This window comes from Engystomops pustulosus, chromosome 6 (assembly GCF_040894005.1).
Source record: "Engystomops pustulosus chromosome 6, aEngPut4.maternal, whole genome shotgun sequence".
Classification (NCBI taxonomy): domain Eukaryota; kingdom Metazoa; phylum Chordata; class Amphibia; order Anura; family Leptodactylidae; genus Engystomops; species Engystomops pustulosus.
This window is the reverse complement of record NC_092416.1, coordinates 122,874,894-122,996,789: the sequence shown is the minus strand read 5'-3', so window position 1 is coordinate 122,996,789 and position 121,896 is coordinate 122,874,894. Positions and strand designations below refer to the sequence as shown.

Genomic DNA, 121,896 nt, shown 5'->3' with positions numbered 1-121,896 from the left:
TTTTACTTAAAGAGCTACAGCCACAGTACACAGCCATACATGGAGCTACAGGCACAGTACACAGCCATACATTGAGCTACAGGCACAGTACACAGCCATACATTGAGCTACAGGCACAGTACACAGCCATACATTGAGCTACAGGCACAGTACACAGCCATACATGGAGCTACAGGCACGGTACACAGCCATACATGGAGCTACAGGCATGGTACACAGCCATACATGGAGCTACAGGCATGGTACACAGCCATACATGGAGCTACAGGCATAGTACACAGCCATACATGGAGCTACAGCCACAGTACACAGGCATACATGGAGCTACAGGCACAGTACACGGCCATACATGGAGCTACAGGCACAGTACACAGCCATACATGGAGCTACAGGCACAGTACACAGCCATACATGGAGCTACAGGCACAGTACACAGCCATACATGGAGCTACAGGCACAGTACACAGCCATACATGGAGCTACAGGCATAGTACACAGCCATACATGGAGCTACAGGCATAGTACACAGCCATACATGGAGCTACAGGCAAAGTACACAGCCATACATGGAGCTACAGGCATAGTACACAGCCATACATGGAGCTACATGCAAAGTACACAGCCATACATGGAGCTACAGCCACAGTACACAGGCATACATGGAGCTACAGGCACAGTACACGGCCATACATGGAGCTACAGGCACAGTACACAGCCATACATGGAGCTACAGGCACAGTACACAGCCATACATGGAGCTACAGGCACAGTACACAGCCATACATGGAGCTACAGGCATAGTACACAGCCATACATGGAGCTACAGGCATAGTACACAGCCATACATGGAGCTACAGGCACAGTACACAGCCATACATGGAGCTACAGCCGCATTACACAGCCATACATGGAGCTACAGGCACAGTACACAGCCATACATGGAGCTACAGCCGCAGTACACAGCCATACATGGCTCTACAGCCGCAGTACACAGCCATACATGGAGCTACAGGCACAGTACACAGCCATACATGGAGCTACAGGCACAGTACACAGCCATACATGGATCTACAGCCATACATGGAGCTACAGGCACAGTACACAGCCATACCACTATACAAGAGACAAATAAAACTTTCACATCATCAGGCCACCATTACAACCACATAAATAGCATAATTCTGGTTATAAAGACCATTATAGAAAGGCCAACATTACCAATAATAACACTATACTAGAAGCTAATATAGTGATGAATACTGTATTACTGCCATCAGTGTCGGACTGGTGTACCTTGGGCCCTGGGCCCATGTAATAAGAAAGACTACCAGACTACTCCTAATTGAAGTGTAAAACACGTTCTATCAAACATTAGATACAGAGCCAGAATATCTAATATTCTTCTCGTGTGGCTGGGCACGCTGGGGTGCAACGCACTGTGGCCTTCATCTCCCGCTACTACTGGTGGCCAGACTTGGTCAAAGATGTTCGGGAGTTTGTGGGATCCTGCTCCACCTGTGCCCGCAACAAAGCCTCCTGTCTCAAACCGGCTGGACTGTTACTGCCGTTACCGATACCCAGTCGCCCGTGGTCCCATGTGGCTATGGACTTTGTCACCAATCTGCCCGTTCCCTCGGGCAGTACTGTTATCTGGGTGGTGACGGACCGGTTTTCTAAGATGTCCCAGGTCTTCCGTCTTCTCCACAGCTTGCCAGTTTATTCTTCAGACACATTTTCCGGTTGCATGGCCTTCCGCTACACATTGTGTCCGATAGAGGAGTCCAGTTTGTATCAAAATTCGGGGGTTCTTTATGTCACCAACTGCAGGTCAACCATGACTTTTCCTCTGCCTACCATCCGCAGTCTAATGGCCAAGTGGAGAGGGTGAACCAGACTTTGGGCTGACCTGCTACCTTGGGCTGAGTTCTCCTACAATTCCCTGGACTCGGAGTCTACTGGCTCTGCTCCGTTCTTTGTAATCTATGGACGTATTCCTCGTCCCCCTCTCCCGTTGTCTACTTCCTCTGATGTCCCTGCGGTAGAGGAATTGGTACAGGACCTCCAGTCTATTTGGGATCAGACCTGCCAGTCTCTTCTACGTGCTATGGACCACACCAAGACCCAGGCTGATAAGAAACGTCCAGCTCCTCCTGTCTTCTCTCCTGGCGACAAAGTATGGTTATCCTCCAAATATGTCCGGCTTAAGATACCCAGTTACAAACTTGGTCCCCGGTTCCTTGGTCCCTTTAAGGTAATCAACCGCATCAATCAAGTAGCCTACAAGCTCCGCCTTCCTTCATCTATGCGCATCCCGAACTCCTTCCATGTCTCCCTCCTGAAGCCAGTCATCTTGAACCGCTTCTCCCAGCAATCCCCTCCTCCGGCTCCTGAGGCGGATTCCCCAGATGTCTATGAAGTTAAGGAGGTTCTGGACATGAAGATCATTAGGGGTAAGCAGTTCTTTCTTGTAGACTGGAAGGGGTTCGGGCCCGAGGAGAGATCTTGGGAGCCCGAAGAGAACATTTTGGATCGGACTCTACTTCAGAGGTTTTTTGGGACCAAGAAGAAGAGGGGGAGGCCGAAGGGGGGGGGGGGGACTGTCTCGGTGCCCGGCTGCACTCACCTCCCCCGGCTCCAGCGGCGTCCTCCGCAGCTTCCGTGGCTCGGCGCGCGCTTCGTCTCCTAGGGCGCGCGCGCTCCGGCTCGCTAACATTTAAAGGGCCAGTGCGCCAATAATTGGCGCTGGCCTGATTTACATTCCAGCCTCTTCCAATTGCCCTTGCTGGATCTTCAAGTCTTCCCATGAAGACAAAGCTCTCCTGTGATTCCTGCGTTCCTGTGATTCCTGTGTGCCAGTCCGTTCCTGTGTCCTGTGATTCCTGTGTGCCAGTCCGTTCCTGTGGTCCTGTGTTCCTGTGTGCCAGTCCGTTGGTGTCTCCTGTATTACTACCTTGGCAGCCACCGCGGGCTAGTCGCTCCTGTGGAACGACCTGGTGGAATCTCGCCGCAGCAAGTCCATGCCGCTTTGCGGCGGGCTCTGCTGAACACCGGGGTTCCACTTAGACTCCGGTCCCAGGTCGGCTTGTACCACCTCCCGCGGTGGTCCAGAGGGTCCACAGACTCCCGGTCCTGACAGACAGCAGAGAGCTTCAAGAAGGGTCTAGGTGCCTTTTTACACCTAAATAACATTGATGGTTATGTTATATAGAATTATTTCCCCTAAATCTCTTCCTCATCCAATCCCTTCTTTCCCTTGGTTGAACTTAATGGTCAAGTGTCTTTTTTCAATCGTATAAACTATGATACTATGAACATGTTTTGGTAAAAATATATAAAAACTTACCCAATTCTTGCACATTTAGTAATTTAGTTATTTCAAAGGCTGTGGTCACACGTTACGCTGGCATTCATAACACATTGCTAGCGCATGATGGGCGGGCCTCGGTCCAATCGCATATATATATATGTTTCCAGGGAAACCCATGCGATCAGTAACCAGGTCACAGTCGGTGTCTTGCGTTTAAACAATACAAGCACCAGGGTCTTATGAAGGCAACACTAGCAGAAAGGGTGACAGTGTCCTAAGCCAGGGAAAGATCTGCCCTCATGCCAAAATTTAAGGCCAATATCACTAAAGACTAATCAAAAGACTAATCCCCCCCATCCCCCACCCTTCTCCCATCATTTTAACGACCCTTGGCTTGCCCCCCCAGCAGACGTCACCTATCCATGTCCCATCCGCTGTCTGGAACTGTCGCTGACCTCATCAGGCATTCTCGCGCCTGCGCGGTCAGCATCTCTCGTAACATATGCATGGACATGTGCAGATGAAGTGGTGCTGGCGCAAGGTCCCCGCATTCATCTGCGGATGCGCCACACTATGCTGCCGACTCGGAGTAGCTATGAAGTTTGCATAGCTCCCGGCACCTCAGTGTCTAGTCTCCCTGGCAACGTAGTTTGGCCCATGCCACAAAAGATGTTGACCGCACAGGGTCGAGAATGTCTGACGCATTCTGCGAGATTTCCGGACAGTGGGTGGGACATGGATAGGTGACGTCTGCTAGGGGAGGCAAGCCAGAGGCATTAAAATGACGGGACAAGGGCGGGTAAGGGCCAGTATTAGTCTTTTGAAAATAAGACACGGAGGAGCAGTTTTCCTCGGTTGAGAGCACAGTCCTGGTGAGAGGTTCCCTTTTAATACAAGCAGTTTGCACTGAAAAGAAAGTGAAAAGTCAGACAGAAAACTGGCGCAGGGGCTTTAATAAATCTAGGCCCTTCTATGGAGGCCGTGAGCTAGCTGCGTGTCTTTGCGGCTAGCTTATGGCCTCCTCTCTTGGATGTGTGCATGGAGCCTAAGTAAGTAGATTTCCTTATAATCCCCTGAAATCTTTGAAATAGTCAATTAAGGCAGATAAAAGACGATTTCTAGCATTATAAGAAAAAAAGGCGGGTTTATACACCAGTACTAGTACAGGGGTACAATAATTTATTGAACAAATTTTTAAAAAGATGGTAAAATACGGTAAATAGTCAACAACACGAAATAATGAATGCATTATGCTTGAGATGTGTTCTGTGTAACTCTGAATATGCAGTATAATAATGTAATAATAATAGTATAACATTTCATACTTTTGGAATTGAATTCATTACTGGATTTTTAGGACAACATCTGAGGGAAATGCTGCCCCTTTTATTATAAACACAAGTATATATTATTAAACCATATTTCCTCAGTAGATATTTTGTGCTATATGGCCTGTAGGCACACCATGTGGCTATAGGTTTACTTAGAAATATATAAGAATATCCTCCTACTTTGTAATACAGAACAATAACCTCTATGCTATAAAGAATTGTCTTTACATGGAGGCAGAGTATAAAGTCATGTATATTATGATACCTAGTATGTTATGATAGCCTAGTGATCTGTGTTACAAAGTATAAATCTGTTTCATGAATGCATAATATGAATACCACCTTGGTAACATGACTAAAATGACTGCAATGAAAGCACAGAGTGTGTCGAACTGTTTTAGGGTGCTTAATACAGACTAATACACACATTTATAAGTAAAATACATTTAGAAGCATAAGAAACAAACCAAACTATTGAAATAGAAAATGGCTGGCCACCCTAAGTCGATGTTTGTGATTTTTAATCACAGCGTATGGAATTTAGTTCCTGGAGTTATAGCGATGTCACTATATGGTTCATTTTGTGACAACTTGATAGCAGACTGTTTCTTTAGCACTAGGAAGCTGTAGAACTTGGCAGATACCTGTTTCCGCTTGTTGTCCTTACAGAGATTGTGCAAACTAAAGGATTTCACTCCAGACTGATTCATCTTCTACAAAAAAATAAATTAAATGAATACTTAAATGTTTGATATGGACTTAAAGGGAACCTACCACCACAATTCTACCTATAGAACGGGTGGAAGGTGGATGTAAGGGACGTGAGGATAGCCCTTTTTAGAGCTAATCCTCACGTCCCCGCTAACTTTAGGTAAACTTTATTCCACTAATATGTAAATTCTGTTATGCGGCTACTGGGGTGTGGAGTAGCCGGGCACGAGGCTACACAGCGCGGCTACTCCACGCCCAAGTAGCCACGTTATTCCTCCTACCCTGTTGTGTGCGGCGCGCAGCTCCTCGTAGCTGCGCGCCCTCCTCCGACATGCTGGCCCTCCTCCGAACGCAGGCCCGCGGCTGAGCAGCCACAGATCCGAGGCCGGAGCTACTGCGCATGCGCAGAACTTCGACTTGTCGGACGATGGCGCGCAGGTTCCCTTTAAAGGAAATCTACCTTGAAAAAGCATAGTAATCCAGGGGCACTTACTCTAGGCAATATTGTGGTAATTTTCTTATATTATCCATGGCCTCCTTCCTTCTAATGTCAACTTTTAAAATTATACTATTGAGCTTGAACATCACCTTGCTGCAGATTCACAGTCTGTTAGACTCTCCCCCCTCCCCCTCTGCTCCCTCAGCACTTCCCCTTCCCTCTACCTGATACAATCGTACTGCAGCAGAGGAAGTTTTGCCACACAGTGGGAGGAGGAATTGCTCCTTCTCTCTGTAACAGCCTGTGAAGTTGCAGAATGGAGAGGCTTTGGTAACACCCTTCAGGATCATTAGCATAATTTAATAATTTAATAGTTTTTAAAAGGAAGGAGGTCATGGATAAAAAATGTAAGAAGATCAGCAAATTCACAATGTCTAGATATATGACTAAGTATCCCTTGATTTTCATTTCCTTGATTTAGATTTCCTTTAAGTTTTCCAAAAAACAAAGTTCTTTTTGCATTGTTATTTCTATTGTCAATACGGACACAGGATAAGCTAAAGCCATCTATTATGGCACATTGTTAGAGCAATACAGTATACTACAGTCTTTTGTCATTCAACATGATTCTTACTCGTAGGTCACTGAGGATGTTTTGCGTTCTTTTGTTCCATTTTTGTTCATCATTATTTTGAGTACTTCTCTGTGTTGGTTCCTTAAGACATGACAACACAGAAAATAGTGACAAATAAAGCAAAAATGAAGTAGGTTGTTGTGAAAAGCAGCTTGAATGCAAAAAAAATAAACAAAATAATACATCTGTCAGCGATAAGGTTAGTTAGTGAAAGACCAAAGCTGCCTGCAAAAGGTGAATCCAAGATAAACATCACTGTTAGCGACCTGGCTATCACTCAAATGGAGGGGCAAAATATGTTTTTAAATTTATTTTTACATGTTGCTGCATAAAATGGTTATTGTCAGCTAGGCATTGACATTTAATTTTTTTAATGCTTCTGCCATATATATTCTTCAATTGGATGTTATTAAAGGGGGTTTCCCATGAAAGAGTATTCTCACCAACCTATTGATTTCAACACCCTAGTGATGTTAACACAATAAAGATAATTTTTTAACCATTTGCTTAACAATTTTTAACAGTTTTATTTCTGTTTTAGCTCCTATCACTCAGTGGTGGTCAGTGTAAAATTTCAGGGTTTGGGTGGGGTCACAATATGAATATGATCCCTTTTAGTTCTGTGAGCTAACATTGTGGTTAGATTATCAGGTACAGGTTTATATACACTTTCATCTGGATTCTGAACATTGTACTAGTATCTGACACACAGAAAGAGAGACGAGACATTTCAGAGATGATGAGATCCATGAAATGCCTATTGCACACAATGACAGTCAGCTTTCCTACATCTCTGCTATTCCACAACAAACTATACCTGCTGTACCTTCCCAGATTAAGAACTTATCTGTCTATAGCTTTACACTCTTCACGCAGCTGTCGGCAAGAAGTCAGTGTATGTATCAGTGTGACTTCCGTCCTGGGACTGAGTGCAGGGAACAGAGAGATGAGACAGAAATCTCAGGTCCATGGCCATCTAACAGAAATCCAAGATGGCTTCCCCGACACAGAGTCAGAAGTCTCAGGGTCGTGTCTTGGGGCAACTGAAATTGTGTACACCAGGACTGATAGAGACAGGTTGGAACTAAATCTGTGAAATTCTGTATTTTTGTTAATAACAGTGAATTAGAGAATCTGTTATTTTGTTATCCTGAGTACATTTAAGAAACTTGTCTTCGTGGGAATAGCCCTTTAATAAAAATAAAAGATATCTGTCCTTGGATATGACCACGTCTACTTGCGTGATAGCACATATAAACAAATTGTTTCTGCATATGGATCAGGATCAAATGGGCATATCTGGCCAGAATTGCCAGGGTGCCTGGGTGGGCGTATCCAGGGACAGCTATCTACTAAGTACCACATGGATACATTAATGGGAAATTATCTTCACACACAATTTGTTTTTAATAACATGTAAATGAAGAAATATATATACGGCAGATCAATTAACTTAAATGTCAACGCCCAGATAAGAATACCGCGTTAAGGGCTCTTGCACACAAACATGTGCAGCATGTGTAAATGTTCCATATGGTGGCGCAATGCAGTGGAAAGGAGGATGTTCCCTCTGCCGGCCGAACAGCCACGCCAAAACTGTAATAGCCCTAAGAGCCCTAAGTTAGGTTTACAAGTAAAATAATTATATCTGCCATGCACACAACTGAGTTTTTATATATTGAAGATTAAAAATTCTGTTTAGTAACATTATGGTTCCCAATACTTACACTAATTTCTTCATTCAGACATGTTGAAGAATAACCCAATGAACTATCAACATATTCCTAAAACAACAAGCAGATCATCAACATTATGACAACAAATGTGGGTCTTCAGAAATAATCTAATAATCTAGCAAAGAAACTTATGGATATAGGTAACAGAGATAAGAGGCAAAGTTGTTCTACATCCCAATAGCTAGATTTGTGGAAAAGAAAACTTTACAGTTGTTCTTTAACTTATCTAACTGATTTTGAGACTCGTAACATATTGTAGTTTATGTATAATTTTGCTAAACGGTTAAGTTTTATTTGGGGTAAAAAAATGACAATTTGCAAAGTTTCCAATTTTCTACTTTTTAGACAAAAAGTCATACCACTATTTTTTGGGGGAAGCCATTTGTATTCTTCTATTTTCAAAATTTTTTTAACGTTTGGTTATTTATTTATTTTTTATACAACTCTTTATTTTAAATTTTCTAAGAAATGTACATAACATAACAGCATTACAGTATGCCGAATAGTAACATAACAATAACAGAAAAAAAAAGTAAAGGTAGCAAATCAACAGAATAAACAGTAACCTGAATAACTAGTAAAGATTATTAAATGAGGAGCGTGTACACCACATTCAGGGAAGGGAAGGTACCAGAATGTTCTTGCAGAGCCCCTAATTATCTGTACAAAAAAAAGCCCCAAAGATGACACCATTTTGGAAACTACAGCGATCAAGAATTTATCTAGGGTTGTAGTGGGCATTTTAACCCCGAGATAATTCCAGAAATTTAATACAAAGTGAATGGTGGAGAGAGGTGAAATTTTGGTGCCAAATATATTTTGCCCAACTCATACCGCTGGGGACAAACACGTCAAAAATCATTATGCGGGTTATCCTGGGTACTTCAATACCCCATATGTGTCAATAATCTACAGGCTAGGTATATATGGCAGGGCCCAGAAGGAAGAACTGGCATTTGGAGCACAGACATTTTACATAATTTTTTTCTTGTGGCATCATGAAGCATTTGTAGATGACCCTGTTTGGAAACCTTATCCACTTTTTCCAAGTAGCCTTGGAAAAAAGTGACCCCATTCTGTGTGGGGGGGGGGGGGGAGTTTAAAACAAGCAGTGGTGACAATGTGACGTGGGTGGAGTTACTGAACTCCACACAAACTGTTGATAGTCTAAATCAGGGTTACAAAACCCGCGGGCTGCGATTTTATTCCGTTTTTGCAGCGATTCAAGGGGTGCTGGTTGCCCATGTGTTGTTGTTAATACAAAGACATCTCTCTTGTCCTTGTACTTAACACACAATACAGAGTTGCTGCATAGTGCCCTGCTCTCATGCCTTCTAAGTTTTTGCCCAGGCAGCAAAAGGGAGACCTCTTTGATTTCTTCTTAGAGTGCCACATGCCGCAGTATTTCTGGAAACGAGACTCTTGAATAATGTAACACTGGTATAAAAATTGTCCAGGTAGAGGTGGTACCCCTTGTCCAGTAGTGGGTGCACCGAATCTCATACTACCTTTGCAGTGTAAGGCTTCAGGGGTAGTGGACCCACTGGACCACCGTGGACGATGACACAAGTCGACACCTGGGACCGGAGTCTAAGTGGCACTCGGTCTTCATCAGAGCCTGCCGCAAAGCAGGTTGGATTCGCTGCGGCATGGTACCGCCAGGTCGTTCCACAGGTGAGACTTTGTCCGTGGTGGCAGCCAAGGGGAGGTACAGAGTTGTAAGGCAAGTACGTGGTCGGGGACAGACAGGAGGTCAAGACAGGCGGCAGAGGTTCAGGGTCAGAGGCAGAGAAGAAGGACAGGGCTGGCAGCGGAGGAGCGTAAATGGAAACAGGTCCGGGGTCACAACAGGGAATCAAAACACAGGCACAAGGCAAATGAACAAGCTTTCTCTTAGGCATAAGCATGAAGATCTGTCAGTTAATGCTGGGGAAAGCAGGAGACGGGGACACGCATGCACGGCCTCCTGGTGGGAGCCAGGAACTGGGACAGGTACGAGGATGCCGCAGGGCGCTGGGGCACATGGAGGATCACAGGTGAGCCCGAGACGTGGGTCACGGGAGCACCCGTGACATACAGTAATACTTAGGAAGGGGAAAGCAATCTGGAGGCACTATTCTGGTGTCCTTCCCTTCACATATCTTGAACTTATGTGTACTCTGATGTACTATCGCACAGCTTATACATCTTCACACAATACCGTGCCCTTTATTTTCCAGGTACTGGTGGAATTTAATTCACCCTCCAAAGTGTACCAGGGACTCGTCTATGGACAAAAGTTTTGCAGGGGTGTATGCCTGTACAAACTTGGCACTAAAATGGTCTAATATGGGCCTGTCTGTAAATAAAGGATCATAACTGGGGTCATCTCTGGGTGGGCATCTTGTGTCATTGGCATAATGTAAAAACTCATGTATGGCTTCAAAGCGCATCTTACTCATGGCCATATGGAACATCAGGGTGTGGTACACAATGCCTGTTTTCCAGTAGTCCCTGATTGATGGGTTTTTTTAATGCCCCATAAGCAGTATTATGCCCCATTATTTCTGTATCTCTGATGCAGTGACAGGGGTCCACCTGTGGGGTTGTGCATAAAAAGAAATGGGGTTTTGGGTAATATTTTGTGCAGCATAAAAATTTGTCTGGAATAGAATTAAATTAATGAGCTACTCATCAAAAGTCCTGCCCTGTCAAATTGTATTCTAAGTTGGCACATAAAATCTGTGACCTGAGGGGCATAATTATCTGGGCTTACACATGTAGGGTTAGTAAAATGCCCATGCAATTCTCCCGTAGAAATCCTTGGGTACCTTTTCGGGGGTTCTTCCAAGATGAGGGGAAGGAGAGGAGAAAGAGGTCATCATACACATTAGCTGACTCTGTGTCAGAGGCCAGCATATTGTTCGCCTCCAACATTATGGGGCAGATTTACTTACCCGGTCCATTCGCGATCCAGCGGCACGTTCTCTGTGCTGGATTCGGGTCCGGCCGGGATTTATTAAGGTGGTTCCTCCGCCGTCCACCAGGTGGCGCTGCTGCGCTGAAAAGCATTGGAACGCACTGGAGTTCACCGAGCCGGGCTGAGTGAAGGTAAGTGCAAGCTCCGTGACAGATTTTTTGTTTTAAATGCGGCGGTTTTTCCGAATCCATCGGGTTTTCGTTCGGCCACGCCCCCCCATTTTCCGTCGCGTGCCTGCCAGCGCCGATGCGCCACAATACGAACGCGTGCGCCAAAATTCCGGGGCAATGCAGGGAAAATCGGCGCAAATCGGAAATATTCGGGTAACACGTTGGGAAAACGCGAACCGGGCCCTTAGTAAATGACCCCCTATGTATGTTTTCTGGGACCTCGTACACATAATATTTGGCACACAGAAAAATTAAGTACACCAATCTATACGGACGAGCCGAACGGATGGCACACAGAAAATTTATATAAAAGTGCACCAAACTATAAGGACGTGCAGAACAGATGGAACACTAGCACACAGAAAAATTGTATAAAGTGCACCAAACTATATGGACGTGTCATACAGATTGCACACAGAAAAATGATATAAAGTGCACCAAACTATAAAGGCGCACTGGCAAAAATTATACAAGGTGCAAAAAAAGCCTGAAAAGGCTACAAATATAATTAGGATACCTAGCTACCGCTACAAAAAGTACTGTAGCGCTACTCATACAGTGCACTGAAAGGTGCAAAAAAAACCTATGTGCACCCCACAAAAAGGCGCTACAAATGTCTACTTAGAAACTACAACTGAAGAGAATACTGTGCAGCGCTATTCACACAACACACTAAAAAGTGCGTATATAATAACGCAAGCACAGTGCACAGGTGGGAATAAATGGATGACAAGTGTACTCACACAAGGCAATCACACAGGGAATACACATCACACACTACGGGATCAGGAGGAATCAGAGAGGAGGATGAGAATTGTAGTAGTGTAGTGTGTCAGGCTCCAGGGGTAGTGGACCCACTGGACCCCCGCGGACAATGACGTAAGTCAACTCCTGGGACTGGAATCTAAGTGCCACCCGGTTTTCACCAGTGCCCGTCGCAAAGCGGGTTGGACTTGCTATCAGCACATTGTAATGAGTGAGGAGTAGATGTTAGCATCGATCAGACAACCTAGGGTTAAAGTACCCTAGGGAGTCTGAAAAATAGTAAAAATAAAAATAAAAAAGTTTTTTAAAAAATTATAATAAAAAACCTAAAAATTCAAATCACCCCCCTTTCCCTAGAACTGCTATAAACATTAATACAGGCAGTCCCCAGGTTACGTACAAGATAGGGTCCGGAGGTTTGTTCTTAAGTTGAATTTGTATGTAAGTCGAAACTGTATATTTTATAATTGTAGATCCAGACAAAAAAATTTCTGGCCCCAGTGAAAATTGGAGGTTGAACATTTTTTTGCTGTAATGGGACCAAGGATTATCAATAAAGCTTCATTACAGACACCTTACAGCTGATCATTGCAATCTGAGACTATAGTAAAGCAGTCAGAAAGCTTCACCAGAGGTCAGAGGGGTCTGTCTGTAACTATGGATTGTCTGTAAGTTGGGTGTCCTTAAGTAGGGAACCGCCTGTAAACAGTAAAAATCATGAACACATTAGGTACCGCCGCATCCGAAAATGCCCGATGTATCAAAATATAATAACGGTTTTTCACTGCATTAACTCCACAACTAAAAACGGTCAGGTCGTTAATTGCTTAATGTGCCCCTGAAAAAAATAATTAATTGAAAAAAAAAAAAATTAATTAAAAAGATTTTTAAAAATTTAAGTATTATGCCGCTTACCCCCAAAGAATAAATTATATAAAAATTCAGCGGCGTCAACCCCAGCCTGCTCTGTGGGGCGTTCTGGGGCCAGCGTCCACCCTAGCCTGGTCTTGGTGGGCCTGGAGCCAGCGACAACGCCAGCCCATTCTGGGGTGGGGGTTTGTGGTCAGGGTTAGCCCCGTCTAATTACTATAATTGTCTCAAATGGCTACTTAAGGGGAACCTGTCACCACATTTTCACATGCACAGTCAGTGACAGGTTCCTTTAGAGCTCTATTAACTAACTGACACCCTTCTTTTAGCTAAAAATTGTTTCGCTTACATCCACATAAATCACCTTTTATCTTATATTCCCTGGCATCAGAGGGGGGGGGGGGGGGTGTCCTGCTCATCCGGCCCCTACCATCTAATACTCCCCATGGATTATGCCTCCTTACTGGACACAGTTCATGCCATGTGACCAGAATGACATCATTACAGGTACCTCAGCCTATTAATAATAGCAAACTATAGCCCATGCATGTATCTGACCACATGAAGTCACAGCGGCCTCCATGGACTTCTACTCCTCTCCATCCTCCATTACATGTGATTTCATGTAATCACATACATGTGACAGTTTGCTATTCTTAGAAGGCTGAGAGACCTGCGATGATGTCACTGGTCACATGTCATGAATGTAACACAAGTAAGGATATGGAAGATGGCACTCAATCCAATTTAGAAAATAAATGCTTTTATTATTGTACCAATCCACTTTAATACATATACATGACGTTTCCTTCAAAAACACCTTTCCTCAGATGAGGATTGTACCGTATAGCGATCTTAAGCCTGGAAGATAGAAGCAGTATCTGCCGCTTCAGACCTTGGCTGTGTGTCAACCTTGTTCTGGTCTCAGTGCATCTGAGGAAGGTCTTTTTTACCAAAACGTCATGTATATGTATTAACCCCTTACGGACATGTGACGTAGTATTACGTCACATGCCGCTATTTTGGCTATTTCTCAGCTGTATGGCATGTTCAGAGGATGTGTGTGTTAATGATGCACAAAACATTAATATTTACCTCATGCAAGGAGCTGTCCATATCACTTGTTGCTTGATAACAGTCAATCAAGTCTTGCGCTGTACACAAAGCATCTTCAGTGGTTGAGGGACTAACAACTGACTGTTTGGTTATCTCTTGATGAGCTAAATCTATGGACAGAAATGAGCACAGATCTAGATTTAGGCAACTTTTACTTTTTAGCTCTATATGTATATTTATATTATTATAATTCAAAGCCTATCAGGTTTTCAGTATAAAAGGTTGCTTGTCAGTGGCGGAGCTTCTGCCAGGGCCCGCAGAGTTACTGCTTGATTTTTGGCTGACACATAACTAAACTAACTGTTTTGAAACTCCAATTCTTCCAAAATTCCAAAAGGGTGAAGTTTATTGAAACAGTGACAACGTTTCGGTGTGGACGTTTATCGGGGCTAGATAATGGTGGTCTACACCGAAACGTTGCTTCTGTTTCAATAAACTTCACCCTTTTGGAAGTCTGGAGTGCTTCCTACGTCTTTTCTACTTTTAGATAGATAGATAGATAGATAGATAGATAGATACATAGATACATAGATAGATGGATAGATAATAGATAGGAGATAGATAGGTAGATAGAGGATATATAGATAAATAGATAGACAAAAAGCTGGATAGATAAATGGTTACATAGACAGATATATAGATAAGAAATAGACAAATTAGAGGAGATATATAGACAGGAGATAAATGATAAGCATTTTCACCCGGGCATTCAACCAATGGTTATTAAAGAAGCAATACATCCTTTGCACACAAAATTTGACATGCAGGGGGCCCCTTTAGGATAGGGGGCACTGGGCAAATGCCCAGTTTGCTGCCCCCTAACACAGGCCCTGGTCTCAGTCAATGACTGGTGCTCAGTCATTACCTATTACACCACTGTCACTTGTAATAAAAATACTTGGGCTACAGTGGAGCATGCTTAATAACTAGATAAAACCACCTTTATGAAAAACTGGGGGGACTGGGTGGAATTTGTCTCCATGCACAATGGGGCTTATTTACTAAGGGTCTGTGGCCTTTCCATTTTAGTCGGATTTTTCCATGTTTTCATGATTTGCGCAGCTGTGACAGGTATTTAACTGGGGATTGTGTCGCATGCAATCGGATTATGGCGCGGCGGCGTTGGCTTTTATGCAACAGAAATTGGGGGGCGGGCCGTCAGACGATCCCGATTGATTCGGATTGAGCGCGGGATTTAACTTTCAAATTGTGTCGCAAGATCAAGCACTAACATACACCGGGAAGAAGAAGGCGAACTCCGGCGGATCTGAGCGGGGAAGCGGCACATGCACGATACCAGGAGAACAATGTTAGTTAATCTCGGCACAGTGCATTCTGGACGGACAATGCACTTTCGGGGAACACGTCAGGACAGGTAAGTAAATGTGCCCCATTATGTAAGGATAATTATGATTACAATACATACTTGTATCTTATATGAGTATCCTATGCTCCTGTGTGTTCCTGTCCGTTCCTGTGTTCCCATTTCCCTTCTGCCTGGACCTCCCGTTGCTGACCCCGGATTGGACTTGACCTTGCATCTCTGCCGCCTGTCCTGACCCTGAGCCTGAACCTGACCACGAGACTGTCTCCTGCAAAGGTACCTCGACCTTGGCTGCCACCGTGGGCTAGTCGCACCTGTGGGACGACCTGGTGGTACCCCGCCGCAGCAAGACCACCCCGCTGTTGAAGACCAGGTGCCACTTAGATTTCAGTCCCAGGTGTCGGCTAGTACCATCTCCCGCGGTGGTCCAGACGATCCACTGATCCTGAATCCTGACAGTAACCATTTATTGGTGCTATTTTTGAGTGTAGTCTTATGACAATAATTTTTGGAGTGACCCGGAGAAAATATTTGTGGAAAGAATATTTTTTGCATGAAATATATGTTTACTATGTACTGTTATAATGGATAAAATCAATAAAAACAAAGCTACAAAAACAAAGTAACTTGCTCTATCAGTAAAAGTGTACATTGCATTCTGCGGCAGATACATTTTACATTGACTCATACCAGTCTCATTTTGCGCATAAAGTATATTATTTGTAGGTTCTGCTGGGTCTTCCTGTAAAACCCTGGGGATATCCATCTTCTGGATTTTTGTAAAAAGCTGTATGGAGATAAATACATATCAGTGTAATTTTCACATTTTGCATCAAAACAGCAACTTGCTAATATCATTAAATATATAACTCATATAGTCATAGAAAGGTATGAGTTTGTTGTGAATATACAATAGGCACCTACACTATTACACTGCATTTTTCACCATGCATAAGTGTAATAAAGATGAACAAACATAAAGTAACAGATATTGAAATGCATACACTTCATATTTAATGTGATTTCCATTATGGATATGGATGCTACTGTAGTTACCTCAAACTAGATAATTCCTGATAAGCTGTTTTTCGCTCCAACTGTTCCTTGCAGGTTGTTTTCACTGGATACCTTTCTTCCAATACCTCTTACACCTATCATTAGTATGTGCCTTGTTTTTATCATGTCCCAGCAGCCCTATCCATAAGTACCTCCCCCTTTAAGTGTGGAATGGTCAGCCAAAGAAGACCCTTTATCATTAGCATTAAAAACCTGTTTTCTTACTTCCCCTTTCACAATTTGTTGGATGGGGGTATTGGGAGGCACGGTCATTAGCAATGCATTATTTAAGCCTTGCTATTTACAAGAAAGCTGTAAAATACCCTTTTCTTTATTATGCAAAGGAAATGGAGTACAACGGAGGAAGTTGAGTTAGGCAAAGTCCTACCTGTTAACCTTCCCATCTCCTTCCCCTGCTCATTTCTTTGTCTACAGTAATGCATTGCATTGGATTTCTAGTTATTTTGCTTTAGCAGCTGTCTGTGAGAGACACAGATAAGACGACTGCTACACAAAGTACTTGACATTCCTTCCCCATAAAGAGAGCACACAGCTAAATGAGTTCTGTGAGAGGGAGATGGATGGAGCTGGGTGAATGAGCGGCTAGTGCTCTCCGCATGAGGAAGTGATGGAGCAGAGCCTGCAGCAGCATCTGTACAGCTCTGCATGTCAGATCTTCATATAGGCTGTCAATAAAGGAATGGAAGGCGTGGCTGTGCAGGAGACTTATGAATGAGTAAAATATCAAATATAGATGATAAAACTAAATCATAAACCGGTGATTAAATATGTAGAATCTGTATAAAAACATGTGAAAAGAATCACAACTACCCTAAAAGAATAGCCATTTATAAAAATAAACAAGGGTTCAAAGGTTTTTGATAACAGGCCCATGTATTTGTGTTACCTATAAATGAATGAGCCATTCATTTTTATATATATAATATTTTTATATATGACCTCATAGAGCAGCGGTGGCGAACATATGGCTCAGAGCCCTCCCTGGGACATGCAGGCCATTACCCAGGCAAAGAGTTCACCAGATAGCACTAACGGCCTCCTCCTGCGGTCCCAGGCATCCCAGGATGTACCAGGTTTATAGCTATTTTGAAGTGACTGGAACTGTAGGAGTAATGAAGATGGACAGAGGACAGAGCTGAATTAACATTGGAGTTCCTGCTGTGAGCCCATAATCTGAACTTCTCCTCTTTCTTTCTACTATATTGGTGCCCTCAGGACACCAATACAATTGAAACCTGTGACAGAGCAGGAAGCAATAAATTACTGCTGAAATTGCTAAATTGGCACTTTGTGAAAAATATGTGGGTTTTGGTTGTAGTTTGGGCAATCGGTGTCTAAAAGGTCTGCCATCACTGTCATAGAGGATGTACACAGTAAAGTTTCAATATTTGCAGAAGATACTAAGATCTATAAAGTAATTAATAATGAGGCTGATTGTATAATATTACATGGAGATTTGTGGAAGCTGGAGGAATGGGTAGATAAATGGCTGATGAGGTTTAACCCCTTAAAGGAAACCTACCACTTGAAGTGGCAGGTATAAGAAGGAAATACCGAGCACCAGCTCAGGGTGAGCTGGTGCCGGAGCTTATTTTTGTTAGTGTTTTGAACCGCTGTATCGCGGTTTAAAACACTTTTTAAACTTTTTAAACGCAGCCTGTTTGCAGGTTAAGGCTCGCAACTTTTTTTTGAAATTTGACCAGTGTCTCTTCCTGTGGTAATAACTTTTGAACACTGTTACTTATCAAAGTGATTCTGAGAATGTTTTTTCCCCACATGTTGTACTTCATTTTAGTGGTAAATTTTGGCTGATAAGTTTTGCGTTTATTTCCAAAAAAAAGAAAAAAATGATGAATTTTTAGAAAAATTTGCCATTTTCGAAATTCAAAATCACCGTGTTTTCAGGCAGATTGATTTACCACCTAAATAACTTGCAGAATAACATTTCCCATTTGTCTACTTTTCATTTTCATAATTTTTGAAATGTTTGGATAATTTATTTTGACGTCACGCGGCCTACAATTCGAATAGCGATTTTCCGTATTTTCGGAATTGACTATTTTGGGGATAAATACTGTTTGAAATCAAATTTTACATATTTAGCAACAAAACCCCCTATATAACCAACCCATTTTCAAATCTGCACCCCACAAACTATCAGAAACAGCACTTACAAAAATTGTTAACCCCTTGAGATCTTCATAGTAATTGAATCAAAATGGCGGTGAAATTTAGAATGGTCAAATTTTGTCGGTTATACGTTCATTTAGCCCTAAAATTTACACATTTCCAAAAGATAAAAAGAGAAAACTCACCATAAAATTTGTTCTACAATTTCCCCTGAGTGCAGCGACCCCCCACACGTGGCCGTTACTTGTGTTATGGGGGCACAGCGAGGCGCAGAAGGGAAGGAGCACCCTGCAGCTGCCAGGATTTTAGTTTTCTGGTTGCCCCCTTTTGAAGGCTATAAAATGTTCGCTTTTCCGTTATTGGGGTCATGTGACGGCATTTTTTTTTGCGGGACGAGATGCTTTTTCCAGTGTTACCATTTTGGGGTTGGTATCACCTATTGTTGAAAATTTTTGAACTTTTTTTGAGGTCATGAGTAGAAAAGCATCAATTCTGTACTGGATTTTTTACTTTTTTTTTTTTTTTCGTGTTCACTGTATAGCCTAATAATCCTGTTATCTTTATTCTATGAGTCGATACGATTACGGGGATACCAGACATGAATATTTTTTCTTATGTTTTACTAAATTTGCCAAATAAAACCCTAATGTGGGGAAAAATCTATCATTTTTGCATTGCCGTCTTCCAAGTGGCATAACATTGTTACGTTTTTGGCTACAGAGCTGGTTGATGGCTTGTTTTTTGCGGGACATGTTGTTCTTTGCAACAGTATCATTCTGGAGTACATATGTTTTGTTGATCACTTTTTATTGCATTTTTAGTGGGATATAATAGGTAAAAATCATAATTTTTGGCGGGTTTTTGACGTTTTTTTTTACGGCGTTCATCATATGGGTTCAATAGTTATTTAGTTTTATTCTACGGATTGTTACGGACGTGGTGATACTATATATGTGGGGTTTGTGTTATGATTTAGACTTTTTTGAGCGTTATATGTCTCTATATGTTTTGGGGCTTATGGGCATTTTTAGTGATTTATAAAGTAATTTTTTATTGAAAAACATTATTTTTTACATTTTTTACTTAATCCACCATGGGATATGAACAAGCGATCATCTGATTGCTTGTTCTTGATAATACTCTGCAATACTAATGTATTGCAGGGTATTATCAGTGCCAGCCTATGCAGATGCATAGGCTGACACTTTGCCTTTAAGATGACGTCACAGACGCCATCTTAAAGGTAAACCCTCCAGGCTTCTCTGGGGTCCCGATCGGACCCCAGAGGAGCCAAAACAGCGATCGCCCCCCCCCCCCGAAAACGGTGCGGGGGGGGCCGATCGTGGGGTAAAGACCCCCAGAAGGCAAGTTAAATGCCGCGGTCGCGTTGACTGCGGCATTTAACGGGTTAAACACCCGCGATCGGAGCCCACTCCGACCACGGGTGTTAGCCGGGGATGTCAGCGGTAAATTACCGCTGAAATCCCGCGGCTAACGATGCCGGTTCGGCTGCTATGCAGCGCTGAACCGGCATCGGCTCTGCGCCGTAGCTGTACTGCGGTGAGCGCTAATCGTCGGAAGCTGCGCAGTACAGCTACGGCGCGGAGCGCTAAGGGGTTAAAAAGTGTTTTAAAACACTAACAAAAATAAGCTCCGGCACCAGCTCACCCTGAGGTGGTGCTCGGTATTTCCTTCTTATACCTGCCACTTCAAGTGGTAGGTTTCCTTTAATGACCTGGCCCTTTTTTGTTTTTTCATTTACATTTTTCATTCCCCACCTTCAAAAATCTATAACTTTTTGATTTGTACACGTAAAGAGCTGTGTGATGGCTTGTTTTCTGTGTAACAAATTGCACTTCATAGTCATGGTATTTAATTTTCCATGTCGCGTACTGGGAAGCAGGAAAAATTCCAAATGCATTGAAAATGGTGAAAAACGCATTTGCACCGTTTTCTTGTGGGCTTGGTTTTTTACGGCTTTCACTGTGCACCCAAAATGACATGTCTACTTTATTCTATGGGTCGGTGCGATCACGGGAATAACAAATTTGTATAGGTTATATAATGTTTTCATACATTTACAAAAATTAAAACCTCATGTACAAATTTTTTTCTTTTTTGGTGCTAATAACTTTTTAATACTTTAGTGTATGGAGCTGTGGATGGTGTCATTTTGTGCTACTTTTGATGACGTTTTCAATGCTTCCATTTTTAGGACTGAACAACCTTTTGATCACTTTTTATTGAATTTTACATGTTTTTCAAAATGGCAAAAAAGAGGCATTTTCGACTTTGGGCACGATTTTCTGTTATGGGGTTAAATGCAATGAAAAACCATTACTATATTTTGATACATCTGGCATTTTCGGATGCGGCGATATCTAATGATAATCTAATTCTTGATGATGATTTATACTGTTTATTTAGATTCATATGACTTCTAGGGAAAGGGGGCTGATTTATTTTTACTATTTTTCAGAACTCCTAAAGTACTTTAACCTCAGGTTGTCTGATCGATGCTTTGGAAGATCGAGGCTGTCATAGAAACGGATCACAGTTCCGCGATGACGTCACGGGGAGCGAAGATCTCTGGCAAGATGGTGGCGCCCATGCGCCGCCATCTTTTTGAAGCCGCTGGCAGCTAGCACCGGGTTAATGTAGATAAATGTATAGTTATGTACTTGGGTCATGGAAACAAAAAGTACAATTATGTTCTAAACAGTCAATTTCTTGGTAAAACTGCAGCTGAAAAAGACTTGGTGTATTGGTAGATGGAAAACTTAATTTTAGTGACCAGAGCCAGGCAGCTGTTAATAAAGCAAATAAAATTATGGGATGAATCCCATGATAAGGACATAGTTTTGCCCTAATACAAGTTACTGGTCAGACCACACATGGAATATTGTGTACAGTTTTTGGTACCTGTGTATAAAAAGGACTGGAATGTAGAGGAGGTCAACCAAGATTAATAGGGGAATGGGAGAACTAGAATACAATGACAGATTACTAAATTTGGGGTTATTCATCTTCATTACAATTTACAAATACCTGAACAGGCAGTACAAGGATCTCTACAAAGATCTTTTTATACCTAGGCCTGTGACCAGGACAAGGGGGCATCCTCTACGCCTAGAGGAGAGGTTATTCTACCATCATTCTTTACTGTAAGAGCAGTGAGACTATGGAACTCTCTGCCACAGGAGATTGTCATGGTGGATTCTTTGTATGTGTTCAAGCAAGGCCTGGATGCCGTTCTTGAGAGTAAAAATATCACAAGTTAAGGGGAAAAATCATTTGTTTGATTCCTAAAGGTAGGATTTGATGGACTGCGTCTTTTTTCAACCTTATGTACTATGAAAATATATTATTGAACAGTTTGTTGGCCCAACAATAAGGATATACAAGGCTACATTAACAACGTACTGTTTTGGTTTTGTCATCTCTAACTTGGGCGATTATTAATTATCCATATGGGATTTCTCTAGGGCCATTCATTTTGTTCTTCGTATGAGAAAGGGAACATCCAAGGTGTGTAGTGTATGTCTTGATTTAGTGTACATCTGTTTCTAAAGTTAGGCCACATTTACCTCTGTCCCCAGACTTCAGTAGCAAATCAATAAAAATAACATAAGCATAAAAGCCAATTGTTTAAAAGGATGGTATTATGTTTAGTTTGAGATGTTTTTACTTGATGAAAAAGTCTTCTAGCAATCTTTGTAACCGAGGCTCCCATATAGTATAAGTTTAGTACATTGTCATACCAATCTGTACAAAAGGGGGCTGTTTAAGTACTGTATTTTTATACACTGATAAAAGAACATCCGTGTATCTAGAAAATGCATATACTTTAAATATACTGTAATATACTTGAAAAGATAAACATGGAGGGGAACTAAGGAGACAAGGAAGTCACCCAAAGGACCAGAAATCCTGAGGCTACCAATCTGTTACCTTTTGGACCAGAAAACCCAGAGTTTTCTTGGGTCCTAAACACTTTGTTACAGCTGGCACATTTTAAGACTACTTAATCCAACTTTTAGCCCTCATGGACATGACCATGTCTGCCAAACCGGCCATAGACAGGCAGAAGTGATCCCCTGTTTGCAGCTTGATTCAGTTGGGTAGACAAGGGGGGTCGAGCAGCTCTTCCCATGCCCATAGCTAATGTGTGGCCGCATTACAACTGTGGTCAGGAGTAGGACCCACACTATAATTTGAAGCATGGCCACCCACCCGCGCTGACACAGTGCGGCTTATTTACAAAGGATCGCATTCCCTTTGGACTGTTCATGGTATTTGGGATTTGGGCCACTGGGACAGGTATTTAGAAGAGGATTGTGTCGCACGACAGAAATCGGGGGTTGGGGCGTCGGACGATCAGACTGATTTGAACTGAGTGCGGGATTTAAGATTAACATTGTGTAGCAAGCAATGCACTTACATACATCAGGAAGAAGATGGTGAACTCCGTCAGACCTGAGCGGGGAAGCGACACTTGCAGGATATCGGGCACATGATGTTAGTGAATCGCGGCACATGTCGTTGGACAATGCACTTTCAGGAAACTCCTCCTGACGGGTATGTAAATGTGCCCCAGTGTGTTCACTGTGCTTTAACGAGCCACGACCATGCACAATAGAAGTCTATTGGGTCATGAGCTATCTGCAGTTTGTGTGGCTGACGCCTAAAATACACAGTTGTGTGTATGAGGCATTAGACAGTAGTTGTAAATTATTGTTGCTGACAGTTGATGTCAGCCAAACAAACTTCCTTTAGTAACACAAAAGCGTAGCTATCTATGAAAAATAATTATTGTAATGTTATATAGTAATAGATAATTGCACATCTCATTATCACAATGGGGGATTCCTAGTAAGCAAGATTTCTAAGACCTGGGAATGAATCTCTAGAAAAATGCAACACAAATACAGGGCAGGGTAAAATATGGCAAGATTGTGGTTCAGACACCATAAAAGGCATATTTTTTTTACTTGATAGCAACCTTTTATCCTCCTGTCCTTCTTTATAAAATATTATTGAAAAAAAAAAAAACTTCAGCTCCCAGTTAGAAATTTCAGATTGCTGTGAAACTTGGCATACACCTATGCCTCAGCAAATATGTACAAGGCTAGTTTTGGGTAGTGCCCCTCTTGGTGAGAGATTGTTGACTGTTGGACATGCCTCTACAATATGCTCAAAGACATTTTCATTGTTGACTTTGAAAGGAGACACATCATTGGGATGAAGGAAGCAGGATGGTTGTTTCAATGAGCTGCCTGCCATCTAGGCAGGTCTGAATTAGCTGTTAGGAAGTGTTTGGAGCAGTATACACATAGACATGTTGAAAAGACTTCTGACAAACAAGTAGAAAGGATTGTTTGATCCTCCAACAAGCATGAGCAGCTCCCCACATTTTGTTGTCTACCTTCCAGACCCAAGTGTCATCTTCATAACACCCTGGAACAGAGAATCATTGAACTGTGGATATTTCAATATTTTTCCTATGCAAACTCAGCACTTTTTACTTTATTTTACATCAAGGGTTAACTTGTATTTATCTATAGTGTATAGATTTTGTTTATTACTGTATCTGTATAGACTAGTAGAAAGGGTTTAACATTGAAGACATTTCTGATTTCTGTATCTCTATCTGCCGGAGGCCAGTCATTTTCCAGCTATAGTACAGATTGCTTTGCAGAATTAAAACAGACTTGTCTACCAGATAGCAGACAGCTTCACCTTTAGAATGACAGGTGCTGTCTGGAGAAGTTGTTTACACTTTAGAAACTCTGCCGTAGAATATTGTGGGTGTGAAGAGAGAATGGTTATTATATTGCTTGTGTGCACAATATACATTTATTAAGCTTTCATCATGTGATTAAATGTCTACAACTACTGTGAAATTACTCTGCTTTAAAGATGGTGTCTGTGTTTGAGACTGCACCCAAAGATGGCGTCAGCATCTGAGATAAGACTGGCATCTGACCACCCTGAAGTCTTGGTCTTATTGGATCTTCCTATTAAGGACAAACACAGAACAAAGCTGGTATTGCATACTCTTGTTTCTAAATCAATTGGTGTACTTCCTTGAAAAAAGCAGATCTGCCCAACGCTGGACGCTGCCACATCTCCACAGAGGAGATCTCATACCATACTTCTGTCTTTGTCAGGGCCTCCTCTGCCATGAGGCGGGATGAAAATTTGGCCTCAGGCAGCAGATGCGGAACCCTGAGGCAGGCGGCAAAACAGCTATAGGTGATTTGGGCATTCGCCCGAATCACCCACTAGCAGTACGGACCTGCCACTGCTACGATTACTCACTGTAGCGCTGATCTATGGAGGACGCAGGCGGCGTTTGATGATGTCATGCCGCCTGCGTCCATGAACAGCAGCCCTGCTGGCAAGAGGAGGGGGAAGGCTGGCTCCCGGTGGGCTGATGAAGGAGAAGGGTCTGGCAGGTAGCCTGTGCGGAGGCTTCACTGACCGGTGGAGCAGCAGTCAGCTGGAGTGTTATCGCCTCTGACAGCTAGCAAAGGATCCTCCGGTGAGCTCTGCTCTCTGCACCTGCTGCAGAAGCTCCGATTAGCAAGCTCAGCCCACCAGCTTGGAGATCCAAAACTTCATCAGCAGCTATATGTATGCTGCTGCCTGCTGTGTGTAAGCTACAGGTATGCTGCTGTGCATGTTGCTGTGCGTATGCTGCTGTGCGTATGCTGCTGTGCTCATGCTGCTGTGTGTATGCTGCTGTGCATGTTCCTGTGTGTAAGCTACAGGTATGCTGCATGTATATGCTGTGTGTATGTATACTGTGTATAATGCTGTGTATATGCTGCTGTGTGTATGTTGTATGTATATTCTGTGTGTATGCTGCTGCCTGCTGTGAATGCTGCGGTGTATGCTTCTGTGTATGATGCTGTATATGATGCTGTGTATGATGCTGTATGTGATGCTGTATATGCTGCTTCCTGCTGTAAATGATGTTGTGTTTGCTGCTGCCTGCTGTATGCGATGCTGTGTATGCTGCTACCTGCTGTATGTGATGCTGTGTATGCTGCTACCTGCTGTATGTGATGCTGTATATGCTGCTGCCTGCTGTGTGTGATGCTGTATATGCTACTGACTGCTGTATTTGATGCTATGTATGCTGCTGACTGCTGTATTTGATGCTGTGTATGCTGCTGCGTGTTGTGTGTGATGCTATGTATGCTGCTGCCTGCTGTATGTGATGCTGTGTATGCTGCTGTATATGATGCTGTGTATGCTGCTGTGTGTGATGCTGTATATGCTGCTGCCTGCTGTGTGTGATGCTATATATGCTTCTGCCTGCTGTGTGTGATGCTAGGTATGCTGCTGCCTGCTGTATGTGATGCTGTATATGCTGCTGCCTGCTGTATGTGATGCTGTATATGCTGTTGCCTGCTGTATGTGATGCTGTATATGCTGCTGCCTGCTGTATGTGATGGTGTGTATGCTGCTGCCTGCTGTGTGTGATGCTGTATATGCTGCTGCCTGCTGTGTGTGATGCTGTATATGCTGCTACCTGCTGTATGTGATGCTGTGTATGCTGCTGCCTGCTGTGTGTGATGCTATGTATGCTGCTGCCTGCTGTATGTGATGCTGTATATGCTGCTGCCTGTTGTGTGTGATGCTGTATATGCTGCTGCCTGCTGTATGTGATGCTGTATATGCTGCTGCCTGCTCTATGTGATGCTGTGTATGCTGCTGCCTGCTGTATGTGATGCTGTATATGCTGCTGCCTGCTGTGTGTGATGCTGTATATGCTACTGACTGCTGTATTTGATGCTATGTATGCTGCTGACTGCTGTATTTGATGCTGTGTATGCTGCTGCGTGTTGTGTGTGATGCTATGTATGCTGCTGCCTGCTGTATGTGATGCTGTGTGTGATGCTGTATATGCAGCTGCCTGCTGTGTGTGATGCTATATATGCTTCTGCCTGCTGTGTGTGATGCTAGGTATGCTGCTGCCTGCTGTATGTGATGCTGTATATGCTGCTGCCTGCTGTATGTGATGCTGTATATGCTGTTGCCTGCTGTATGTGATGCTGTATATGCTGCTGCCTGCTGTATGTGATGGTGTGTATGCTGCTGCCTGCTGTGTGTGATGCTGTATATGCTGCTGCCTGCTGTGTGTGATTCTGTATATGTTGCTGCCTGCTGTATGTGATGGTGTGTATGCTGCTGCCTGCTGTATGTGATGCTGTATATGCTGCTGCCTGCTGTATGTGATGCTGTATATGCTGCTGCCTGCTGTATGTGATGCTGTATATGCTGCTGCCTGCTGCGTGTGATGCTGTGTATGCTGCTGCCTGCTGTATGTGATGTTGTATATGCTGCTGCCTGCTGTGTGTGATGCTGTATATGCTGCTGCCTGCTGTATGTGATGCTGTATATGCTGCTGCCTGCTGTGTGTGATGCTGTGTATGCTGCTGCCTGCTGTGTGTGATGCTATGTATGCTGCTGCCTGCTGTATGTGATGCTGTATATGCTGCTGCCTGTTGTGTGTGATGCTGTATATGCTGCTGCCTGCTGTATGTGATGCTGTATATGCTGCTGCCTGCTCTATGTGATGCTGTGTATGCTGCTGCCTGCTGTATGTGATGCTGTGTATGCTGCTGCCTGCTGTGTGTGATGCTATGTATGCTGCTGCCTGCTGTATGTGATGCTGTATATGCTGCTGCCTGCTGTATGTGATGCTGTATATGCTACTGCCTGCTCTATGTGATGCTGTGTATGCTGCTGCCTGCTGTGTGTGATGCTGTGTATGCTGCTGCCTGCTGTGTGTGATGCTGTGTATGCTGCTGCCTGCTGTGTGTGATGCTGTGTATGCTGCTACCTGCTGTGTGTGATGCTGTATATGCTGCTGCCTTCTGTGTGTAATGCTGCGTATACTTCTGCCTGCTGTGTGTGATGCTGTGTATGCTGCTACCTGCTGTGTGTGATGCTGTGTATGCTGCTGCCTGCTGTATATGATGCTGCGTATACTTCTGCCTGCTATGTGTGATGTTGTGTGTATGCTGCATGTATATGCTGTGTGTATGATGCTGTGTATTCTGCTGTCTGCTGTGTGTGATGCTGTGTGTATGCTGCATGTATATGCTGTGTGTGTATAATTCTGTGTATCATGTGGCGTGTATGCTGCTGCCTGTTGTATGTGATGCTGTGTATGCTGCGCATTTGACCCCCTCCATCTACCACCTGCTGATGTACCAGCAAGATCCTCTGAAGAAGAATGATTCATTATAGGAGTAGTGGTTTATTTCATATAAATGGTTGATGTATGTATAGATTAGAAATGTGTATTAATGTGGAATTTCAGTTTTCGCCTCAGGCAGCAAAAAGCTAGAATCTGCCCTGATATTGGTGTGATTTCTTTGAACTCACTCAGTGGATTATATTAACCATTAGAGAACCTGAGGTTGTTTTAACTGTGGCAGGACTCATCATGGGGGACCCAATGTAAGTCTATGAGAAAATGCGTTGTCATTGTTTTTGTGCAAAAATGTAACCACTCTTCCCCTGGTAGAAAGTATGTAAGGGGAATAGTCCCAGTCTTTAGTGTCTGCAGGTAGAGAACATAGCTTAAAGGAAACCTACCACTTAAAAGTGGTAGTTTTTACACACATATACTCTGCCATAGACCCTGGGCTCTTAGCCTGTGACCAGGGTACCAGCCTTCTGAGAAAGGGAGTGACAGCTAGCCCATGCTTTTCCTCAGAATTAACCCTTCTTCTGTCAGGGGGGAGAATGGAGAAGTCAGCCCTTTGATTTGCTTGTATTGCTTTGTATTTGAATTTCTACAGTAAAAAAGGAAACTGTTCATTGCAGACCACAACTCTCTGGACTTATTTCTCATTGGGTTGCACCATGCCTTACCATCTCTATCAGAAAGCAGCAACACGTGGTGACTCCTCGATGGTGCCTGGCGGTCTCAGCATATCGTCGGGACCACCCCTAACCTGGGCACTGCAGTGTCTTCAACTATAACTATGATGCAGTGTATTAATTGTAACTTAGTGGGCTGGAGAAAAGTATCTATCACACAGGCCATATTGTCCCTACACCCCACAGCCAAATGAATAAGGCTCCATGCACTGAAAAAAAATAGTCCACAAATAGCACATGGCCATGTGTGAAACCACCCTGAGGAAACACACAGGTACAGTGAAAACATTCAAATTGCATGCAGATATTTCCTTTATGTTGGTCAGATTTATACACAGGTCCCAGTGAAGGCACTGGTATTATGTAAACCACCTTAAAGGACACCTGTCATCAGGTCTCTGCCACTAGTCCTGTCACCTCTACCTGTTGGAGCAGCTCACAAGGATCCCATCCCAGCCTTTATCTAGTTATTTCATACATTATTCATTGTAAAATCATCTTTTCTTTATCATGTAAATGAGGCTGGTCACATGGTCAGAGGCAGTGATGTCACTCCTGTTCCCCCTCCCGTCTCCTCCCCCTGTTCATGTCTGTGTGTAATGTATAGTAAAGCATGGCTAGTGTGTGTGCTGCACCTGCTGACATGCTGCATCCTCCTAATACACAGAGACACAGACATCAGCTACACATGAATTTGACATGTTCTGCTGTAACATGGCTGCCTGGTGCTGCTGTATCTCTCCTAAACACACACACATGCACACACAGGCTGCAGGGGGCGTGGCCACCAGCACCAGGAAGCACATCATTATACAGCCTCACATAATTATACAGGCTGTCAGTCAAGCACTGGGGGTGTGGCTGTACCTCCCACTCATGAATAGAGTGGACAGCTTGAATATGCTAATGCTTCATTGGACATTTCACAGGTCATTTGCATACAGCTTTAGGACCTCATTGCTTAGGTTTGCAGGCATGTAGAGGGACAATGAAGGGATAGATGCAATGTTCTCTAATGGCAGTTTATGAAAATATATTTAGTTTAGGGGGTTATTTTGCATGACGGGTTCTCTTTAAATAGACAACACGCTAGTGTGAAAACTGCTTACCAGTAAGAGCTCAGCATTTATAATTGGTTGACTTGTGTGAGACAGCAGCCACTGCACTCCACCAGTCAGCTTCCACTCCATGAGATGCTGGGTAGGTGCTGAAATATCCAAAGTTGTCATAGTATCTGAAGCATCCTTCAGTTGCTCCTGCATCCGAGTGCTTGGGATCTCCTTCACATTATCCACCATCAACTTACGCTTCCTCTTATTTCGTTTCCTATTTTCGATCACTAAAAAAATGAAATTCTCAATATTTAAATTTCTATTTAATACTATTCTGCACTGCTTCAAAGTAAGATGAAAATACTACTGCCACTGATATACTGACATCTAGAAACAATCAGAAAGGGAAAGTGTAACAAATGAGCTTTAAAGTATAAAAATCCTTATCCATAATAATAATACTAATATACCTTGTGAAATATCTAAAAGCATTTATAGTTTGCCCTGTGTCAATATACTGTCTACTGTCTTTGATAGACAGATAAGATTTCCTATCTTGATACATCACAAGCTATGACTAAAACTCTGTATGTCTGTATGTACCTGAAACATCAACAGGCTCCAGGACAAAGCCAATTTCTTCATTCGATAACAGAGTTGTGTTATTTGCCACTGGAGCATCATTCAAAGGCGATTCTTGAGCTTCACTGGAGTAAGCTGTTCGTACAATAATATGTTAAATGACCAATGTATTTTCTTCATGGCAAAGAATCAACATAATACCACAGTTATCAGTATTTTAGCTGTCAATCAATACGCAGCACTAGTGGTGTAGTATCTTGTTGAAAGGTTTCTAGAAAGAGCTTTTGTATTTAAGGTTATAAAAATTGGAATAATTCACTAGAAATGTCTGTTGAGTCTGTTGAGAAAGAGCAAATGACTAAAAAGAAAAGGGGGGTAGGTGACCCTGCCATAATGATCCCAAACTCATTCATAGTGAAGATTATAGTCAAAAATAGGTTCACCAAAACAAAATGTAGTTAAATCTAAAAGGGGAGGTATTCACAATAATATGTAACATTAAATAAATACAATATGTCTCAAATCACTTACAAACATTTTTGTAAGTGATTTCAGACATATTTATTAAACTTACATTTATTGTAAATACCTCACCTTTTTTAATTAATTGATGACGAGCAACTATAACTCATTATAACTAAAACACTTCAGTTAGATTGCTTAGTATTAGAGATGAGCGAACATACTCGTCCGAGCTTGATGCTCGTTCGAGCATTAGCGTACTCGAAACTGCTCGTTGCTCGGACGAATACTTCGCCCGCTCAAGAAAATGGCATCTCCCGCCGTTTTGCTTTTTGGCGGCCAGAAACAGAGCCAATCACAAGCCAGGAGACTCTGCACTCCACCCAGCATGACGTGGTACCCTTACACGTCGATAGCAGTGGTTGGCTGGCCTGATCAGGTGACCCTGGAATAGACTAGCCGCTGCCCGCGCTGCTCGGATCATTCTGTGTCTGGATGCCGCTAGGGAGAGAGCTGCTGCTGGTCAGGGAAAGCGTTGGGGTGTTCTATTAGCTTACTGTTAGGCAGGAGTGATTCTACAAGAACCCAACAGCCCTTCTTAGGGCTACAATAACGTTCTACTTTTTTTTTTTATTTGCTTGTGGCTGGGCTTGCTGGCACTAGTAGTGCAGCTAGTACCATATTGTGAGGAATTTGCAGGGGGACTTGCTACCGTTGTGTTTAGCTCTTAGTGACACACATATCCACCTCAAACACTGAAGTGGGACAATTTATTAGGGGTTTGAGTAGAATTAGGCAGAGTCTGCTGATTTTTTTTTTTTTTAGCTGTATTTCATTTTATAGCTCAAACTCATCTTGCAAAGCAGTGTGCTCTCATTGTAGGCTACAAAATAGCCATAGGAGAACCCCAACGTATTACTTAGGCCTACAATAGCGTTATATTTTCCTTTTTTTTGTTTGCTTGTGGCTGGGCTTGCTGGCACTAGTAGTGCAGCTAGTACCATACTGTGAGGAATTTGCTGGGAGACCTGCGACCGTTGTGTTTAGCTCTTAGTGACGCACATATCCACCTCAAACACCGAAGTGGGACAATTTATTAGGGGTTTGAGTAGAATTAGGAAGAGTCTGCTGATTTTTATTTTTTTTTTACCTTTATTTCATTTTATAGCTCAAACTCATCTTGCAAAGCACAAAATCCAGTTGTGTGCTGTCAGTGTAGGTTAGAAACTAGCCATAGCAATAGGATAGCATAATTTTGTTAAAAAAAATAAAAAACTAAAAAAAAATAAACACAAATTTTTTTTTTTTCAAGTTTACACTTTAATTTGGAAAATGTTTAACCCGCGGGCTAGGGGTAGAGGACGAGGGCGTGGACGTGGGCGTCCAACTACTGCAGGGGTCAGAGGCCGTGGTCCTGGGCGGGGTGAGACACCACCTGCTGATGGGGGAGCAGGGGAACGCCGCAGAGGTACACTCCCTAGGTTCATCATGTCTCAAGTTACTGGGACTCGTGGTAGAGCACTGTTGAGGCCAGAACAGTGCGAAGAGGTAATGTCGTGGATTGCGGACAATGCTTCTAGCCATTTGTCCACCAGTCAGTCTTCCACGCAGTCCACCCATGTCACCGAAATCGGCACTCCTCCAGCTCCTCCACCTCAGCCTCCTTCCCCCCAGTCTGCCCCCTCCTACCAAAATTTGGCATTTGAACCGGCATACTCTGAGGAACTGTTTTCTGGACCCTTCCCACAGTCACAAACCACTTGTCCTGCTGCTGCTGAGCTATTTTCCGATGCCCAGGTTTTCCACCAGTCGCAGTCTGTGGGTGATGATGACATTATTCACGTAGTGGAAGAAGTGTGTATAGAGGTGTCGGACGATGAGGAGACACAGTTGTCAGACAGTGGTGAAGGTGTTGTCAGGGCAGGAAGTCCGAGGGGGGAGCAGACTGAGGGATCGGAGGATGATGAGGTGACAGACCCAAGCTGGGTTGATAGGCCGGGTGAACACAGTGCTTCTGAGACGGAGGCGAGTCCTATAGCAGAACAGGTTGGAAGAGGCAGTGGTGGGGCCAGACGGAGAGGCAGGGCCAGAGCTGGTGCATCAGCGCCAAATGTTGCCCGTAGTCAAGCTCCTGTGGTGAGGGCTAGATTTTCAGAAGTCTGGAGGTTCTTTAAAGAAACACCGGATGACCGACGGACTGTGGTGTGCAACCTTTGAGCAGGGGTTCCACCACTACTAGCTTAACTTCCACCAGTATGCGCAGGCATCTGAATGCTAAACACCCCACTCAATGGCACCAAGCCCGTTCACCTCCGGCCGGGCACACCACTGCTCCTTCCCCTGTGTCATCTGCTAGTCAGCCCCCTGCCCAGGACCCCGGCCCAAACACCTCCCGTGCGAAAACCTCCACGATTCGGTCCCCAGCCACCACTACTTTTCCCGATGTGCCGTCCCAGCCCTGCACAAGCACGTGTCAGAGAACATCCTCCGTGCCCTGACCAACGCCGTTTCTAGCAAGGTCCACCTGACCACGGACACGTGGACGAGTGCTGCCGGGCAGGGCCACTATATATCGCTGGCGGCACATTGGGTTAACTTGGTGGAGGCTGGGACCGAGTCTGACCCTGGGGCTGGTCATATACTGCCGACGCCGAGGATTGCGGGGCCTACCTCGGTCCAGGTCTCAAAGGCCTACTATGCCTCCTCCTCCTCCCACCCCTCCTCCACCTCCTCCTCTGAATTACCATCCGTGGGCATGGCGCTATCAGTCGGTAGCTCTAGGCACAGCAGCAGTGCCATCGCTAAGCGACAGCAGGCGGTGCTCAAACTGCTGAGCCTAGGCGATAAAAGGCACACCGCCCAAAAGTTATTACAGGGCATCACGGCGCAGACTGATCTGTGGCTGGCACCGCTGAACCTGAAGCCAGGCATGGTTGTGTGTGACAACGGCCGTAACCTGGTGGCAGCTCTGCAACTCGGCAGACTGACACATGTGCCATGCCTGGCCCATGTTTTAAATCTCATAGTTCAGCGTTCCCTCAAGACATACCCCAATCTGTCTGATTTGCTCACGAAGGTGCGCCGCATCTGTGCGCATTTCAGGAAGTCCAGCACAGATGCTGCCACTCTCAGGGCAGCGCAGCGCCGCCTCCAACTGCCCGCTCACCGACTGTTGTGCGACGTGCCCACGAGGTGGAATTCAACACTAACCATGTTATCCAGAGTTTACCAGCAGCGCAGAGCGATTGTAGACTGCCAGATGTCAACTTCCACCAGAACTGGTAGTCAGGTCAGTCAGCTTCCTCAAGTCTACAATGAGGAGTGGACGTGGATGTCTGATATCTGTCAGGTGCTGAGTAACTTTGAGGAGTCAACACAGATGGTCAGTGGTGATGCCGCCATCATCAGCCTCACCATCCCGCTGCTTGGCCTGTTGAAAAACTCTCTGGTCAGCATGAAGTCGGAAGCTTTGCGCTCGTCACAAGAGACGGGGGAAGAAGATTCCCTTGTTGATAGCGAAAGCACCCTTAGGTCTGTTTCTCAGCGCATATCGGAGGAGGTGGAGGAGGATGAGGAGGAAGAGGAGGAGAATGTTGGCGAGACAGAAGAGGGGACCATTGTTCAGTCCTTCACTGTTCAGCGTGTATGGGCAGAAGAAGAGGAGTTGGAGGAGGAGAAAATGGACAGTCAGGCCAGTGAGGGGAGTGAATTCTTGCGCGTTGGGACTCTGGCGCATATGGCAGATTTCATGCTAAGCTGCCTATCCCGTGACCCTCGCGTTCAAAGAATTTATTCCAGCACCGATTACTGGGTATTCACTCTCCTGGACCCACGGTACAAGCAAAATCTTTCCACTCTCATCCCTGGAGAGGAAAGGAGTGTGAGAATGCATGAATACCAGCAGGCCCTGGTGCACAAGCTGAAACAGTATTTCCCTTCTGACAGCGCTAGCGGCACAGGGCGTACTTCTGTGGGACAAGTAGCGAGGGAGAGTAGGCGACCAGGCAGCTTGTCCAGCACTGGCAGGGGTACGCTTTACAAGGCCTTTGCCAGTTTTATGTCACCCCAGCAAGACACTGTCACCTGTCCCCAGTCTCGGCAGAGTAGGGCTGATCTTTACAGAAAGATGGTGAGGGAGTACGTAGCTGACCATACCATCGTCCTAAATGATCACACAGCTCCCTACAACTACTGGGTTTCAAAGCTGGACATGTGGCACGAACTGGCGCTGTACGCCTTGGAGGTTCTTGCCTGCCCTGCCGCTAGCGTGTTGTCCGAGCGGGTTTTCAGTGCAGCTGGTGGCATCATCACCGATAAGCGTACACGCCTGTCGACTGACAGCGCTGACAGGCTGACGCTTATCAAGATGAATAAAGCCTGGATTTCTCCGCATTTCCATTCTCCACCAGGTGAAAGAAGCTGAACCTGAATAATGTATGCACTCCTCCTCCTCATTGTCCTCCTTCTCCTCCTCTTTGTACACTAAAGCAGAGGAAACTGGCTATTTTTTTGCCAGGGCCAACTGGCTCTGGCTATAGTACTCTATGTATTTAATTTTTCTGGAGGGCCAACTACCCTGTCCTTTGTTTTAAACAATTTTTGGGAGTGCCACATACAGGCACTCAATCTATGTAATTTTTCTGGAGGACCAGCTACCTGCTCCTCTGGTTTGAAAACTTTTTTGGACTGCCACATACAGGCACTCAATTTATTTAATCTTTTTGGAGGACCAGCTACCTGCTCCTCTGGTTTGAAAACTTTTTTGGACTGCCACATACAGGCACTATCCAAATTAAATTGTCTCCATAGCAGCCTCCACACGTCATCTTTTTAGCTGCCTTCACACGTTGTCTCCATTGCTACCTCCACACGTCATCGCCATAGCTGCCTCCAAAAGTAGTCCATATAGCTGCCTCCATACATGGTCCCCTTATCAAACGAGCTGTGTCAGGCAGAATTTTGGATTGTTTTCATGGCTTCCATGTTAACTTTGTCGCCACCCTGCTGTGTAATCCACAAAATATACTGGCAAACTTTTATCATTTACCAATATTATTTCAGCGCTTCTTGCGCATCTGTTTACATTCCCCTCACCCGCCAGAACCCAAACTTATAAGAAAGCTACTACACTTGATCTTATACAAAAGGTTCTTAGAAGTGCTGTTTGGGGAGTAGCCTAGAGACAGGGGCTTGGATTGGCGAAAGCTCGCCTGGCAGCGGAGCGCCAGCTCCATCCCAAGATCCAACTAACATAGTTCTAACTGCAGCACCTTTAATCTACTACTAGTTCACTGCCTCCATACATGGTCCCCTTATCAAACGAGCTGTGTCAGGCAGAATTTTGGGTTGTTTTCATGGCTTCCTCATCAAACTTGTTAACTTTGTCGCCACCCTGCTGTGTAATCCACAAAATATACTGGCAAACTTTTATCATTTACCAATATTATTTGAGCGCTTCTTGCTCACCTCCTTTGGTTCCTCTCTGCCACCCATTGGTTTTAAGCCCGAGTCCATTTGTGGTATGTTGCCAAGACACTCTCTAGCCTGCCGCTGCTGCCGCTGCCTCTGCATAGTCCCCTATAGTGTCAGGGTCAATTATTGGATGTTTTAGATGCTATCTAGCCTCATTCGGTCACTCTGTCATGGCCATGCTGTTGCCCATAATTTTGGCATAATGGTGCGATTAAGCAGCCTCAGAGGCATCCATGCATGCTGCCCCTGCTGTTTCCTGTCCATTTCCGTGGTGTTTCCATCCTTTTCTGAGGTTCCCAGGTGCTTGGCCAAGCTTCCCTGTGCAGATCCTTGGTCCCCTTGAAAAATGCTTGAGTCTCCCATTGACTTCAATGGGGCTCGTTATTCGAGACGAGCACTCGAGCATCGGGAAAAGTTCGTCTCGAATAACGAGTACCCGAGCATTTTAGTGCTCGCTCATCTCTACTTAGTATGTAAAAAGTAATTGTTGAAATTTTCTCTGTAGTGTTCTCTGTAGTGTAAGTTAATGGGAAGCAGAGGATTTGATATGTCAGCACCGCAGCAGCATCTGTTTACTTCCCAGGGTTTTACCTATTCATGTACATATATCATAATGAATGCTTCATCAATTGTGGTTGTAAAACCATATAACAAAAATATATCTCTTTATTTGGAGTTGTTTTTATTTTCTGATTGTTTGTTTTTCTTCTATTTTCTGTCCACTATTTTGGGGGCTGCTATTTTGCCTGAGCTCTAGTAATGACTCATGGCCTCAATGACTCATCAGCAGACTCATGGCCATAGGCAGCAATCACAAAGAACATTGCAATAGTCGCCCTGTTTGCCTATACTCTATACATATTGTATATCAAAATGACCAACACAAAGCCAACACAAAATATGGGAAACCATTTATAATATATTATATTAGGAGTTAATGTGAAAATTAAAAATCACTTTTTGTAAAAGTAACGCCCATAAACCCTAAAACCCTTAAATTTTTGTTAAGTTTTACCTAGCCCTATGTATAATTAAAAAAAACAGTGAAAACAGCATGCAAAAAACAAGAAGTTATGTCCAACTTATGAAAATTTGTTCATAAAAGTGAAAAGTTCACCATCAATATATATACATCCCATTTATCAATACAGTATGCGGATTGGATGAACTGTATATATACCTTCATTACCTCATTAGTAAATGTTACTATGTATTGCATGGCCATCTACATCTATTTATATAAGTACCCAAAGTGAGTCTGAAGTGCTCTCTTCCTGCCCAGGGACTCTCCACACAATGCTAGCATGGAGCGAGATAATGTAAAATAAAGTTTTATAAAGTACTAAAATGATTCAGAATGCCTACAAAGGCATTTTTAAAACTTGCATAGCATAGGCTATTGGAACCTGTCACCAGCTAAAAATGACATTCCTCGTGACAGGAGTGCTTCTAGAAATATTTTAAAAATTTTAAATGCATTTTTATGTGGACATCTTGGAAGAACAATGAGTTACTGTATATGTAAAGGCTAACATGCAAATACTGTCACACCTAATTTAGCCAGAGTGAATTAGCATATCAAGTGTTCCTTTTTGTATTTTGGCTTATGCATTCCTAGCAGTACACTTACCTTCAGTGGGCTGATCCTCTGCTGGAAGCAGTATATCTTGGCTCATATCTTTGTCCACAGTGAAATCATTATTGGATTCATTAAAAAGCAAATTGTTGTCTAGAAAACAAAAAGTTAAAAAAACAATATAATTTTGTTCTACATGTAAAGACTGCACTGGTACATCACATGCAGGAACACTGTATTGTAAAAGGTGGATTTTTTGTTGGATCAGGGGCAGATTAACATGTGCATGAGCAGCTTAAAACTTGTTATACCAAAAAAATCTGTTGTTGCTCCTTCATCTCCAAATAAGTCATCAGCAAACAGCTCTTTTGTTTCACCAGCTAGAAGAGTAGAACTCTGCTCAGGTAAAACACTGTTGGTACTAACTTCAAAGGAGATATCACTTGCAGAGCCATGTCTGAATATGTCCACGTCATCTCCTGTAGAATGTAAACATAAAAATCAAACCTATATTCATAGCTGGACTTGGTGGCTTCTTTCTATACACTCTTAAATACAAATTCCCATTATATTCTACTATGTTTTTAACTTTTGTATCACTTTTTTCCCCCTTAGTGTGTGGCAGGAGAAATACACAAAGATGACATCAACACATATCGTCAGCCCATATGGTCAGGTAGGGGGTAGCATCACAACAGCCCTAGTAGATGCCAGGAAGATGGTTGCAAAGATGTTCTCATCCCTCGCCTTACTTGCTCATTTTATGTGCTTGGAAGTAAGCGTCTGTGTGAAGCAATGTATCTGTGTCTTCTGCCCTGTGTGACCTGGAATTGGGCGCATGTACAGAATGCCAGGACCTGGGCTTCACTTACGGTACGATAAGGGGTAGACGGTAACCATGGTGAGATGTATGGTTATATGATGCACGTCTGTACGCTTATAGACTTGCCATAGATTGCTATAGCGACTGGGGAGAGCCTTTTATCATCCTCACAGAGGTCAGTAATCATGCTATCTAAGTGAATGGCCGCTATCATGTCAGTAAAGGTTAACATGTCACTAAGTGATTATTAGTACAAATAGATGTCCTGCTCATCAATATATAACAAGTCATGATGCAATGAAAAGTCTATATAGAAGTACTGATAGAGTAGTGAGCCAATATGGATATAATTGTTGAAATTATAGGGAAACACACTTATGTAGGAAATTATAGTGCAACATCAAATAACCAACAAGTGGTTGGAGATGGAACTCTCTGTGGAGCACCTGACTTCACCTGTAGCAGTTGCCTTTCCTTGGGACCTTATAATGTCTTTCAGTACTCAGATACCCCCAGGACTTAAGGTGAAGCAAAGAGAAGTGATATAGTAGAGCACTGGTTGGTTAGAAAAAAAAAAAGAAATAAAAAAGGAGTAAAAAATAGGAACCATTTAGGAACCATAGTTTTTCCATGTCAAAGGTACCAATACTTCTCATGGTTTGGTCCCTTGCCCTAGATTTGGGGAATCTGAATTGTAATATGGGCAAACAGTGCTATATAATTAGAATTTCCTTGCATAACATAAATATGCTGTGGAGTGTTGTAGCTTTTTTATGTAGGAAGTATCCAAATAGATGATAGGTCCCTTTTCAAAAGTCAGGTTTGAAGATGACCCACAGTGTGTAAATTATATGTTTGTTGGGATAAAATCTATGTTCTCACCAAAGTCACCATGTATGTTAAGATGTCTGTCACACTCCTCTCGAATTGTGATGTCCTCCAGTCGGCTCTGGTTTAATGTGAAATGATCAACTACATCAATCAAACTGCAAAAAAGATGCTAAGAGTTTTAATAGATGCAAAACAGCTTGAGAGCTTCAATCTTTAATTGTACTAACTGAAAGGGTACATGTCATAGAAAAGGCATTCAGAATTATCACATTTATTATAATAATTGCTTCAACAACAACATTTTGTGAGGAGCTGGATAGTGATCTCTAGAATATTCTGACAATCATTTCTGGTTAGGACCAACAGTTAAAGCTGTATTCCTGTTTCAGCAAATTAATTTTATTGTTTGTGTAATGAAAGGTTATACAATTTTAAAATACAATATACTTTCTCAATTCCTCATGGTTTTCCAGATCTCTGCTTGCTGTCATTCTATAGAAAGTTTCTTTGTTTACTATTTATTTCCACTGGAAGTAAATGTGGAAACTTTCTATAGAATGACAGCAAGAAGAGATCTAGAAAGTGGTGAAGAATTGACAGAAAATATATTGAAAAATTGTATAACTTCATTATACAAACAATAATATTTATTTGCAGCCATGGGAACATCCCTTTAACAAACTAATCTGATGCTCCCTGTAAATTTACACATTTTCCAAAATATGGAATAAGAAATTAAATGTCATACTTTAAATTAGGTAACTGCATATCAAAGTCTGGAAATTCTTCAGGGAGAGTGACTGCATTGTAACTGGCTTCCTGGTTATTTTCTGTAAGATCCAGAGCTCCTGTGGAAAAATTATTTTAAAAAATATAAACAACAAAACTATTTAACTTAATTGTTTATTTTTTTCCTGGTCTAGGAGTTTAAGTCACCTGGACGAAATGCAACCTTCATATTCAGTAAAGCTTCGTTACAATCTGCTAAAAGATATTTTGCCTTTCGATGGTAAATTCTTACAACTCCAAGAAGTAAATGACCCGAGGTTCTAAGAGCGATCATGACCTGTTATATGAAGCAAAGGCTTTTTATAATACTGGCTTTAAACTGTTATTCTCATTGAGTTGAAGTGAAACACAGAATTTGGGTCTATGGGAGAAGAAAAAAATATTTTTAAAAACAATTCAATACCATAATGTATGGAGGGAAGTGAAGCAACTTGGATCAGGCTGACACTGTGTTATCCCCACAACTAACCCTTAAAGCACACAGATACCATTCTAAGGTAAAAGTTTTTACCCTAGTTTAATGACCTATTAGTTAAAAGTGTCAAGCCAGAAAGGTAACTGAAAAGACACATACCTTTGGTGCTAAAATACTTTGAATAGCCGATTCAAGGTTGCACTCATATATGTGAGCCTTAGTAAGTTTCTTCTCCCAGTGTGCGGCAATCCAGATCTTGGATAGGATCCCTCGTTTGCCCAGAAGCAGGTAGGTGTAAAACATTTTTTATACTAGTGGGAATATGAAAACAATTACAAAAATTAAATCGTATTGCGATTATTTGTTATGTGTTTTATTACTAACAATACCATTTTCTTAAGAAATAAAATAATGTAATTTTAAAGTGGAGAATTTCTAAAATAGAAAAACTTCATATATATATAAATCCATGTATGTTGAAAAGATGGCAGTCTTAGGGCTTATGTCCATTACAATGAAAGACAAATTTGCACCAACCTTTGCTTTAATGAGCAGCACACGGGTGCCCCAAATGCAATATTTTCAATGCATCAAAGCACATGGCGATTTATTTAACCGAATGTGTGTCTGTTCTGTTTAAAAGTAGAGCATGTAATGATCTGAACCATCTCACAGATCCATGTGTACAATAGAAGTCAATGGGTCAATTAAAAAAAAACAGATGGCACACTGGATGGCATCTGACACTGAATGCCATCTTTGAAAAGCAGATGGTTGCTAGGATACACTTTGTGTAGATAATTGTAAAGGATTTACAAATATTCAGATGATGAATATTCCCTTAAAGATACTTCAAAAGTTAAGGCCTAGTGATATGAATATTCTAAGTTTAGTTACTAAAAGCAAAATCTATGCTTGATATGTGTTAATTATAGTTCTTCAATACAATAAATGGCAACTTTTCCAATGTGGATACAAATATAATTTGGATCTGCAGCACTTACTCGACAGCCTCTTTTGCTGTGTGTGGTCACTGTTTATCTCATTGATATTGCCTGTACCTGCCGCTGGTAGGAATCCAGATGCTGGATGTGCTTGGCATCCTCGGATAGTGGCTACGCATATGACCCTCCATACTCACAGCAGGTCATCAGTGACTGATGAACTCTCTCTGTGGCTGTTCACTGCACTGTGGACAGTGGATGGAGCTAGGAGCAGATAGCATCATCCATAGTGTAGGTTCTGTTTCTGTTAACTATAGAAATGATTAGTGAGAACTGTGCCTGTACTGAGCTGTGATGGCTGCTACATCACAGATGGAGCTGTAAGTTTCCAGCTTTGTCTGTAGTTTATTGGCAGGGATAGTGGGTGTTACACCCCAATTGATCATGACCCATCCTGTGGATAATTAAATATTTATTATCTGTGACTTTTTTACAACTTTCTACACATGCGTTTATATGTTCAGCTTTCTATTTTTCATATAGACTTTTCACACTGCACACTGGCAAACATTCTTATATTGTAAGTTTTTATATTTAGGTAGTTATGTCAGTATTTTTTTTTCATTTGTTAAGTCTAAATACAGCAGCAGTCTCAATGGATACCCCAACATTATATTTCTTTTCATACAAAATGCATGTTGGTAAACCTCTGTATTTATGGAACTGTTTATGATTTCTTACAGATCCTTCTTAGATGGGCAAAAACACAGGCCATTTAGAAATGTCTTATGTTAAATTGGAACATGAAATGAGCTAGCTACATTCTGAAAGCATTATCTAATAAATCTTCTATTGAGATGAGCTCCCGACAGAGTTGAGTAGTCCAACTCGAGTACATTCTAGAAGATGTCATGGGAATCCTGATTCACTACAACACTTTTAGATTAAATATGGGCTGAGATTTACACAAAGAAGGTTCGAAGAGTAGCCCTGAATCATGAGCTGAACCTTCATTTTTATTTATTTACAAATTAGTATTTCAGTGCACAATGGGCATTCGTGTGAGGTGTGGGTCAATCTCTCTTGCCCAGTTCCAAAACCCACCACATCCTGTTTAATCTTGCTTCCTCTAAGACACCAGGCGTGAGATGGTGAATCAGACCATTGTAGCTCCCTCTTTTCGGCATGAGTTTGGGTTTACTGTCATGGGTGCTGCTGCAACCCTCTTGTACTTGTGTGCCTCCTCGTGCCCCCTCACTCCAGCAGCAGGTTAAATTACCTCGCTGCGCTCCAGAAACGGTCTCTTTGCTCCAGTGCGTACGTCCCTGCCTCCTAGGGTGCATGTGTGCCGGCCGGCCGATATTTACAGAGCCAGTGCACCGCTAATTGCCTTTGGCCATCTGGTGGTCTATAAATGGCCAGCATCTCGTCCTTATTCCCTGACGGATCTTTGCGCCTCGTGCCTCTGAGAAAGCTTTGTTCCTGATGCCCTGTGCTCGTGTAGTGAATTCCCGGCTTTGACACTGCCTGTGGAGAAACTTGGTGGTACATCACCGCAGCAAGTCCAACCCGCTTTGGTGGTACAGCAGGTTCACTACTCCTGAATCCTGTCATTAAAATTCGGCCATTGATCCCACCAAGGTCCCGCTACCTTGCCTAGCTGATCTTACCACCATCGTGGTCCAGCAGTCCCAGCAGATTGCCGTGCAAGCTCAGCAACCCGGAGAAGTCACCACCATGTTGCAACAATTGATGGATACTCAACAGCAGCATCAAGTTCCTGCGGTCTGTCCTGCTACTCTGATTTGTCTACCATCTGCAGAACCCAGGCTGAGACTCTCCATGCTTCTCTAAGTATGAAGGGGACCCCAAGTTGTGCAGGAGCTTTATCACTCAGTGCTCCTTGCACATTGAACTTAGTTAGTCACGGAATGGTCTAAAGTGGCTTTCATCATCAGCCTCCTTTCTGGGAAGGCCATAGCAGGGGTTACTCCCCTCTGGGACAGGAAAGACCTGGTCACAGCTAATATAACCTCCTTCTTAGCTGAGTTCCGGCTCATCTTTGAGGAACCTGCCTGGATGTCTTCGGCTGAGACCGCGCTGCTGAACTTGCATCAAGGGGACTCATCTGTTGGTGACTATGCAGATCAGTTCCGTACCCTGGCTTCTGAGCTAGCCTGGAATGAAGCAGCCTTGGTCGCAACCTTTAAAAAGAGACTTAGAGACTAACTGAAGACTTTCTTCAGACTTGTCCAGTCCGACCTCAGCATCCGAGAAACGCACGCACCTAGGGTTCTTGGGAGAAGTGTCCCTAGGTGAGAACAAAGCTCCTCCATGTCTGAATGTTCTAGTTCTACTCAGCTTTGGAACAAGTGATCTGGTTCAAGCCTCAGCCATCCTGGACTCCGGCTCTGCAGGGAACTTTGTGGATGCTGTCCTGGTCTCCCAGCATCGTTTTCCCATGGTTTGTCTAGAGAAGCTGCTGGTCATTTCTTCCCTCAGTGGGCAGATCCTTTGTGACCCAGTCCAGTATCTCACAGAGCCCCTATACCTGTAACTTGAGGCCTTGCATAAAGAGAGACTGTCGCAGCCACTAACCATTGCCATTGATCATTGAACTTTTCAACTGCCTACATGGAGCTAAGGTACTTACCACTTGACCTAAGTGGGGCGCATAACCTCACCCGCATCTGTGAAGGGGATGGGTGGAAGACCGCCTTCAATACTCGTGATGGACACTAGGACACGGGAGCGCATGCCCGCGAGAGCGAGTGCGCGCCGGAGTGCAGAGATCACGAGGACCACTGCTGAAGCTGGGATGAGTACGTTTAGAAGCTGGGGCACACAGAGGTACCCAGTGCACCTGTGACCCGGGATATGGGTCGCAGGGGCACCCGTGACAGTACCCCCCCAGGCTTTCCCCTCTTTTTGAACTGGGGGAACCTTTGCAGAAGAGCTTGATCTAGAATGTTGTCCCCGGGCTTCCAAGACCTCTCCTTCGGCCCGAACCCCATCCAGTCAACAAGAAAGAACCAGCGGGTAACTGTGGGAAAGGACCAGCGAGCCTGACGAGGAATGAGATGCTGAGCAGTCTGGAGATACAGGAGATTCTTGTGGTCAGTGTAGATACAGACCAGAAGATGAGCTCCTTCCAGAAGATAGCACCATTGTTCCAAAGCAAGCTTTATGGCCAGAAGTTCCCATCACCCATGGAATAATTCCTCTTGGCAGCTGAGAAGGTCCTTGAGAAGAAGCCGCAGGTGAAGTTTCGAACTTTGAGCCCTTTCTGGGTGAGAACAGCCCCAGCACCAATGGATGCGGCGTCACCCTCCAACTGGAATGGCTTCTCCGTATCAGGCCATGTGAGAACTGGTGCAGATGCAGAGGCAGACTTCAGCTTGGTGAATGCTTCTTCAACTGCCACAATGGGAGACACAAGAGAGGAGAAATGTAGAATAAATTGCCGGTAATAATTGGCAAAGCCCAGAAATCTCTGTATGGCACATAGTCCCAGTGGGCGAGGCCACTGAAGTACTGCAGACCACTTGGCAGGATCCATCTGTAGTCCTTTGTCAGAAATTATGTATCCCAGGAATGGAAGACTACTCTGATGAAATTGGCATTTTTTCCAGCTTGGCATATAAGTGATTGGCCCTTAGGCGCCTGAGAACTTGCCGGATGTGGATCAGATGAGACTGTAGGTCAGGAGAAAACACCAGAACAACAACTCAAATGTAGAGCAAGTTTTTGAAGATATCAAGGCCATCTTCCACTCATCACCTTCGCGGAAGCGGATGAGGTTATATGCCCCTCGCAGATCCAGCTTGGTGAAAATCTTGGCACCCCGTAGGCCAGTGATGGCGAACCTTTTAGAGGCCGAGTGCCCAAAATGCAACCCAAACCCTTCTGACTTGAAGTGAAGTGCCAACACAAAAATTTAACTAGAATAACAAGGTTTTAATTGAGAAAACGAGCCATAGAGAGACGCCCCCCCACCATATACGTAATATAGTATAAAATGCATACAGCTTGTCGCCATGTAGTATAAAATGCATAAAGCTTGTCGCCATGTAGTATAAAATGCATAAAGCTTGTCGCCATGTAGTATAAAATGCATACAGAATGCCGCCAAGTAGTATAAAATGCATACAGAATGTCGCCATGTAGTATAAAATGCATACAGAATGTCGCCATGTTGTGTAAAATGCATACAGAATGTCGCCATGTAGTATAAAATGCATACAGAATTTGCCATGTAGTATAAAATGCATACAGAATGCCGCCAAGTAGTATAAAATGCATACAGAATTTGCCATGTAGTATAAAATGCATACAGAATTTGCCATGTAGTATAAAATGCATACAGAATTTGCCATGTAGTATAAAATGCATACAGAATTTGCCATGTAGTATAAAATGCATACAGAATGCCGCCATGTATGATAAAATGCATACAGCTTATCGCCATGTAGTATAAAATACATATATACACATATAAACACCTACATATACACATCACATACATATACACATCACATACATATACACATACATATACACATTACATACATATACACATACATATACTCATTACATACATATACATATTAATATACTCATTACATACATATACATAATACATACATATACACATACATATACTCATTACATACATATACATATTACATACATATACACAGATAAACTTACTTTATTTTCTTTTATTCTACAGGAAGGTTCTCCAGGAATGCATGCAGGTTACACTGTATGCATTCTCCACTCCTACCTGGAGCGGAGGAGAGGGGGGCTACGGAGTGGAGGAGAGGGGGCCACGGAGCGGAGGAGAGGGGGGCCACGGAGCGGAGGAGAGGGGGGCCACGGAGCGGAGGAGAGGGGGGCTACGGAGCGGTAGAGAGGGGGGCTACGGAGCGGTAGAGAGGGGGGCTACGGAGAGGTAGAGAGGGGGGCTATGGAGCGGAGGAGAGGGGGGCTACGGAACGGGACAGAGGGAGCAAAGCAGTGCGGAGCGGACCGGGACAGTGTAGAGCGGACAGGGAGGGAGCAGAGCAGAGCGGAGCGGCCCGGGATAATTAATGCGCATGCGCGGTTTCTATGGGAGCGACTGAAACTTTCAGCGCTTCCCAAGTTACCGCGCATGCGCAAAAACACTGCGGTTCTGTCTATGGAGTGGCACGTAGTTCCGCCGCTCGCATAGACCAAATTTTTACGGGCAGCGGGCAGAAGCTTACTGGCGACGGTACGCATGCCAACAGAAACGGCTTCGCGTGCCGTCTGTGGCACGCGTGCCATAGGTTCGCCATCGCTGCCGTAGGCGATCAAAAAGTTCAGTGATGAGAGGCAAAGGGTAGCAGTTTTTCACCGTGACTTCATTGAGGCCATGGTAGTCGATGCACGGACGAAGGGAACCATCCTTCTTGGCCACATAGAAGAATCCAGCACCAGCAGGAGAAGACGACTTGCGGATGAATCCTTTCTGCAAATTCTCCTTGATGTAGGCAGACATAGCTGTGGTCTCAGCCACAGATAATGGGTATACCTGACCATGTGGGGGAGATTTACCTGGCAGCAGTTCTATGGGACAGTCAAAGGGGCGGTGCAGTGGCAGAATCTCTGCTTGCTTCTCAGAGAAGACATCTGCAAAATCCTTTAAAGCAGCGGGAAGGCCTGCCAGCTGCTTAGGAGAGTCCACGGAAGACCTTATGGACATCGGGCGAAGAACCTTGAGACAGCGGGAATGGCACTCCGGTCCCCAACAAAGGATTTCCCCAGTCTGCCAGTAGAGCACCGGAGTGTGTTGCTGCAACCATGGAAGGCCCAAAATCACTGAGGACATAGAGTGGGGGAAGCACATAAAATGACAGTCTCTCTTTGTGCAACGCCCCAATTTGCAGCGACAGGGGCTCAGTACGATACTGGACCAGGTCATGGAGAATCTATCCACTAATGGAAAGGATAACAGGCGGCTTTTATAGGCGAACCACAGGAAAGTGATGCTGCGAGACCAAGCCAGCATCCACTAAATTCACTGCAGAGCCAGAGTCCAAGAAAGCTGAGACTTGAAGCGGGTTGCCTGTTCCAAAACTGAGAAGAGCAGGGACATTCAGACAAGAAGAAGCTTTGCTCTTACCTAGGGTTGCTTCTCCCAAGAACCCTAGGTGCCTGTTTTTCCGGACCCTGTGGACGGACTGGACAAGATGAAAGAAAGTGCTCTGGGCTGGCACAATAGAGGCAGAGAATCTCCTGTCTTCGTCTGGAACGTTCCTGGGGAGATAGACAAGCTCTATCCACTTGCATAGACTCCTCTGTAACAGGCACGGAAGATTGCTGAGGTGGTCTTTGGAAGACTGGGGCCAAGCGGCGCAGACGACGGGTCCTGACTTGCGGTTGTTCCAGACGTCGCTCCTCAGAGCGTTCAGTAAACCGGGTGTCTATCTGAGTGGCCAGAGAGATTAGACGGAAGGTCCCGTGCAGGCAGGGCGTCTTTGATCTGACCAGACAATCCCTTTTTAAAAGTTGCAACCAGGGGGCTTTGTTCCAGGCAGGCTCAGAAGCCAGGGCACGGAACTGAACTGAACCACATAGTCACTGACAGAGGAGTCCCCTTGACGCAAGTTCAGCAGGGGGCGGTCTCGGCAGAAGAAGCCTGGGCTGGTTCCTCAAAGACAGACTGGATTTTGACAAAGAAGGTGGTAATATTAGCCATGACCGGGTCTTTCCTGTCCCAGTGGGGAGTAGCCCATGCCAGGGCATTCCCGGAGAGGAGGCTGATGATGAAAGCCACTTTAGACTTTTCCGTGATGAACTGCGTAGGCATGAGTTTAATGTGTAGGGAGCACTGAGTGATAAAGCCCCTGCACAACTTGGGATCTCCATCTTATTTACATGGCACAGATAGACACAGTCTGGGTTCTGCAGAAGATAATACAACTGCAGTCGTGGAGGGTACTGCAGGAACCGGATGCTGCTGCCGCCGCTGTAATGACAATAACTGCTGGAGGATAGCAGAGACTTGTTTGAGTTGCTGACGTTGCACAGCAACTTTCTGGGTCTGCTGAGTCACGATGGTGGGAAGATCCGCCAGAACAGGTTGAGGAACCTCCGCGAAATCCATGGCCGGATCTACTGTCAGGATTCGGGATTAGTGGATTCTCTGGACCACCGTGGGAGATGGTACTAGCCAACACCTGGGACTGGAATCTAAGTTGCATCTGGTCTCCACCAGAGCCATCCGAAAAGCAGGATGGTCTTGCTGCGATGGGGTACTGCCAGGTCGTTCCAAAGCTGCGACTAGCCTGCGGTGGCAGCTGAGGTTGAGGTACCTTAGCAGAAGACTGAAGACTTGGTCAGGCTCAGGGTCAGGGCAGGCGGCAGAGATGCAAGGTCAAGTACAATCCGGGGTCAGCAATGGAACGCGGGAATAGCACAGGGGAGCTTTCTCTAAAGCACAGGCCCATAGATCCATAGGAGAGGAAACATAGGAGGGGCCGGAATTAATAAGGTTAGGCAGCTGGCCAGCGCCAATTAGCTGGAGGGTGGAGATCGTGAGGAGCCGGGACAGATAAGTTTAGAAGCTGGGGCACATGGAGGTACACAGGTGCATCTGCGACCCGGGATATGGGTCGCAGGGGCATCCGTGACAATCCTAGTGTTCACTATGGACCTTGAGCCCCAACGGTTCCACATACGGCAAGTTTTTAGACACCTAAGGGCCATTCACCTATAGGCCACGCTCGAGAAGTGTTAATTCCATCAGAACAGTCTTCCGTTCCTGGGATACATTATCTTTGACAAGGGACTACAGATGGACCTTGCCAAGTTGTCTGCAGTACTTCAGTGGCCTTGCCCAGTAGGACTTCGTGCTATTCAGAGATTCCTGGGCTTCGCTAATTATTATCGGCAATTCATACCAAACTTCTCTTCCATCGTATCTTCCATTGTGGCGCTGACCAAGAAGAACGCCAATCCTAAACTCTATAAGCTGAAGTCTGCCTTTGCCTCTGCTCCAGTTATCACACGGTCTGATATGAGGAAGCCATTCCAGCTGAAGGTTGACGCCTCCTTAGTGGGAGCATGTTCACTTACCTTGCCGCGCTCCAGCAACGGTTTCCTTGCTCCAGTGTGCGCGTCCCCGCCACCTAACAAAGGACATCAGGAACAACAAAGCTTTGTTTCTGATGCCTTGTGCTTGTGTCCTGACTCCGGTTCCATTCCTGACTACACTCCTGTGCTGCTTGCCTCAACCTCTTGCCTGTCCACAACCACGGTTCTGCCTCACGACTCTGTACGTCTCCTTGGCCGCCACCGCGGACAAAGACATGCATATGAAGTGACCTGGTGGTACCACGCTGCAGCAAGTCCAACTTGCTTTGCGATGGGCTCTGGTGAAAACTGGGTGCCACTTAGACTCCGCTCCCAGGTGTCGGCTTATGTCATCATCCGTGGTGGTACAGCGGGTCTACTACCCCTGAATCCTGAAATTTACCTGGTATGTATGTTCTATAAAAGAAAATGTATAGTGTAAAGTCCTATCCTGTGGTGATCCCAGTCAACCAAGGAAATAAAGAATTTAGAGAAGAGAAAAATAAAGGACTAGATTGGTGCCTTAACAGTCTATCCACTAGGGAAGGTACGCTGGGCCTATTAAATAAGGAAACCGCAGCCATTACCCGACTCAGAGGCACCAGAGAACATCCTATATGTACAAGGCTAATTGAACAAACCATGTCACTTGCCACACAGTTAAACCTTTACTTGCTCATGCCAGCTAGTACCCCAACCCCATAAAATTGTAGTTCCACTGTCCAAATCCATCCCTAATATAAAAAAAAAAGAACAACCAGAACTACTACTGATTATAAAATTATACCATCACCTATCCTCATGAACTAGTGCCACCAAGTCCTAATCACAGCTCTGGGTGAATGTAAGACCTAAAACAGATTGATTACCACCTCCCTATTCTCTTAACACGTTCTCTCCCAAAGATGAGCCAGTAGCTGGCTGATCCTGAAAGAGCTGGCTGTGCCCTCCAAGACTCCATGCATTTAAACCACTACTTAACCCCTTCCCGACATTTGATGTAATAGTACTGCATGGCGGGAGGTGCGTTCCCGCAAAATGCAGTATTATTACGTCAAGCTTCTGGCGCCGGCTCCTGAACGGAGCCGGCGCCAGAAGCTGCAGGTGTCGGCTATATATTATAGCCGACACCTGCCTCTAACACCCGCGATTACCCGAGATTTAAAGCATTTAAATCAGAAGATCACTTGTTCAAGCTTAGATTTCATTAACTGTAAAAAAAAGTTAAAACAATAAATAAAGGTTTTTTAAAATAAAAATAAATAATAAAAGAAAGTGAAAGTCCCCCCAAATACCACATTTCCCTGTACACAAGTAATAAAGTATAAAATACACTAAATCACAAAAAACCCCCACTTATTTGGTATCGTCGCGTCCGTAACAAACTGTACAATAAATCCGAATCATAATTGGACCCTCTAGGTGAACGTGGTAAAAAAAAACCCCCAAAAACTTGCCAAAAATTAAAACTTTTTGTCAAATTGCTTTACAAAAAATGTTCTAAAAAGTGATCCGAAAAAGTTACAAGCGCCAAAATGATACCACTGAAAAGAACAACTTATCACGCAAAAAATAAGCTCACAACCAGCTCAGTCAACCAAAAAATTCTATAGTTATGCCGATATAAAGATGGCAATACTAAAACAAATGCAATTTTTTCTATTCTAGTTTTCCTTCAATAAAATTGGACAAATATAAATAAAACTATATAAATGAGGTATCACCGTAATCGGAGTGATCCATAGAATAAAGATAATATAGTATTGTTATACTACAGCGAACACCCCCCCCCCAAAAAAAATGCTAAAAATCCAAAACAAGAATTGATGATTTTATTTTCCTCCACACGAAAAAAGTTAATAAAATTGCTTCGATAAGCTAAACACCCTCTAAAATAAAGGTTTTTTTACAGTGCATCTCGTCTCTCAAAAAATAAGCCCCTATTTGTCTAAATTGCTTAAAAAATAAAGATTGCATAGCCTATTCCCAACGCGCGTTGTAATAGAACGGTGCGGCAGGTAGTGACTTGCCAACACGGTTCAGACACAGTGATCGGGGCAAGATGGCAGCTGATCCTGACAGCCATCCATCCTGCCCCATGGACCAGAAGGGTTACATCCCCCCCCCACACACCCCCAGTTTATTATCGCTGCTATTGGCTCATCACTTCAGACGTGCCAATAGCAGCGAATTTACTTATGACGTCAGTAATACCGGTCACTATGTCTGTAGACACGGTGATCGGGGCAGAGTGGCGGCTGTTCCTGACAGCCACCAATTGTGCCTTGTGGTTCAGAGGGGTTTTGTTGCCCCCCTCTGTCCATGTTTGCCGCTATTGGCTGGTCGATTTGGTCCAGCTAAAAGCAGCAATATTCGTCACAATGGGCATCGCTAGGGTGAATAAGAGCAACACTTGGCGATAATTTCCCTACTAAAACGAAGATATGGTACAAAAGCGCTGGCCATGTACATTGTACAGATTACGCTGTACAACTCTTACGGGCTGTTCCAATGTGCATGTCCTGCCGTATCATTTCTCCGTTTTCAAGAGGAAGATATTAGGAAACTAATATTGGGACAAGAAGGACGGGCCCCAGTATCTCTGGTTTAGATGTTCCTGTATTTTGTCAGGGCAGCATTTTCCCGGTAAATTCTGCTGCTTCTAAAGGTAGGACTCAATAAAGAGTCCGTTCCAAAAGAGGAGTTAGGATGGACACTATATACTAAGGATGGACACTATATACTAAGGATGGACACTATATACTACTAAGAGACCTGCGACAACTCCAAGTGTGACAAAAGTTTAGTTGGTCCCCTGGTCTATTCTACCTCCTTATACGCAACACATTCACAATTCACGCCCAACCTGTTGTGAATTCAGTAAAATGAATAATTGTAACAACTGGTAGGTCACGTTGCTCCCTATACCCCTCCATTATTTCATAAGGGGCGCCACATAACGGGCACTGAACTTTACAGAAATAATTGCAATTTCCATCTTGGACTCCATTGCACATCGTATTTGGTAACCACCTATATGTTCAAAATGATCATTTCACCATGTGTATTACACTACACCACATAATACACTTGCTATATTCCCCAAGGGGTGTACATTCAACAATTAGGGTCACTTTTCGGGTTTTCCTCCGCTTTGGTACCACTACGGCTCTCCAAATGTATCCTGACACATGTGAAGGATTTCTTGCAAATTTGGCCTCTAAGAGACAAACATCCCTCTTTTCCTCTACTGTGCGCCCATAAAGCATTTTATATGCACATGTGGGGTACTTCTACACTCGGGAAAAATAGTTTTACACCTTTTTCGGGGTTATTTAATATATTATCCCTTGTGGCTTACAAAAATTAGGAGTAAAGTGACATTTATAGGAAAATTTTCACCTTTTTAATGTTTAGGGCCTAATTGGATCATTCACCTGTAGGGGCAAATACATATATTACACATTGCAAAATTCTCTAAGGGGTGTGCGTTCAAAAATTAGGGTCACTTTTTGGATTCTTATCTGTTTTATACCACTAGGGTTCTCCAAATGCATGTCAAACATTTCTGTCAAATTTGGCTTCTAAAAGGCAAACCTCCCCCTTTCCTTTTACTGTGCGCCCATACAACATTTTATATACACATGTGGGGTACTTCTACACTCGAGAGAAATAGGTTTACACATTTTGGGGGGTTATTACATTTTTTTTATCCCTTGTGGCTATAAAAAGTTAGGGGTACAATGACCTTTATAAGAAAATGTTCACCTTTGTCCTATTTAAGCCCTAATTAAATCAAACACCTACATGGACAAATACTCATATTACACCCTGCTAAATTCTCTAAGGGGTGTGCTTTCCAAAATGGTGACATTTGTTGGGGTTCCCCTCTGTTTTGGTACCACTAGGGCTCTCCAAATGCATCCTGACACATGTAAAGGATGATTGTCAAATCTGGCTTCTAAAAGGCCAAAGCCCCTCCTTCCCTTCTGAGCCCTACTGTGTACCCATACAACACTTTATATGCAAAAGTGGTGCAGTTCTGTGCTTAGGAGAAATAGTTTTACACATTTATGGGGATTGTTTCATCTTTTATCCCTTGTGGCTTACAAAAATTTGGGATAAAAGTGACTTTTTTGAGAACATTTTCACCTTTTTTCCCTTTTGGGGCCTAATTGAATCAAACACCTGTTGGGGCAAATACACAAATTACACGTTGCTAAACTCTCCAAGGGGTGTAAGATAAAATTACATTTCTGTAATTTCACTTTCATTTATCTTTCACCCTCATGAAACGCTCATAGGGTTAGAAAAATTCCCAAAGGTTGTTTTGAATATTTTGAGGGGTGTAGTTTCTAAAATGGTGTCATGTGTGGGGGTTTTCTATCATGTAGGCCTTATAAAGTCACTTCTAACTAAACTGACCCTCCAAAAGTAGGTTTTGATGATTTTCATGAAAATCTGAAAAATTGCACCTAAAGTTATAATCCTCCTAGCATCCTAAAAAAAGGAAAAGATGTTGCCAAGTTAAAGCAGACATATGGAAAATGTTAGTTATCAAGTTTTTTTAGTGATATGACTAACTTTCCAAAAAGTAGAAAATTTAGAATTTTGAAAACATTGCTTTTTTCAAAATTTTTGGCAAATTTCCATTTATTTCATAAATAAATACTAAACATATTGATTAAATTTCTCAACCAACATGAAGTACAATGTGTCACGAAAAAACAATCTCAAAATCAACTGGATATGTTAAAGCGTTCCAAAACCACTTAAATAGACACATGTCAGATTTTAAAAAATGGGCCGTGTCAGGAAGGTGAAAAGTGGCTTCAGCGTTAAGGGGTTAAAAGATATCTATTCAATACCTGCCTTAACTAGTAGCATGATTAGAACAATCCATCACCATAAAGGGGCCAGCCATCTGGCACCAGATCACGACACACAAGCACATTGCAACGGGCATATTAACAACCATACACCACAGATAACTCTCCCCTTGTCCTTTACCCAATAGATCTTTCATAGGCTTCATGCACACAGCCGTATGCATTTTGTGGTCCCATTTTTGCGGGTGTTTTCTTGATGCACAAACGGGCTACATGTCACCCGTATGTAACCCATATGTCATAGTAAACTGTCCTTATGCGCACCCATGGCATCCATGTGACTTGGCCAACTCCTGAGCAAAAGGGGTCATATATAGTGAAACAACACCATATGTTGCCAATTTTTTAGTACTCCCACAGACTTTTTTGGAGAGACTGTACAGCAAAAACTGCAAAAAATATGTTCTATCTTTTACTTTGCAGTCTGACGGTCAGTGCAAAATATGGTGACTACATACATAGCCATATTTCCTATTAAAGTCAATGGGGCCATTTTTAGATGCAAAACAAAAAAAATTGTGGTTCATAAAAACATAAAAAGTAAACAGTGTGAGAGTTATCGTGGGGCGCTAGAAAACACAACCACTACAGCCGTTGTATGCAGGAGACCTCTATTAGGGTCGTAATGAAAAAAGATTAGTTTATTTTAGATCATAACGAACAATAAAGGATAAAACGGTAGATGGTAATATACAATACAAAATAATAATAATTGTCCCCTTAACGTGTTTCGGGTCGCAGACCCTTTCTCAAAAAACGGACAGGCATAGTATCATAGTATATAAGGCTGGAAAAAGACTCAAAGTCCATCAAGTCCAACCTTTATGAATTAAATAAATGTTTTATCCCCATAACCCGTGATATTTTTTCTCTCCAGAAAGGTATCCAGGCCTCTCTTGAACATGTACATAGAGTCCGCCATAACAACCTCCTGCGGCAGAGAGTTCCATAGTCTCACTGCTCTTACAGTAAGGAACCTTTGTCTATGTTGATGGTAAAATCGCCTTTCCTCTAGGCGTAGAGGATGCCCCCGTGTCCTGGTCACAGGCCTAGGTATAAAAAGATCTTTGGAGAGATCCTTGTACTGTCCGTTCAGGTATTTGTACATTGTAATGAGGTCTCCACTCAGTCGTCTTTTTTCTAAACTGAATAATCCCAAATTTTTTAATCTGTCAGTGTATTCTAGTTCCCCCATTCCCCTAATAATCCTGGTTGCTCTCCTCTGCACCCGTTCCAGCTCTACTATATCCTTTTTATACACTGGTGCCCAAAACTGTACACAATATTCCATGTGTGGTCTGACGAGGGATTTGTATAAGGGCAAAACTATGTCTTTATCATGAGAATCTATTCCTCTCTTGATACATCCTATAATTTTATTTGCTTTAGCAGCCGCCTAGCTCTGGTCACTAAAATTAAGTTTACCATCCACCAATACCCCCAAGTCCTTTTCAGCTCCAGTTTTACCAAGTAATTGACTGTTTAGAACACAATTATACTTTTTGTTTCCATGGCCCAAGTGCATAACTTTACATTTATCTACATCAAACCTCATCAACTATTTCTCTGCCCACTCCTCAAGCTTCCACAAATCCCTCTGTAATTCTAAACTATCGGCCTCAGTATTTATTACTTTACACAGCTTAGTATCATCTGCGAATATTGAAACTTGACTGTGTAAACCCACTACAAGGTCATTAATAAAAATATTAAAAAGAAGTGGCCCCAATACTGACCCCCGTGGCACTCCACTGTGAAGTCAACCCAATTTGAGAATGTGCCCTTAATGACGACTTTCTGCACAGGAAGTTGGTGTTGTCGTGACAACACCTACACGCTGGAAATATGAGCGATGAACAGTAACCGGTGACAAACCATTAACACCTGCAGACTATTGCTTCATGCAGAGCCTTTGTAAATGATATTGAACTTAAAGTGCCAATACATAAAACAGTCTGATGCATCACATACATAAGAGAATAGTCGCACTAATAAATACTTCACAATAAAACACATATGTGAGCACTATAGTTACCACATTATAAAGGAGTACATATAAAAATATAATCTATATAAGTATATATAAAATATGTAAAACATATATAGTACAGATACAATTGTATAAAAAAACACCAGAAATATAGGATGATAATAGAGGTCTCCTGCATACAACGGCTGCAGTGGTTGTGTTTACTTTTTTATATACTACCACCTGATGGGCAGTATCCAAAAAAACCCATAGGAAACACGTCCTCCTACTCCTCCATCATCAATGCCAATTCCAAAAAATGTTCTAACTGTGCCCACACCGCCAAGTCATTTGTAGTTCCTTACCCATGTACGAATGTAGTGATGTAGCAGGGAGACCCCTCCAGTAACTGCCTCCAGACATCTGTTGAAAGCTCTCCCCATGGGCATAATATGGTATGCAGAGTTTAGTTTACCTAAGGTAGACTGTGGTTCTCTAAGTGTCACCTTTTTCTCTTGTGACCTCCTTTTGTATATCAAGCTGCTTATTCATTTGCAAGTTGCATTCCATTGCCATTGTATCTATAGTGATGCCTAGGAATGTTTTTTCCATTGCCAGTGGTATTCTGAAATGCTTCGCCACCTGTTACATCACGTGTAATCACACGTTAGAATCAGGAGGGCACAAAAAAATCATCCCAATAATGGCTGCCCAATAGTCTCTTTCTTCACCACCCACTCAATAAATGTACTAAATCTCTCAAAATATGTGCAAGAGAGTTAACACTCCATTGGAGAATATCTGTTGACATAAAACCTTTCCTCCCAAACACAACATAATAGATGCACACTTTCAGGATGCAATCTCAGTAAGTGGAAGGACGCTTCTATGTCCAACTCGGCCAATAATGGTCCTCGGCCATAATCCTTTACCCAAAGGCAAAGCCAAATTGAACGAGGTGTACACCATAGACCACAGTTCCAGATCAATACCATCATTTTTCTGAATTCCCTTTTTTGAAAATGATAAATGTGGAAGAAGCCTAAACTTGTTAGGTTTCTTTTTTAGCACTAAGTTTCCCCACCAGTATCACCTAAAAAGGATCTCACTAATCCCCTTAATCAATAACGCCTCCCCATCTCTCTTCGGGTACATACTTAGATGCAGATGCATTGGGGCACATTTAATCACCCGGTCCCTGTGCAATCCCTGATCCGGAACATCTGCCGGAATGCCCATCTGCCGCGATTCATGAAGATCGTGCACCCGATTTCCTGCATGTGTTGCTTCCCCGATCAGGTCCGCTGGAGTTCACCATCTTCCTCCCGGTGTATGTAAGTGCATTGCTTGCGACACAAATTGAATTGTTAAATCCTGCGCGTAGTCCAAATCCGTCGGATGGTCCGATGGCCCCTCCCCTGATTTGTGTTGTGTGAAAGCCAGCGCGATTGCAACGCAAAACGATCGCATGCAACATAATCCCTGGTGTGATGCCCGAAATGTCGGGAAACTCGACAAAAATGTGGCCGCGGGACACTTAGTAAATAAGCCGCATTGGGGCAGATTTATCAAGCTGTCTGAAAGTCAGAATATTTCTAGTTGCCCATGGCAACCAATCACAGCTCCCCTTTAAAATATTCATGAGCACTGGTAAAATGAAAGCTGAGCTGTGATTGGTTGCCATGGGCAACTAGAAATATTCTGACTTTCAAACAGCTTGATAAATCTGCCCCATAGTGTCCAACAGCATTGTTGACCTGTGAGCCTCCCTACAAGAAGAGCACTCATGCTTAAGTTTGCATTTTGTACCAAATTTACTGGTCCCCTTATTAAAGGTAAAACAAAACACTTTTTGAGATCCCTCTGAGTGCTCTGACAAATCAGAGCCCCTGGTTACCAATTGAAAGTACTGGCCACCACCGGATCCCCCCGCCGTTAAATGTAGCTAGAGGCCTATGTCTCTATGATCCAATCTTATGCTAGGCCACACAGCTTTTATTTGACAAAATTGTTTTTCCTACTCCTCTCCAATAGTGTCCGTCTAACAAAAAAGTGCAGAGAAGTTTTCCGGCACTTTTTCACTGATTCAAACCAGGGTGCACCCTCTTGCCTAGCACCCTCACAGGTTGTGGCCACTGAAACCCCCAGACTGGACACTGAACCACCATCTGGCCCAACCCAACATTTTCTTGTCCCCTGCTTCCTAACTGACCTGCATACCTAAGTATTACAGGTCCACCGTATGCTGCCACTGGAGACTGCATGTTAAACACATCTGGCCATCCAAACACAAACTTCTGCAAACTACTTATGACATCCTACAAACAGCAGCCTATCTCCCCAGGAAGGACCCCGCTTACTAAGAAAAATATTGGGCACTTTCTTAAGAGGTGTGGACAACCCACTAAACCTTGCTGCCTGGGCGCTGTGAACCCACCAGCTGAAGTGTATGGATCCCAATTCTCACCTCCTTCTTGGGACACCTAAGATACCATAGATGCTCGCCTGGAGATGGTGGAGTGCAGCTGTACAGACTTCTGTAAGCTGTGTTACTGGCTTCTTTACCTCAGACGTCTCTTTCCCAGGCTTGTCAAATCCAATAAACTATGAAGAAATGACTAGCACACACTAGTAGTAGCAGCTTGTGGTGTCCAGAAATACTAAAATTATTCATCCATAGTATTATTATCTTTGTCTTTGATTTGTGACAAGAGCTCCGAGAATGTTTTACATATCAGCACCCCCAACTACTGAATGTTAATTATCATGGTCAGTATGTAAGTGGTACCTACAACTATACTTTCGGTCCCTATTAACACAATACAGGTAAGGAGCCAACATGAGTCATCCATGGCCGCCCCCATCTAACTGAGCCAAGCAAATGTTGGCAAATAGGTAGTTATCTCAAAGACTAAGGTTATGGTATTATGTTCCAATCATCTCATAGATATGTTTATTGCTGACTAATTAACTCTTTTTGTATATATTACATCATAGTTTCTTTATAGATGCTGGAATTACTTCACCTCACAAATGGAGGTATTACCTCAAAGTGACATTACTGAGGGACCTCCTAGATGTGCATATTGCCTCATGGTTACATCACAAAAGTGTGTTCTACCTCATAGATGTGTTTATTACCTCATAATTATTTTATAATTGCGCATCATACGTTTAGCTGCATTCACATGTGTCTGACTTGCATGTATAAAAGCCAGTCAACCAGAGCAGTGTGCTACTGATTGCGTGCATTTGGAAACACATATGTGATTGAGCCAATCCCCTCTCCATTCTGATCTTAATTAAAACGGGTCAAAAACGTATGCGTTTTAAAAAAGCGCATGCTTTTTTTTAACGGACTACTTAAAAAATGGCCCAAAAAACGGGTTCAAAGCGCCACGTGTGCCGCCGACCTCAGGCTACATGCATTTCTAATATGTGCAAAAAACAGTCCACAAACAGGGTGAAGTTTGTGATCCATTTTAGGCGGATGGAGATGGGGGCTGGTCATGCTACCCATCTCCATAGGAAGCTAAGCAGCCATGACTCAAATCGGAGAAGGATAGGACCTTTTGTGATGCAACCGCAAAACTAGCCATTTTTGTGGAAAGTTCACAGTTGCCATTTATGGTCATGTGCATGGGGCCTTTCAGTTGCTTTGTACATGTAGGAATTACTTCATAGATTTGGGTATTACCTAAAATTTTACCTTACATAGGCAGATATTTTCTCATGGTCACCTCATAGAAGTGCATATTACCTCATGGTTATATCAGAAATATGTGTATTACTTTAAGGTACCTTCCTAGATGCTGATAATTACTCGGAGGTATTATCTAAAAGTTATAATACGGAGGCAGGTATTTTCTTATGGGCACCTCATAAACGTACATATCACCTCATGGTTACATCACAAATGTGTTTCTTACCTTAAAGATGCTGATATTAACTCATAGTGCCTAATGTATATAAGTATTACCTCAAATGTATGTTATAAAGTCAGTTATTTTCAAAAAGGCTTCTCATAGCTGCACATATTACCTCATGGTTACACCACACATGTGTATTACCACACAGTTATCTCATCAATACAGGTATTATCTACGTTACCTTATAGAGGCATATATTTTCTCATGGTCACCTCATAGATGTGCATATTACTTTATTTTATAGTGATGTAGGAATTACCTCACATCCAAAGTATAAATGCAAGAATTTCCTCACAGTGATGATGTTTCTAAAGGCACTATATCAATGCAGATATATTAATAGACCCAAAGCAACTCAAAGTATTATGGTGAAAATACATGTATGAGATTCATCAGAAGTTTCTGAGGTAAAACTGTTCTAGTTGCCCATGGAAACCAATCAGAGTTCAGCTTTCATTTTATAAACATCTGTGGGAAAATGATAGCTGAGCCCTGATTGGTTGATATGGGCAAATAGAGCAGATCTGCGCTCAGACACTTCTGATAAATCTCCCCTCCCTGGTCTTTACAGTGGTGAAGAATCACTTCTAAAATTATTTACCTGGTGTCATAGCCCTATGGGGCACATTTACTAAGAACAGTGCAAGCTGCACTAAGGGTGCGGTCACATAGTGCGTTTTCATTGCGTTTTGAAACGCAAGGTGATTTGCCTAATTACATTACTATTAACATTTGCGTTTTCCATACGCAGTGTAAATGCTATGTTAACACATGCATTAACAATGTGTTAACAAAACGCAAATGTAAATGCATGTATTAACAGCACATTTACATAGCATTTTCTTAAACTCAAATGTTAACAGTAATGTAATTAGGCAAATGACCTCTCCTCAGCTGTTGTAATGCATTTCAAAATGCGAATTTGCGCAATTAAAAACGGACAAGGCCGCGGTCACACGTACCGCTAAGCGTCAGTTATAACGTGACGCTAGCGCACAGGGGGAGGTCCTCGGCCCGAACGCACAAGCGTTTCCAGGGAAACGCATGCGATTGTTAAGCCGATCGCATGCGTTTCTCTGGATACGCATGTGCGTTCGGGACGAGGACCTCCCCCTGTGCGCTAGCGTCGCGTTATGAACGGACGTCTAGCGGTACGTGTGACTGCCGCCTAAGAGTGAAGACACACGTGGCGTTTTTAGGCCATTTTTACTAAGTGCGTTTTCAGATCGTTTAAAAACGCATCCGTTTTTGTCCGTTTTTAATTGTGCAATTTCGGAAAAACTGACAAAAACGCATGCGTTTTCAAGAAAGGCATGCGTGTTTCAAAAAAGCATGCTGTTTTCAAAAATGTATGCGTTTTTTAACTAAAAACGGTCCAAAAACGGCCTAAAAATGCCACGTGTGTCTTCACCCTGAGGGCACGTTCACACATTCCGCTATCGTCGCATTCATAACGCGACACTAGTGCACAGTGGGCGGGGCTTGGGCCGATCACATATGCGTTTCCCGGGAAACGCATGCGATTAATAACCCGATCGCATGCGTTTCTCTGGAAAACTCCGCCCCCTGTGCGCTAGCGTCGCGTTATGAATGCGGCGCTAGCGGAACGTGTGAACGCGCCCTAAGGGCGCTGTCCCACGTTGCGTTTTGGCTGCGTTTGCAAACGCAAACGTAGACAAAACCGCACCCACCGGGGTGGGCCGTGGCCCGATCGCATCAGTGTTTCTAGGGAAACGCCTGCAATCGGGAACGAGCCGCCGGTGTTTTGCATTAAATTAGAAACGCTGATGCGAAAGGGCCACGGCTCGCCCCGGTGGGTGCGGTTTTGTCTGCGTTTGAAAACGCATGCGGTTTTGAAAGTTTTTCCGAAATTGCGCAATAAAAAACAGACAAAAACACATGCGTTTTTAAAAAACGGATGCGTTTTTAAAAAACGGATGCGTTTTTTAACGATCTTAAAACGCACTAACTAAAAACAGCCCAAAAACGGCCTAAAAACGCCATGTGTGTCTTCACCCTTAGGCCGGCGCCACACAGGGCGCTTTGTCTGCGCTTGCAAACGCAAACGCAGAAAAAGTCGCGCCCACCGGGGCGGGCCTCAGCCCGATCGCATCGGCGTTTCTATGGAAACGCCTGCGATCGGGAACGAGCCGCCGGTGTTTCGCGTTAAAGGCGCCGGCCTTATGTGTCCTCTGTTATAAGGTGTCATTCTGCCGTCAGCACAGGGGGCGCTAGCTCTGGTAGAGAGCAGTGAGTCATCAGGTGCAATACACAGGATCTATCAGGTGCAAGAAATGCAAGGGCTGAGATACTGGCCACACAACAAGGAAACCTAAAACACACATCCAACATAGAGGCTGTGCATGCTGCACTACTACATGTACTCTGTGAGTCAGCATGCAAGTATAGTAAGTACTGTAGTAAAGGACTAGCAGGTTGATCATTGAGAAGTGGTGACAGGGGTAGTAAATATGGAAGCCTATAGGATTCTACAGTTGGAGGAAAGATGACTTTTGTGCCCAGCATCTTTGTTACATGTTTGATATCTGCAGGTGTGAACGGTACCATTTCCTAGTGTCAGATAAAATAATTGTGACCTATGACCAGTGTCTCCATGCTACATAACTGTTGGCATGAATTACATCTGAGGGTCCTATGAATTTTATGTGAATTTGGGACATTTTTTAAAGGAGTTACTTTATTGATATCTTTATGAGCACTGATACACTGTACCTGCTGCTGTGGACTGCTCCAGATATTCTCTCACATACCCACTTGCTCCGGGTTTTTCCAGGGAACCCTGTCTGCAGACTTCTGGGAAATGGAATTTAAAATCTGACATTGTGATTGGTAAATGGTGTTGGTTTTATTGCACTTTATGAGCAAGGAACTCTTGGGACCAAAACATGTAGGTGTGGAATATTAAGGTCAATTTCACATGGTGAGAACACACACAAACATGTACAGTTTATGAGCCCAGTGCCAGGGATGAGACCTCCAAGCAACTAAGTTATAGAAGGAGTCCCTTCTTCCAGTGTAACATTAATACTGTCCTGAGAGCATAATTAACCCCTTAAGGACGCAGGGTTTTTCGGCCGATTTCTCGCTCTCCAACTTCAAAAATCCATAACTTTTTCATTTTTACGTGTACAGACCTGTGTGAGGGCTTATTTTGTGCGTAACAAATTTTACTTTCCCTTGATGTTATTTATTTTAACATGCCGTGTACTGCGTAGCTGAAAAAAAATTCCAAATGTGGAAAAATTGAAAAAAAACGTCTCTTGCGTCACGTTCTTGTGGGCTCAGTTTTTACGACTTTCACTCTTCGCTCCAAATAACACGCCTACTTTATTCTTTGGTTCGGTGCGATCGCGGTGATACCAAATTTATATAGGTTTTATTGTGTTTTAATACATTTTCAAAAATTAAACGAATGTGTACAAAAAAGAAAAAAAATTTTTTGCCATCTTCTGACGCTAATAACTTTTTCATACTTTGGCGCACGGAGATGTGTGAGGGGTCATTTTTTGCGAAATGAGGCGACGTTTTCATTGCTTCCATTTTGAGGTCTGTGCGATATTTTGATCATTTTTTATTTCATTTTTTATGTGATGTAAAAAGGTGTAAAAGTCGCATTTCGGACATTTGGGCGCCATTTCCCGTCTCGGAGGTCACCGCCGGCCGTAACCGTTTTTATATTTTGATAGATCGGGCATTTTGGGACGCGGCGATACCTAATATGTTTGTGATTTTTACTGTTTATTATGTTTTATATCCGTTCTAGGGAAAGGGGGGTGATTTGAACTTTTAATATTTTATTAATTTTTTTTATTTTTTAAACTTTTTTTTTTCTTTTTTTTTTTCACTATCTTTTAGACCATCTAGGGTACATTAACCCTAGATGGTCAGATCGCTGCTACCATATACTGCAATACTTCTGTATTGCAATATATGGCATTTTTGCAGCATATTCATTACAATGAGCCACTGGCTCATTGTAACGAATCTGCAGCTGCCAGATAGCCTCGTGTCAAAAGAAGACACGAGGCTACCATGGCAACCGATCGCCGCCCCCCGATGACGTTCGGGGGCGTGGCGATCGAAAAAAAGATGGCGGCGCCCGCGCGCCGCCGTCTTTTAGATGCCGCCGGCGACTTTGCCGGCGGCAACGGGGGGGTTAATAGCCGCGATCGGTGCTAGCACCGACCGCGGTTATTAGCGGTGGGGGTTTTATGCATTTTGCAAAAACCCCCACCTTTGTATGAAGAGGACTCAGCCCGTGAGCCCTCTTCATACATCCCTTATACCTCTGCGCCGTAGAGCTACGGCGCAGAGCGTTAAGGGGTTAAAGTACATTGCAGAGGCTCCTTACATAATATATAACTATGATACTTGGAGTGCCATCCCCATCACAGTGTTTGCAGTTTGGGCACTCGGCTGCCAAAAACTTCGCTATCACTGGTCTAGGGGATGGGGGACCGTTTCTTAACATGTGTTCTGGCATGTGTTCATTAATTAAATAATAACTTTGTCAAACAGCCGGAGGCACTCAGGCCGACAGCGTCCGAGCGCCTCTTTGCTTCCCCGGCTTTTAATTTATGCATGCCCCCGCTGCAAGCATTCTCCTGCTCCTGGGCGGCGAACTAGGAGAGAGCACACGCCCTGCTCTCTTCACAACCCAGCTCTGGCGTCACTACCTGGATCGTAATTCCCTGAATGGGATCGGGAGGCGGCTTGTAGCGGGAGTGTATATAAATTAAAAGCCATGGAGTGCCTCAGCTGTTTTATAGCCTGCATAAAATGCATGCATTTTGGACAAACCCCCTTCCACGTTTTTATGCGTTCAACCCTCAGGGCGCGTTCAAACGCTTTTGTTGTGTTTTCATTGCATTTTAACATGCATTACAACAGCTGAGGAGAGGTGATTTGCCTAATTACATTACTGTTAACATTTGCGTTTACAAAATGCATTGTAAACGTGATGTTAACACATGTGTTAACAATACGTTAACGCATGCGTTTTGTTAATGCATGCGTTAACAAATGTAAATAGTAATGTAATTTGGCAAATCTACCTCTGCTCAACTGTTGTAATACGTTTTAAACGCAATGAAAACGCAACATGTGAACGCGGCCTCCGGGTTTATCTACACGGTACATAGTCAGCTGCTGACTCGCTTGCACCAAATCCACCAAGATAAACCACTCAAGCACTGTATAAAAGAAAAATCCCTGAGGGTGCATTCACACATTGCATTTTGAAATGCATGACAAGGAGAAGTGATTTGCCTAATTACATTATGCTTAAAGGAGTATTCCAGGAATATGAACATCTGACACAAAAACCCATAATGCTATAAATAAAGAAATGTAACAAAACTTAATGTCATTTGTCACAAAATGGAGCTTAAATAGTTTGATTTTATGATTCACAAAATTTTATGGCCTCTCTAAAGTTATCACCAAAATGGCTGCCACTGGAAACTACAAGTCCCAAGATCCTTTAGTTCTCAGTAACTCCTCCGACCTCTTTTGCTCTGCTCCCAGTGCTTTCTTGCTCTGTTACCATAGTAATGATGTGTAACTGCCATCACCAAAACACTGGCCATACTGGTTGTGCTGCAACCAACCGACTACAGCCAAACGTAGTGGTGATCACATGACCTGTGATGTAGACATGTGACCAGCGGCCATCTTCTGTCCTGTGTCTGCTCTACAACGGACCACGTGGAGGAAATTAACAGACTGATTAAAGGGCCAGTAACATTTTAACCCCTTATCACCGACACTAGTTTTCAGCTCAATGACCAGACTCGATTTTTCAAATCTGACATGTCTCACGATAATTGGTTATAACTTCGGAACGCTTTAACATATCCTGGTGATTTTGAGAATGTTTTCTCGTGACACATTGTACTTCATGTTAGTTATAAAATTTAAGTGATAAGTTTTGCGTTTCGTTCTGAAAAAAAGTGAAAATTTGGCAAAAGTTTGTAAAAATTCTTCATTTTCCAAGTTTGAAATGTTCTGTTTTCCAGACAGGAAGTAAAACTACCCAAAAAGTTTGATAATTAACATTTACAGAATATCTGCTTTATGTTGGGATGATAATTTATGCTTCCGGTCATTTTTCTAGGATGTTATGAGGTGCAGAACTTTAGGTGCGATTTTTCTTATTTTCATGAAAATTGTCATAACTCACATTTTGAGGGACAACTCAGCTTTCAAGTGACTTTGAGAGGCCTAAATAATAGTAAAACCCCATAAATTACCCCACTATAGAAAGTTCACCCCTCAACATATGTAAAACAACTTCTATTAAGTACATTAACCCTTTAAGTGTTTCACATGGGTTAAAAAATATGGACCTGCGATTTAGAAACTATGGAATTTTTTTGGAAATACATTCATTTAGGCCAAACTGACATTTTCAGAATAAATTAAATGATGAAACGCACTGCAACGCTTGATGCCCAATTCCTCCCGAGTGTACTGATACCACATATGTGGTGGTAAACTGCTGTACGGGCGCACGGCCGAGTATAGAATGAATGGAGGCGCCATCCACAGCAGATTTGTATTGTCACATTGTACGACCTATACATTTTTATTTTTTTTGGTAATGCGATCATATGAGGGCTTATTTTTTATGGGATGAGATACAATGTATAAATAATTTATTTTGGGAGTCTAAAGCTTATTCATGAGATTTTATTAACTATTTCAAGGGGGACACAAACAAAATCATCAATTTTTATTTTGGATTGTGAGCATTCCCCCCCCCCCCCCCCCCGCTCACCGTAACGTAAAAATAATATTTTATCTTTATTCTCTGGTTCACTACGATTGCGGTGATACCTCATTTATATAGTTTTTCTTATTTTGCTCAATTTTCCTGAGCAAAACCAATATTGGAGAAAATCGCATTGTTTTTACTATTGACAAGTTTTCAGGGCCATAACTTCTGTATTTTTCTGTTGTCAGATCTGGTTGAGGGCTTATTTTTTGCGAAAACAGTTGTTCTTTTCAGTCGTATCATATTAGGTACCGTAACTTTTTTTGATCACTTTTTAGAACATTTTTTGTGATGGTGTTTGATGAAAAATTGTATATTATGGGAAGTTTTTCGAGTTTTTTTTTTTACGTAGTTCACCGAGCGGGTTCAATATTGATTTAGATTTATTGTACATATTAATACGGACGCGGTGATACCAAATATGTACGTGTTTTGTGTTTTATATACTTTATTTGCATTTTATGTGTTACTGGGGAGATTATGGGACTTTTATTTTATTTATTTAATTATATTATAAAAAGATTTAATTTTTTTTTTTTTACTTTTTTACATTTTCTACTTCTTGGCTTGAATAAGCGATCATCCGATCGCTTATTCAAGCCTTTACACTGCAATACACTTGTATTGCAGTGTATAGTGAAAGTAACTGAGCATGCTGCGCATGCTCAGTTACTTACAGCCGGGTCCTGCCAGGAAGCTAGGACCCGGTGAGAAGAGGAGCCGACAGCCCCGGGTCACTCGTCGGAACCCGGGGCAGCGGCAGGAGGGATCGGATCCCGCGGTAAGCACACCGGGGGGGTCCGATCCACGGGGGACACACTTGCACGCCGCGGTCATGCTTGACCACGGCGTGCAAGGGGTTAAACACCTGGGATCTGAGTTTTTCCGATCCCGGGTGTTAGTGCCGGGTCTGGGCTGTGATATCACAGCCCGACACCGGCACCAGCGAGACCCGGTGTCCCGAAAACTTCTTCTGATGCGCCGCCGTAGAAAGGCGTCGCATCAGAAGAAGTACCCTTAATGACCGCCGTATAAACCCGATAGGGCGGTCATTAAGGGGTTAATTCTCCATTACAGTCTATGTCACCAGCATTTTTCTGCTAACAGGAGCAAAATTTTAAATAGCAACTAATTACAAATAAGCTTATATTTTAAGGAGCCATTTGTTTATGAATTATGCTGATTCCTGGAATACCCCTTTAACATTTGTTAGCATGTGTTAACATTATGTTGACAAAACACATGTTGATGTATTGTTAACACACATCTTAACCTTGAATTTTCATTGCATTTTGTAAACACAAACTGGATCTGTAATGTAATTAGGCAAATCACCTCTCGTCAGCTGTTGTAATACGTTTCAAGATGCCATGTAAACATAACCAAAACGCAACGTGTGAATGTGGCCTCACCCTGGTGCAGGCTGTGGATTGTATATAAACTGCACCTGCATGTGATGACACTGTCACAGCTTCTCTGCCGGAAACATCCGCATTATGCAGTGTAAAGTGTATAAGTGATAGCATGTCACAGAGTTAAAGGGATATTTTAATTTTGTCTTCTATTTTTTCACAAAAACAGTTCCACAAATGTCCACATGTTTTACATTGTGTTGCAGTTCAGCCCTATGATGTTAAACAGCAGTTGGGTACTATTTTGGGAAGAAAGAAAATATTTATCTATGAATTATACAATAATAACCATAACTCTAACTGAAAGTGTAATTGAAGTTGCTGTACTCCACTGCAAAATCTGTAAAAAACTTATTCATAGAGATAATCTTCTCTTGCTGAGAAGGGATTCCATATAGGTCTCCTAGTTTCTGGATACTCACAACCCTGCAGAGGTGGACTGGCCCACCAGAGTACCATAAGATCCTACCAGGCTCTATGCAACAATAAGCCCCAGTAGTTCATCCATTTGGACGTTACAAGGAGGGTGAACCCAAGGAAACCCGGTCTGAAACTGCACCCCTGTAGGTCAGGGTCTGTATAAAAAATAATATTTCCTGACCAGAAATAGCATGACTGTTCTCTTTTTCGTTGTATTATACTGTTTCTAGGGGGAAAACGTCTTTTATCTCATGTGACCCATTTAGAGGTGAGGCCTAAGGGACAGAATTTCTTCTGAGAACCATTGGTAAAGCAGATGGAGATCCATTTTTCTTGTGCACACTTAGGCTTAAATCGTCTGATGTGGAACGACCTCTGACTCCATGAAACTTCTGAATATGGCGCTCACTGAACCAGTATGTAGATTCAAGCCTGTACTCCCGGATCATTGCATGTAGGTTCCTCAGCTGTGCCAGGAGCCTCTGATCCTGGATGCGCATTTCAGACTAGGATACAGAACAGGGGGAAAAGGAGGAGGTAGATGAAAGCCTCTCCACTCTATGATAATGTCATAGTTGATGTGTCTGTGGTACAATAAAATCGTATGGATCAGTGAGCATTCCTAGCCTTCTTGTTCTGTATTCTCTGCATTCACAGTTCCCTCTTTTTACATTATGAATCCGAAGCTTCCTTTTTCTACATCCATGCATCCTCAGCCTCCTCTTTCTACATTATCTGTCTCCTCTATTTACATTTTTGCATCCTAAACCTCCTCTTTTTATATCCTTACATTCTCTGCTTTCTCCTACTACATCCTTGCATTATCAGCCTCCTCTTTCTACATTGTCATGGGCTCTATTTAAATTCTTGCAACCTAAGCCTCCTCTTTCTATATCCTTGCATCCTCTGCCTCTTCTATTTACATCCTTGCATAATCAGACTCCTTTATTAACGTCACTACATCCTCAGCCTCCGTTTTTTACATCACTGCATCCTCACTCTCCTTTATTTAGATCACTGCATCCTCACTCTCCTTTATTTAAATCACTGCATCCTCAGTCTCTCCTTTCTACATCCTCAGGCTCCTTTATTTACATCACTGCATCCTCAGCCTCCTTTTTCTACATTATTACATCTTCAGCCTCCTCTTTCTTGCTTGCATTCTCTGCTGTGCCTCCTGATTATCTGCTTCCTATTAGGTCGGATGATGCCTCCTCCCTTTCAACAGCTGTGTGTGCAAGGATTGGGTGGGTGTATAATCTTACTACATCATAGAGATGAAATGTGATTGCAGCATCGTGAGATGGTGAATGACCCATCCCCAGCACTGATCTTACCAGCTCCCTTCTGAGCCAGGACAGGGCGGGTTCCAGTGGCATCTCCATAAAGAATCTGTGCAACTCTGCCAGCTACCAGGGCAGTGAACCTCCTGAATGTCACTGAAGTCATGGGGTCCCCACTTCAGGGGTACCTGGGCATCTGTAGAGGATAAGATACATCTGCTAAATGAAAGAGGCATCTATCTAAATGTCTAACACCACACCCCAGCGGGTCAGTTTTACCAACTCATTATGTGCCCAAACTGCAGTGGGGGCTTTAAGATGGCGTTGGCCGTTAAGGACACTGTGACACTACAGCTAAAACTGTCCGATGGAGGGCGCTGTGACATCTGTCTCCTCCCACATGGTCCATGATGGAGACGATGTATTGGCTCATTCAATACGAGATGTAACCTACAGCACATCTCTCAAGGCAAAGCCAGAGCTGCCTGTGCCTCCGCCTGCCCCCTCCTGCGCCCGGCGCCGCGTGCCACCGACTGTCGGGGTGCGCACAGGTCAGTGTCAGGGCGCATCAGCGTCTGCTGTTGGGGGATGTGATTGTAGTCTACAATGAGAAGTTGCAGCCTTTGTCTCGGAGCACAGGGGCTGATGGCTGGGGTATGAATGCTGTGTACACACACTCCGTATAGGAGATGTGGAGCTCCGTGTAGTGCGATGTGCTGCTGTGTGGCTGTGGAGTGTGTGGTGCTGAAGGGACAGCTCCTCGGCTCAGGGCTATGTGCTCGGCTGTCAGCATCTTATGCCTCGATAATGATGCACGTATCAGGTCACACATATGCATATAATTTATCTGAATGTAAATAAAGATAAATCAGTGTCTTACAATGAAGGGTAGGATTTGGTGATACCTGCTTTCCACAGGTCACACCTTGTCTGAGATGTATTGTTTATACTGTGAGAACACAACCAGGGCCACAGACATGCAGAGGTACATTGATGATGGTGCACTCATGGTAAGAGACTATACAATGGAGACACATATTACCTCTTCTGCATATTTTCAGTGACATATCTTTTCATGTGGGTGATTTGGGTCTCATTCAGCTAAATTTTAGCAGCTGTATCACAACCACAAATTTAGTTGTTTGGTCTCAACCAGTATCAAAGGGATCTATCATGATAGATCAAGTCCATCATACCGACTGTGGGTCTGATATTTGTGACTGCATCATATTTTCATATTGAATATGTACCAGAATTTTCAGCAGACTATTGCTAACCGTGTGTGTTTGGCTACTATTACCAAAACACTCCTTTACATATATTCAATGATCAGGAAGGTTTAGATTTCATAACCGGTAGGAATAGTATATTAAAGCAATTTTTTAATGTCAGGAGGTTTTGTTCTTACTGAATGACACCGAATTAGCAATTGACAATATCTCAATATAACCTCCAAGTTGTATACAGCACCTAAACAAATGTATGAAACTTTATTGTTCAATGCAGATTATTTTGTGCTGGCTTCCAGGCAAGAATCTTTTAATACAAACAGCATCCTGGACTGGGACACCAACACATTGAGGCTGTATAGCTCCATATTAAAGGACATCTACCATCAGGATGAAGGATTGTAAACCAAGCACACTTACAAACTGGTGTATTCCCCCTCTGTCAGGATCTGCTCTTCTTTGAGCTTCTTATGTACTGGTTTTTACAAACAAAAAGGCTTTTAAAATTAATAAAATAAATAAATAAAACAAAATATTGCAAATGCCTGGGGTGTTAATGGAGCCTTGAGCCCCTTAGGCTAATTTGCATAAAGCCTTTTTTTCTTAAAAATAAGGGCATTAGAAGCGTTAAGTAGAGTGAATCCTGCCAGAGGGGACACACACCAGCATGTAAATGTACTTAGTTTACAATCCTTCATCCTGATGAAGGGCTGTTGCACATTGTTCGGTTATCACAGGTGTGACGAGTGCCACGCCATGAACTCATCATTATGGTGGGCATTGATCTCTGTTGATCTCCGCTTTTAAAGCCCATTGCCCAAAAGCGAGTTCAATCTGAGATTCTCGTTCTGTGCCCCTGTGGAAATTCCAGGATTGAACCTAGACCACTGAGCTGACATGTTGAGTTCAGTGATTCGGGGTTTGATCCAGGAAATCCCCCCCCCCCCCCCCAAGTGCACTGAAGTCTCTCAGACCAAATTCGCTTGTAGGCAATAGGCTTAAAGCTTATAGCTGTTGCTTGTGTAGGAGCCACTCCTGGTCTAGGCTTCCAAGTATTGATGCAAAATATCATGCATAATAGTTGCTTTAAAAAGTAGCTTCAGGGTGGTTTTCAGAAGATGTAATATAGTAAGATTTGTCACCGGTATTTCTGACATCAGTATTCTTCCTCCCACATGTGGTTCCTCTAAATAAATGTAGATATAAATAGAGTTCAATAGTAATAAAAATGTAATTAATAAGCTCTATGAATAGGCTTGGTCTAGCAGCAAGAGTAATTGAGCTGGAGCTGGCCTTGCAACTGTGCAGAAATAAATTTTCTTAATTTTGATATTTCTTATATATATATTGTATTTTATGCACAATTTTCTAAACAGTTTCTCTTCCTACCAAATTCTAGTCTGATAAAGTTCTGCAAGATCAGGATGAACAGAACCAGAATCCATAAATGGCTTCTTCAAACACCTTGGAGCTAAACGATATTGGTAAAAGACATGGTGCTGATGACCACACCTATCTTGAGAGCTCAGCTACTATCAGAGGATTTGAGAACCCATCCTATGAGGAGATTGGGGAAACGACTTTTGGCCAGGATCCACAGGGCATCCAAGGTGTGAGCCCATTGTCTGAGGTGAGGGGATGGGCAGCAAAAGAGAACGGATCTCCCCAATCTGAGGACAGTCCAGAAGTAGAGACAGGAACACACTCTGTGGATTATGGTTTTATCTGTTCGCTGGTTTTGTTGGTCAGTGGCATAGTACTTGTGGCTGTGGCATACACCATACCACGAGAAGTACGAATCAGTCCAGATTCGGTATCAGCACGAGAGATGGAGAGGTTGGAACTGTACTATGCCCGTCTTGGCTCCCACCTAGACAAGTGTATTATTGCTGGGCTAGGCTTGCTGACTTTGGGAGGAACACTCCTCTCTATGCTACTCATGGTTTCTATATGTAAAGGGGAGCTGTACCGCAGGAGGAAATTCACCACAGCCAGAGGACCAAGGACAAAATACGGCTCCCTCAACTTAAGGATGAGACAAATGACTTCAGAGGGTGGACAGGTGTTGGTGGAACATGAAGTACTTGAATTAACAAATCATGTTATCCAGCATCAACATGAGCCTTGAATGTACTACAATCAGTTACAACAGGAATGCAGGGGGTTAAACATTAGAAATGAGTGAATTATTATGGTACGGTGGTATTAATGTTTAATGAGGTCAGATTATTTGCTTCCTCAGAGGTCCCTGCTGTTCCAATTTCAGAAACGTTGAAGGGGGAAGGGCAGCAACAACACAGAAGAAGTCAATCAAAAGCCTTCATCTGCTGTACTGGAACTGCAAGTTGCATCATACCAAACCACTGTACTTGCTGTAACTTGCAGCTCAACACTATTGCACCCATTTCTGGTGTAGAATGTTCAGTTTCAGATCCCTGGTAAATAACAAACCAGAGACTTGGCTTAGTAATTGTTTTATTTATCGTCTGAATATTTTTATTCTGCATTATGCAGGAGCCATTAATTGTCGTTTTTCACACGGTTTTCTGTTCAACCCAATTCCTTTAGAATCACAATTGCTGACATAATTCAAAGCAATCTGAAATGTGCATCAACAGATGGCCTCATTTAAGATCAGTCTTTCAGATGCCAACATAAAAATGAGATCTGCTTTTCATCACAATATTCTCAACCAATACTATAATCATATCACATCATGGAACTACACCTAATCACATCATAGATCCCTGTGGTGTTTTGAGTCCAGTTTAGGCCAGAACATTACTGTTCTTTAGGCATACAATTAACTGGCAACGCCAGTGATAGGCCTAATGGTGGATCTGTAGCCCAATGGGAGATGCAGGATAGATACATTTACTTTCTCTAGGTCATGTTGCAGAAAAATCTACGTGAATGTTCGACACATCCCATCTAATGTTATAATATTACTGAATTATCAGCAAAAGGAATAAGATAAAATAATTCGATTTATTCGCCAAGGTTGAGCTTTCAGGTGCAGGGTTGAGGTCATCCATTGTTGTACATCATTGACAGCAGGCGTAAAAGGCTGGACTAGGTGATGATTTTGTGTTTCACAACCATCTGAGAATAAAAAATAAAATGTGGAACATTTTCTGAGTAAAATGGCTTAATTTTTAACCCAAAAATAGTACACATGCTTGTGATTGTAAACATATTTTGCACACCAGTAGAATGAAGTTTCAAATGTACTGAAATTATGGCACAAATAAACGGGTCAAAGGTTAGCCATCCAAGAAGTGTCACACTTGATGCATGCTCAGCCCTGCAGTGTATTTAATTCTATTACTAAACAGTACCGTAACTAACTTTAACTTTAACAAACTGTGGAAAAATAGTACTGGTGACTACAAGAAACTTTGTGAGGGCGCCTTCCCACGCGACGTTTTTCTCGCGATTTTAATGCATCCAAAACGCATATGCGTTTAAGGCAGACTCTCCTCCCACTTTTATTTTGGATGCGTTTAAAACGCCACGTGGGACAGCGCCCTAAGGGTGGTGGCACATGTGGCATTTTGAAACCCCTTTTTAGGCCGTTTTTAAGCAGTCCATTTTGAAAATGCATTTGTTTTTGACCGTTTTTGTCCATTTTCCAATTATCTTAATTAAGATAATTGGGAAAAAAACTGTCAAAAACGGATGCGTGTTCAAAAAACACATGTGCGTTTTTTAACGGACTGCTTAAAAACGGCCCAAAAACTGGTTCAAAACGTCACGTGTGCCATAACCCTAAGGCTGGCAGCATACGTGGCATTTTGAACCCGTTTTTGGGTCGTTTTTAAGCAGTCCGTTAAAAAACGCATATGTTTTTGAAAAACTGATGCGTTTAAAAACCCATCCATTTTCAAAAACGCACACGTTTTTAACGAACTGCTTAAAAATGGTCCAAAGCCGGGTTCAAAAGGCCACGTGTGCCGCCGGCCTTAGAGTGGTTTAAGCATGCGTCAAATGCATCTGTTTATTTCTGTTCTTGTCCAGAACACAAACACATTCGCTGCGGGCGGCCATTTCACCCGGAGGCCGCGGCACACGTTCCGCTAGCGTCGATTCATGGGGCGGACCTCGTCTTGTGTCAAGATGCATTCAAATATTACTATGTGTTTAGCTGTTTTAAAAGATTTTTTCTTCATTGCTGTAAGTGTAAGTAGCTGTGTAAAAAAACTTGAAAATGCATGCGTCTTGGTGCTACCAAAACACCACAAATGAACGGACCCTCAGTGTGTCTCCTCTCAGCCTCTCTTCAATTTGTTTGTATATGACTTTGGAGGTGATTTTTTTCTGTAGGTAAAATGGCATAATTTTAGATAAGAGGAGGAATACTGTACTAGAAAATATATTTCATACCGGACTGAGGGTGCTGGTAGTTTAGTGAGGGGATTCATACATCACTTCACATATGAAGATGGGCTTCATACATTACTTACTCTGACAGACCTTTCCTGTTCTGGATTTCACAGACAACTTATTGATATTTAATGCTGTATTCTCCCTGTTGTGGTGCTACAAGAAAATTGAACACTTGTTGTCATGTTTCCTCACAGGTACATGGTGCTGATGCCACTTATGATCCCAGCAGGGCTTCCAACAAGTAGACACTTTCCAAAGCAGTGAACCCTCTTTCACAAAATCTGTTTGTATGCATGTACATTTTTATTAAGCTACATTTTTCTATCCTTCGAACCACCAGTCCAATGGAAAACATTTAGAATGGTCCCCAAGTAACTACTGACTCGCGTATCACGGTTGTAACATCCAGTCATACTATTTACACCCCATATTTTACTATAGTTAAAGCACAAACGCATCTTCATTATTTTATTTAGTGGTCTAATGCATAAGAATTGAAGAAGCAAATTGTCTCGACTAAACATATCCTACCATTATGTGTATACAGCTCCCATGTTATAGACTACAAACAATCGCTGTGTAGCCATGTATTACCCCCACTAAATAACATACAAGCAGCAGAAGAGTCAAAGGCAGTGGAACTGAGAACTAGTACTCACTGCCTTTCCATTCTCTGTTGGAACAGGAAGATAGAGAGGTTAAAAGCCCCGTTTACGACCTCTTGCCAGTGACTAGCAAATAACCACAACAGAAGGATTATATAAAGGTTCTTTGCCTCGTTACCCCTGCGGATGCCATGGTTGGTTACGAAACATTTCAGGGAGGGCGGAAGATAGAGTGCCAGCAAGGCATTGTAGCCTATGGTCCGAATATATTCTACCTAAAGTATTGCAAGTCAGTTAGATATTGGGGAATGAATTAGGTGTATGGACAAAACAAGAAGGCAAAGGTACAGTGTGAATAAGAGACAAAGCAAAGAAAGTGATCAAACTCCTTGTATGTATTATAGTGTTATAAAGATAATTGTTATATTATTTCTGTGTTATAGAGATTCAAGCCACAGAGAAAAGCCTTGAACACACACATCTCAATCTAACATTATATACTCAGATTTGTCACTGGCTAAATTGCAAATTCAGGGATTCTACCCTCTATTAGGCCCCTTCTACACTAGCGAGTGTGATGCGATGAACTCGCATCACACTCGCAACGCAAGCTGCCGGGAACGCACGGCCCGAACCCTGCACCGCGGGAGTGAACTGACATGCTGAGTTCACTCCCGCGGTGCAGCGTTCGGGCCGTGCGTTCCCGGCAGCTTGCGTTGCGAGTGTGATGCGAGTTCATCGCATCACACTCGCTAGTGTAGAAGGGGCCTTATAAGCTATGGAGCATTCTGACCAGTGGTGGAACTACCGCTGTAGTAGCTGCTACAGGGCCTGCACAGAGGGAGGGCTCGCTCAGGACTTTCAGTGTCTGTTTACATCTAGAGCAGTGATGGCCAACCTATGACACGCGTGTCAGTGCTGACACGCATAGCCATTTTCAGTGACACACGGCTGCCGGAGAGTTAAGTTTCATCCTCGGCTCCTACACGGCCAGGTGCAGTAGCCGGGAAGCTGAGAGATTGTCCAGCACATTGTAATATATAGATGATGTGGAAAATCCGCATATACTGCTATACTGTAGTATGGCAGTACATGGTAGGATCAATCACACAACGTAGGATTAAAGTACCCTAGAAGTTAAATAATTATACATATTTGTTATTTAAACTATAAATATCACAAAATTATGTTTTTTTTTGTCAAGGTGACACGCCACCCGAGTTATGCTCGTTTTTTTTGCGAATTTTGACACACCAAGCTCAAAAGGTTGCCCATCATTGATCTAGAGGCAGAGAGTGTGGGCAGCAGTAGGGAAGATGCTGAGAGATCGGCAGATAGCAAGTGTGAATAAGGGTCTGTCTGTATGCAGGGCACAGTACTAGGATGTAGCAGAGCCCCTGCATTCAGCGAGCCACTTACCTATGGGTACCATCAGCCGCACGCTCAGCCTCTACAAGTTCCTTCTTCCCCCAGAGAAATTTCGAGGCAAACCATGCCCCCTCACAAGCAGCTTCTTGCAGAGCAAGGTGCTGGGCTGTAGTGAGAGGCTTCCCCAACCCCCACTGTCTAAAACTGTGACATACACTCACCGGCCACTTTATTAGGTACACCTGTCCAACTGCTCATTAACACTTAATTTCTAATCAGCCAATCACATGGCGGCAACTCAGTGCATTTAAGCATGTAGACATGGTCAAGACAATCTCCTGCAGTTCAAACCGAGCATCAGTATGGGGAAGAAAGGTGATTTGAGTGCCTTTGAACGTGGCATGGTTGTTGGTGTCAGAAGGGCTGGTCTGAGTATTTCAGAAACTGCTGATCTACTGGGATTTTCACGCACAACCATCTCTAGGGTTTACAGAGAATGGTTCGGAAAAAAAAAAACATCCAGTGAGCGGCAGTTCTGTGGGCGGAAATGCCTTGTTGATGCCAGAGGTCAGAGGAGAATGGGCAGACTGGTTCGAGCTGATAGAAAGGCAACAGTGACTCAAATCGCCACCCGTTACAACCAAGGTAGGCAGAAGAGCATCTCTGAACGCACAGTACGTCGAACTTTGAGGCAGATGGGCTACAGCAGCAGAAGACCACACCGAGTGCCACTCCTTTCAGCTAAGAACAGGAAACTGAGGCTGCAATTTGCACAAGCTCATCGAAATTGCACAGTAGAACATTGGAAAAACGTTGCCTGGTCTGATGAGTCTCGATTTCTGCTGCGACATTCGGATGGTAGGGTCAGAATTTGGCGTCAACAACATGAAAGCATGGATCCATCCTGCCTTGTATCAACGGTTCAGGCTGGTGGTGGTGGTGTCATGGTGTGGGGAATATTTTCTTGGCACTCTTTGGGCCCCTTGGTACCAATTGAGCATCGTTGCAACGCCACAGCCTACCTGAGTATTGTTGCTGACCATGTCCATCCCTTTATGACCACAATGTACCCAACATCTGATGGCTACTTTCAGCAGGATAATGCGCCATGTCATAAAGCTGGAATCATCTCAGACTGGTTTCTTGAACATGACAATGAGTTCACTGTACTCAAATGGCCTCCACAGTCACCAGATCTCGATCCAATAGAGCATCTTTGGGATGTGGTGGAACGGGAGATTCGCATCATGGATGTGGAGCCGACAAATCTGCGGCAACTGTGTGATACCATCATGTCAATATGGACCAAAATCTCTGAGGAATGCTTCCAGCACCTTGTTGAATCTATGCCACGAGGAATTGAGGCAGTTCTGAAGGCAAAAGGGGCTCCAACCCATTACTAGCATGGTGTACCTAATAAAGTGGCCGGTGAGTGTATGCTGGCGTTGGAGAAGGGAGAGATCAAGCAACCAGGCAAAGAAAGCAGCAGGATGAGAAGTAAAATATGCAAGAGAGACCCTCTGGCCTCTGACCCCTAAGGAGAAAGATTGGTCTATGAGGGTGCAAACACACGTTCCGCTTGCAATGCGTTTTGAAAGCATTGTAAATGGTACAGGGAGGGGCTTGTGCCAATTGCATTTGCGTTTCAGAGGAATGTATGCGGTCAGCAGCAAGCACCACATGTTTTGTATTTCTTAAATGCAAATCACATGGTACTAGATACCAATTGCATTTGTTTCCTCTGAAACGCAGATACAATTGGCACAAGGCCCTCCCTATTCCACCATCAGATGCCTTCTCAGCATCAGTTGACAGTAACATGAGTGGCAGATGTTCCATTTGGGCCTTATATATCAAATTTATTGCCTTGTGGTATTGTCTCTGGCCTCCCTTCCCAGCAAGAAATTGGCCTGGTCCAAGTGAATTGTACCAAGAAAGAGAGTAACAAGTCGCATTGCTATGACTTTTGACAACTTAAAGGAAATCTACCATTTATTTTTATGCATTGTGAACCCTGTTTTAACTCCACTGGACAACTAGATAGCCATGTGCACCTCCCTTCCCAGGAACTGTACTGCTCAAACCAGGAAATGATGCGACCCTATGCTCCAATTACCGCCCGATTTCATTGTTTAATCAAGACCTAAAAGGAAATCTACCATTTGCTTTTATGCATTATGAAGCAAACATACCTTGAGAATGGTGTAGCTACACCGATGCAGAAATTTATCTTGTTTAATCCCTGATCCGAGTGGTTTTGCTCAAAAAACAATTATAAAATTCAGGACCTTGGGAAAGCCGAGTGCAGACTGGCTGTCGTGTATAAATACATTACACGGAGCTTCCTGAACTGTCCAGGCAGGACTAATCATATACACAGTGAATACAGCGTTCTCTGAAGCAGTGCATAATTAGGGTGAGGAGAGCACTGGGGTCACCACAGGGGACACAAAGCCTCATTATCATAATATTTTCATTGTTATTTGAGCAAAAACACTCGGTTCAGGGATTAAACAAGATATGTTTCTGCATCAGTGTAGCTACAGCATTCTCAAGGTATTTTTGGTTCATAATGCATAAAAGCAAATGGTTGGCAGTATGAGTCTCTTTCTCTGCACTGTACTTGTTGATTTAAACCATCTATCAACAGTTTGTGTGGAGTTTAGTAACTCCACCCACATCACATGATCACGCCTACTTCTTTTGACTCTGCCCATAGAATGGGGCCACTGTTAAGTTTTTCCAGGGCCACTTTAAATTCCCAGTCTGTCCCTGCACATCCTTGGGAAGGGAGTCACCCATGGCTATCTCGTTGACAGCCTTTGTCAAGTGGGGTTCAAGCAGGCCAAAAATTTCTTTGTAGTATGACAAAGAAAAACCGTCAGGTCCTGGGGCTTTACCACTCCGCGTCTCTTATATGGCTAGCTAAAATTCTAGATCAGTGATGGGGGCTTCTAGAGCTTCTGCTTACTCTGCAGAGAGGGATGGATGGGTAGAGTCAGAGAGATAGGATTGTATTCTAGGTTGCAATTACATCTGGAAGAGAGCATGGGAGATTGGGCAAGGTCGTATAAGACTGGTAATAATCACGAAATATGGCCGCTATGTCAGAATTCAAATTATCTATGTGTCAGACTTGACACATTTGTCACTGTATTCGTAGAAATGTTGGCGACACATAACCAGGACCCCCATCGTTTTACCAGTCAATAACATTTTGAGAGATTCACTGCCTTTACCAAGGAAATGCGGAGGACATCCATGGGCGTACGTTTATGTGATGTCTCCAAGCCCTTAATTTTGTCTAAGAAGAATGCTATCTCTCTGGCTTTCTCTCTTTTCCGACGAGAACCATTGGTGATCAATATACTTCAGGTGTTGCGTTTGTGACCCTCCCAAGCAATACACGGATCAATACCCTCCATGATGTTCCTGGCAAAATGCGTCAGAAGGGATTTCCCAATTTCCTCTGCGACCATCCTGCAAAAGTGTGTTCAATTTTCACTGCCACTGAAAGTCAGCCAAGTCAGACAGGTTAAGCACTATGGAGACTGTACCATGGTCTGAAAAAGTGATATTGTGTAACGTGGCTGCTTGGAGGAGGCTTAAGCTGCAATGACGTACAAAGAGGTAATACACGTTATGGGTCATAGAGTAAAACGTAAAGTCTTTGTCCGCAGATTGCAATAGTCTCCATGCATCTGTCAGTTGGTGGTGGTGAAACAGCCCTCTTCACCTGTGCAAGCTGGTCTCACACAGAAGAAGAGCCGGAAGAGGTGTCGCTATTCGGATCCAATGCAATGTTAAGGTCACCCACCACAACTAGACATCTCTCAACTAAGTGTTTATTAACCCTTTACCGACATGTGACGTAATACTGCGTCACATGCCGGTTGCGGGTGCATGGAGAAGAGCCCGGGTTGAGCCCTCTCCATAGCTGGTAAGTCTTTGCTGCATATTGCAGCAAAGGCTTACCAGTAACACCCGCGATTGGTGCTTGCCCGCTGATCGCCGACGACGTAGCTGCCACGGCTTCAAAAAGATGGCGGCGCATGAAACCTAGGGTTAAAGTACCCTAGGGAGTCTGAAAAAATAATAAAAATAAAGATAAAAAAAAGTTATAAAAAAATTATAATAAAAAACACTAAAAACTCAAATCACCTACCTTTCCGTAGAACTGATATAAATATAAATAAACAGTAAAAATCATAAACACATTGGGGCAGATTTACTTACCCGGTCCGTTCGTGATCCAGCGGCGCGTTCTCTGCGCTGGATTCGGGTCCGGCCGGGATTCATCAAGGTAGCTCCTCCGACGTCCACCAGGTGAAATGCACTGAAGTTCACGATCCTATCCTGGATGAAGGTGAGTGCAAGCTCCGCGACACAATTTCCTTTTTTAAATGCGGCGGTATTTCCGAATCCGTCGGGTTTTCGTCCGGCCACGCCCCCCGATTTCCATCGCATGCATGCCAGTGCCGATGTGCCACAATCCGATCGCGTGCGCCAAAATCCCGGGGCAATTCAGGTACAATCGGCGCAAATCGGAAATATTCGGGTAACACGTCGGGAAAACCCGAATCGGACCCTTAGTAAATGACCCCCATTAGGTATCAACACGTCCGAAAATGCATGATCTATAAAAATATAAGAACTGTTTTTCACTGCGTTTAACTCCGTAACGGAAAATTATGCCCTTATCTTGCCCTTAAAGAGGACCTGTCACCCAATTTATCAGCACTAGGAGCCTAGCGCGCAGCAGTCGCTGCCGGCCTATGGAGCTAGCGGGGCGGCAGTGACTTTAGTAAGCAGCTCCTAGTGCCGAAAATTTAGGTGACAGGTCCTCTTTAACTATGATTGCTTTACCATCCGAGTCACACCGTGAGTCTATGAAAGTCCATAAGCGGTGCCCCGGGCCCTTGGGTCAGTGGTGTAACTGTGATAGGCATTTGGGTACCTTCTTTAATACTGCCATAATCAGGAAGGAAAGTTCTGAACTCATAAAAAGGAGAGAGTAAGAAGAGGGCAAGAGGGTATACGGGGGAGAGTAAGGTAGAAGGGGGGTGAGTAAAGAGAAATTGAGCTGATAGCGATGGACCTGCAGCCCCTAACAAAAAATGGAAGAGAGAAATGGAAAGTCAAAAGCGAGCACAGAAGAGGCAAGGAGTAATAAAGGGCTGAAGAGTAAGGGTCAGCCATAAGTCCCAGGCGTAGACACCAGAATAACCCTCCAGTGTGCTAGCGACCTTCCCCAACAAATGTAGAATGTCTTATTATAAAAAAAAAACTTAGTCAACTGGGATTCGTGCAAGTTTGAGAACCAGTACAAATCTATACCTTTAGAGGCCAATAAAAGTATTCTCCACTAGATGGCAGTGTTGCCTAGAGCTATGTAACACCTGTAATAATTCTGCAAGTAAGTACCGTACCTTATAAATAACTCCATGCAGTATAGTACACATTCCTTAGAAAATTGAGTTATGTCAGCAACCTTGTCATGAAGGCTACACATTAAGACAGATCAAAGGTTCTTGTCCAACCCAGCTTCAACGATTAAACCAAATACACTAGAATGGGGAATATATGCAAATTAATTTATGTATGGTGCTAGGTGCCGGTACCTGCAAGATATGTGTAGGACATACAGGGTGACTATTAAGCATCCATGGGAAGTTGGGTATGTCTTCTTTTTGATTGGGTTGCAGGCCTAACTGATGATTTGCTTATTGTATGCATTTATATTATGGTACTCATTGTATTGACTTTATTATTTTGTTTTCCGGATTACTTGCCATTCTCATTTAGGCTGTGTGGTAGTAGGCCCCATGCATGCCTCTAGGCCAGTGGTGGCGAACCTATGGCACGGGTGCCAGAGGTGGCACTCAGAGCCCTCTCAGTGGGCACTCACGCTGTTGCCCCATGGCAGAGTACAACAGACAGGGATCCTCCTGCAGTCTCAGGACTTGCCATGTTTAGCATTATTTTAAAGGGGTTGTCCGAGTTTTGAAAAAGAACTATATGTGGCTGGGAGTGGGCTGCTTAAAACAATAACGATGTACTTACCTTTCGGTGCCCTACGGTATCCAGCGCTGGATTCAGCTTCCGGCGGCCATGTTTGTTTACATGGCCCCCGGACCGGAGCGACAGCAGCGTTGGATACCGGAGGGCACCGGAAGGTAAGTACATCGTTACTGTTTTAAGCAGCCCGCTCCCAGCCACATATAGTTCTTTTTCAAAACTCGGACAACCCCTTTAATGTGGAGCATCCTGGTATACCTGAGGCTGCAGGAAGAGAGTGGAGGTGTGGTCAGGTTATCATTGGAGCCCCTCCTGTGCAACCCCTGAATCTTCCTGTTTAGGAGGCTGTCAAGGGAAGCTCAAGTGAGAAACCCACATTTCCTCTCCTTCTGACAAAGATATTGGTGCCCTCAGACCCATTGAAAGCTGATGGTACAGCACGGAGCAAGAAAATTGCAATAAGTTACTGCTTGAATTGCTGTTTTGGCACTTTGCCAAAAATATGCAGGCTTCGGGTTGCAGTTTGGACACTCGACCTCTAAAAGGTTCGCCATCACTGCTCTAGGCCCTAGGTAGTTATTTACACTTTGTGGTGTAATTTTAGGTGGTTTTATCTTTGTTCCATGTATTATACACTCACCGGCCACTTTCTTAGGTACACCATGCTAGTAACGGGTTGGACCCCCTTTTGCCTTCAGAACTGCCTCAATTCTTCGTGGCATAGATTCAACAAGGTGATGGAAGCATTTGCAACACCCTCGCCGATGCAATGGCGAGGGAGTGTTTGCGAATACGTCCCACCTGCATGTAATCACATCACACTACATGGTCCTTATAGGACATAGGGGGTATCGCAGTGGTGAATCCTGCCTGGCAAGGCAGAAGTTAATTTTGTATGATGCAAGATGCTATTATCCAATGATCTGTGTTACATCCTGTCCTCTGTAAGCTGAGATGTGATTGGAGGAGCAGCCACCACCTGACCAGAGGGGAAGTAATAAAACCCCTGGCCAGGAATGTTCTAGAGAACTTTCAGAGAGATTCTAGAGACGAGGAGAATCTTAGAGATCTAGTGAGTGAGTGAGTAATCTCTGTCTATCCCATACCAGAGCAGGAAGAGCCTAGCCCCTGCCTCTGAAGAGTGGAGTATAAGACTAGAGTTAGTATAGTGAGGAAAAGGGGTATCATCTTACCTTTAAAGGTGATACCTGAAGCCCTACAGGACAAGCTGAAGCTTCCTACCAGGACACAGCTGCCTTCCAGCCTGCCCTCTACATCCAGGCTGGTGAACTATCTCCTGAGGCTCCCTCCAAAAGCATCTCAGCACTCCATCTACCTGTTAAAGGCACGTTGCTGCGGTTCCTGCCGGTTCAAATAAAGAACTGTAAGTTGTTTTCTTCAACTTCTGTTTCCGTCTGGTCCCTGCTACTACAGCTGCCATCATCACAGGCACCCTGTCCACCACACAGAGACTCATCCTCTAGAGACCAAAGGGTTGCCCCAGGGAGATCCGCTATAGCAGCCTCTCCCTCATCATTTCTTGCCAACACCACCTGCTGGAGACCTGCCAGGCTGTAGGACAGCCCTCCGGTTCCCCATACCAAGCACCGTGACAATAGCGTGCCTAGGCCGCAACCGCCAGCCACTCAGGTACTGCGGGCCCCGGCTGACTCCAGGCCCCGAGAAAAGGCTAGGCCCCGGTGGGGGATGTTGCAAGTGGCGCCACGAACAGGATTGATACTTCTGTGCCTTATTCCGGCATTAAAGACTATCCTTTATTGAAAAGACTGTGCTGCCTAACCCTGCTGCCATCCGGGTTAGGCCCAAGTGATTGTGCGTTTCTGCATTGAACTGTATTACTGCTGCCACGTGCTGTCGAGCACCTCTCCAGCACTTAAGAGGTTAAAACCCCTGCAAAGAACTTTGTCAGCTCTGCTACATCCGGCGCTGCCGCGCCTGAAGCATTTACCTCACGAAACTGTGGCGCAGCAAGTAATTCCAGCCCGCCAAAACTTTCACTGGCGGGAAACCCAGATACATCGCTAAGCTCCGCCCCTGCGCGTATGGCGCGAATCTTGCCTCAGCACGCTGTGGCGCAGCAGAAAATTCAGCCCGCCACAACTCCTGGCGGGAAAGACTCAAGCTCCGCCCTCTGGCGCGAAACTCTCCCGCGCTGCAACGCCAGTGAGAGCCCACGAGGTACCTCAGAGTCAGCGCAGCCGCCATCCAGCATCAAAGAGGTTAATCGGCCATCTTGGATTTCTCCACGTGCTGTCTCCTGTCCTGCCGACATGTCGCACAGCCTCCAAGATGAAGAACCAAGTGTCGCATTGCCTGCCACGAGCCTCGGGCACCTTCCTCTGCTGCACCGCTTACTGCTGTCTCCCGTACGCAGTCTCCAATGGCGGATTCTCCACAGCAGCTGCCTCCTCCGGTTCCGGACCTCCTGAGGACCACCGCGGATGTGAGTACCGTGGCCCCCAGGGCCTATATCATAGTGACTGTCACTATATCTCCCTTAGCCCCAGCTGGGGTACAGTCCGGCCTCCCTGCAGAGGGCCAACATCTCCCCATAGGAGGCCCGGCTACAAAAGGGACTCTCTTAAAGGGGCCTGACACCTTATCTAATGCTGCTGACCGTCCTGCGGAGTATCCAGGACCACCTGCTAAGAGGCCCAGGCTATCCGGTGAGAAAGCCCTGCCAGCTACAGAGGTTACCACCGCCAGCGCAACAGCACCCCCAAGAGCTACAGGTCAGTCCAGGAACAACAATCCTTCAGCTGTCAGCAGTGAAGAAGTTACAGCTCCTGCGGTCATCATCATGCGCCCCCAGCTACAGAAGGTCAGCCAGAGAAGTGCCTGTCTCCTTCCTTTGCTGAGATGCCTGCCGCCGTAGGTGACCTCCCTGCTGTTCCAGCTCCAGCTTCTGGGTGTCCCATGTCAGCAGTTCCAGTGTCTACCACCAGATGTCTTCAGGTGACGAATTTCAACACTGCTTTCTTCACCCAGGCTGATGATGTCCATGCTGCAGTTCCTGCTCCCATGCCTGCAGCCATTGCTCTTGAGCAGCAAGATTAACCCCTGAAGGGCTGTAGCCCACTTCAGGTACTGTACAATGTGTATATATGTGTATCTATTCCTCTTTTCCCTAAAGAGCCAGAAACTGTCCTGAGACTCTCACCCTTATTTATCTCAGTCAAGAGATTTTCCACTGTCATGTGCTATGATAGCACCCCTTCCTCTGCCACAGCAGAGATTCCTACAAAGGACTCTGTCCCTCTACACAAAGAGGAGACCCTTTGCATCTTTATTGCACTTTTCCCCACCTCAAGGGCTGTACCCAGAAGATGGACTTTGTCTTTAAAGACCTTCTGTGAGACTTTTGCCAACTCCAAGGAAAAGTTGCCATGTAAATTATTATTATTTATTCATAAGATTGAGGGTCAGAGGTCTTAGCGAGAACATCCAAAACTATATATGTTAAAGATTAAAGAAAAAAGCGGATGTCCATGTACAAATAATTAACATTTTATTAATTCATATAAATACACAAAGTAGAAACATAAAAACAATTAAAAAGCACTGAACGTGCATACAATATACCCTAGTCCCCAGTGCAAAATAATAGATGGATATAGAGAGGTTATTGAAGGTTATGAAGCATAATAGTCAAACATAATAATCTGAATAAATAGTGTGGAGCATACTATAGTTCGTATAAAATCCATAACATAGTAAATAACCTGTAAATTACCTAGGTAGGGAGTATCAAATAGTGACACTGGGGGCACGAATCCCCACGCGTTTCGCCTGGACCTCCAGGCTTCCTCAGGGGTGAGATAGCAATGTGGGGGCACAGTATAAATGTCAGGTTCGCTAGGGAGAATGCTGGGACTTCTGGTGGTGGCAGCAGCGTTCTCCGAACCCCGGCGCGTGTCCGCGCAAACTCCACCTCTCGTCCTGGGCAGCGGCTGCTAAGATCTCGCGCTGTCTAGGAGTGGCTGGGACTTTGAACCTCTGCTTGGTGCCTGTTGTTCTGCACCGTTAGGGGTTAACTCCCAGATGCTGTCCAGCTCCTATCAGGTTCTGGAGGTGGAGTTCTGGCTGCATAAATTGCAGCTTCACTAGTCACCTGTGCCAGTGTTTGAAATCTCTTTCTCCACTTGCTTGCTGCACTAGGTTGTATTGCTCTGTATCTGTTTTGTTGTTACCTCGGCTAGTTTTTGACATTGACTATTTGCTTACTGACTTTGCTATTGACGTACCCTCCCGTTGTGACTCCGGCTAGTTTACGATTCTTTTGTGTTTTATGTTCGTCAGTCTGTTTGTGTTTCCCTTCCCGCACTTAAACCAGAGTATTCCGAGTCTTCAAGTAGTCGCCCCACGGTTTAGCGTGGGGGGGCTATAGGAAGGGACAGAGGCTGGGGCAAGCTCAGGGCACACTATCCCCTGTCTTTTGTGTACCCAATCCTAACAGAAACACTGGCCACTCACAGGTCTGCATCCTGTATCCGACCTGCTACATTCTCTCCTTCCATGGAGCCTTTGTCAGCTGTGGTCGCTCAGGTCCAGACCCTAACTCAGCTTGTTCAGGATCTAGCTTCCCGTCTTCAAATTCAGGAATCTATGCAGGTTCCACAACAGACATCACCGCAGGATCCACTGCCACCCATGCCTGAACCTAAGGTTCCTCTCCCTGACGTGTTTTTTGGTGACCGTAAGAAATTTTTTTCATTTCGGGAGGGCTGTAAACTTTACTTTTCTTTACGCCCTCGTTCATCGGGCACAGAGATTCAAAGGGTGGGCGTGGTAATTTCCCTGTTGCGTGGGGATCCGCAAAATTGGGCTTTTTCTCTCCCACCTGACTCTCCATCCCGTTCTTCTCTTGACGCTTTTTTTTCTGCTTTAGGCCAGATTTATGACGAACCTGACCGCCGAGCACTTGCAGTTTCCCACCTTAGATCTCTGTGTCAGGGAGAACGGACAGCACAAGATTATTGTGCCCAGTTCAGACAGTATGTGACTGACTCGCAATGGAATGACTGCGCCCTAAAGGACCAATTTATGTCCGGACTGTCAGACCGAGTACAGGACTTAGTCTTAGCTTATGCCGAGCCTCAGACATTAGATGATGCTATGACTCTGGTCATCCGAGTTGATCGTCGCCTAAGATCCAGGCGATCACCTCGGGTGTCCTCTGACTGTCAGCCAGCGGCCAATCTGTCTCCGGGTAGTCCAGAATTGGAATCCATGGAGCTGGATAGCATCTCTCCTGCACAGCGGAAGCAACATCGAATGAGACGTCATCTTTGTTTCTACTGTGGAAGTCCTGATCATCAGGTCAACACCTGTTCCAAGAGGCAGCAGCAGGAAAACTTCCGCTCCTAAGCAGTAGTCGGGGGGACTGCTTAGGAGCTCAGGTACTCCCAATTGTGTCTAGAATGTATTTACCTTGTACTATTAAGTTTCAGTCTGTTTCCTGCACTGGTCGCGCCTTTTTGGATTCAGGTGCTGCGTCTAATTTAATTGATTATAGTTTTGTCTCTCAGTTTCGCATGTCATTGATTCCATTGTCCACTCCTATCCAGATGTCGGGTGCGGATTTGACCCCTCTACAGGCAGGGTTGATTAAATTCCGAACCCCGCAGATAAAACTTATGGTAGGAGCTATGCATGTAGAATGGTGTTCTTTCCTAGTTATGGAAAACCTGTCTGAAAATGTCATTCTTGGTCTACCCTGGCTCCGGATCCATAATCCGGTAATTAATTGGGAAACTCTGGAGCTGGTTCATTGGGGTCCTCACTGTAAGGATCACCTGTCCAGAGTTTCATTATGTACAGTAGTGGCGGAAGATCAGAGTCTTCCAGGTTTTCTCTCTGATTACTCAGATGTGTTTTCAAAACCCTTATCCCAAGTACTTCCTCCTCACAGGGAGTTTGATTGTAAAATTGACCTTCTTCCTGATGCTAGATTGCCAAAGGGTCGTATATATAACCTGTCGGTACCTGAACGGGAGGCACTGAAGAGTTATATTGATGAGAGTTTGGCAATCGGACATATCCGTCCTTCTGAGTCGCCCACTGGGGCCGGGTTCTTTTTTGTTGAGAAAAAAGACGGTGGTTTACGGCCGTGTATTGATTATCGAGAATTAAACAAGATAACGGTAAAAAACTCAGGTCCTCTCCCCTTGATCCCGGATCTCTTAAATCAGGTTTCTGGGGCCCAAGTTTTCTCTAAATTAGATCTCAGAGGGGCTTATAACCTGATTCGGATCCGGGAAGGGGATGAGTGGAAAACCGCATTTAATACACCTTTGGGACACTTTGAATACCTGGTTATGCCCTTTGGTTTGAGTAATGCCCCAGCGGTTTTTCAAGGGTTTATGAACTCCATCTTTCATGATTACATCGGTGTGTTTATGGTGGTTTATCTAGACGATATTTTGATTTTCTCTCCTGATATGGTTTCTCACCAGCAACACCTCCGCCAAGTACTTACCAGGTTGCGCAAAAACCACCTCTTCGCTAAGCTGGAAAAGTGTGTTTTTTGCGTCCAGAAGGTTTCCTTCTTAGGTTATGTTGTGACTCCCTCTGATGTACAGATGGATCCGAGTAAGGTTCAGGCGCTCACGGACTGGGTTCGGCCTACCAATCTTAAGGCCCTACAACGTTTTTTAGGTTTCGCTAACTATTATCGGAATTTTATAAAGAACTTTTCCGTGATCGCCAAACCCCTCACGGATCTAACCCGTAAGGGTGCTGATCCGAACAATTGGTCCCCTGCCGCTTGCTCAGCGTTTGAAACTTTAAAAGCGGCATTCTCGTCAGCCCCAGTCTTGGTTCAACCTGACCTCTCTCTACCATTTGTTGTGGAGGTGGATGCCTCCGAGGTAGGAGTTGGTGCAGTGTTGTCTCAGGGGTCCTCCACTCTCACCAGACTTAGGCCCTGTGCATATTTCTCTAGAAAGTTTTCCTCTTGTGAGAGGAATTATGATATTGGTAATCGAGAGCTCCTTGCCATTAAGTGGGCATTTGAAGTCTGGCGACACTTTTTGGAGGGAGCTCTTCATCCGATCACTGTGCTCACGGATCATAAGAACTTAGTATATTTGGATACTGCTAAACGTTTGAACTCACGTCAGGCTAGGTGGGCCTTGTTTTTCTCTCGCTTCAATTTTGTGGTCACCTACCGACCTGGGTCAAAAAATGTGAAGGCTGATGCCTTGTCCCGTAGCTTCGGGACTCCTGAGCTTCCAGAGGCTACTGACAGTAATATTTTGTCTCCAGGGGTTGTGCTGGCAGCTGTCTCCTCCCACCTCTCCTCTCAAATTTTAGCAGGACACCTGCACCTAAAGACCTTCCGGAAGGCAAATTATTTGTTCCTCTTTCTTGTCGTTTGAGAGTGTTGGAGGAGACGCATTGCTCGGTGTTGGCAGGTCATCCGGGAATGCGGAGTACCTTGGATCTCTTGAAGAGAAGTTACTGGTGGCCTCACATGACTAAGGATGTGCACGCATTTGTCCAAGCCTGTCAGGTCTGTGCACGAGGAAAGACTCCCAGGAGACGTCCTGAGGGGCCTCTTCTTCCGCTTCCAGTTCCCACCAGGCCGTGGTCTAAAGTGTCTATGGACTTTGTCACTGATCTGCCAGCGTCTCAAGGCTGTACAGTGGTTTGGGTAGTAGTGGACCGTTTCTCTAAAATGGGACACTTTGTTCCGTTAAAAAAGTTACCTTCAGCTGAAGAATTAGCTGAATTGTTTATACAGAATATTGTACGCCTCCATGGTATACCAGATGATATTGTGTCAGATAGGGGCGTACAATTTGTTTCCAAATTTTGGCGAGCATTTTGTTCTAGACTGGAAGTTAATTTATCGTTCTCGTCGGCGTTTCACCCTGAGTCTAATGGTCAGTCCGAGAGAATGAATCAGGAGATGATTCAATATCTGCGACTCTTTGTCTCGGACAGTCAGGACCAGTGGGTGAAATTCCTTCCGTTGGCAGAATTTGCTATTAATAACCACAGTAGTTCGTCCACACAGGTATCTCCGTTTTTCTGCAATTATGGTTTTCATCCTCGTTTCTCTTTTTCATCTGTGCCTGTCTCTAATATTCCTCGAGCGGAAGCTATTACATCCAAGTTGCGCTCACTCTGGTCACAGGTTCGGGGGAATATTCAGAGGGCACAAAATTCTATGGTCCAACAAACTGAAAGAAGGCGCACTAACTCCGATACATTTGTGGTGGGGGATAAAGTGTGGTTATCCACGAAAAACCTTAAATTGAAGGTCCCCTCTTTGAAGTTTGCGCCCAGGTTTGTGGGTCCGTTTGTTGTTACGCATATTGTTAACCCGGTTTCCTTCAAGATTACACTTCCAGCAGGGTGGCGGGTCCATAACACCTTCCATAAGAGTCTTCTGAAGCGCTATGTTGAGCCTGTTTTGCCTCTTTCTGACCTTCCTTCTCCATCTATTGTGGAGGGGAATCTGGAATTTGAGGTAGAAAAAATTGTGAATTCCAGATGGGTAGGTAACTCCCTGCAGTACCTGGTCCATTGGAAAGGTTTTGGTCCTGAGGATAGGTCTTGGGTTCCGGCTAGAGATGTTCATGCTCCACGGTTACTCAGGTTGTTTCATCAGACCTACCCTCAGAAGCCATCTTTAAGATCTAGGGGTCCGAAGGCCCCCCGTCAGGGGGGGGGGTACTGTCAGGTTCGCTAGGGAGAATGCTGGGACTTCTGGTGGTGGCAGCAGCGTTCTCCGAACCCCGGCGCGTGTCCGCGCAAACTCCACCTCTCGTCCTGGGCAGCGGCTGCTAAGATCTCGCGCTGTCTAGGAGTGGCTGGGACTTTGAACCTCTGCTTGGTGCCTGTTGTTCTGCACCGTTAGGGGTTAACTCCCAGATGCTGTCCAGCTCCTATCAGGTTCTGGCGGTGGAGTTCTGGCTGCATAAATTGCAGCTTCACTAGTCACCTGTGCCAGTGTTTGAAATCTCTTTCTCCACTTGCTTGCTGCACTAGGTTGTATTGCTCTGTATCTGTTTTGTTGTTACCTCGGCTAGTTTTTGACATTGACTATTTGCTTACTGACTTTGCTATTGACGTACCCTCCCGTTGTGACTCCGGCTAGTTTACGATTCTTTTGTGTTTTATGTTCGTCAGTCTGTTTGTATTTCCCTTCCCGCACTTAAACCAGAGTATTCCGAGTCTTCAAGTAGTCGCCCCACGGTTTAGCGTGGGGGGGCTATAGGAAGGGACAGAGGCTGGGGCAAGCTCAGGGCACACTATCCCCTGTCTTTTGTGTACCCAATCCTAACAATAAATAGTTTGCCCAGCCCTCATAGCGGCATAAGGGGCAGCTGTGATCAGGCATCAGCCGGAAGTGTGCGTTCCATGTGGACGCGATGCGTGTCAAAAAACCGGAAGTGATAGTCAATCACTTCCGGTATCATGGAAGGTAAGAGAAGCCTGGGCGCATGCGCAGTCTATAGCAATTTGTGGCGCACGCGCGATTGGCAAAGCATTATATGTGGCGCACGCGCGACTGACAGTGAGCTGTCAGATATTATTAAGCCCATTCACACATACTCATACAGCAAGCGATTTTTGCATTGGCAGAGATAATTTTAAATCTATAGAGTGCTAGTGCAATTGATTAAAGAACTGTAGGAGTGGAAAAATAGATAGGACAATACAATAGTGTATAAGTAATAGGTGATAGATATATCTAGATGTATATATACGAAGGGAATAAAATATATATAGAAAAGAAAAAAGGCTACAAGAATCCTTAAATAAAAGAGGGCAGTTACAATAAACAGTGTATGTGTGTTGTACTGCATATGAAAGTATGAAGTAAGTATCAAAAGAAGTGGTGTATAAAGACTAAAAATTACGGTGAGTAAGTGGAAGGTAAAGAAAACAGGATGGATGTGTAGGGCTGGGGCTATGAGGGCTGGGCAAGAAAAAGGGGAACATACTTAGTGCATTGATAACAATTGTAATAAATAGTATACTGTAACCAAAATATATAGATAATAAAACACTGAGTACATATAGCCATGAAGCTAAGAGGAGGAGGCTAGAGAATAAGAGTGGGGAAAAGGGAAAAGGAGAGAAAACGGAGGGTAAGAAAACAAGTCGAGGGGTGGAGGGAGAACAGCGAGTATCGGGAGTAACTAGTGAGTGTGGGTAAAGAACCTATATAGAGGACAGTCCAATATGGAGGGAAAAAAAAAAATTGTTAAGATATAAACCAGTTGGATCAGATCATGATGACATAGTGTAGACGTTCCAGTCCAGTGTCCATATTTAAGTCTTGAGGTGAGGGGACAGGGGCCATCACTTCCATCACTTCAAAGTGGTAACAGATCTAGTAAGAGGGAGAAAGCAAACCTAGTATTAGGAATAACATCACAAACATATATATCGGAGTAACATGTGCAGTGGGTGTCCATAAGGTATATAAGAGGTCACACATTGTGGCTGTAAAGTGAGGTGACTTATGAATAAATATGGCGAAGTATACCTATAGATGTAAGAGGTCCAGGAATATGGCAATTAAAAGTGATACTTGTAGGGGACCAAGGAGTGAAACAAAATACAAGGTGAAAAGTAAGTATAGAGGTGGCCAGTTTAATCCTTATAGAAACCTGTGTAAAGTAGGTCTTCATTGAGGCCCAGTGGAGAAAGTGCATCGAGGTGATAGATCCATCTGGATTCAGCTTTCAACAGTTCCTTCGTCTGATTTCCTCCCCTGGGGTTCCAGCGGATCTTCTCCAGGCCATATACCCTTAGACTGTGGTTTGAACCATGGTGTACCTGCAAAAAATGGGTGGCTACAGAAGACAGTTTTTTGCCCCTGGCGAGATCGTTTGACGCCGTTGTAATAGATGACAGGTGCTGCTGTATGCGTCTTCTCAGCTCCTGTCCTGTCTGTCCCACATATATCATCGGACACGAACATTGTAAAACATATATCACATTTTTGGTCTTGCAGTTGACATAGTCACGTAGCCTAAATTTGGAGTGGTTCTTTGGATGAAGAAATGAATCTTTAGAGACCACCATGCGGGGACAAATAGAGCAGTCCCCGCAAGGCAAGGAGCCTCTTAGTCGTAGGCCCGTGCCGATGGATATTGTAGGCCTCTGAAAGTGGCTGGATGTGAGTGCATCCTTCAGATTTTGGGCTCTTCTGGAGATTAATTTCGGTTTTTTTGGAATATGTAGATGAAGTCTACTGTCGCTAAGGAGGATATCCCAGTTGTTTTGTAAAATTTGGTAAATGTCCCTCCACTGATTGTTGTAGGTGGTGACGAGACAAGGTTTGGAGTCAGTGTCTCGTTCAGCTGGCTGTAATAGATTCTGACGTTCACTCCAAATTTAGGCTAAGTGACTATGTCAACTGCAAGACCAAAAATGTGATATATGTTTTACAATGTTCGTGTCCGATGATATATGTGGGACAGACAGGACAGGAGCTGAGAAGACGCATACAGCAGCACCTGTCATCTATTACAACGGCGTCAAACGATCTCGCCAGGGGCAAAAAACTGTCTTCTGTAGCCACCCATTTTTTGCAGGTACACCATGGTTCAAACCACAGTCTAAGGGTATATGGCCTGGAGAAGATCCGCTGGAACCCCAGGGGAGGAAATCAGACGAAGGAACTGTTGAAAGCTGAATCCAGATGGATCTATCACCTCGATGCACTTTCTCCACTGGGCCTCAATGAAGACCTACTTTACACAGGTTTCTATAAGGATTAAACTGGCCACCTCTATACTTACTTTTCACCTTGTATTTTGTTTCACTCCTTGGTCCCCTACAAGTATCACTTTTAATTGCCATATTCCTGGACCTCTTACATCTATAGGTATACTTCGCCATATTTATTCATAAGTCACCTCACTTTACAGCCACAATGTGTGACCTCTTATATACCTTATGGACACCCACTGCACATGTTACTCCGATATATATGTTTGTGATGTTATTCCTAATACTAGGTTTGCTTTCTCCCTCTTACTAGATCTGTTACCACTTTGACCGTTATTGTCCCTTAATACACCACCCTGCTTTGCTACACATGGAAGTGATGGCCCCTGTCCCCTCACCTCAAGACTTAAATATGGACACTGGACTGGAACGTCTACACTATGTCATCATGATCTGATCCAACTGGTTTATATCTTAAAAATGTTTTTTTTTTTTTCCCTCCATATTGGACTGTCCTCTATATAGGTTCTTTACCCACACTCACTAGTTACTCCCGATACTCGCTGTTCTCCCTCCACCCCTCGACTTGTTTTCTTACCCTCCGTTTTCTCTCCTTTTCCCTTTTCCCCACTCTTATTCTCTAGCCTCCTCCTCTTAGCTTCATGGCTATATGTACTCAGTGTTTTATTATCTATATATTTTGGTTACAGTATACTATTTATTACAATTGTTATCAATGCACTAAGTATGTTCCCCTTTTTCTTGCCCAGCCCTCATAGCCCCAGCCCTACACATCCATCCTGTTTTCTTTACCTTCCACTTACTCACCGTAATTTTTAGTCTTTATACACCACGTCTTTTGATACTTACTTCATACTTTCATATGCAGTACAACACACATACACTGTTTATTGTAACTGCCCTCTTTTATTTAAGGATTCTTGTAGCCTTTTTTCTTTTCTATATATATTTTATTCCCTTCGTATATATACATCTAGATATATCTATCACCTATTACTTATACACTATTGTATTGTCCTATCTATTTTTCCACTCCTACAGTTCTTTAATCAATTGCACTAGCACTCTATAGATTTAAAATTATCTCTGCCAATGCAAAAATCGCTTGCTGTATGAGTATGTGTGAATGGGCTTAATAATATCTGACAGCTCACTGTCAGTCGCGCGTGCGCCACATATAATGCTTTGCCAATCGCGCGTGCGCCACAAATTGCTATAGACTGCGCATGCGCCCAGGCTTCTCTTACCTTCCATGATACCGGAAGTGATTGACTATCACTTCCGGTTTTTTGACACGCATTGCGTCCACATGGAACGCACACTTCCGGCTGATGCCTGATCACAGCTGCCCCTTATGCCGCTATGAGGGCTGGGCAAACTATTTATACTGTGCCCCCACATTGCTATCTCACCCCTGAGGAAGCCTGGAGGTCCAGGCGAAACGCGTGGGGATTCGTGCCCCCAGTGTCACTATTTGATACTCCCTACCTAGGTAATTTACAGGTTATTTACTATGTTATGGATTTTATACGAACTATAGTATGCTCCACACTATTTATTCAGATTATTATGTTTGACTATTATGCTTCATAACCTGCAATAACCTCTCTATATCCATCTATTATTTTGCACTGGGGACTAGGGTATATTGTATGCACGTTCAGTGCTTTTTAATTGTTTTTATGTTTCTACTTTGTGTATTTATATGAATTAATAAAATGTTAATTATTTGTACATGGACATCCGCTTTTTTCTTTAATCTTTAACGTAAATTATTATTATTTTGCACTTAATGCCTTCCTTTTTAGGTATGGACATTATGCTTGTACCTTTTTATGCCTTTTCCTTTTCAGGTAAAGAGACATTTATTCTGCTACCCTGAGTAGCCTACCTCTGTAACGTTTGTAACGTTTTAAGATGTGTACCCATTGGGCTCCTAAGTCAATGTGAATTTACCAAATATTTGCACACTGTCAAAATATATGTCAGTAGTCTGCATTAACCCTTTCATAGGCTTTACAGGTTGTAGTGTGGCTGTGTCGGACCGTCTTTTTGTAAAACACTGACCGCTACCTTATCCCTCAAACCGAGGTTTGCACGTGGGGGTAGTCCGTAAACTGCGGGTCTTTAGGGGACCGGGGGTGTTACAGAGATAGCACCTGGATGCCGCTCATACTATGGGTAAGGATGTCAGTCAGGAGGTACTCGTGTCGCATATGCTAACGCAATGCAGATATACACACTATATAATTGCCGCCAGGGAAGCAGTGTTGATATAACAAATATACAGGCCTTAATGCAAGGAGTGGATTACAGTACATGACACCACACCTTTCCTTCTGTACAGTTCGGTTTAATGGCGTCAGCGACCAACTGTCATACAGCTACATGTTTTTGTCTTTAGTCCGACACCAACCCAGGTGCCTGTCTCCAGGACCATGGGCGGTTTGTCCCTACACCTCAGATAGCCTGCACTTCCCAGAAGTGCCCTTATCCACCTCTGCCCCCTCAAGCCATCTGTAGTCGAGCCGAGGGCGGCTCTTTCAATTGCCCCCGGGGTATGCAACACCCTCGCCGATGCAATGGCGAGGGAGTGTTTGCGAATACGTCCCACCTGCATGTAATCACATCACACTACATGGTCCTCATAGGACATAGGGGGTATTGCAGTGGTGATTCCTGCCTGGCAAGGCAGAAGTTAATTTTGTATGATGCAAGATGCTATTATCCAATGATCTGTGTTACATCCTGTCCTCTGTAAGCTGAGATGTGATTGGAGGAGCAGCCACCACCTGACCAGAGGGGAAGTAATAAAACCCCTGGCCAGGAATGTTCTAGAGAACTTTCAGAGAGATTCTAGAGAAGAGGAGAATCTTAGAGATCTAGTGAGTGAGTGAGTAATCTCTGTCTAGCCCATACCAGAGCAGGAAGAGCCTAGCCCCTGCCTCTGAAGAGTGGAGTATAAGACTAGAGTTAGTATAGTGAGGAAAAGGGGTAACATCTTACCTTTAAAGGTGATACCTGAAGCCCTACAGGACAAGCTGAAGCTTCCTACCAGGACACAGCTGCCTCCCAGCCTGCCCTCTACATCCAGGCTGGTGAACTATCTCCTGAGGCTCCCTCCAAAAGCATCTCAGCACTCCATCTACCTGTTAAAGGCACGTTGCTGCGGTTCCTGCCGGTTCAAATAAAGAACTGTAAGTTGTTTTCTTCAACTTCTGTTTCCGTCTGGTCCCTGCTACTACAGCTGCCATCATCACAGGCACCCTGTCCACCACACAGAGACTCGTCCTCTAGAGACCAAAGGGTTGCCCCAGGGAGATCCGCTATAGCAGCCTCTCCCTCATCATTTCTTGCCAACACCACCTGCTGGAGACCTGCCAGGCTGTAGGACAGCCCTCCGGTTCCCCATACCAAGCACCGTGACAATAGCGTGCCTAGGCCACAACCGCCAGCCACTCAGGTACTGCGGGCCCCGGCTGACTCCAGGCCCCGAGAAAAGGCTAGGCCCCGGTGGGGGATGTTGCACATTCCTCAGAGATTTTGGTCCATATTGACATGATGGCATCACACAGTTGCCGCAGATTTGTCGGCTGCACATCCATGATGCGAATCTCCCGTTCCACCACATCCCAAAGATGCTCTATTGGATTGAGATCTGGTGACTGTGGAGGTCATTTGAGTGCAGTGACCTCATTGTCATGTTCAAGAAACCAGTCTGAGATGATTCCAGCTTTATGACATGGCGCATTATCCTGCTGAAAGTAGCCATCAGATGTTGGGTACATTGCTGTCATTAAGGGATGGACATGGTCAGCAACAATACTCAGGTAGGCTGTGGCGTTGCAACGATGCTCAATTGGTACCAAGGGGCCCAAAGAGTGCCAAGAAAATATTCCCCACACCATGACACCACCACCACCAGCCTGAACCATTGATACAAGGCAGGATGGATCCATGCTTTCATGTTGTTGACGCAAAATTCTGAACCTACCGTCCGAATGTCGCAGCAGAAATTGAGACTCATCAGGCCAGGCAACGTTTTTCCAATCTTCTACTGTCCAATTTCGATGAGCTTGTGCAAATTGCAGCCTCAGTTTCCTGTTCTTAGCTGAAAGGAGTGGCACCCGGTGTGTGTGGTCTTCTGCTGCTGTAGCCCATCTGCCTCAAAGTCCGACGTACTGTGCGTTCAGAGACAGGGTGGCGATTTGAGTCACTGTTGCCTTTCTATCAGCTCGAACCAGTCTGCCCATTCTCCTCTGGCATCAACAAGGCATTTCCGCCCACAGAACTGCCGCTCACTGGATGTTTTTTTTTTTTCGGACCATTCTCTGTAAACCCTAGAGATGGTTGTGCGTGAAAATCCCAGTAGATCAGCAGTTTCTGAAATACTCAGACCAGCCCTTCTGGCACCAACAACCATGCCACGTTTAAAGGCACTCAAATCGCCTTTCTTCCTCATACTGATGCTCGGTTTGAACTGCAGGAGATTGTCTTGACCACGTCTACATGCCTGAATGCGCTGAGTTGCCGCCTTGTGATTGGCTGATTAGAAATTAAGTGTTAACGAGCAGTTGGACAGGTGTACCTAATAAAGTGGCTGGTGAGTGTATATAGTTATACATTTCTAATAAATGTATTGTATTTATGTCCACTATACACATCCTCTGGGTTTTTCTCTTGTTGGTGTACATTGTATTTTGGACACGGGGACTTGGTCTTATGTGGTAGTGCCTGTCTATTCGCTAGCTTTGAAGAACATATTACCGTTATACTGGACTATGAGGTGAAAAAGGTTGGCCCCATTTGTAGGTTGTGCCCCTGTCCTTTATGTGATGGAGAAAAGTTTGTAATAAACGTCTCATATGGACAGAAACGTCCAGCTATATGCATTTTTCAGAATCTTCCTCTTGTATCATTTAGCCCAAGCTGCATGTATAATCTTCTTCTTGTCTGTAAAATAGTGTAAACGGCATAGAACATCTCTGGGAACGCTGTTTCTAACCGTTGGATTCTATCAACTAGTAGTTTGGAATCAGCAGGGCGGCGTAAGAGGTCATTAACCCCTTAAGGACGCAGCCTGTTTGCAGGTTAAAGGGGTATTCTCATCTGAGCATTCACATTCAGTTTCACTAATCTTCCATATATAAACATTTCTTCAATTGGATGTTATTAAAAAAAATGTTCCTGTGTGAAGATAATTTCCTATAAACATAGCCATGTTGTCCCTTAGAAACGAGATGGCTTCCTCGGTTACGACCACGTCACACTCTGGCAGCGGTGGCCAGACATGCGCTATAGAGTCCTGCCAGACCACCAGGATTCAGCAATCATTATTACAGTACGGGTGTAGGACCTGCAGTAACTCCCGGACATTTCATATACAAAAACTTTTTGTTTATCTGTGCAATCTCTCAGGCTGAGGTGGCCGTATCCGGGTAAGCTATCTAGTTTCTAAGGGATAAAATGACTACATTTATGAGAAATTATCTTCACACAGGAACATTTTTTTTTTAATAACATCTAATTGAAGAAATGTTTATATATGGCAGATTTATCAAACTGAAATGTAAATGCCCAGACGAGAATACCCCTTTAAGGCTCGCAACTTTTTTTTGAAATTTGACCTGCGTCTCTTTATATGGTTATAACTTTTGAACACTGTTACTTATCAAAACGATTCTGAGATTGTTTTTTCCCCACATGTTGTACTTCATTTTAGTGGTAAATTTTGGCTGATACGTTTTGCGTTTATTTACAAAAAAAAGAAAAAAATGATGAATTTTTAGAAAAATTTGCCATTTTCGAAATTCAAAATCACCGCGTTTTCAGGCAGATAAATTTACCACCTAAATAACTTGCAGAATAACATTTCCCATTTGTCTACTTTACATTTTCATAATTTTTGAAATGTTTGGATAATTTATTTTGACGTCACGCGGCCTACAAATCGAATAGCGATTTTCTGTATTTTCGGAATTGACTATTTTGGGGATAAATACTGTTTGAAATCAAATTTTACATATTTAGCAACAAAACCCCCCATATAACCAACCCATTTTCAAATCTGCACCTCTCAAACTATCAGAAACAGCATTTACAAAGATTGTTAACCCCTTGAGATCTTCATAGTAATTGAATCAAAATGGCGGTGAAATTTAGAATGGTCAAATTTTGTCGGTTATACGTTCATTTAGCCCTAAAATTTACACATTTTCAAAAGATAAAAAGAGAAAACTCACCATAAAATTTGTTCTACAATTTCTCCTGAGTGCAGAGACCCCCCACATGTGGACATTACTTGTGTTATGGGGGCACAGCAAGGCGCAGAAGGGAAGGAGCACCCTGCAGCTGCCAGGATTTTAGTTTTCTGGTTGCCCCCTTTTGAAGGCTATAACATTTTCGCTTTTCCGTTATTTGGGCCATGTGACGGCATTTTTTTTGCGGGACGAGATGCTTTTTCCAGTGTTACCATTTTGGGGTTGGTATCACCTATTGTTGAAAATTTTGGAACTTTTTTTGAGGTCATGAGTAGAAAAGCATCAATTCTGTACTGGATTTTTTACTTTTTTTTTTTTTTTTGTGTTCACCGTATAGCCTAATAATCCTGTTATCTTTATTCTATGGGTCGATACGATTACGAGGATACCAGACATGAATATTTTTTCTTATGTTTTACTAAATTTGCCAAATAAAACCCTAATGTGGGGAAAAATCTATCATTTTTGCATCGCCGTCTTCCAAGTGGCATAACATTGTTACGTTTTTGGCTACAGAGCTGGTTGATGGCTTGTTTTTTGCGGGACATGTTGTTCTTTGCAATAATATCATTCTGGAGTACATATGTTTTGTTGATCACTTTTTATTGCATTTTTAGTGGGATATAATAGGTAAAAATCATAATTTTTGGCGGGTTTTTAACGTTTTTTTTTTACGGCGTTCATCATATGGGTTCAATAGTTATTTAGTTTTATTCTACGGATTGTTACGGACGCGGTGATACTATATATGTGGGGTTTGTGTTATGATTTAGACTTTTTTGAGTGTTATATGTCTCTTTATATGTTTTGGGGCTTATGGGCATTTTTAGTGATTTATAAAGTAATTTTTTATTGAAAAACATTTTTTTTACATTTTTTTACATGATCCACCATGGGATATGAACAAGCAATCATCTGATTGCTTGTTCTTGATAATACTCTGCAATACTAATGTATTGCAGGGTATCATCAGTGCCAGCCTATGCAGATGCATAGGCTGACACTTTGCCTTTAAGATGACGTCACAGACGCCATCTTAAAGGTAAACCCTATGCAGGTTGAATTCCAGCTCTTAAGAGAGCTAATTCAGCCCCCCCCCCCCCTACCAGACAGGACTTGGACTTTGTTATTCAGAGACTTGAGCTTTCACAACAAAAGGCTTTTAGATCTTGAGAAATGACTGCTTGTACTTTGAATGTTGAACACGTGATCACAGCATTGGATGAACGTGTTACTGCTATGGTGCTAGAAATGAGTCAGTTTAGATCACATATTCAACATTTGACACTCCTCTTGGATGATCAGGAAAGTCGTGGCAGGTGTAACAACATATGCATAAAGTGCCAACCTGAATAGCCAGCTAGTGACAACCTGACCAAGAGGTAACACATATCTTTAACCCCTTAGCGCTCTGCGCCGTAGCTGTACTGCGCTGAGTCCCGCGAATAGCGCTCAGCGCAGTACAGCTACTGCGCAGAGACGATGCCGGTTCAGCGCTGTATAGCAGCCGAACCGGCATCGTTAGCCGCGGGATTTCAACGGTAATCAGTTTTGGCTTGTGATTTCAAGTGGCTAGTGAACTTAAGTGAGTTGAAAAAAGCGGAGTTTGAAAAAGAGAAGTCCACAGAACTGTAAGTAACCTACATTTTATATCTCTTGATTTATATACTTATCACTGTTTTGTTACTAGGATATGGCTAGCAAGATTGGTGGTATGCTCCAGTGCACACTCTGCCGCATGTATACACTGCTGGAGCAAGAGTTCGAGGGTGAATACCGCTGTGACAGATGTGCCCATATTTTTCTACTGGAAGCTCGTGTTAGAGATCTGGAGGAAGATATTGCACGGCTGCGAGCAATTGACAATCTTGAGAGGAGTATGCTGCTCACTGAGCAAGCAATAAGCGGGGTAGAAGTGGAGGGTGGAGAGGAAAGCCAGCAGGGCCAGGTGGGTAGCTGGGTTACTGTAACTAGAGGGGGTAGGAAGGGGTCAAAGAAAAGGAAGGCCAACTCTGACTCTGAACATCCAAGCAAAATTGCAAAATTGTGCAATGATGTAAGGACGTTAGTGTCAGAAATGGCAGCCCTAGCGGATCCTGCTCTCCCTCACAGCCGGGGGAGCAGACCAGCTAGTAGTAGGGTGGATGGGAGTGCAGGTAAGCCAAGGCAGCTAGTGGTTGTAGGGGACTCTATAATCAGGAAGACGGATAGAATAATTTGTCGCCAAGACCGCCTCAACCGAATGGTTTGCTGTCTCCCTGGTGCCAGGGTTCGGCATGTGGTGGAAAGGGTGGATAAATTACTGGGAGGGGCTGGGGATGACCCAGCTGTCGTGGTCCATGTTGGTACCAATGACAGAATAGATGGTAGGTGGAGGAGCCTGAAGAATAATTTTAAAGAACTAGGTTCAAAGCTTAAGGAAAGGACCTCCAAGGTAGTATTCTCCGGAATCCTACCTGTGCCATGCGCTACACAGAGCAGACAGCGGGAGCTCAGGGAGTTAAATGCATGGCTCAGATCCTGGTGTAGAGCAGAGGGATTTGGGTTCCTAGAGCATTGGGCTGACTTTTCACTGGGGTACAAGCTGTTTTCTGCAGATAACTTGCACCTAAGTGGAAGGGGGGCTGCTGTGCTGGGGGAGAAGATCCTAGCAGGGGTGGCGGAGTATTTAAACTAGGCTCGGGGGAGGAGGAAAAGGAAGACACTGAAGGGGTAGACAGGTCAGAGAGGGGGCAGGTTATGTTGGTGGGTGGTGATGTGGGCTGTGTATGGGGGCCTAAGGCAGTGGATAAGGAGATCCACAAGTTGCAGAACAGTGGTGAGGATATATGTGCCAGTAAAATTACTTTAAATCAGATAAATAACTGTGGAAAATTAAATTGTATGTTCACAAATGCCAGAAGTATCTCAGGCAAAATGGGCGAGCTTGAGGCTCTGATATTAGAGGAACAGTTAGATGTTGTTGGTGTAGCAGAGACATGGCTCGATGCATCGCATGATTGGGTTGTTAATATTCAAGGTTTTACACTCTTTCGGAAAGACAGGGCAAATAGGAGGGGAGGCGGTGTATGTCTGTATGTCAGAAGAGACTTAAAAGCGATTGTGAATGAGTCAGTGGTCTCAGAGTGTGAGGAGGCTGAAACTTTGTGGGTTGAAATTCAAAGCCAAGAGAGCTTTGAGAAAATTATTTTTGGTGTAATTTATAGACCCCCTAACATCTCTGAGGAAATAGAGGGTCACCTATATAAACAGATGGAGCGGGCTGCACAGGAGGGGACCGTAGTGATAATGGGAGACTTTAACTTTCCAAATATAAATTGGGGTCAGGGCTCGTCTTCATCTATGAAGGGGAGACATTTTATCAACTTTCTGCAGGATAATTTTATGGTGCAGCTTGTAGAAGATCCCACAAGAGGTGATGCATTGTTGGACCTTGTGATTTCTAACAATGAGGAGATTGTCCAAAATGTCAGTATCAGGGAACCCCTTGGGAACAGCGATCATAATATAATTATTTTCCTCTTAAACTTTAAAAAGCAGAAACAGGTGGGAAAATCGAAAACTTTGAATTTTAAGAGGGCTAATTTCCAAAAATTCAGGGCTGCAATACAGGATATAGACTGGGATCAGATACTGTCACATGGTGATACTAATGTTAAATGGGAGAAATTCAAATCTATCCTGGGTTTTTATACTTCTAAATTTATTCCAATAGGTAACAAGTATAGACGGGCTAGATTACACCCCGCGTGGCTTACAGCTACAGTTAGAAGGGCAATTAATGAGAAAAAGAGGGCATTTAAAAAATATAAATCTGACGGGTCACCTGAGGCTTTCAATACTTACAAAAAACTTACCAAAATCTGTAAAAAAGAAATCAAATCAGCCAAAATACAAAATGAAAGACAGGTGGCTAAAGATAGCAAAACAAATCCCAAGAAATTTTTTAGGTATATCAATGCAAAAAAAAATGGGTCACAACAGGTTGGACCCCTTTATTCTGAAAATGGGGCATCGGTGACTGGAGACCAGGAGAAGGCGGAGATACTTAATAGGTTTTTTAGCTCCGTTTATACAATAGAAGAGAAAACTTCTGACTTGGGTGGTGCCAGTGCGGGTCATGGATCCTGTGATATACTAGGCTGGCTAAATGTAGACATTATCCAATCTAAGCTCAATAAAATCAATGTGTACAAAGCTCCTGGACCAGATGGGTTACACCCCAGAGTTCTTAAAGAACTCAGTTCTGTTATTGCTGTACCGCTGGCTAAAATCTTCAGGGATTCTGTAATGTCTGGTGTGGTGCCAAGTGACTGGCGCAAGGCAAATGTGGTGCCAATATATAAAAAGGGCTCTAGAACTTCGCCTGGCAATTACAGGCCTGTAAGCTTAACTTCCATTGTGGGGAAAGTATTGGAAGGGTTAGTAAAAGACTACATACTGGAGTATGTGACATCAAATAGTATAATAAGTGACAGCCAGCATGGGTTTACTAAGAATAGAAGTTGTCAAACTAACCTTATCTGCTTTTATGAAGAGGTGAGCAGATGCCTGGATGGAGGAGCAGCTGTGGATATTGTGTTCTTGGACTTTGCAAAGGCATTTGACACTGTCCCTCATAGACGCCTGATGGGTAAAATTAGGGCTATTGGTTTGGCAGAAATCATTTGCAATTGGATTGAAAACTGGCTGAAGGATCGTATCCAGAGAGTTGTGGTCAATGATTTCTACTCGGAATGGTCACCAGTTATGAGTGGTGTACCTCAGGGTTCTGTGCTTGGCCCACTACTATTTAATATATTTATTAATGATATAGAGGTAGGAATTAATAGCACTGTGTCTATTTTTGCAGATGACACCAAACTGTGTAGTGTAATACAGTCTATGGAGGATGTTCATAGGCTGCAGGGTGACTTGGACAAACTGAATGTTTGGTCATCCACTTGGCAAATGAGGTTTAATGTGGATAAATGTAAGGTTATGCACCTGGGGGCCAATAATCCAAAGGCAAAATATGTCCTTGGGGGAGTAAATCTGGGAGAGTCCCTTGTTGAGAAGGACCTGGGGGTACTAGTAGATCATAAATTGAATAACAGCATGCAATGTCAATCAGCTGCCTCTAAAGCCAGTAGGATCTTGTCATGTATCAAAAGTGGTATGGACTCTCGTGATAGGGATGTAATATTACCACTATACAAGGCACTGGTTCGGCCACACCTGGAATATGCTGTCCAGTTCTGGGCACCGGTCCATAAAAAGGATGCCCTGGAGCTGGAGAGGGTTCAACGTAGAGCCACAAAAATGATAAGGGGTATGGAGGGTCTCAGTTATGAGGAAAGATTAAAACAACTAGATTTATTTAGTCTGGAAAAGAGACGACTACGAGGGGACATGATTAATTTATTTAAATATATGAATGGTCCATACAAAAAATATGGTGGTAAGTTGTTTCAGATTAGATCAAATCAAAAGATGAGGGGGCACTGTCTCCGTTTGGAGAAATCAAGGTTTAATCACCGGAGGCGACAGGGCTTTTTTACTATGAGAACGGTCAATCTGTGGAATAGCCTGCCTCAGGTGCTGGTCACAGCAGGGACAGCGGAGAGCTTTAAGAAGGGTCTAGATGCCTTTTTACAGCTAAATAACATTGATGGTTATGCTATATAGAATTGTTTCCCCTAAATCCCTTCCTCATCCAATCCCTTCCCTTCCTTGGTTGAACTTGATGGACAAGTGTCTTTTTTTTGCAACCGTAGAAACTATGAAACTAAGACATCCCCGGCTAACACCCGCGGTCGGAGTGGGCTCCGATCGCGGGTGTTTAACCCGTTAAATGCCGCGGTCAACGCGACCGCGGCATTTAACATGCCTTCTGGGGGTCTTTACCCCATGATCGGCCCCCCCGCACCGTTTTCGGGGGGGGCGATCGCTGTTTTGGCACCTCTGGGGTCCGATCGGGACCCCAGAGAAGCCTGGAGGGTTAAACCCTGAGACTTTTTGCTGCAGGCCAGGGGAGGCTCTCAACTACAGGGGTGTTGAGGCCACAGTCCCTCTTGGTGACAGGGTCTGACATGTCGGGCCACGGGGAAAGGGGAGGAAATCTGCGGTGATGGTGCCTGGAAGAACAGAGCCCGTGCAGTGCACGTCCTCATGCTGCCATTACCAAGCCACACCCCATGCTTTTCAACTTGTCACCACATTTTTCACAAATACAGCTAGCGGCAGGTTCCCACAGAGCCCTAGCAACTAACTGACATCCTTCTTTTAGCTAAAAATTTACCCTCAGATTCCCATATTTTCAACTTTATAATTTTACCTGGTATCCTAGGATGTCTATAGCGAGTTGAGGTGGGTGTGGCCTCCTCGGGCTCAATCCAGCAGCTACTCCGCATGCTTTCTCTTTATGTAGCAGTAATGTCATGTGACCAGGGCGACATCATTGCAGGTCCTTTAGCCTAACATCATCAAACTGTACACCAAGCATATATCACATGAAATCAGCAGCCTGCATGTAGAGGAGTAGAAGTCCATGCCGGCATGCTGCGATTTTTTTTTAACTGGTCAGATATGTGCATGGGTACAGTTTGCTAATGTTAAGAGGTTAAAGGAACTGTGATGATGTCACCCTGATCACATGATTAGGCCACATCCCCAACTCACTCTATAGATCCCTAGATGTCAGGCAAATTTTTAACTCTTGTTTCCTTAACATCCCCATAAAATAATGTTTAGCTAAAAGAAGGGTGTCAAAAAGTAATTAGGGCTCTACAAGAAACTGGCACTATTTGTGAAAAATGTGACAGGTTCCCTTTAAGATGTTGAATCTTGAAGAACCCACAGAAACACTTTGGATTGAGAAGGGACCAGATGTGATTTCTGGAAATTCACTCTAAGGAACCCAGAAATTGTACTTTTTGTTGATGGGACTGAAGTCTTCCACAATGAGGTCATCTAGCTAATCTAAGGGATTAGTAGTATGCCCCTTTCACTGCTTCCAGCATCACTTTGGAATTTCTGCAGCCCCTCAGGTTTTTCCCTGCACTGGAACTGAATATGCACCATTTCCAATTTTAGAGACATCTCCTGATGGATAGGAACATGAGAATAAGCATCTCTTAGTTCCAATGAGCCCTAGTCAATAGCCTCTCACACAGCCAAACCAGTTCCCCACGCTGTACTGAGGAGGCCTAACCAGGTTGAAACAGCGCTGTCTACAGTTGGGAGTCTGTTCCTTCTGGCTTAATCCCACATCATGTTATTAGACTTCGTGTAGGTCATACTTGGTGTTAAGGGGCTGCCTTTCAAGGTAGCAAAAGGAGGGCATTGTTTTTAATTTAACACCTTGGAAAATGTATTTGCATACTTTCCAATGAACACATAAGCCTTGCTTTCGTTTTAAGGGGGCTGCAGACCTCATAGAATCCATTTAAAATTTTTATCTTACCAAGGTGCTTAGCTTCTTTAGATTGATAATGAGCCGGAAGGATCCATTGGGCTTTTGACCAGAAAGAAAGGGGAATAATGACCCTGAACCTGTTTGGATGGAGGAACTCTGATTACCACATTCATAGAAAGAGGAGGAAGAGTATTTTACAATAAGTGGGAACTTAGAAAGGGCGACAGCTACCTTTAGACTAAGAACCTTTCAGGAGGAGGACTTACCCACTCTATGCGATAACCAAGTTTTATGATGGGAAGTACCCATTTGTTCTGAGTAATGTTTGACCACTGGAATAAGAAATGAGAAAGCCTTCCTCCTACTCTGGCATCATTGATTTTTTTGAGGTAGGTTGATTGGCGGGGTCAAAGAGGAAGGGCTTACCGTTCCCACCTTTGGGGTAGGTCCAGCAACCCTGTTTCCCTTTTGCCTGGAAGTTTTTCTTATCCCTGGGGTTACAATGGATTCTTGCTTCAGGGAACCCTTTTTATTGCTTCTGCTGATTTGCCTAGGATCTAATCCAGATTCTTGCTAAACAGAATTTCTCCAGTAAACAGAATACTACATAACTTTGCCTTTAAATGGAAATCACCGCTCCACTGATGCCAACATTCTTAAGTTTTCAACAAATGCATCTGCAAGAAAACCTGTGGCAAACTGGGCAATAGGAGAGGAGTGCACTCTGCAGCTTGCAATGTGCAAGAGAATAGCAGTTTCCACTAGGAAAACAGAAAGGCTAGGAAGAAGCCAGCAGCATGATACAGGTATCCTTTTTGTCACTTTACACCTACTCTTTCAATATTAAAAATATCCCGTATTGCTTCCAGGAACAGATCTAATTCTTCTACTAAGAAAAAATACTTCAGTTCTCCTTGATGTGCTTGGGGTAAGTCTCTGCCTCAGAGGCTCTTAGTACATAGATTCCAACTTTCCAAATTGGGACAGTGTCCTTCCCAGGCTAAGGTTCTCGATTTCTCCAAAAAGGAGGTCCTTAAAATTAGAAGCTTTCTATAGAATGACAGCAAGCAAAGATTTAGAAAACCATGCAGAATTAATACAGAAAGTATATTAGAAAAACATATTTTTTTTTTATCATGAAAACAATAACATTAATTTGCCAAAATGAGAATACCCCTTTAATTCCATGGTGCTGTACATCTGAAAAGGGGTTCACATGTAACAAAAATCAGCACAGAGTACAAAATGCACAAAACTAGAGTGAATTGGAAGAAGGACCCTGCCAATGAGGACTCGCAATCTATATGGCGCAGTCTGATGAGTTTTTGGAGGGTGTTCCAGAGTATGATTGATGCATGGGCGAAATCCTGGAGATGGTTGTGAGAAGAGTAGACAGGAGAGTTAAGAAGAAACTTGTGAATATCAGAGATTTACCTGATCAGTCAATACAGTCCCACAGGTAGAGAGCCGTTTTGGCTTAAGTCCTGGTTAATATATATATATATATATATATATATATATATATATATATATATATATATATATATATATATATATATATATTTTATTTTATATATATTTTTTTATATAATTTAATTTTAATTTAAAAAGCAGTCTATTTTTCAGGTGGCACCTTCTTAGAACAAAATAGAAGATTAGTTGATAATAAAATATGCCCAAAACAGGCATCACCTAGGATCTGGCAATTTTGTCAAAGATGCCAAAATGGCCATGAAAACCACCTTACAACAAAATGTAAACCTAATATCTGTGGCAAAATATAAACAAACTCCAATCTCTCACTATCAGTAGTATGTATATGAACTTCCCATTCATATCACTCCTCCAGCGCCTTTCATCAGTGAAATATTCCAAGGAATCTACCATTGTGTCTTGTTGGTGGTTTATAATAAAGACAATTGAGTAAAATTATACTGATGTATTTTTATTTTATATAAAAACCATGCATTCTACAGCTTCTGACAGCAAGGAAGTGGTATAAAGAGAGTGGCTGCTCAGTATAGATGTAGAAGTCTTAGGGGGTCTTAAGCACTGGGTATATGTAATAGAAAGTAGTGAACATAGTTTGGGGATTCTTCTGGTTACTTCTCTCACTAAAGATCACTACAGTCACCCTCACTATAACAGGCTGCAGGATTAGCAAGCTATTTTATTTGGATGACTGTACAGAAATTGCAGCAACATGTCACATGTGTTAGGTTGCACTCACGCAAGATCACTCGTGTAACAGCAATCAGCCAGCTCGATTTAGTATGACGCCTGTAAGTCCGTTTTATTGCGTTGAGAAAGCAAAGAGAAAGAACAACACTCTCCTAATAGTTATATTGGTCCAAACAATAATGGGTTATCACATGAACATGTCATCATATCCTGGAGGTGGAAGATGATCGGGATCCGGACTGGGAAGAAAAAAAGAATGTAATTAATCAATATCTAACATTAGAAAAAGCGGACAGTATTTATGCCACTCACCCAGGACGGCCAGAACCAATTGGCCCAAACGGATCAAAACGTGCTCCAGGGGGCACAGCTCCACGAGGAAGGCCACCTAGTGGATCAGGTCTGGGTCTGGTACGTCCAGCATGAAAAGGATCCATAATCATACCCCCAGAACGTCCGCTACAGGAGGACAATAACTATTAAACATATGATATCTGTGGTCATTGGCTGTCTGGCTGCAGTAGCCACATGTCATGCAAAAGGACAGGAGTGCAAGAAAACAGGACATTGAGTGGTGTCACAAGCATGTGCTCATTACATGCTTCAGGGCATCCAATTACAAACACGCTGTTATGATTCATATGAAAGCCCTCAGTGCTCTCCCTAGGAAGTGCCACCCACTTCAGGAATACCTGAATATGATTTTATAAGAATGGATGATAGATATACCAGGTTGTATCCAGGGCTAGGAAAGAGACAGCAGCATAATACAGGCATTGTTGGAATTGTTGTCAAAGGTTCTCTCCAGCTGTGCTAAAACTATTATTTTTATCAGTAACTTTACAGTTACTCATTAAATACTATAGTATATACAGGTATAAGCAAATACATAACATTAACCCCCTGATGACCGAGGGTCATTGGTGTCTGTACGTCCATGTCAACTTTTGCAGTTCTGTTCTGCTCTTTGAATGACAATATTGTTGGAACCGCTCTACATTCCATAAGAATTCTGAGGTTTTTTTTAAAATTACATCTGAGGCTTTAACTTTTAAATTATTCTATCAATAACTTTTTTTTAATAGAATTAGACAAAAAAAGCATATTTTTTCACATTTCTTGAGGCCCGATATCGGTGTTAAAAAATAACATCTTTTACTACAACTTTAACAGCAGAAAACTCCACAATTGTGTTTCTAGGTTCCATGAAGATATGAGCACGGCCTCGATGTGTATATACTTGCCATATTATGAACAGAGGAAGGGGCAAAGTTGTAAAGTGGTTAAAGATGATCACCAATTTACAGATGTTGGACACAAGTTTCACTTTTAAGCACTTGTAAACATTTAACTCAGGGATGGTTGATTCTACCCAAAATTAAGCTCATACTTTTACAAACTTAATAGTGATTATTTTAACCCCTTAATGAGTTGACTCTTTTTTGTTTTAGTTTTTTTGCTCCCCACCTTCAAAAATCTCTAAATTCTTAAATTTTCCATGTAAACAGGAGCTTGTTTTCTGCATTTTCTCATTGTCTTGCACTTCATAGTGATGGTATTTAATATTTCATGCCATGTACTGTGAAGCGGGAAAAAATTCTGAATGCAGTGAAATTGGTGAAAAATGCATTTGCACTTTTTTCTTGTGGGCTTAGATTTTACGGCTTTCATTGTGCATTTTCCACTTTGGGTGCCATTTTCTGTTACAGGGTTAAACTTCAGGAATAACCGTTATTATATTTTGATAGATCGGACATTGATAGTCACCGGGTAAGATTGGAAGAAATACTGGTAAGGTGCAATATTTGCTGGTATTTTTTTCAACCCTGAATTTTGGTTAGTGTGCACCAATGTTGTGTTGGTTTGGTGCCTTTTTTAAGAAGATTAGAAAAAATATAAAACCATAAATTTTAATCATACACAGTGATATGTTTGCTGAATTGATATTAGTGAGATAGTACTGATTGTAGACCCTACTCTATAAGCGTAAAAAAAAAAAATCTAAAAAAAACCCCCTGATATTCAGGAACTGCTGCAGTCAACAGGGCTCCGTAGCACACAATGGGGGGGCTTATTGCATCCTTTAATACATCTTTTTTTTGGCGCATTGGTGAATGCGCCAGCATCCCAACAAAGTTCATCGGAACCGAGTTTTCTAGTGTTGCTTGTGATATGCAATTCTATACCAGAGGTTAAGGTCTGGTTGTTTGTAAACAACTGTGGGAACTTCTGGTACATCCAAGCTGGTTCAGAAAGAGATTAGAAAGGTGAATATTTTTATTTTACAGTTCATGCCGGATCAAGACACCGTGACTGTGGTAATCTTATATTTATCTATTTCCACCTTCCTTCTAAAATCAACTTTTGATAATTAGCCTGAAGGGCTTACCTACTCCCTTTGTGATCTGGCTTTACAGACTGTTACACGGTTCACTCAACAGGAAGTGCTGAGGAAGCAAAGGGGAGAGGGGGCAAGACAGTGTAACAGTCTGAAAAAACAGATCACAGAGTGGCTACGTATTGGGATATTTGGCATTCTAGGTACACACAAAGATTATGTTAACTGTGGCGGAAGCAGTCCACTATACAAGCTAGGGAAAAAGCAAGCAAGTACTACCAAATTTACAGAAGGCCCAAACCTCCCTAAAGTTTCCTATTGGTCAATGTTGATCCAGAAAACCTGGTATATGAGAAAAAAAAAAAACATACGAAATGTTTCAGGGTGCCAGTGAGTGACTAAATAAGTATTTGCAGACTGACAGGGGAATTGCCTAAAAGAGTAGAGTAGACTCAACACATTCATTTTGATGCAACTCACCCTAGCTACTTACAAATTATTTTAGATGCCCAATAAGGGAATTTAAGGGAACATACCTTCATTTGAATGCGTAAACTAGGTCAGACTGTTTGCAAACAAATAGTAACCCTTTTTTACGTGGATAATCAAGCAATAAAATATTGTTAAAGGTTACTTTTCATGCAGTCTTTTTAGATATCCATGTGCATCTGCATACTAATAAATTAAGGTGGAGTAGAGTTTTATCTGCACAAAAATTAGGGACTTTTTTGCACACATTGTGCAAAAAAATTGAGACTTTCCAGCAACATCTACATTGCAAAGATAAATCAGACACTAGACATCACTAGAAAACTTGGTCATAGCAAACTTTGATGGATGGGTGAAAAAGCCACAACAAAAAACACCCACGAAAGTCACCAATATAAGTGCAAGAAAAGTGAACAATTCCCTTCTGCCAGTGTGTACAAGGTATTTGCTTTTTCCTCACATTCCTAAGGAAACTCACCCCAATGGATCTAGGTCTGCTGCACCATATGGGAAGTGCCCAGGAGTGTCTGTCCTAGAGAAGAAATGTAACAAAGATTCGGAGGAGACACTAGGATTATAGCAAGAAGAAGGTAATTTATGAGTATTATGAGTATAAGGGAAACACCTACCAAGGATGGTGATGAGATGATGGTGCCCTGCTGGGCACTCTGAGCGGATCATCATCTGCAGGTCTCTCCCATGCTCTTTCAGTCCTCACATTTTCTTTCTTCAAACCAAGTAACGGAGAGAACAGCTTAGATTCTAACTGCTGCTTCAACTCCACTGGGTGTTTATAGACGCTGTGAAAGAAAAGGTCAAAACAGCTACAAACCTTGAAAAGACCAGACTTTCACATATTCTATAAAAGAATATTTTTACTTCAGCTACAACTTTCTTTTTTTATTTCTTCAAGACATTCAAAAAAAAAGTTTTAGATTGATTAAATTTAGCTCTAACTAGGACAATCCTCACCACCCCCATATACTGTATAGACCAGTGTTCCCCAACCTTTTTGTATCTGGGGACCGGGTGACCCTCTTACCATGGTCCCTGGAAAATAAAATGTGTGCAAACAGTCCATATCTAAGACCAACCCATATAATGACCCTTTCCTGCAACCCGTGGTCTAAAATGCCCCTTTCCTGCAGCTGCCCGTTTTTCTGTAGCGCCCTTCTAGTGCCTTGATAAAAACACAGCTACAGAAAAGGAGACATTATTATATCCCTTTTTCTATAGCAAAAAATATACATATATCACATATACGTAAGTATAAGCCGAACTGAGTGTAAACCGAGGTACCAAATTTTCCACAAAAATACTGGAAAAATTTAATAGGCCTAGGGTGGGACATTCTGCTGTGGGAAATAATGTCCCAGCAGCGGCCTCCCCTAACTGATGACATGCCCCCAGCAGTCCTCCCCCCTATGAATTGTCCCCAACAGTGTCCCCCCAGTAAAATGTTCCCAGCTTCGGTTTCCCCAAAATTGCTCCCCCCAAAAGATGTGCCAAGCAGTGCTCCGCTTACCCCCAACATAAGAAAAGTCCACATCGGAGGCCCCATAAAAATAAAGAAAACACTTACCTTCCGCACTCCTCTTCACCCCCCGGCACTGGCTTCTTCTATCCTCCGCTTCCCTGCAGTGCCGGCAGAGGGACATCTATGTGTGCGGCAAAGAGCATAGAAGTGGCTCTGCCCGCACTGCGGGGAAGCGGAGGATAGAAGAAGCTGGAGCCGCGGAGTGAAGAGGAGCGCCGGAGGTAAGTTCTGACTTCCCCACCCCCAAGTTTCATTTACCAGCGGTCTGTGTTGCAAAGCCAGGTCTTGGGCCGCGGCCCGGCGGTTGAAGCCCACTGGTATAGAAAGTATATTGTAGTGCACTTGCCTGTGGTACTGCTGGAGGTGTGCAATGTCTATGAAGTCCTCAATGTTCAAGGTGATATCAGAGACCTTCTGAGACTGGAGCTCCTACATGTAGAAAACAAAGCTCTATTCCAGTTCCAAATAAATCAGTACATCCTATAATTACTATTTGCAGAGGGTTTCCTGTACATGTGCTGAACAAATAGCAAAAATAATTAAATTCCTGGGTAGCAATAATCCAGTCAAAAGTGTTTTTTGGATTCACTGGAAAAACACCTGAGAGGCTGGGAGAAGTCGAAAATAGAAAAGATATATAAAAGGTTCTCAACAAATTGTTTTGAAAGCTGAGACTATAGAGTCATAGATCTGCATACTGAGCCGATGGTTACTCATGCCTATTTATACAGCTTCTTTATTGAATAATTAAGAACAACAACTAAAAATAATAGTTGCAAAAACCTTTCACATCCACTGTGTACATGATATAGTAAATTGCAGCTGTATTCTGGTATCTTTACCATGGCATTTACTATCAGACTGCCGTCCACGCTCAGTGCTTTCAGTAGGATCTGCAATGAGTCCCGGCCATAGCGCAGGGTGTATAACTCCTTGTTGTCGGCCCATCCATCCGGAAGGCGCTCGGTACCGATGGCTTGAGCTTCAGCCTGCAGGTAAGAGAAGCTGTGGAGATGGGTGGGCACACCGTGAAACAATCTGCACTGGACACGAGCCACAATAGTCCAATGATAATTACACAGAAAGCAAAAGCAAATATCACAAAAAGAAGAGGTAAAGTAATAGTATATGTGCAGAAAGTTGCAAAAGTTAATTTAAGGTAGACGGGTGGGGGGGGGGGGGGGTACATGAGTCGTATATACAGGTAGTGGAGAGATGGCCATTTATAAACAGGATGGGGTGACAGTTATTATATACAGGTAGAGGTCAGATATCGGTGTATATTAAGACAGTGGGGACAGTTATTATATACAGGTAGAGGTGAGATAGCGGTGTATAATAAGACAGTGGGGACAGTTGTTATATACAGGTAGAGGTGAGATAGCGGTGTATAATAAGACAGTGGGGACAGTTGTTATATACAGGTAGAGGTGAGATAGCGGTGTATAATAAGACAGTGGGGACATTTTTTATATACAGGTAGAGGTGAGATAGCGGTGTATAATAAGACAGTGGTGACATAGTTGTTATATACAGGTAGAGGTGAGATAGCGGTGTATAATAAGACAGTGGGGACATTTTTTATATACAGGTAGAGGTGAGATAGCGGTGTATAATAAGACAGTGGGGACAGTTGTTATATACAGGTAGAGGTGAGATAGCGGTGTATAATAAGACAGTGGGGACAGTTGTTATATACAGGTAGAGGTGAGATAGCGGTGTATAATAAGACAGTGGGGACATTTTTTATATACAGGTAGAGGTGAGATAGCGGTGTATAATAAGACAGTGGGGACAGTTGTTATATACAGGTAGAGGTGAGATAGCGGTGTATAATAAGACAGTGGGGACAGTTGTTATATACAGGTAGAGGTGAGATAGCGGTGTATAATAAGACAGTGGTGACATAGTTATTATATACAGGTAGAGGTCAGATATCGGTGTATATTAAGACAGTGGGGACAGTTATTATATACAGGTAGAGGTGAGATAGCGGTGTATAATAAGACAGTGGGGACAGTTGTTATATACAGGTAGAGGTGAGATAGCGGTGTATAATAAGACAGTGGGGACAGTTGTTATATACAGGTAGAGGTGAGATAGCGGTGTATAATAAGACAGTGGGGACATTTTTTATATACAGGTAGAGGTGAGATAGCGGTGTATAATAAGACAGTGGTGACATAGTTGTTATATACAGGTAGAGGTGAGATAGCGGTGTATAATAAGACAGTGGTGACATAGTTGTTATATACAGGTAGAGGTGAGATAGCGGTGTATAATAAGACAGTGGGGACATTTTTTATATACAGGTAGAGGTGAGATAGCGGTGTATAATAAGACAGTGGGGACAGTTGTTATATACAGGTAGAGGTGAGATAGCGGTGTATAATAAGACAGTGGGGACAGTTGTTATATACAGGTAGAGGTGAGATAGCGGTGTATAATAAGACAGTGGGGACATTTTTTATATACAGGTAGAGGTGAGATAGCGGTGTATAATAAGACAGTGGGGACAGTTGTTATATACAGGTAGAGGTGAGATAGCGGTGTATAATAAGACAGTGGGGACAGTTGTTATATACAGGTAGAGGTGAGATAGCGGTGTATAATAAGACAGTGGTGACATAGTTGTTATATACAGGTAGAGGTGAGATAGCGGTGTATAATAAGACAGTGGTGACAGTTGTTATATACAGGTAGAGGTGAGATAGCGGTGTATAATAAGACAGTGGTGACAGTTGTTATATACAGGTAGAGGTGAGATAGCGGTGTATAATAAGACAGTGGTGACAGTTGTTATATACAGGTAGAGGTGAGATAGCGGTGTATAATAAGACAGTGGTGACAGTTGTTATATACAGGTAGAGGTGAGATAGCGGTGTATAATAAGACAGTGGGGACAGTTGTTATATACAGGTAGAGGTGAGATAGCGGTGTATAATAAGACAGTGGGGACAGTTGTTATATACAGGTAGAGGTGAGATAGCGGTGTATAATAAGACAGTGGGGACAGTTGTTATATACAGGTAGAGGTGAGATAGCGGTGTATAATAAGACAGTGGGGACAGTTGTTATATACAGGTAGAGGTGAGATAGCGGTGTATAATAAGACAGTGGGGACAGTTGTTATATACAGGTAGAGATGAGATAGCGGTGTATAATAAGACAGTGGGGACAGTTGTTATATACAGGTAGAGGTGAGATAGCGGTGTATAATAAGACAGTGGGGACAGTTGTTATATACAGGTAGAGGTGAGATAGCGGTGTATAATAAGACAGTGGGGACAGTTGTTATATACAGGTAGAGATGAGATAGCGGTGTATAATAAGACAGTGGGGACAGTTACTATATAGAGGTAGAGGTGAGATATATGTGTATTATAAGGCAGAGATGAGAGCCGGGCACTAGTGGTCACACGGTTACAATACGCAGGTAGCGGATGTTTGGCAGCAGTGACACAGCTATTACATGTAGGGCGGGCAGGGGCTGTTCCATCACCTGTTCCCCTACACCCAGGCAGCGGAGGCCGTGGCTGATCAGTTCCCAGTGGATGAAGCAGACCAGGGGGTCCTGAGGCCTCGTTATCTCAGGAGAAACCAGCCCGAACAGCAGTTCCAGGCCGGGAGACGCCATGTCTGCGGATACTGTCAGCCAACAGCTCCGGGACCATCACCAGTGACAGACCCAGGGAAATGGCGGGGGCGTGTCTACTACCGAGCACTTCCGGGTAGCGATGGTGTCACGTGAGAGGGGGGTCTCCAGGAGAAGGGTGTGGTTTTTACACTGGAGGAAGTAGTGAAGTTAGTAGGAGCAATGTGTGCTTGTGTATGAGGGGAGGAGTGGATGCCGGGATTATATGGCGATGTATATTAGTTGTAGTTTGCATGTGACTATGTATATTATAATGCTAGAGGGACAAGAGTGATTTATTTACATTGGACTATAAGTTATAAAACAGGGGTGATGTATTTACATGGGACTGTATGTTCGGAGGCTGAAGGCAGACGAGTGCTGTATGTTACATGGGACTGAATGTTATGGTGCTGTAGGGACAGGGGTGATGTATATTACATTGGAGTGTGTTATGGAGCTGGAGGGACAGCAGTGATGTATGTTACATGGGACTGAATGTTATGGTGCTGTAGGGACAGGGGTGATGTATATTACATTGGAGTGTGTTATGGAGCTGGAGGGACAGCAGTGATGTATGTTACATGGGACTGTAACATATGTTTTGAGACTGGAAGGACACCAGGGATGTAAAATAGGTTACATGGGAACAGAGGTTGCACTAACTTTTTCAGAAGGGTAGTAATACTCCTCTCATCATTTCTGAGGAGCATTTTAAGCTGAGGAGAAGTATGACATTTTTAGCAAGGCTACATTCACAACAACGTATGAGGGACATATATACGGCCTTACCGTTCTGTTGCCTGTAGAAAGATAGGACATGTCCTATCTTTCTACAGAATACGGCGCCGTGCGCCATATATTCCTATGGAGAGGGGCTGGGTTGAGCAATGTCTGCCAGTGCCCCTGGCCTGTGCGATTTTCGGGAGCCGGGTCCTGCCTGGTATCGTTACGTCCGTAACAATACAATAAATCATAATTGGACCCTCTTGGTGAATTCTGTAAAAGAAAAGCCCGAAAAACGTGCCAACGTGTACATATGTCATCAAATCGCTTTACATAAAATGTTCTAAAAAGTGATTAAAAAAGTTACCAGCACCAAAATGGTGCCACTGAAAAGAACAACTTGTCACAGAAAAAATAAGCCCACTACCAGCTCAGTCATCCAAAAAATACTAATGCCGCTGCAAAAATGACGATACTAAAACAAATGCAATTTTTTCGATTCTAGTATTTCTTCAGTAATATTGGACAAATATAAAAAAAAAAACTATACAAATGAGGTATCACCATAATCCTAGTGATTGGTAGAATAAAGAAAATATATTTTTATTCTACAATGAATAAAAAAATGCTCAAACTCTAAAACAAGAACTTATTTTTCTTTACACATTAAAGAGTTAATAAAATCTCATCAATAAACTAAAGACCCACTAAAATGAATTTTTTTTTTAAAGTGCATCTCGTAAAAAATAAGCACTTATTGGTCGAAATTGACTAAAACAATAAATAAAGAACAGTGCGGCAGAAAGGGATTTGCCAACAGAGTTCAGACACAGTGATCAGGCAATGTAGCGGCTGTTCCTGATGGCCATGTATCTTGCCCCATAGACCAGAGGGGTTTCATGCCCCCACCCACCCCCAGGTCATGATCGCTGCTATTGGCTGATCAATGCAGACCAGCCAATAGCAGCAATTTTACTTATGACCTCAGTAATACCGATCACCATGTCTGTAGGACTCTCCATTTCGCTACTCCCCCTGTCCATGTTCACTGCTATCGGCTGGTCGATTCTTTCCAAAATGGTGACACTTGTTGGGGTTTTCCTCTATTTTGGTACCACTAGGGTTCTCTAAATGCATCCGGACATATGTAAGGAATTTCTGTCAAATCTGGCTTGTAAAAGGCAAAAATACCTCTTTCCCTTCTGAGCCCTATTGTACACATATACAACATTTTATATGTACACGTGGGGCAATTCTACGCTTGGGGGAAATAATTTTACACATTTTTGGGGGTTGTTTCATCTTTTATCCCTTGTGGCTTACAAATATTAATTGTGAAAGTGACTTTTTTGGGAACATTTTCACCTTTTTCCTTTTTGGGGTCTAATTGAATCAAACATCTGTAAAGGAAAATACACATATTACACTTTGCAAAATTGTCCAAAGGGTGTACTTTCCAAAATGGTGTTGTTGGGGCTCTCCTTTGTTTTGGTACCACTAGGGCTCTCTATATGCATCCTGACACATGAAAACTTTTTCAGCCATATTTGTCTTCCAAAAACTAAACAACGCTCTTTCCCTTCCAAGTGTCCCCCCTGTACCTGTACAGCAGTGTACAGTGACAAAATGGGTATTGGCATAGTCAGGAGGAATTGCACTAAACATTGTAAAATGCACTTTCCTTTTTAACCCATTGTAGGTGCACATTTTAGTGTTCAATGAATATATTGTTACATAAAATTACATTTATTTTTCATCCTCATAAGGCACTCATAGG

The 121,896-nt window shown here is 43.4% G+C and overlaps 3 protein-coding genes across 14 annotated transcripts; 1 reads left to right on the top strand and 2 right to left on the bottom strand.

The window, feature by feature from the left end:
• Window positions 1–4,463: 4,463 nt before the first annotated feature.
• On the bottom strand, window positions 4,464–70,578 carry RAD21L1 (RAD21 cohesin complex component like 1). 8 transcript variants are annotated; one of them, XM_072110808.1, is made up of 15 exons: window positions 70,496–70,578; window positions 70,271–70,412; window positions 40,634–40,785; window positions 40,207–40,336; window positions 40,019–40,118; window positions 39,322–39,425; window positions 37,928–38,095; window positions 37,671–37,769; window positions 30,128–30,241; window positions 29,582–29,811; window positions 16,053–16,149; window positions 14,018–14,148; window positions 8,150–8,206; window positions 6,423–6,503; window positions 4,464–5,351 (listed from the first exon to the last, which is right to left on the bottom strand). In XM_072110808.1, exons 3-15 carry the CDS (start codon window positions 40,775–40,777, stop codon window positions 5,163–5,165), a joined length of 1,644 nt encoding a protein of 547 aa, XP_071966909.1. In that variant the 5' UTR covers window positions 40,778–40,785; window positions 70,271–70,412; window positions 70,496–70,578; the 3' UTR covers window positions 4,464–5,162. The 8 variants fall into 8 exon arrangements, with proteins under 8 accessions (XP_071966909.1, XP_071966907.1, XP_071966908.1 ...); XM_072110806.1 differs by lacking the exons at window positions 70,271–70,412; window positions 70,496–70,578 and adding exons at window positions 63,039–63,119; window positions 65,833–65,901; XM_072110807.1 differs by lacking the exons at window positions 70,271–70,412; window positions 70,496–70,578 and adding exons at window positions 63,039–63,119; window positions 65,769–65,858.
• Window positions 62,556–74,723, top strand: TMEM74B (transmembrane protein 74B). 3 transcript variants are annotated; one of them, XM_072110818.1, is made up of 2 exons: window positions 62,556–62,692; window positions 72,845–74,723. In XM_072110818.1, exon 2 carries the CDS (start codon window positions 72,893–72,895, stop codon window positions 73,571–73,573), a length of 681 nt encoding a protein of 226 aa, XP_071966919.1. In that variant the 5' UTR covers window positions 62,556–62,692; window positions 72,845–72,892; the 3' UTR covers window positions 73,574–74,723. The 3 variants fall into 3 exon arrangements, with proteins under 3 accessions (XP_071966919.1, XP_071966920.1, XP_071966918.1); XM_072110819.1 differs by having other exon boundaries at window positions 62,582–62,713; XM_072110817.1 differs by lacking the exon at window positions 62,556–62,692 and adding an exon at window positions 70,613–70,767.
• Window positions 74,724–111,138: 36,415 nt separating this feature from the next.
• On the bottom strand, window positions 111,139–119,496 carry PSMF1 (proteasome inhibitor subunit 1). Of its 3 annotated transcripts, none has more exons than XM_072110813.1 (7): window positions 119,232–119,493; window positions 116,602–116,748; window positions 116,106–116,188; window positions 114,852–115,022; window positions 114,701–114,754; window positions 111,708–111,854; window positions 111,139–111,634 (listed from the first exon to the last, which is right to left on the bottom strand). In XM_072110813.1, exons 1-7 carry the CDS (start codon window positions 119,394–119,396, stop codon window positions 111,583–111,585), a joined length of 819 nt encoding a protein of 272 aa, XP_071966914.1. In that variant the 5' UTR covers window positions 119,397–119,493; the 3' UTR covers window positions 111,139–111,582. The 3 variants fall into 3 exon arrangements, with proteins under 3 accessions (XP_071966914.1, XP_071966916.1, XP_071966917.1); XM_072110815.1 differs by having other exon boundaries at window positions 119,262–119,489; XM_072110816.1 differs by lacking the exons at window positions 111,139–111,634; window positions 111,708–111,854 and adding an exon at window positions 113,418–114,075 and having other exon boundaries at window positions 119,232–119,496.
• Between the last annotated feature and the right edge of the window lie 2,400 nt (window positions 119,497–121,896).

What these genes read in the sequence shown, in the direction of transcription:
- RAD21L1 (XM_072110808.1), bottom strand. Translation starts at nt 40,777, where the DNA reads ATGTTTTACACCTACCTGCTTCTGGGCAAACGAGGGATCCTATCCAAG. An exon ending in AAAGTATTTTAGCACCAAAG is followed by an intron (nt 40,337 to 40,633) that starts GTATGTGTCTTT and finishes TTCATATAACAG; the next exon opens with GTCATGATCGCTCTTAGAAC. An exon ending in TTATGCGCAAAATGAGACTG is followed by an intron (nt 14,149 to 16,052) that starts GTATGAGTCAAT and finishes TTCTGTCCATAG; the next exon opens with ATTTAGCTCATCAAGAGATA.
- TMEM74B (XM_072110818.1), top strand. Translation starts at nt 72,893, where the DNA reads ATGGCTTCTTCAAACACCTTGGAGCTAAACGATATTGGTAAAAGACAT.
- PSMF1 (XM_072110813.1), bottom strand. Translation starts at nt 119,396, where the DNA reads ATGGCGTCTCCCGGCCTGGAACTGCTGTTCGGGCTGGTTTCTCCTGAG. An exon ending in CACCTCCAGCAGTACCACAG is followed by an intron (nt 115,023 to 116,105) that starts GCAAGTGCACTA and finishes TTTCTTTCACAG; the next exon opens with CGTCTATAAACACCCAGTGG. An exon ending in GCAGACCTAGATCCATTGGG is followed by an intron (nt 111,855 to 114,700) that starts GTGAGTTTCCTT and finishes GTCCTCCTGTAG; the next exon opens with CGGACGTTCTGGGGGTATGA.